The sequence below is a fragment of the Emydura macquarii genome, unplaced genomic scaffold (genome assembly GCF_026122565.2).
Source record: "Emydura macquarii macquarii isolate MOO-44397 ecotype Brisbane River unplaced genomic scaffold, CSIRO-AGI_Emac_v2 contig_1043, whole genome shotgun sequence".
In the NCBI taxonomy this organism is placed as follows: Eukaryota; Metazoa; Chordata; order Testudines; family Chelidae; genus Emydura; species Emydura macquarii.
The window spans coordinates 21,229,483-21,331,477 of record NW_027131180.1 but is presented as its reverse complement, the minus strand read 5'-3'; the positions used below and the strand labels follow the sequence as shown (position 1 = coordinate 21,331,477).

The 101,995-nt window shown below is 40.4% G+C and overlaps 1 protein-coding gene and 1 long non-coding RNA gene across 3 annotated transcripts; one reads left to right on the top strand and one right to left on the bottom strand.

The window, feature by feature from the left end:
- The first annotated feature begins 9,932 nt into the window (after window positions 1-9,932).
- Window positions 9,933-101,768, top strand: DOP1B (DOP1 leucine zipper like protein B). 2 transcript variants are annotated; one of them, XM_067545290.1, is made up of 37 exons: window positions 9,933-10,076; window positions 14,661-14,827; window positions 34,410-34,591; window positions 34,684-34,854; window positions 38,405-38,594; window positions 40,074-40,172; window positions 41,332-41,455; window positions 43,300-43,400; window positions 43,890-43,998; window positions 46,765-46,885; window positions 47,417-47,536; window positions 49,235-49,340; window positions 50,350-50,541; window positions 51,979-52,669; window positions 60,059-60,327; window positions 62,145-62,297; window positions 63,389-63,489; window positions 64,245-64,435; window positions 65,318-66,938; window positions 67,221-67,332; window positions 68,444-68,632; window positions 74,791-74,916; window positions 77,125-77,259; window positions 78,553-78,608; window positions 79,787-79,891; window positions 79,984-80,050; window positions 81,897-82,041; window positions 88,680-88,762; window positions 92,400-92,509; window positions 93,490-93,636; window positions 94,074-94,135; window positions 95,214-95,342; window positions 95,724-95,860; window positions 96,237-96,292; window positions 96,718-96,882; window positions 97,415-97,544; window positions 99,589-101,768. In XM_067545290.1, exons 2-37 carry the CDS (start codon window positions 14,690-14,692, stop codon window positions 99,844-99,846), a joined length of 6,891 nt encoding a protein of 2,296 aa, XP_067401391.1. In that variant the 5' UTR covers window positions 9,933-10,076; window positions 14,661-14,689; the 3' UTR covers window positions 99,847-101,768. The 2 variants fall into 2 exon arrangements, with proteins under 2 accessions (XP_067401391.1, XP_067401392.1); XM_067545291.1 differs by lacking the exons at window positions 9,933-10,076; window positions 14,661-14,827 and adding an exon at window positions 32,978-33,046.
- On the bottom strand, window positions 70,413-83,398 carry LOC137151057 (uncharacterized). Its single transcript, XR_010919146.1, has 4 exons — window positions 83,167-83,398; window positions 82,687-82,735; window positions 71,739-71,828; window positions 70,413-70,980 (listed from the first exon to the last, which is right to left on the bottom strand). It is a non-coding gene; the product is annotated as an uncharacterized lncRNA (long non-coding RNA).
- Window positions 101,769-101,995: the final 227 nt, after the last annotated feature.

The following is a 101,995-nucleotide window of genomic DNA, read 5'->3' as shown; positions in this document are numbered from 1 at the left end:
TATTTAAACTATCCAATAGCAGTCACCTCCCTTACTGCCAGTGAGCCCAGCAGACTTAATTGCCTGATAACTGTGGCCCCTGTTGGAAACAAAGGTTGGCTCCTTGGAATTCAGTGGGGTGGAGTGATGAGTCAGAGCCATTGCAATCAGACACACGTCTCCAACATTTCTGGGGTTGTTTTTTTTCCTTTTATTTTAAGCGCTTTTGGGGGCGTTTTTTGTTTGTTTTTGTTTTTTTTCCATCACACACATTTCAGCTTTTTGCTGTAAATATTCAAAGACACAGTAGCAGGGTTCTCAGAAAAAATTATTTGTATTTAAAAGACATGCAGCCACCTGTAAACATTTATCATATACATATATATAAGGCCCACACAGACCATCTTACAAAAACACAGATAGTCACAAAGCCCCTTTTCAATACTTTTATTTACAGTTAACAAGCCTGATATCGTGTGTAGGACTCCTCGCCATTCTCTAACTTAATCCTTTTGGATTTCTGACAAATAGGGTGCTTCCTGAGCAGGGTTCTGTAAGTATATGTGCGGATCAGACGATCCGTATAACGCTCTAAACAGGCATCCTCAGGTGTGGTCATTTTCTTTAAAACACTGCAGGGATCTCGACCGACTTGCACGGCTTTTACCAAGGTCACCCCTTGTGCTAAATGTTCTTGAGTTAAACAGAGACATTGCATAACATAACTTATGGCAATAACAGAATTCAACAAGCTTTCAAAACATAGTTTGGCACACAGACCCCGAAGCTTAGAGTTTATATCCTCTGAAGTCCAAGTCACGCAGTCATGGTCCCGTTGTCCTGGAGCATCTATGACACAACCCTCACAATCTTCGAAAAGCTTTTCGCTAAGACAGTAATTAAGGGTAACAGAAACAGCAACACGTACAATGGCCCGCATAACTTTTTTACGCTCACGACGGGGCACCGGGTCAGTTCGTTCCATGCCAAGACTCCTCTTAAACTTCATATAGGCATCATCCTCAGGGTCATCCTCTTCATCGATTTGTATCGGTGTTGAGCAGAAACAGGCCGGGCCTGGTTCATCTCCGCAGTCTGCTGCAATGTTGTTTGTGGTCACCTGCCGAAAAAATTTTCAGAAAAGAAACAGCTGTAAGTCTCTATGACTTGGGGTTTTTTTTTTTTTTTAGATCTACACGACCGGATCGGTTACTAACCCCATCAGTCCCCCAATGCTCGTCCCTTTACCTGCACCGCGTCTTTTCCTTCGGTCTGGCCCGTCGGCGACTCCAGCGAGCCGCCTTCCTCCATGGGGGCGGACAACGTGAGGCCGTCAGGCTCGTCGGGCTGCCCCGCTGTCGCTCGGGTTGCGGGGTCCGGTGTGTTGAACAAAGGCTGAGCCAATGGGCCGTCCTCAGAACTCTCGCTGATGTAGCGCTTTCTCCGCAGACGGTTAAAGGCCTTAGGAGCCAAAACGAATTCCGAAGGCCTCCCGGGAGTGGTGAAGGCGTCCATGTTCTCCCCTCGGCGTTTTTTCCACGCGGTCTCGAAAAGGAGACGCTTTTAAAGGCCCCTAGACTTCCGGGGAGTGGTGGGGCGGCACCGCCGCCCTGACCAACCGTGGAGCCCCAGAGATTGCACCCATCCCCCGATTGGCACACCTTTCCCTTCTGGGGCGGCCTAAGCTCGCTCCGATTGGCGGAGGGGCTCCCCGCTCCACTCCGTGCCCCATTTGGGCCAATCCCGCTCTCGCTGTGAAACGCACGCCGATTGGCGGAGGGGTCGCTCCGACCGCTTCCGGTCAGGTGGCCGTCTGGGGGCCAATCCTGCTCTCGGAGCGGTCCCGTGGGGCGAAACCCTCTCCCGTTGGTGGAGAGCGAGCGGCGGGCGTTCTTGGAGGGGTCTCACCACCCCTTCCGGTCAGGTGGCTTTCTGGGGACCAATCCCGCTCTCGGGGGCGGGGCCGGATGTCAGGTGACTGGTCGGGTGGGACTTCCGGCGACATGGGCGGGGCCTGATGGTCAGGGGGCGGGGCCTGATGGTCAGGGGGCGGGGTCGAAAGTCGGGTGACCGGATGGGGTGGGACTTCCGGTGACGGGGGGCTGGATGGGGTGGGATTTCCGGTGACAAGGGGGGGCGGGGATAACGTTTGATTGATGGTAGCCCCTTTTATTACAAAATCACTTAAGATAGTGTTATGTATCAATATCCACACCCCCCTTTACAAAAAGAAAATGTACAAAATTCAGAATGTGTACGTGGATGAAAATAAAATATATCACAGCTTTGCAGCTTGTTTAACTTGTTACTTTGGGAGTTCCAGTCCATCTGCTGTACATCCAGGAGCCTAAGTGAATTTAGTGCTCATCAGAATGTAAGGCTAAGAGTTTTCCATATAAAAGCAAAAGTGAACCACGCATTGTGCAAGCTTTCCTTGCACATGTATTCTAATGCAGGCAATGTAATGTTACAAGATAGGAATGAGTTTCATGAGATACTCAATGAGGCAGATTGGTTACATAAGCAAAATTGAAGTTGACAAACTGTGGCAGGGATAGTGCCAACCTTACTTTTACTTTTGAATGAAGCCAATATTATGTTTTAAACTGAGTCTAGAGTTCAAGGCTAGTACAGTAACTCAGACTGATACCTAGGTCCTAATCCTGCAAGGAGCATCCTGAGGTCAGATTCTGGACCTGTATGGAGCTGTGTTGAAGTCAAAGGAGCTCCAGGAAGATATAAGGGTCCATCCACAGAGCTTCTTGCAGGATCAGAATTGTAGAATGTTTATCTTCCAAACCATCCTTTATGATATTCAGTTTGAACAGACTGAGAGGCAACACATATGTATGTGCCCACAAACTAACTCAACCCAGAATTCTGAATTGTTTGTTCGGCAAGCCAAGATCAATGTGGGTGCTATTTACATGTGTTTTCAAACTCGGGAAAGTTTAAAGGTGGTTGGAGAAAAATATAGTTGTAACATGGTGACTGGCCATTGCAGACTGGATCAAACTAGTGGAAGAGTGTTCAAAACCAGTGTTCTAGCCTGTCATTGGGTGACTGGCCCTATTAAGGGGATATAGAGGCCAGCCCAACCTATGTCATAATTAGCTCCTTCCCAGCCTGAGGGGATGGAGCTAAGAGGATCAGCTGATGCGTTAATAAACACTTGGGCCTTCTAAAAGGACTGAGAATGCTCAGGCTTGCTCCTGTGGAAGGTCCTAAGGCTGGGTCTGAGTTCTTGATGGGGGAGCAGAGTGGAAGACTCAACGATAGTCCAGAAAGGGGCTGAGAACAAGGTCTAGAGAGTGAACTGAAAAGAAGCCCTCAAAGAGTGGAAGAACCTTGTTTGCTGGGATTCTGTAGTTGGACTTTTGTAACCCTTGGAAGGGGTTAAGTTTGTTTCTGACTTGTCTGAAGGGCCACCCCACATCTCCAACACTGACTTCAGTGACATCAGTTCCACCAGAGAAATGCCACTCAGCAAACACAGAGCAGTTCACAGCCACAGAGTTAGACAAAGTTCTGAGTGATATTAGGAGTGGCACCGCTGCTGCCTATGACAGCATATCGTCAGAGCTCTTGAAGCTTCTTGGGACTCATCAATGCCCATCAATGGCTGGTGCCATCCTTTACACAAGTAGCCAACAAAAAGCAACTTCTGAAGGCACAGCTATTGTCAAATGTCATGGCTCTCCTGAAACTGGAAAAGATCCACATATTGTTGCAGGCTATCAACCAATATCCCTGTTGTCTGTGCTATTCAAGGTGTTGGAGCATCTTATTCTTCAATGCATCTCCTCAGAAGTAGAGTCGATGCTCAGGGTCAAGCAAGCAGGCTTTTGGAGAGGTTGAAGCATCTGTGATCAAGGGCTAGCTCTGACAACACTCATCAAAAATGTTTTTCAGAAAAACCTGAAGATGGGAGCCATATTTCTGGATCTGATGGCAGCATATGACATGGTCTGGCACACGGGGCTCTTAGTCAAATTGTCAAGAGCACTCACAGCATAGGTAGTCAATGTCATTGACCTTCTCCTCCGCAACAGATGTTTCCGAGTGTGCATGGGAGACAGACTTAGCACATGGAAAAGACAAACCAACACTCTACTGGCACTGATGCTTTTCAACCTGTACACAAATGACCTGCCACTTACCTAGTCCTACAAGCTCATGTTTGCAGATAGTGTTTGCTTAGGCGTCCAAGCACAGTCATTCCCAGGTCTTAAAGACGCCCTTAACACTAACTTGATTAAAATGGTCGAATGCTATTTAGCATTTACAACCAAGTGTGGTATTTACAACCCAGGCTACCACAGTCTTTCCCCCACCCTGCAGCAGCCTCCTAAAGGGGAGTTTCCCAATGCATATCGGCTAGTGGAGGGATGATGGCCACTCCTTCTGGCACTGTGCATGCCTCTTTGCCTAGCAACACAGGCCTGCAATCCTGACCCTGAGGAGATCCCTCAAAAAACCTAGAGCTGTGGAGTCCTAGTCTCAGTCATTCTGGCACCGTTACCCCCAATGTGTTTTCTTTTCAGTGCACATACGTAACTCCAATTCAGGTTAATGGGAGTTAAATGCATACAAGGAGAAAACATACCCTGAAGCACTGAATTATTAATTTTCTTGTGTTGCATAAATGTTTTTTCCACAGTAAGAGATTAAGCTATTGAAAGTAACAATCTCCTAGAAATACAGGCCCAGATCCTCTGGTGTGGCTAGCTTTCTGTTTTGCTGACAACAGATTATGGTCCTAAAGCTAGTGTAGCTGGCCACAAGAAGGTCACCTCAGTGCTGGGGGAGTCTTCTGCTGGTTTAAAGCCAGCATTGCAGCTTTTACACCAAACTCCTCGTTTGCATCAGCAAATCCCTACGCCCTGCTGATCACTGGTAGTGTAATTTACAGAAATCCTGTAGGCTGCTCCAAGTTTCACCAGAGGGCTGAACTGTTGCAGAGCGAGCTTGTGTTCAGAGGAGATCAAAGATCAGTTTTGTACCTCCCTGTGGAACTGTGCACTTCTTGGCTGTAGTTGAAGATCTGGGCCACAGTCTTGAACTTCCTGGGGAAATTAAAAAATCATAGACTCATAGAAATGTAGGGCTGGAAGGGAACTTAAGAAGTCATCTAGTCCATCATCCCATGTTAAAACAACATCAACTACACCTAGTCCCATCCCTGACTGGTGGTTGTCCAACCTGTTCTTAAAAACCTCCAATGATGGGGATTACTCAACCTCCCTTGGAAATCTGTCCCAGTACTTACCTATCATTATAATTAGAAAGTTTTTCTTCATATCTAACCTAAGTCCTCCTTGCTGCAGATTGATTACTTCTTGTCCTATATTCTGTGGTCACAGCCAACAATTGATCACCATCCTCTTTGTAACAGCTCTCAACATATTTGAAGATTGTTATCAGGTTCCCTCAACTTCTGTTGGTGAAAGAGAAAAGCTTTAGAGTCACACAGAGCTGTTCAGGTTCATCATGACCTGAAGAAAAGCTCCGTGTGGCTCAAAAGTTTGTTTCTTTTACCAGCAGAAGTTGGTCCAATAAAAGATATTACTTCACCCACCTTGTTTCTCTAATATCCTGGAACCGACATGGCTACAACTGCACTGCATATATCAGGTTCCCTCAGTCTTCCTTTCTCAAGACTAAACCTGCCTGGTTTTTTTTAACCTTTCCTCATAGATCAGGTTTTCTGAACTTTTTATCACTTTTGTTGCTCACCTCTGGACTCTCTCCAATTTGTCCACATCTATTTTAAAGTGTGGCACCCTAAACTGGACACAGTATTCCCGATGAGGTCTCACCAGTGCTGACAGAGCAGAATATTTACCTACTGTGTCTTACATATGACACTCCTATTAATACTCTTCAGAATTATATCAGCCTTTTTCACAACTGCATCACATTGTTGACTCATTCAATTTGTGATCCATTATAACCACCAGAAACTTTTCTGCAGTATTATTGCCTAGCACATTTGATTTTTCCTTCTTAAGTGTAGTATTTGCACTTTATTGAATTTAATCTTGTTTATTTCAGATAAATTCTCCAATTTATCAAGGTCTTTTTGAATTCTAATCCTGTCCTCCGAAGTGATTGCAACCCCTCACAGTTTGGTTTCATTCTTTCACCTCAATGATAGATGTGTTATTTGGAATCAATCACTTTTCTTTCTCCTTTTTTCTAATATAATACAGTATTTTAGCATTTTTTCCTATTATAACCACAGTAGTAAACACATCTACTGTCATGAGTGTTTGGGCCTTTGCAAGCTGCAGCCAGGATCAGCAGGAGAAGTTTCACAGTGATACAATCACTAAGAACCTGCTAGTGAAGCTTATGGAAAAAGTTTGTAGGAGATATCAAGAATGGAGTACATGAGGAGGGCTGGCCTCATACTGCTTATAGTATGTCTGAAATTGGAATCATAGTTTAGTTCAAGATTCAAACCAAGACGATGAGTGAGAAAAGGAAATTTGACAGAATTCTTAATGCTGACTGCCCCAGATGACTGAAGACTGACATGGTAGGTCATAATGCCCCCAAAACTTCAGATGAGAGAGCTGAAACTGCTATATATTTAGCTGTTTTACCTTCTGAGACTTATAGGCCCCATGGGCAGTTGGTTAGTGAAAACATAGTTCAAATGCGGTGACATTTGTGTGTCATGCATATAAAAGTTAGATTATGGACTGGATTGTGGTCTTGGGTGGGTATAGAAGGGAGGGAGCAAGGAGGTTCCTTACATTCTTTTCTCTTAAAATTGCTCAGGTGCCAGCCACATTGACAGTGGGGATTGCAAGCACTTCCCCAACTCCTATCCCAGCACTAGACTCTCCAAAGGAGTTGTGGGCCAGACACTCTCCTCTGTACCAGCTGGTTGAGCTGAGCTGTTGTGGGAGAGCACCTTTTCAAAGTGTGGTTAAACTACTGGCTCAAATTCTCCCAGGTACTGCAGTTGCAGCATGGTTTTTTCTCACCCCCTCCTAACACTGGTCCTGGTTTAAAGGCACAGTGTGGATTCAAGTTTGTATAGAGTTTTAAATATGAATGTTGCTCTGTGAAAGGTAAGTATTATTGGAGAATGCAACTCGATATTAATAGATTAACACTACAAGATGCTAAGTGATCAAATTGCATCAGTGCAACCAGGTGTCCGTGAATTGGCTTGATACCAGTGTGTATATAAATTTTACATATGAGTGTTTATTTTTTTAAATCATAAATACTGCTTGAGACTTACAATGTTTTACAGAAGATTTATCTCAAATTGTTTGGGTTAATTTCTACCACAATGTACAGAAGGGAAGTAAAAAATGTGTATATGAATGAAATAAAATTAAATAGCAAAGCTGATTAGTGAATTACTCGGGAGTTCAGTGCATTTATTGTAAAATATTAGCTGTATCTGAAATATCGATTACAATTCGAGCCTAAAGTGTATCCTTTTGAACCGGCTATTTTTCCTCCCAAAACCTGTGTGAACTTGGAGCTTATTACAGTGTCACACTAAGATCTTTCAATATAATAGTTAAATAGGCATAGTTTAAACCTCCTTTAATTTGTGTAATGTATGCAATGGAAAGTCCTTTCCTGTAACATTTCTTGTCCACTCCTGTCTTTCTTTTGAGTCAAATGTATTTGCCTAGTTACACAGTGTTTTTGTTGTGTGGACAAATGGACTCAGGGGTGGCACCAAACTTATTTTCCTTTGAGAATTAAGCAAAGGTTATTACATCTAAGCCTCTAATGTTCAAACTGGTGCGCTAGCTCAGATAGTTACTTAGCATATGTATATCTCCTTTTTCATTTTTAGTTTCAAAGCAAACTGAAAGGAGAGCAATGCGACAAGTACATCCCCAGTGCTCTGAGTTGTTTGTCAAGTAGCCCAGCTGAGATCAATTTGGGCTCCACATACACTGACTTTCAAGCCCTGCATATGATCAGATTAGACATGTTTGTAGCCAAATGAGATTCTAACAAAGCATGACCAGCCATGGTAAATGGAATCTAGCGGAACGGTGTTGTAGCCCCAGACACCAAGGTAGGCTAAACTATGGGTGCTCTAACACTCTTTTTAGTTCTGTTCACACTGGTTAACCAATTTGTGATATAACCTGGTTTGGCTACAACTTGTTAAACACTGTCCCATCTCCTGTTGGAGTCTGCTGCACACACTTTATAACACTTCTGCTGAACTGATGTCAGGGAATATGCCCTGCATTGGGGTATTTCCTGGCCATTGTTGTGCTGGCACTCCCTCATGTAGGGACCTTCTAAAGATGTAACAGGGGCATGCTGGACCAGGAGGTGATGTGGATCCATAAAGAGCTGTTATAAACAGCTTAAGTTAGAGTAGCGTTAGAGGTTGGTCCAACCTGTTACAGGATCAGTATATCCCTGATTGGAACCAGAATTCTGGAGGTGCAAAGGTGGCAGAAAGACCACTCCACCTACCCCTTCCTAGGATTAACCTCTTGCAAGGTGCTGCCCGTACTCTGGTCTTTTAAAGCATTGTTGGAAAGCCATTTTAGAGAAGTGGTTCTACACTTTTCTGTCAGGTACCTCATCTCATCAGAGAGGGAGATCCTCTTCTGGACACTCTTCTCCTTACACTTCACTGGTGGGTTCTCAAAGTTGTTTCCTTCAGCAAACCAATGGGAAGGGTGCTTGACTACTGCAGACCACAGGCTGAGAACAGCTCATGTGGTGCTTACCTGTGAGTTGATCAGATAAATAGGTGTGGATTTAGAGGAGTGATACTCACCTCAGTGGTTCAGGAGCCAAATTAGCTATCAACACTACCCAAGGAGCCACAGTAGTGTGAATTCATCATATTTAAACAGTATGACGGGGAAATATTTTGTGTGTGTCTATATATTATTCCCACAGCAAAATGACTGACGAAGTATTATTATTTTATTAATTACAGTTGATTAACACCATAGTAAAAGCATCCTGACTGGTTAATAATTAAATCACCGTTTTCATATCGTGTGCTGCAAGGAGCCCAGAAGACAGGTTAAAGGGCCACCCGCAACTCCCTTCCCTCAGTCTGAGTATCACTGAGTTGAGCTGGGCCCTAGGACTCTGTGTGCCCCCCTCAGTTCTGGTAGAACAGAAGGTCTCACTCAGCAAAGAAGGGCTTTGCCAGCCATCAGGCGGCAGACAAACTCGCCCCTCGGAGCAGAGGAAACCACTAACTGTAAGGGAGGTGAAATGCCCCGTTCGTCCGTCGGGTCTGAATCCCACGGATGGGATCACTCTGTAAATGACACTCAGCCTCGCTGGTTAGGTCATTGCTGGCTGCTGCAGCAGGTAGCGCTGCTGTCGCTTGAGCTGCGGGAACAACAACAACGCCCCTCTGCAGGCGCCAGCCGCTCCTGCAACACCCGCCACGCAGCGAGCTCGCGTGTGGGATCGGCGCAGGGACAGGTATGAGCGGGCGCTGCGAGGTAGGCAGAGCCGCGCTGCAGCGGTGCCAGAGAAGAGAACTGGGGCGGCCGCCAAGCTCCCCCGCAGCAGCGTCCAGAGCCGCTGCTCCAGGCAAGGACGCGCGTGCGGCGGCGGCGAAAAGCTGGGCTCTTCGGTCTGCTGCGCTTCCCCACCTTCGCCGGCAGGTGGCGCCAGATACACAGGCCTGGCTACCGAAATGTACCACCTCACCCTGGCCCCGGGAGGGTGTGTGGGGGGAGGAGGTAGGTTGATACTTCCCGATGTAACTATGATGAATCCGGGCAGCTCCCCAAGCCTCTATCCCTGACAGCGGGGAAAGAGGGAGGTGGACCCCGACTTCCTTGTTTCCGGCGGCTGAGGGGGCTTCTTCTCACCCCCTCCCCCCCCGCCTGTCTAGAGTGGTATTTCCCGCGCTGGCCGCCGCGGAGCTTGCCGGGCTGGGCAGGGAGGCGGGTCCCTGGGCTCAGGCACCGCCCCACCCGGTTACCATAGAAACTCCTGGACTGCCCCTCCTCCCCTGCGTGCTGTTGGCCCCGCCCTGGGCAGGGAGGGAACGCGAGTGGGACACGTCGCGGAGGGAAGCTGCCGCCGCCGCCGCCGCGCGCTGTCTCGCGCCGCCTCGCCAGGTGGGTCCCTTGGGGTCCCTGCGTCGCGAGCCGCCCCGCCCCGCCCCCGGCCGGGACCCCGGCTGCGGGGGGCTCTAGCTCGCTGACCTCCTGCCGCGCGGGAGCTGCTTCTTCCCGCCGACCCGGGCGAGCGGAGTGCGGGGCTGCCCTCGCTGGCCTCAGTGTGGGGGTGGTGGGGGTGGCGTGTTATGCCGTGCGGGTTGTCGGTGTGTGTATATAGGGGATCCCTGTGCGCAAGGGCGAGTGTACAGGGGTGTGTGTGTGTGTGTGTGTGTGTGTGTGTGTGTGTGTGTGTGTGTGTGTACTGTCTGAGATGCTGCAGCATCACCTGGCTGTTGTAACAGCTGTTGTGTTTGCCATAGCACCTGGCTGTCAGATGACGTGGGGGTAGGCTGTAGGGATCTTGTTTGCTGCATGGATGCAGCAGCGTCTCCTCCTCCGGATTCCGGTGAGCTGCTGGTCAAAGCACCGTGTCTAGTCTGGTCCTCGGGAAATGGGAGCCCCCGACTCTTGGTGAACAAAGCTGCCCCATAGCTGCCCAGGGATGCATGGTTACTGCATTGTCATTATTGATGGGGGGGGGGGGGGGGAAATGGAGAAAGCACAGAAACTTAAACCAAGTTGTGGTGTGTTTAACAAAAACCTTGTTTATCAAGCAAACATTTATCTATAGGCATCAGCACAAATATTAAAGGTATGCCTCAGGTTAAGAGTAATATTTTAATACCACATATATATTCTTGTCTCTTGCATCTAAAATAGGTAAAATGGGGGAGGAGGGATCTGTGTGCTTTTTTTCATGTATCTTGTATTTAACAATGAAAACAGCCTGGTCAATTTCACTTCTATTCATTGGTGCTGCTAGGTTTTAAGTTGCAAACACTGCAGGGGATGTTTTAAAGCAAACTATTATCATTTAAAGAAATCCTACGGAATTCCATTCATAATATGATTTGCAAACCACCTTTTTGGGTTTAATCTCCTGTGTTGACAAAGTTGACACAACTCCCATGGACTTCAGAGACCCCCATTAACAAGCTTTTGGATAAATAACCTTATTTCTGAAATTGGCATACACTCTCATCCCATACCTCCACAATGTAACAAGTAATGGTTTACTAAACATTTAAGTAGAAAAATAGATTGTGATGTTTCCATGAAAATCAGTCACTGTTAAGTATATTTATATTTTGATCATAATGTGTCTGAATGAATTACAATCCAAATATACTCAGACATAGGGTTTTTACCAGCGTAGCTAGTGTAGATGCAGTTTTATATGAGGAAAACTGTGCAGTTCTGCTGGTATAGCTGTGTCCACGGCAGGTGTGTTTTGCCAGTATAGCTATTATTTGTATTTGTATTACTCAGAAGTGACCCAGCCCTAGGGGACTACAAAGATGTCTTAAAGTGGCCTTTGATTTCTTTTTGGCTGTACATGGCAGAGTTTTGACACAGCTGAGGGTCTGCCCCCAGAATCCTGTCTTGATGTAGATGTTACAGTTCATAGAAACTGATGGAAGTAAATACATATAATCAGTTGTTTAAGTGAATGTTTTTCAAAGATAGCCATGAAGTATGAGCTGTGAATAAGACTCATTCACGTAGAGTGTCTGTATAGTGTCTGTTGCTGTAGTAAATGGAAAATGCTACTTATTTTGTGTCTTGTTAGCATAAAAACAAATAAGAAAATGAAAACTGAAACCTGCCAGTAAGAAACATTTAAAAATTTTTACCTCAGTTAAAGAAAATTCAGTCCTCTCTCGCTAAATTACTGATGCACTAATAGGTGGACTTACAGAGCTCTTAGACAGGATGATCATCATCAGAACTAATGGGGAAGGACAGTGATGCTAGGATAGAGGACTAGAGTCACAATTAGTATAGCAGTGCAAGCACCCTGATTCTAGTAGCTAAAGCAGGCATTGCTATGTTTTAGCATCACTCTAGACCATTCTAATTTATAAAGCATGTAGTACAATGAGAGAGCGAATAGGGCCTTGAGAAAATAATTTTTAACTTTAAAAAAAAAAAAAAAAAAAAGAGATTCTTTAACTTAAGTAATAGTAAATAAAGTTGCTTGCATGCTATAACTCTATGGGCTTATCTACACTTAAAACATTTCGGCAGCACAGCTGCATTGCTATAGTCCTTCAGTGTAGACACTAGCTACACTGTAATCCACCTCCCCTCTGTCTACATGGGGACTTATATTGGCTTAACTACATTATTCAGAGGTTTGGATTTTTCACACCCTAAGCGACAGAGTTTTGCCAACCTAATATTCTAGTGTAGACCAGGCCAAAGTGTCACAGTCATAGAATTTAAGGCCAGAAGGGACTACCAGATCATCTAGTCTGACCTCTTTGTATATCATAGGGCACAAACACCACCCAGCAACTGCACACTAAACCCGGCAACTGAAATTAAACCAAGGTATTACAGCCCTCAGACTAAATTGTTACATGCCGTAGGCAAAGGGATAGGAGGGACCAAGGTGCACCAATTCCTGAGGCCCCTGCAGTGGCAAGGACTTGGTGAAGTGAGAGAGACTCAGATGATCACCATATGGTGGGTGATCTGTTAGACCCTGAAAGCATGTGAGCAAGAACCAGCCAACCAAGCACCTAAGAGAGTGAATACTCATTACCGACACAGAGTACCAGCCCACCCCATCCAGTGTCCTGTCTCCAGCCATGATCATCTCTGATTCAGAGGAAGGAGATCAAAAACCAGAATGTGTTGAGGGGGAATAGAGGGAAATTCCTTCCTGGCCACTGCAGGTTACTGTTTGAAGCCCTGAAGAGATTTTTAGGAACATCTGACCTGATTCAGAAGAGACACTCAGGGCTGCTGAGGTCTGCGCCCCTCCCCCTCCACTACCGCTGCCTATTATCACAAGCAACCCTGTCATACAAGCCCACTCAGATATTTCTCCAGTCATACGGTCATACCCTTGAATAGATAGATTTGAAACAGTGTATGTCAGAGATCACTAGGGAACTTTTAAGATGTAGCAGCAAGGTCTTCATGGAGAGTTAGTACATAGCATGCTGGAGTGCTGTAGAATTATGTCACAGCTTGCTGCACAGTAAGTGTTTGTGTAGACGTTCCCTTAGACATAGCCTGAATGGATGGGAAATAATTTTGCTCTTTAACTTCCTAACCTCTAGTCAGGTAGTAACCACATCTTTATTCCTATTTTCATACATTGCTATTTGTAGATAATAATAGGGCTTGAAAGATGAAATACAAGTTTTGTGTTATGATTAAAAACACTTGAAACTATAATTTGTCACTTTCTAAGGCCGTGTCTTCACAGGATGGGGAGAGGGGAAGAAAGGGTGTATGCTTAACTCAAGCTAGCAAATTCACCGTAAAATCCTGGAGAAAACTAGGCAGTTTGTAGTTTTTATATGAGTTAACAGGTTGAGTTAAAGGTAAACCTGTTAATGTGTGTGAAAAGTACAGAATGCCTGGTCTTCTCTATCACCAGTTAAGGACACAACTTTTTTTTTGTAGTGAAGACGAGGCCTAATGTATTCACTGCCCAGAAACTTCATTAATGCAGTGCTAAGGTTGACTGGCGGTGCCTTATACCTTTCCAGAATGTTGAATGCACCTGTACTAAAACCTCTGAAAACCAGGAAACACTGCTAGTGGAACAGAGAGGCTGTGGAACCCCCTCTCCCCCCTTTACCTTGGGGAAAGGGAAGACTAGAACTTGTCCCTTAACTATGAACATACTAAAGAATATGTTGATTAGAATTATTTTCAGATACAGATTTACTTTAATAATTAAAATAGGCACTTGTCACTGAACATTTTTCAGTGAGTTTATCAGTATTGCCATCCCCAGCTGTTCAAAATGTGAGTCAGGACCCTCAAAACTATGAGAAGGGTCTAAAAATCATGAGATTCTAAAAAATACATATATGTTTAAATTCTTTCAACTTACTTCTGAGCCTTTGGGACACACTCAGGTAATGTTTTAAGGCTTTGCTCTACAACTATGAAGACTCAAAACTATTTTTAAAAAGTAAGACCTGATATTCTCATATTTGCACAACTCCAGGAGCTGGGTTTTTAAAAGAAACAATAAATGTTGTGAGACTTGAAATAAAATCATGAGAGTTGGCATATAGTTAAAAATGCATACTAAACATGATTTGTAACTTTCTATTGCTGCAGGTAATGCCACAGATTACTAGAGCTGAAAGATGAGGAAAAATATCTTCCTCTCCCTCCCTTATTCCTCCCGTTTATTTACTTGATATATAATGAGTTCCTCTGTGTAGTTATTCTCCCCTGCTGTTTCCGTATAAAAGACAGATTCAGACATAGGAAAGTCTAAAAATAGGAAACTGTGACTGAAAAACCACAAATGCTGGCAATGGGGAATTGGTGTCATGCCTGAAATTACTTTTAGCTCAGTTTTTAAAATTAAATAAATTGTTTACAGTTCCCTTTCAAACATATCTGCCTACTTACTACACCCTTGCAATCATTTCAGGTGTAGACTTTGTCAATATTTAATTATTGGTTAATTTTTCATAACTGTGTATATTTATTTTCGTTTGCCAGGCAGTTTTGGCTTGCTGTGAGAACCAAAGATGGATCCGGAAGAGCAGGAGCTGTTCAGTGACTACAGATACAGAAATTATTCTTCAGTGATTGAAAAAGCTTTGAGGAACTTTGAATCTTCAAGTGAATGGGCAGATCTCATATCTTCACTTGGCAAACTCAATAAGGTACTATATTTTGTAGGTGTTTTTGTTTGTTTGCAATTTTTTTTTTGGATCAAGGTTACCCTTTGTTGCGTGCTTTGAGATTAGGATAGTTAAAGATCTCCTTAATGATGTGTTGAAGCCCAGAGAGCAACTTAGAGAACAAGTAGGTTGAATAATTAGTGGGAAGTTAGTTTTCAAAACAAAACAAAAAAAATCCCAAAGGCTTTTACAGTTAATGTAAATATTGTAATATTTTACATGTAAAAAGGCGGAAGAAGATTGTCTGTATTCATAGGAGGAGAAAATGAAAAATCTGTGTATCTCATTGCAAGGGAAATAGTTAAAGCAGGAGAAGCAGGTGTGGAAACTGCAGATCTCCGAGTTCGGACATGTCACCAAAAGCCCCTAATGTAGATGCAATTATACTAGCAAAACTGCACGTTTACCAGCTTTGGCTGCATTGTGTTAATCTTACTAACAGATCTGCACAGCGGTGCAAAAAGTGGAGTTAGCACACTGCAGGCAGTTAGTAAACCTACTATCTTCAGAAGAGAGAAGCTGAATGGTGCGACCTGGACTGCATGAGTGATCAGTTACTACACCCCCAGCCATGGTAAACCCTCATCATTTTTTGGACTGATAGGCTAGGCCCCACTGTGAGAGAGAGATTGAGGGATGTGGGGAGAACTTGGGACCTTCAGACAGTTCCACTGATCATTTCCAGCTGTCACTTTTGAGTAAGGGGGGCACTTGCATATGGAGGGAAGTGAGCTCTGATCTTCTACCGTGGCTAGTCTTGCTTACGGGGCCAGCTTACGTCTACTAGCTGAAAACTCTGGCTCAGATATGTAACTGACAAATTGTGCAGCAGTATAGTGCAAACCAAACAAAAAGCTTTTATCTCTTACATCAGTCCATCTGTGCTGGTATTTTTTTAGACTTAATCTTCTTAGGGCCATAAGAATTACTATACCAGATCAGCAGTGGTTCCTCTAGTCCTGTATCTTGTCTGTGGCTGTGGACTGTATCAGACGCTTCAGAGGAAGATGCAAAACACTTATTGATAGAAAATTACGGAATAACCTGCCTGTAAGGAAAGTTTCATCTTGCCTAAGCAGTTACTAGCTGTCTCATGTCTGAAGCATAATTCTTAATTACTGTTTAGCTCCAGGAGTGCTCATGGGGTGTCTGGTGTTTTCCCAACATAGGCAGTGCTATCCTGATGGTAGGGATTTTATAACCTGAAGACACAAATCAGGTAGTGTAGAAGGAAGCAACAAATAATGTTATATTAATATATATATTTTAAAAATGGACATAAAAATTATACCAAGTTATACTCTATAAGCATGACCGTGTTGGTTCACAACAAGTTTCTTATAGGTATCATGACAGGTGGGTCTTCAGGCAGAACTTGAATGTGAAAAGAATGGGGAGTTTTGCTGATGAGTTCAGGGGAGACCCTTTGTGTATAACGGATAGCATGAATGATAGCAAGTATAAGTTTGGGAGAAGCATCAGAGTTAAGATCAGATAAAAAGTTGAGGCATTCTTTCATGTAGCTATTGATGTTCTTCTGTTTTGATTTATAATTTGATTTAGAGTCTACTAAGCTCTTGGCTTCACTGATTTTTTCAGTAGTGGATTCCACAAGATAATTGCGGGGTGGGTTATATAAACTTCATTGGACTCTCCACTTGTTCTTGTTTTAAGAAAGTAAGCTGGTGCCTCATATTGCCTGTAAAGATGAGGGGTAAAGGGAAGAAGTAGATCTCTAGTACCCCTCCTCCAGCTTCTTGGCTGTGGTGAAGCAAGGAGAAAGATCTGTGCAGCTCTAGCACTTTTCTCTACCCTCTACTGTTTTTTGTGCTTCCCTCTGTGAATATCTCCAGTGCCTCACTCTGCTGCTGCTTACAGTCTTAGCAAGCAGTAGCAGCGTGAAGTTGACATGGTTCTTTACAATTTCACCATTGCCCACAGGGTTCTGAATAGCAGTGGTAAAGCTGACTAGATTTCTGTCAGTTTTCATCTCTTGCTGCTTGACAAATCTTTGTGAGCAGCAGTGGTACTAGAGTAGTCTGCAGACAGAGAAATATAACACTGCCTCATTTAATGTTCTGAATTCACTTGTTGCAACCATGAGGATTAGAGATAAATGTGACAGATACTGCAATCACATGCAGTATTTTTGGGGACCACATTGCATTTTATGTTTAATGCATGAATGTGAAAGCCATTTTATTGAGATGGGCCAGACAATTATGAGCTGTAGAATATTCACAGCCCTTTGTATCAATGCAAGTGATGTGTATTTGTTCGTTTTAAGGGACGGGAGGTGCTCTGAAGCTTAGCCTCCTGGGGAAGAGTGGGAGGGATTGGTTTTACCTGATTTCAGGAGACTGGGGGACAAAGCAAGATTTTTATTTTAAAAAAAACAAACCCTGAATTTAAACAGACACAGGGCTTTCATTTTGATTCAACAAATGGACAAGACCTTCTGACCAAGAGAGGGGACTCCAACCCTTGTTGAAGGGTTTGAAGAGTTGTTGGCTTACCAGATGCCTTAAGTAGAAAATGGGCAATTCCTGGTGTGTTTAGTGAGCATTTAAACCCTTTTTATTGTTTGTTTTTTCGTTGTCCTGCTTTTGCCCTAAGAATAAATGTGTCTGCTTAGAAAGAGCTGTTCAGATTACTGGTAACTCACACCTGTCATAGTCCTTGGAGGGAAAGCACAGCCCAGATGCTGGCCTTAAGGCAGGCTAGCTTGCTGGTGATATCAGAGTATGTCGGAGTTGCACAGCCTTAAAATCCCCTATCCAGAAGAGAGGGGGACACAGGACCTTCCAAAGAGACAGGTGACAGCTCCGAGGTCTGAGACCTGACTGGGCACTTCAGGAGGGGCAACACAGGTGCAGTTGCCCTGAAACTCTGACAATCAGTTTTTTATAATGAAAGCTTAGTCTGCAGAAATTGGCAAATTATGACCCCATGATTGCCAGAGAAGACTTTTTCCATTTGTCACTTACAAGTGGATTTTTCAAGCACTACTATAGAAAATAACTAACTGTGTATGAAAGGCCTATTCCAAATACAAATTAGTAGAAGTTAGAAATGCATAGATGGAAGTGGACTTTGTTAATTAATAAAAATTAAATATTGACACAGTTGTCAGTAGTGTTTTAAAGACTTGCTTATGTTTCATGGGAAAATTATGAAAAACATTTCAGTTATAGATAAGTCTGCATATTTCTCTTTAGCATGAAAACGGGATCTTTGTTGCTTAGAATTTCAAGTGTTTTCTCCTGATTTATCACTTGAAGACCTAATCCTTGTTTGATATAACTGCATTTGATGGGATTTCAACAGCTTTACATTTTATTTCCTATTTTGTGAGTGCAAAGTATGACCAGATTTGAGAGTCAAATTAAATTTGCATGTTTATGAAAATATGTTACACTTATGTCATAAACAGTAGGAACTTATTCAGGGGACAAGGCAGTATGCTGCATTTATTATGAATACAGAAAATATTTGAAAAAGCAATTGCCTAAAACACACTTCCACACACACACATGCACACAATTCTGCAGGAGGGATATAATTACCAGCCTCTGTTGCTCGAGCTGAGTCACTGGCCAGGTAACTCAGACATGAGGATGGAGCCAGGCTCTGTCTGTCGTGACAAGATGCTCCTTGGGGTTTGCAGAACAAGCCCAAAGTCCAGGTTTCTTCTCCCCATTTTTATACTTAACCATCCCCATTCGGGTCTATGGATTTTTGTCATGTCAGATAATCTCCTTGTTTGATGTAATTGTCAATTAAGTTTGCTATCACAAGTGTGACAGCTTTCCCATTATTCTTTCATTCCTGTTTCACACTTTGTCTTGTTCCTGTCCTTGGGTGGTAACTCCCCAGTTTTCCAGGGTTATCTTGATCTTTGGCCATCTGGGTTGTAAAAGTTCTTTAAACAAAAGCATCTTCTCTCCCTCCTGCCCTTGGAGGCTGAGAACATTACCTAAGCAATTACTTCCTCACTGTCTTATCTCAGCAGACTCAAACTGCATTCACTCCTCATTCATACTTACTAAAAATCATTACATTCTTATCCCGTTACATTGGTACATTATCTTATACTTACTTACTCACATAATAAAATCCTTATACCTACACCAATTCTATTAATACCAATTTTACTAAAAGGAAATAAAAGAAATCTTATTTGCCCTCTCATTGCCCCATGATTTACACATCAACCCCATTCCTTATACGCATTGGGAACTTTACTTCTCTTGTAAATTATCACAATTAGATTTCAGGATGTTCCCAAAGATTCATATGTAGATTTTGACAAACAGAGCTCCAATGTGTCATAAATGTTTGTTTAGGCAGGATGTTCCCACTCATATGTTCAAGCAGTCAGTTGCCATAGTGGAGCCTGGGGTGGCATGAACAAACAATCAATGTGTCCAGAACATTCCTATCTATAATGCTTAGTTTTAGTCTTTCTCAGTGTGAGGATTAACCCTTAAGCTTCAAATACCTATCCATGGTCCAGGCCTGCACTTGTTCAGGCCTACGTCATAGTGCTGGGGCCTACAAATAAATCCTCTATCCTTATTCTTTTAATCTATTTTGTCAAGTTTGTAATTTCTAATGCTTATTGCTTAAATAATCAAAATATATAAGGTCTTGTGGAAAGAGACTAATTCATAGCAGTGATTTTGATAAAATGTTCATGAGGCTCTTACACCTTTCTGGTCCATTGTATTTCTAGAAATAAAGTTATTCTTTTCTCATTCCTATTATTGAGTAGTGCTTTTACTAGCATTTTTACTGACTATACAAATGTATGTGTTAACTGCTAAGAAAATGTTGTTTTGTTGCTAACTCACAAAACAAATGCCTGTATTTAGACTGGTTCAGTACAGATTGGCATGTACAGGATTTGATCATTCTTTTTTTAATAGTCCTGGTTCCAAAATGCAATTTTGCTATTGCAGATTATGCCTTCATGTGCTAACAATTGAGTGGGGGGAGGGGAGGTTCTGTAAAGTTATTGCTGATAGAAGCAAGTTACTGCTGATAAACGCTAACAGCAGTTTTTCACTGGAAACTGGTGCTGGTTCAGCATGTGGCAGCAGATGAGTAAAGTGAGGACTTTTAACATACATGCTCATAGCCAAAATATCTTTCATTAAATGACCTAAAACTTTGTTATGCAGAGTTAGCATTGCACAGTGATATAGCTCGTGCCCTTCAAAAATGTCAAGTTCAGCAAAATTCAGACTTGTGAAAACCAGGAAATACAGAATTAAGGTAAAATATTCAGACAGTCTTAACTCTGCCCCCTGGAACTGGCAAAAGCCACTGGGAATTATCTGTGTGCATTTCAGCTGCATTCACTGTGTTAGGTGTAACTGTGCAGAAAGGTGGCGGGTGGGGCAGGTTGGTGGAGGTGTTTGTGATCGGAGTAGATCTGGGGTTTAGTTTGAGGAGCATCACAGAGCTGTGATTGAGATGATATAAGAAGATCTGGGTTTGAACCCTCCCCCCATATGTGTGATCAAAGGAAAGAGGTGCACGAGTATCTTGAGGTTCCAGTCTGCATCATTTCAATATGGAATTGTGTAGGTTGTGTCAGGAGCATGGCACTGGGGTGGTCTTGCCCTGGGTATTGTCAGTAATGATGGGATATGAGAGCAGTCCTCTAGATTTAATGATGGGTAGGGGACATTATATCTTGAGGAAGTGTGAAGGGGGTTATAAAAGGGGGTGACATAGTAGTTTAAAAACAAGAGTGATATTCTTTCAGGGGACTAAGCTCAGTGTTTGAGCTTTGGACAGGTGTAGAGAGCAGCTGTCCTCATTACAGTAAAAAGGCCGAGGGCGAGTGTATTTTGGGGTATCTCTCTCCGAGAGCATAGTTAAGGTTACACGGATGTCTTCCTTAAGTCTTTATTTCCTGGTTTTCAGAACCAAGTGTTCTGAAAGGCCGTGAACGATCAGCAGGCAACCTTACCTCTGTGTTCATGAAACTTGTTGCCATTTAGTTTCCCTAGGGGTTTTGGTTTTGTTTTAGGAGAAATGTATATTGAAAGAAGTTAGTGGCCATTTAGGCAGTTGTAATTCTCACCTGGGTATGCCGTTGGTTTGCTACTGTGGCTAGATAATATTCAAAAGACCTAGCTTTTATACAGTGTTTTTCACCAGTAGATCTTAAAGAACTTTACTTCATTATTCCCGATTTTTATATATGGGAAACAGTTGAAGTGAGTTGCCCAGGGTCACCCAGCAAACCAGTGGCAGAGCCAGCAATAGTCCTCTCCATGTGATGATCTCAGCTGAATGAGAACACTCTATGGAGATGAATACAGCCTGAAATAACCACTGTGGGATGTGTGAACAGCTCCATTGAGGTCGGTGTGTATTTCCATCCCCCCCCCCCACCAGTGCTGGAGAGCCTCTGATGTTTCAAACATGCCTGTTCTCAATTCTTCACCCTAGTGTTAGCAGTGTGTTCTTGGTACATGCTCCAAGTAACTCAGCTTCTCACACAGAAGGGCATTACTTACCCAGATCCTGGCTCACATGGGGGCAAAGACCCCCCAGATCATGTGTGTATGATATGGGGTTCAGACTCCCTCCCAAAAAGGCAAGCTCCCCACAGAACGTGGCTTACATGATGGGCATCAGACCCACATAGATGGACAGGGCCCTTCAGGTCCTGGCACACACAAGGGTGCAGGGAGTGAGGTTCAAATAGTTCCAGAGTGGTCAAGTTCAAAGGATTACTGGTTACCCTCTTAAGCCATCCACTTGGTTTAAAATTTCCAAGGCTAAAAATCCTGTTGGCTCTTGTGTCCACGCATGCGCATTCGTTTGGTACAATACCAAGCACTTCAGAGGCTGATGCTGCAAACTGACAAGCTAAAGTCTTTGGCTAATGGCTGTGGAATTTGCCAAACTTTTCTCATTGGCCCCAAAGGAAGGTCTCTCTTATCCACCCTGCTCTTTGATTCAATAACTTTTGGTAGATGGATTAGGAAAACTGATTACCCCTCTAACCAGACTGCCACTGAGTGCTGTTGAATCTTCACAGGAGGGGGAGGGAGGCGGAGGATGGTGACTTGTTGTCATGAGCACATTTCTGTGTGTGAGCTGACAGCAGCAGAATCTTCAATTACAGATGGGGAGGTTTGCAATTTGGCTAGCATTTTCCTCCATCCACCCTCTGGCAATGGTGCTTTGTCTGTGCTTGTAAAGTTTAATGGAACAATGAGTCCATAACATTTGTGAGCTCCACAATAAATATTGCTACCAATTGTGCAATGCTAGGGTGACCTGTGATTTAGAATGTGCTACCATGCATAAAGCTGAATAAGTTTGGAAGGTAGGGGAGGAGTTGTGACCACTGATGACATTTTCACCTGAGCCTTGGGGCCAGGAAGGCCGGATAGGGCATAAAATGAGGTAGAAAATTGGAGAGAAGGAAGGAAATTTCAGAAACAAACTCTTTTTCCATGGCCTTGCAGTATCCCCTCCCACAAGCCTTTCAGTGAGTAATGCTTCAGGAAAAGGATAGGAAGTGGCAGAGCTTATGCCCCACGCTTCCATGCTACCCCCCATTTATTTTCTTGCAGGCATAAACACTGACTGCAGGAGTAAATCTTCCACCCTCCTTAGTTGGATATCATGTTTTCAATATGGAAGCATAGGCAAAGTATTCTTTCTTACTCATTCCCAAGCAGGTGTAAGTTTCAGTGCCAGAACATGTGGCTCACCTCTTCCTGATCACAATAAACACATTAAAGTTCTGCCATCAGAACTAGTTAGTATTACAGTATTCGTGAGCTACTCCAACTAAACTCACAAAGATTAAAGTTTTGGAAAATCATCTTACACTGATTTCGCTCACACCACAGTGATAACTAGACTTTAAACAACTAGTTAGAAAATTCCATATTTCACTGTTTTTTTTAAATAATTTCTAAAGAGCAGAAATTCCAAAACACAAACATAGGTATTTTATAGTTCAAGAAATAATATAAATACTTTAAATTAGAAATCCTTGTATTAATCAGTTTTGATGCATAAAAAGTGGGGGTATGGAGTGGAATCAGTTTTCCTGGAAAGAAATTTCTGAAAGCTCCGAATATGAAGGTATTAGGACAGATTGTAAATACATACTCTGAGAACACTGTAATAAATAGTGCCTCCATGAACTCTGTAAAAAAGGAGTCTTATAGAGCTTGTTTAGGCTATATGTCTCATGGCTCTTGAGATCCTCATAAGGAGGATGTGATGAGCAATCCCACGTTCCTCAGGTTATAGCAATACTATGGCACACTCTGAGAGGTGAGGGAATCGTAGACAAAGACATAAATAGCTTGAAGACCAGATTAATTCTGCTATATATAGTGGAGTTGGCCAAACTTACTGACCCCCTGAGACTCCCCTCCCAGGTGGGCAGAATCCCCCAGCCCATCACCCTGCAGCAAGGAAAGAAACTCTGAGCTCCTCAACCGAGTCTGATAGGTGGAGAATGGGGTGGGGGAGGAAGGGGGCATAGAGGGCTCACGAGACGCACTTGAACTGTAAAACAGCCTCCTGCGGCTCATGAGCCACAGTTTGGCCATCCCTGGTACATAGGAAGCATTCCACTGTTGCCTCTTTCACAGCTCAGGGCAGCAGCACATGTTTCCTCCTAGTGGTCCAACAAGGGCACCCACTCTCAGGCTTCCGGCTCCCTAGCCCTTGCCTTTCTTGCGTGGAAACCAGTGCTTTTCTCCTTCCCGACCAGGGTATTTCCAAGCTAAACAGTTCCCTGCCTTTGCTGGTGTTCTCAGCAAACGACAGTCTGCCTAAGCAAGCCTGCTTCGCTTCTCCCTCCAGAGACAGCTAATTGTGTAATGGCCACAAATATAAATTACCAGACCATTCTTTCAAAGCAAGCCTATTTTATTCTTAAGATAAAAGCAATACAGAGAAAGCATTTAAAACTATAAATGAATCTAAACCCCTGCTAATAAGCTTACCAGAGATCACCCCAACTTTAGCCTGGACTCTGGCAGAAGCAGACCTTCAGAACCCCACCCAGGGGTTTTCTTGTGATTTCATCACAGCTTAAACTCAGAGCAAGAATCCAGTGTTATAGGGCCTGGGTAAGACAAAGTCCTTCCAGCCCTTCCCTAAGGATTGGAGCCCTGCGGGGACAAGTCTGTCCGTTTGCTGAATCAGAACAAAAAACTGAGTCAGTTTAAATTTAGATTATTTATTCCAATGTCCTTTCTTTGTCAGTTGGTCTCTAGAGAATCCAGTTTGAAGCTTTGAAAGGTACTTTTCCAAACAATGGGTCCCCTCCTGAGGGTGAAGCTTCAAAGGGCTGATAACCAGGGGCATTACATTAGCATACCCCATCTCCCTAAAGAAGTTGCATATAATCTTACAATAACACATAGATAATTGCATTTTTTAATACAATGAACTCCCAAGATGTTAAACCAGAGATCCCCAAACTGTGAGGAGCGCCCCCTTAGGGGGGGTGTGGAGGAACGTTTGGGGGGGGGGGGGGGAGTGTGCAGCAGGGCCTGGGCCAGCCCCCATGGGGTGGTAGGGAGGGAGTGCCATCCAGCCCTGCTCCGCCTGGAGTTCTGCTCCGGTCCCGCCTCCCCCAGCCATGGGTCCTGGCCTCATATTCCCCCCTCCGCAGCTCCTGCCCAGCTCCCAGCCTGGGCACCCAGCTGCGGTGCTGGCCTTGGTGCCCTGCCACGGCCGCTCGGCTACCAGCTTGGCCCCACCGCTGCAGCCCCTGATCCAGCCCCAGCTCCTGCCCATGCTCTCAGCCCCCACCTCTCTCCCAGCCTCAGCCCCCACTTCCAGCCTCAGCACCAGGTGAGGGGGGAGGGGTGGGCATAGGCCAGAGAGGCACAATGTAAAAAGTGTGGGGACCACTGGATTAAACTTAATTCAGTAAGGTTTGTCCAAGATAATAGAGGACCTTGTCATAGCTATCAAACTTTATTGCTGAGACTTCCCCATTGTCTTTAATTCAACCAGCTAATGAAAACTACAAACTCAGCCTTATCCTCACCAGGATTTTAACTCTAGTTAAGAACACGTCCTCCCCACCCTCCCAGTGAAGATAAGGCTTAAGAAAACTCAGAACAGTCAGATTTTTCCTTTTACTCAAACCATGAAATGTGGCTTATTTAAAAAGAACATCAATATTCCGAATATGTGAATGCAACAAGCAGGGCTGTGTTACAATAGCTTTTGGTGTTTTGTTCTGCGCAGCAATAGCAAGCAAACAGCTTATGGAAATGTCTCTAAATTCCTGTTCCTTTTTGACTCTTTCCCCCACCATCTGTAAAAACCATATAAACTCTTGTCCACTATTTTTATGCAAGTCTCATTAGCACTCGTTTTCTCAGGTCATGTCTACATTATGGGTGTTACAGCAGCATTGTTGCAGCACTGCTGTACTGTAGACGCTTCCTACATCAACAGAAGGGATTTTTCTATCCATTGTCAATAATCCATCTCCTCAAGAATTATTCCATCAACCTACCCGCATCTACAGCAGGAGTTATGTTGGCTTAACTATGGCACTCGGTGTGAATTTTTCACACCCCTGAGTGCCATAGGTATGTCGACATCACTTTAAAGAGTAGACTGGGCATAATGATAGTTGATGAATCATAAATTCTTCAAGTTTTAAATGTATTGCCTCTGTCCCAAACAAGAGTGTTAATCAGAGCTAATGCTATACATTAAAAAAGTGTGTTCTGTGTTGTCACCAGGATCCTGGTTATGTAAACACAAATATATGCAACTGATCTTCTACTTGGTTTTTAAATTTCAGCAAAAGTTGGTCAGACTGACCTGTGGTGCTATTGTTTAACAATACCATGCTCTATTTCGTTAAGTTCAGTACTGTACAAGAACACTATTTGTTCTTCAGAAAAAGCATTGTGTCTTGAAATCCTAGGGAATAAGAACTTTTTTACATTTACGACCTTCACCTGTCGGCTACAAAGGGAAGGTGATTTGCATTTAAGAAGCAGAACAGCGTATTAGCTAAGTAAATTGGTTTTTGGAAGCAAACTGTTCTCCAAATTAAATGTATTAAATAGGTGTCTAAATTTATGCATTCCTGAAAACTATTTTATATTTACTTGGTAAAGTAAAGAGAGCTCTAAACACTAATAACACATTTTTATCTGGGCTGATTTTACATTTGTAACACTGATGGGGAAGCACATAGTTGTGTGTATTGCATTACAGAGAGATTATTGAAGAATAGGGAGAGATGCAAAAGACTGCAATTTAAAGATTCTCATGGACGTATAGTCCTGGGCAGGTTAAGAAAATGAGGTTAGATGTGATTAATAGGGCCTAATTCAGATGTATAAAATCTGAGGTAGGGAGTGAGCTGCTGCCATGAAATCATTTGAGATCTCATGCCATCAGGCTTAAAAATAGGAAAGTTTCAATCATTTTCCTCTGCTTTGCTAGCCATTAAAAAAGGGTTTTCTTCATTGCAACTGTGTGATGTATATACTACTGCAGTTTCTTTACCTTATAAATATCAGGAATATCATCTTGTCTGGAGATCTTGGAGGATGAGAGAACAGGTGTGGGAGTCTTGTAAGTTCTTAATGGAAAGATTGAGATGAAGACTTCAGCAAAGAGTTGAATTTCAGCATTTGCTTTTAGAATCCTTCATGCTTACTTCTCCAAGAATCAGGCAGCACAGACAATACTGAAGAGGTTTATTCACGATACCGGGAAGTCTGATAAATCAGCTTCAAATGGTGTTACAGTGGTCAATTATATATGCTTTCTTATCGATTACATAGTACATTTTAAATTCTTTATCTATTCACTTACAAATACAGACATTGTCCCATCTGGAGAGAACAACAGTGATGATGGTCATTACATACATGCAGAGACACTTTAATCACTCTACTTACATCAAGGATGCTAGAGCTACACTCGGGGCGGGGGTAGTGGGGAGGAAGAAGGGCGGGGGGATCCTTACAGATAGGTGGCAGATGAGACAGAAATTCTAAAAGCAGATGTGCTGTTCTCATTGGAATTAGAATCACTAAGAGGACATCTAGTTTTCTGAGCCATCGGATGTTTACACTAGCCATTGTCCTTGAGGATCAGGTATGCTCATTAGCCATTTAAATGAGTTTCGACCTACAACTTGTTAGCTGAAAACAACCTCAAGCTTTACACTTTAAATAGATGTTCTCCCCCCCCCCAAAAAAAAAGGGGGGGGGAACCAATGTTCCCCTTCTACTGTTCAGGTTTCCCTTTCTTGCTGCTTCAGTCTTAATTGTACTAGTTCTCCAGTTGTCTATAATCTTCTAAAGCAATCAGTATAGATAAGACCTGAATGTAAATTGATGGGGGGGAGTGGACTTTCACAAATAAAATTTTTTTAAATGATTATCTATTTATTGCCAAAAAAGGGCAAATAGTTTTCACATCATCTTCAAAGAACTGAGGAACATTTATTTACACTAAGGGTTTTTAATATATAGAACATACTGTTACAGGCAGCGGTAATACATTGTTTTTGAGCACAGATAGGGAACTTTGAAGAAAAACATATAACAAAAAATTGAGCTAGATAAGCAGAGAGTCAAAATGTTAAACTTTATTTTTCATGGGTTTTTTATGGGTTGGAGGTGGGGAAAGAACAAAATTCTTAACACTATATGACTAATCCAAATGTTTTATAGCTTTGTGGAATCATTAGTTTCTCAAACTGTAAGAATAAAACTCTGTAGAATTATTATGAATGTTAGAAAACTTGTTGCCAGTAAAATATTTGATTTGAGAATTTGAACTACAAGGAACATATGTAATGTTTTAACACTTGCCGCCCCCTAGTTAAATTCCTTACTTGGAAAGGAGCTGCAAAAAAATGTAACCTAAGTGAGCATGAGTAATGTCTACACTACAGTTTACGTTGGCATAATTTATGTCGCTCCGCAGTGTGAATAAACCACTCCACCTGAGTGATATAAGTTACACCAACATAAGCGTTCATGTGCACAGTGCTTCTCCCGCCAATATGGCGTTTGTTGTTCACGGAGGTGGATTTTTTTATGGTGACCAGAGAGCTCTCTCCCATCGGCATAAAGCATCTTCACCAGATGCGCTGCAGTGGCACAGCTACATCAATACAGCCACGCTGCTGCAGCGCTGTACTTGTAGACATGCCTTACGTATCTGAAGAAACTGCTGTCTGATTGCACTACTGAGAATCGAGTACTTGGCTGATTACATCATAATTCTTAAAGCTATGGAAAGAGAAGTGTAGTCTATTGCTATAAGTTTTGCACTAGGAACAAGGAAGAAGTTGTTCAGGGCAATGACTGGTATAGTGCTAGGTAAGACATAGACATAAGTTAAGACAATAATGCAGTGTGTCTACAAGCCTCAAGGACTGTAAGGCAATAGCTTAGCCAAACTAATTAAGGCATTAGGCCCAAAAGCCTTAGTATAATTAGCTAACCAAGACTAACCCCCTAGATCAGATATCACAAGATAGAATGCTATAGTGACTAAACTGCTGGTAGGTAATCACAAGGTGCTAGTTTATACCAACTTGGGATGTTTTTAGTTAGGGGCATCAGCAGATGTCTGACCACAAGGATGCTATGGTAACTAATTGATGTGTATGCTAATAAGTTTGAGGGGAAAAAAACGTAATAACCTGTGGAAATAGGACAGCCCAACATTAGTAGGGTGAGGAACTACAAATAAGGAAAAGGCGCTGAAACCCGTATTTAAATATGCATTAGGCAGAGTTCTAGAGGGATAGCCGTGTTAGTCTGTATACAGCAAAAACAACAAGAGTCCTGCATCTGACGAAGTGGGTTGCAGCTCATGAAAGCTTATGCCTGCAGAAATTTGTTAGTCTTTAAAGTGCTACAGGACTCTCGTTATTAGGCAGACTGGCATCAGCATGACACATCATAAAAATTATATCCCAGCCTGTGTGGTGTGGGAGGGAGAAATGTAACTCTTGGGAGAGGCCAAGATGATGACAACTGGTGATGGTGATGATGGTGAGGGGGAAGATGAGGAAGATAACTAACACTTCAGGTTGTTTTGCAAGGGAGGGTGCATGCTCTGCTCTTTCTGTGTTATCTCTACCTGTCTTGCTGGGTTGGTGTGTATGCGAATTTGCTAACTGTGTTAATAAAACTATTTTAAATATAGTGTTGCAACCATGCACATTGAGACTCCATACTGAACAGTAATTCTGATGATGCTGGACCTGATATTGGGACAAGAATCTACCAAATTTCAGAGTGCTAAATGGGGAAACTAAATCAGTATTGTAGTCAATATACAATCAATAGATTAAGAAACACTGTCATTTTACAGCATGTAGGATGGTGTGAGTGCTGTTATAATTTTAGCTAATTGTTAATTCAGTTTTAATCCCAGAGCTATGACTCTTGGACTCAACAGTGCTGTGCATCTACAGCTTTCATTGAATTCAGTTGGAGTTGTGAGCACTCAGGGCCTCTGAAAATCAGGCCTTTAACCTCTCTGTATTTATAATGAAGGTGATTCTGCTTTGAGATTGGGACCCTACTGTATTAGCCACTATAGAAACATAACAGAAGCACACCTCTGCCCCAAAGAGGTTACGATCGAAGTGTAAAGCTCTGAGTAACCAGTAGATAAAAACAACCAGATGAGAAGCCTAGGGAAAAAATTTAAATGATACTGTTCAGCATGAAGAAGAGTGGCCATAGCAAACCAGCTGCCTAATCATTGTCAAGTTTTTTTTTGTAGGGGTCATGGCAGAAAAGAGGTTTCAGGTCTGCAAATAAATATAATTGTTCTTATGAAATAGTAATCTTTTACTAAAAATGTCTCTTGGATTTTGTTCAAAACTGCACTTCCAATGACAAATACACAATATGACAAACTTTTACTGGCCATGCTGTTGGCTCCCACAAAATGCAACTAATCTACTCAAATGCATAATATATCGCTAAATGAAGTAAAATATAGGTTACAACAAAAATGTAGATTTGGATCTTTGCTGTAATATTTTCTCTCGTTGAATTTGTAAAGTTACTGAATTATAACAAGTTAATGTGTATGTTTAAGATTGGTGTGGGGGCAACTGGAAAATGACTAGGAATTTTCTTTCAATTGTACTCTTAACATGGCTTTTGAAATTATTACTTAATTTGGAGAACACAATCATCTGTATGCAGTACAAATTATGAATAATGTCCAATTTTATGAATGTTAGTTAAGCACTTGAGTTGGAAAACATTCACTTGTAGCTTCTGGTTCTCTCTATCTCTTCTGGAGATAGCTGACGTTATTTTACAGTCCAATTAACATAGGATGCCAAGAGGAAGTTAATCTTAATGTAAACTTTATAATTCTATAAAATGAGAAGACAACATTCTTTGAATTAATTTTTCTTTTGCCATGGTTTGCAGTAGCTATATGTTTAATAAGTAAAACACAAATAATTCATGCTCTGTTCTGCGAAGCCATGGAGAGAGACACTGTAATAACTAAGATGTGGGGAGGAGAATAGAAAAATATATTCACCTACTCTTTCTATTTTCCTGGATAATTTTGCCTCTTCCTCACACATTTACCCTCTACAAAACAGCCATCCATCGTTGCCAGCCCAGTAAGACTCCAAAAACAACTGAAAAAGAAAAGGCCATTCCCCCTCTTCCCCCAAATCTTCTGGATATCCATATTATTTCTCCTAACTCAGCTACTTCATCGATAGCCGCCTGCTTTCCCAATAAGAAATCATACTTTTCTGGTCCAAAAATATTGATAACGGGATATTGAACTTTAAAAATTGTTCCATACAAACATCTTTACATGTGTTATGACACCTTAAATTATTTTAAAAAGCAGAAGGCTTAAAATCCAATTTACTTGTCACTATTTGTGCTTTATTTATAAATACTTTGTCAGTGGGACTGATGACATACGCTACTCTTAGCAAAGAAGGCCACCAACTCTCACCATTTGTAAAGAGGTAGCTCTGCTGTCAAGAGGGGGATGGACACTATAAGGAGGCGATGAATGGGAGTAGTGTCTATCTTTGTGAAGGGCAGCTTGTGGCCTCTCTCTTGCTGAGGCAGAGGCCAGTTCTTTGCTAGTTTCTCTGCAGGAGAAAAGTTTTACAGACCAACCTTACTGAAACATGAACTTTGAGTTAAAAAAAACAAAAAACAAAAAAAGAGCATTGATCCTATTTTTTAAAATCAACCTACCTGGTCTACCAAATCTACTTTAGATTCACCTCTACCAATTTTTGTGTAAATAAATCCTGTGCTGATCTGGCCCTGTTTATAACCTCCAATTGTAACAGATAAAATAGGTAGTAGTTTATCTTAATTACAACATGATTCCTTCAAATGTTGTTTATGCATGAGATTTCAAGGAGCTTTAACAATATGGAAAATTCGATTTACGGACCCAAAAAAGCCCTGAAAAAGGATGCTAAATTTATTAAGTTACCTATTTTTAATTAATTTTAACTCCTGAGCTAATGAACTGACTTCTAGATTGATTTATTTAGTTTTTAGACCTTAACTCAAAGAATAATTCCTGCAATTTTAGGGGAAGATACAGTGGTTGAATCCAAGATTTAAGTTGGACAATTCATTTTTTTAATATAACTGTGAGTGGTGCTTCCATAATATTCCAGTGCATTCTGCAGTCTGATGTAAAGGCATTTTGCATCTGCTAATAAACCAGTGGTAATCTTAACCTGTAATACATATATTTTCATCTAATGTTGCTTACTAATGTCCATCTTGAGTAGAGTATTAGGATGCTAATGAGGAAAAGATTTAATAACATGAGTTATTTCAAGAAATAATTTAACTAAGCTCAGAATTCTTCTAGTTTGGTGGGAAAGAAGTCTGGATGGAGTAAGCCTTGATGATTGCACTAATGTGGGAAAGGCTAAGGAAATGGTAGGGAAATGTGGTCTAGATGAAATTACTATAAGTAGAGCCCTGCATGAATATAAAAATGTGGATCTCCATCCGATCTGCATCCGCAAGAATCAATTTATATCCTATCCACCACCCACAATTTATCTTTTCTATGGCATCTGCATGGCACCCACAGTCCTGGGGCCTTGTCAGGGTTCTCTGCTGCTGCCCCTCTGCTTCTGCCACCGTCTTGGTCACGAATAATTGCCACGAATGATCTACCACCGACTTGGTCACGAATGATGAAGACCCTCTGGTTTAGCAGTCCAGTGTGGTTGGCTGGGTGAAGCAGAGCCTCTGCTTCTCCTTCCTTCACCTGGGCCTGAATATAGCCCCTGGCTAATTAGATGGACAGCTGCTTCCCCTCACAAATCAGATGCAGGTGTCCCTAGCCAGCTCCAATTTACCTCACTTAATTGGGGCTGGTGTGACAGAGAGCTGACTAAGGGGTTGCTGCCCAGCACTCTGTCACAGGTGTCCAATCAGCTATTCGGAGGCCAGCCCTCACCGCAGCTGCCAGGCAGCCAGCCCCTCCAGGCAAAAAAACTACAAAACCCTGGGCATGTTTAATTTAGAAGACAAAGTGGGGATTTGCTAAGTCTTCTGATATGTTAAGGATTGTTGTGAAGAGGACTAGTCAGTTGTTCTCCATGTCCACAGAAGGCAGAAAGAGAAGTATTGGGCTTAATGTGCATCAGGGGAGTTTTAGATTAGATATTGGGGAAAACTTTCTAACTATAAGGGTAGTTCAAGCTCTGGAATAGGCTTCCAGAGGAGGTTGTGGAATCCCTGTCATTGGCAGTTGTCTAACTTGTTCTTAAAAATCACCTGTCATGGATGGTCTAGGTTTACTTAGTCCTGTCTCAGCACAGAAGTCTGGACTTGATGACCTCTTGAGGTGCCTCCCAGCCCTACGTGTCTATGACTCTATGGTTGGTGTAGGATTACTCATTAAGAAGTTGTGAATTAAGCGGCCTGCATATGAAGCTGATTCAAATGGAAATGCCTTTCTTATGAGCGCTCACTCACTGAACAAATATCTCACAGGTGCTCAGTGATTGAGGAATGGCAGCATAGCTCATGGATTTAGGAGAATGTAGAGTTGTTGATCATGTTTGTCCAAATTTCAGAAGACACAAGACCATTACAGACTTGCTGTTGTGCAGGAGAAATAGTTACACACTCCTCTTCCACCCTGCTTTTGCTGATTCCAATGGTATTTTTCCTTTTATTATTCCCAGAGCTTTTTAAGTGTCCTACTCTGGTAGGGGAATATTACTTGCAGTTTTTAGAAAGTGAATTTGTGCAAAGGACACATACTGCATAAGATGACGTTATTTTTGCAATACATCAAGTTAATCCATGATTTTACTAAATAGAGAATAGTGTCATTCATGACTAGTCAATAAATAACTTAATTCTTAACTAACTGATAGAATATTATGGTATTTGTCTTGATTTGAATAAGTTAAAGCAAGAGCAAAAAGTATTTACAACCTACTTATTTTCTTTCTCCTGATGAGTTTGAACTTTTAGAATAAACAATTCAAGTATATATTTAGGGGGTGTGAACCATTAGGTTTAGATTATGAAAGTGTACCAACCAAAGTCCAGCATTAAAGCAGTCCCTGTGTCTGGTTGCCATAGGCATTACTAACATAATGTACAGCATTGTTTCTCAATGACTGGTCCGTGGACCGGCGCTGGTCCCTGAGACCCTCCCTGACACAATTTGACACAATTTAGTAAGGCAGTAAGCCAGTCCCTGGCATCATGAAGATTGAGAAACACAGATGTAGAGGAATCCTTCATGAACATTCTAGAATTTGAAGGCGAGCTCCATAAATGTGTTCTACCTTAATTTTATATGCAAAGTTTTACTATGTTGTAAATAGAAGAGAGAATACTTGGATTTAGATTTCTAATATATCCTTTACATATAGATGTCACATTTTTGTGTATTTTTTTCTCTAGCCAAATTACTTCTGTGTGTTTTCAGAATGTTGTAACATACCAGTCTTTTCCACTTACATGGAGCTGCTCTGAAAATCTTCACTTTTACTATAGTTTGTCTAAGGCCTAAAGATAGTAAGACATTGCCAGGCGTTTTACATGTTATTGTCTAGTGTAGCTGAGATAGAAAAATCAGCCATCCTTATGTGAAATGAAAAGAATAAAAGCTTACAGGTTGCATGTAACAAGGAAAGATTCTGCTACCATTTAAATCTTATCTCCTATCCCAGCCCCTGAATGCTGAGAAAAATTCTTCCTTTCCTTCCTCAATTCCTATCCTGTTTACCCTCACTTTGACTTCTGTCTTCCATCCTCCAAATAAAAGTAAAACCCAACGCTACAGTCTAAGAGTTTCGACAACTGTTTTTCAAGTCTAGTGACCTCTGCTCTGTTAATGTAATATTATGCACTTGTGGAAGAAAACCCTTGAATGCCTTATTTAATTCTACTAAGTACATTTTCTATCACAAAACCTTATTTCAGTTAAAATGCTGACTGATTAATGTTGGATGTTATGTAATTTTTTGTTATTCCTTACTTCTGCCCCATCCCCACTGTTTGTACAGGCTCTTCAAAGTAACCTGAAGTACTCCCTCTTGCCAAGACGTCTGATTATCAGTAAGAGATTATCTCAGTGTTTACATCCAGCTTTACCTAGTGGAGTGCATTTAAAAGCGCTAGAGACCTATGAAATAATCTTTAAAATTATTGGGACAAAATGGCTTGCCAAAGACTTATTCCTCTACAGGTAAATTGCTCTTTGAAAACTCAAACTTAACAAAATTTCATAATAGATTATTTTTTTAATTGACTGAATCTTCCTTTTTCTTTATTTTAAAGCTCTGGCTTGTTTCCTTTGCTGGCACATGCAGCAATGTCTGTGAGGCCTGTTCTCCTTGGTCTGTATGAGAAATATTTTCTACCTCTGCAGAAGTCCCTCTTGCCAAGTCTTCAAGCCTTCGTAATTGGACTGCTGCCTGGATTGGAGGAGGGGTCAGAAATTTATGACAGGTGGAATTGCTTATGTTAATTTAGAAACATAAAATGCAGTACTCAATCACTTCCCCGTTTTTGTTTTTGGAGGAACCTGTATCCAGAAATCTTCCTCCAGAGGAAGGTTATCTGATACATAGTTTCTGAGGGATGGTATGAGAAGGGAAAAATATAGAAGTTGGAAGGGACTAGAATAAAGATAGATACATGAAATGAATGTGGAAGTAGGGGAGGGGCAAGGGAGAAAAGAAATAAAAGTATAAAAAGAGATTGAAAAGTTGCATTAAGCCAATTTATTGAGTGGTCCACTATATTTAGAAAGATCACACAGCTCTCTTTTCAAAATTTCTGAATACTTATCTTTACCCTTCAAATCGGTGATGGGGCATTGAGGAGATCTTTTGACAGACTAAACTAAACCTTTGTTTTTGCACACTTTAAATCTTATGATACTGGGGAGTTCCTGTGTTCTCTACATATCTAGAGTGCAGACACTCTATACTAGAACACTACCTTGTGGTCCTAGCTGCAGTAGTAAAATGGACCACTTCTAAAACCCACTGTCAAAAATGTCTTCCTCACCCATGGCCCCTTAATGCAGCATTGAAAATAATGACTAGCTGGTGTGGTTAGTATCAACATTGTGTAGCAATGCATGCTAGATACCTGGTTGAAAAGGTCCTGTTGCAATACACCTATATACTTAGTCACTAGGATTTTGGTTATGTAATGATTGTACTTCCATCAAGTAATAGCTGTAACAAAACTATTTTGCAAAAACCTGTTGCAGGATTTGCACCACTTTGTAACTTTCATTATATTTCACCAAATACTCTCTCTGCTTAGACAGTGACCAAATATTTTTGTCATATACAGTAGGTGTATGTTTCCCTGGTCCATGCATTCTGTTCTTCTTCCCATGTAAAGGCGGAATGGAGTTTAGTTATAGTTATTTGTTTTGACAAAAGATGTTTGCTTAGCTTGCTTGCAAAAGATGCATGCTTAGCTTCATGCAATGTTTCTTTGTAAAAGTCTCAAGTCATGAAGGTGTAGCAAAAGCTTTACATTGAAGGTTAGCCTTCATTGTCATGAGTGAACAAAAATAAGCTGTCTTTGTTTAGTGACTGGTAAATAGTTTTCAGTTACTGAATTACAGGCTGCTAGACGGATGGATAGTGTAAGTGTTGCCTCTTCTACAACTGCTGCATGAAAGTGATTTTGAAGTGTGTTTTTTGTTAGGTCGGTTTATACAGTGAAGTATTGGTGCAGTTTCTTTATTCTGATCCCAGTACTTCTTTTGGATCAATGTCCTCTTGTCATCTGACCTAAACAAAGTCTAAAAAGGATTCTGTGTATTTGAAACTGACTAGGTTTGAAGTAAAAGTTGATAGTGGTTTCAGGTACTACACTTTATCTCCAAAGTCTCCTGCCAATTTTTGTGGTTTTATAATCAGATTTTCCTTTTAAAAAAAATATTTTCCCCTCCCTTTCACCTTTAGCTGTGTATGTCTGGAGGAGGGACACAAATGGGATAGTTGACTGACTGTAGTGAAGTCTCTTATAATGAAATACTGAAACTAACTTTACATGGCAGTGTGAAAAGCACAAAGTAAGCAGAATGTCAAGTTTTTTCTTTAGTTTGAGTTTTACTTATCTTACTTGGTTATGTAAAAATGATAGATAAAACACTTTCAGACAAATGATTAAGTTGGGTAAATTTTACTTCAGCTGCAATGGAGGATGTGTTTACAATGAGCATTTTCAGAAAATCTCCCACTGTTGGCTTAGCATTGATGCATCTCCACTGTTCTTAGCAATGGTGGAAACACTACTATAGATCAAGCTCAGGCATTCTTAAATTTCAAATGTGTAAAATGTTCCAGACTTCTTCACAGGAGAAAGAACACAAGTCATTTTCCCTCCCATTTCCTGATTTTAAATGCAAGTTTTCCACTCGGATATAATAAAATACAAAGCTAAAATCATAGGGAGAATAAATCAGGGAAGCATTCTGTCATTTTACCCCAAAATGGCTGAAATTTAACCACTAAGTGCAGCAATACTGTGAAAAGTAACTTTGCAAAAAAGATATGGGGATCCCATATTCGTGTCCATTTTATTATTTAAAACTCAATCTGCTCAGTTTACAAGTACAGATATGTGTGGGTTATTTTCCAACTACTAGCCCAGTAAGCTGATGCCATAGGTATACGTTACTCCATGGCACTTTCTAAGCAAGAACATTTTATTCTTAAGGTAAAAGCATTTTAGAGAGAACACATTTAAAACAATAAAAAAGAACCTATGTGCTTACCAGAGATCCCCCCACCCCACCTCCAACATGGGCTCCTGCAGGTGAGCAGTCCTTCAAAATCCTACATAGGGTGTTCCTGTGTTTTCAAGAACATAACACCCTTTTGCCCAGAACAAGAACCCTCCTGAGGTTGTGAGGCACCCCTTTCTTCCATTTGGGCCTTTGAAAGACCATGAATAGGTAATCAGCCAAGGTCAAGAGAAAGCTTCAGAAGGATGGATTCTGAGAGGGGGTCATTTTGCATTCCCCTCACCTCAGGTATTTGCTAGGAAATCTACTTCACACGTGCCAAAAATTGAAGTTCCTACTACTTCTCAGAGATTGCATTAGTCAAGTCTCCTAGAGAAGTTGCATACAATTCCACAATAACATATAAATAGTTGCATTTTTAATGCAGCGGATCCCCAAAAGCATTAAACTTAATTCAGTAAAGTTTATCTTAATTCAATAAGGTTTGTCCAGGATATTGTCCCATCTGTCACAAGTCTTTCACATGCAACTTTTCTTCCTCAGGCAAGGCAATATAATGATCCTGCCATCTTTTGGCAAAACTCTGCATAATTATCACTAAGTTTTTAGATGTTTAAACTAATATTTTAAATTTAGCTAGTATAGATATTGAACCTGATCACCTAGTATCTTGTATTAATGTGTACACTATACAAATTTTGTAACAACCCATGAAAAGTTAAAATATTTATATTGCATTAGTGCAGAAGTGAGCTACTGAGCAAACATTGAAATGCATGCATGTTTCGCTGAAACAAAGTGACTTAACAAACAGCTAAAAACAATCATAATTCTGTGCAAGTCCTTATGTAGCATGCATGGAATTCTTTCTGTCCAACTGGCTCAGGAATTAGCTACTAGGAACTACTGCATTATTTACTGTCAAGTTACTGTATGAGAGGCATTTATGCAAAACGGGTAGTTGCTGGAGAAGTTGTCAAAGTGGGCGGACAAATATTGTTCCATTGAATGTGCACGATGGTAAAAGGTTCATTACAGAATTTGTGTTGTCACACACAGCATTATGGCAAAATCATCTTGGAAAGAGTAATTTTGAAAATGCAAATAAATGTAGGATATTGAAAATGAATATTTAAAACAACCCCACTGAAAGTATTGGTTCCATTACACTTGAATTCTATGATGGTGTTTAATGGAATTAACATTATATTTTACATGAAAAGATAAATCTTTATATTAATACTTTATTGCCTCCTTTTTTTTTTCTTTTTTTTTTGGACACAGAACAGATGCTTTGCTTGTGAAGTTGTCTGTACTAACAGGCAAAGAAGTGTTCTATGCTGCTATCTGGGGGAGTGTTCTGGTCAGCCCTTCTATAAGACTTCCTGCTTCTCTATTTGTTGTGAGTCATATCAACAGAGAGTTGTCTGGAAAACAACAGAAGTACATTTTGGGAACTGATTATAAACTCACAGTAAGTTCATTACATTGCAAGTGGGATATTCTGTACTACCATAATGCTGACACAGATTGGAAAATGTTATCCTTCTCAGTACAAATTAAAGTGCCAAGCTCTTTAAAATGACTCAGTAAGAGAATGAAATGTCTCTAATTCAGAATTTGCTTAATGAGATGACCATATAGAAAATCTCAATTGAAGTGGTAATAAAGAAAAATAACTTTTGCAAACTTTGATTGGTATGTAGAATGACAAATAGGTCATTTAAAAACATGGGCAGTGATACAAATAAGGAATGGATGGTGTTGCCCTGTTATGGTAAAACTGATTTAACCCTGTTGTTTAGTTGTATTGCAGTAGTGCTCAAAGAGCTCAATGAGAATTGAGGTCCTATTGTGTTAGACATTGAACACAAACAGTTCAAAATCAATATCTGTTTTACACTTTAAAACAAAAGGGAAGGGGGGTTGAGATCCAATGTTTCTTACACTTAATGAAAAGACAATCTTCTGCAACTGCTAATATTAGCTGCCTACCTATTGCATTCGCCTGGAAGTGGTTGGGTGAAGAATATTGGAGTCTCTCATAATTCTTGATTCCAAAAAGTAGGACAAAAATTTGAAAAATAGGAAATGAGTAGAGAAGCAGTGCATGAGAGAGTGAACTGCCTAAGGATGGCATATCCTTGATAATTTTTAGCTAAACTCCTTTGGTTAAACTCATTTCTGCGTTTGACTTGTGCTGCAATTTCTTCAGTTACAGGAATAAGTACAGCATTAAGGATTTGATTTGATCTAAATCAGAAAAGCCAAGAAATGAAAAATAAAGCTGACATTCCCTTCTTTGCTTACTCCATTTTGCCTTTAGGAATAGTGTCAAACTCTCTGTCATTATACATCAGATATAGTGCTTAAGATTATTTCTTGGTTTTTTTTTAACTTCTAAAAATGCCCCCATCTGTAACACACTGCACTTTGTGACATTATTTAAAATAACATGCAGCTAAACCAAACCAGCAGTAAACCCACAGAGAACTCCAGTATATATTGTCTTGTATTTAATATCCTTTCTTGAAATGGAAAAATGTTTCATAGGTTTTAAATTGCTTATCATTTTACCAGAAATACTGGAATAACTGTGACTAATTTTTTAATATCTGCATCGTGAAATGACCCATCCTGTCAGATTAGGGTTATCATTAGCAGGCAGCAGATATTTAGAATTGTGTTCTATCCAGGTATGTGGAAGTGGTAATCATTATATATGAAACAATACAAAGCCGAATGCATATTTTGTGTTCTCCTACTTGTGGAAGGAAAGTACTCTTAAATATGTAGATTTCCATGCTGTCCAAGTAAAGGTACTGATGATTGTATTCCTACTAAAAGATAATCTACTTTATTAAAATATTTAACAGCTATCAACAATCCTTATAACGTAGGTAATGATATAAATATAAATAAAATGGCATTATGTTTCTTTTTCATATTACAGGTGAAATCTTTGCGTGTGTCAGTATTGGATTCAAATGTTCTTGTGCAAAGAAACACTTTGGAAGTGGTTCTCTTCTTTTTCCCTTTTTATACATCTTTGGTAAGAGCATTATTTGAAAGTCATTATGATTTCATTTTATTGGAGGTAGGATAGGATCTTACTGAGTGAAGATCCTTGTAGGATCCTACATAATCTAGATATTCCTGTGAATCCACACCAGTTATTTTCTCTTTCTAAGGGTATATCTATGTTGGGGGCGGCAAACAACCTTGCAGCAGCCAGTGTCAGAGCAAAGTTATGCAGACTTGAGCTCAATTGCTTTATGCTGTGGCCCTAAAAATAGCCACATAGACATTCTGGCTTGGCTGGACCTTGGGTTCTGAAGTCTGGGAAGGGGGGTGGGTTTCAGACCCTGAGCTCCAGCCCAAGGAGGAACATCTACATACTATTTTTGGTGCCATACCGTGAGCTCTGCAAGTACAAGTCTGTAGACTCGGGCTCTGAGACTTGCTTCTGCAGGGTGTGGGGGTTTGTTTGTTTTTGTTTTTGTTTTTGAAATCCCCTGACTCCCTCCTGTAGACATACCCTTAGAGTCTAATCCTGCACCATGTACGGTGAATAGTTTTTGCCATTAAGCCGGGTCAGGCATCCATTTTTTTCCCCAAAAAGTCCCACGTAGTGGTTACCATTAGGTCTGGGACACCATTGGTGTTCTTAACCACACTCTTAGGTGTTGCTAACATAAAATGTGGAGAGCTCAAGCCTGAACAATTATTCATAGGAAACGAACTTCCCAGCTATGAGTTCTTAACTGGTTGGGGTTGTCTGGACTAAACTAAAATATTTACACAGCACCTACAAAATCAAATACTTTGTGTGTCATTAAATAGATTTTCCCCTGTTACTGTTTGCTAGTTTGTCTCCTGCCATCATCATTGAAGATGTCAGCTGATTTAATTTGTTAGTGTGTAACAAAGTTGGTTAACTCTTAATTACTCTTGATGTCTTAATTGTGGTTATGCAATAAAAATATGAAAATGACCACATAATTTTAAAGGAAGACTTCAATGGATCAATTTCTACTGAGATCATAAATTGCAGGTTAGCTAATGGTTTGTTCCCATTCTCCCTTAGTAGGCTAGAACTGTTAACCTAGTTTTTTACCAGTACTATGTCTGATACTGATAGCCATTAAAAATTAATTAATTGTGAATTTTGCAGTTCACTACTATTAAGTTGTCTTTTTTTCCTTGTCTAGGACTACAATGAAAGCGCTATTCCACTGCTCAGGTCTGATATAGTCCATATTCTCTCAGCAGCTACACAGACACTCCTGAGAAGAGACATGTCACTAAATAGAAGATTATATGCATGGTTGCTAGGTACTGTGCAATATGCAGTGACATTCAGTTTAAATATCTAATTTGTACTTTGTCCACTACATCTTAATGTCTTTAACAAATACTTCATATCCCCTATCACAATTCAGTCTGACTGTCTATAACAGGTTTGGGGATAACTTCAGTCAGAGCGCAAACATCCCTGAATTTGAAACAGAAATGATTGTTCTTTTATAGTCTGTAAATCTCTGTTCACATTCCATAGCACTTGAGTAGCTACAACAATTCTGTACAGATGCAGTTCTCAAACTGTAGTATGTGAGCTGCAATCAAAGTAGCACAAGGGTTGGTTTAAAGTAGTGAATTAGAATCTAAATATTATAACTACACCAATTAAAATTACAAAAGTGATACATCAGTAACAGTATAATAGTTTGAGTTACAAAAGTGATAACAATAATTACCAACTATTCTTCCAATTTGTAAGACTTATTAATATCAGGCTGGCTTCATGGTCTATTGTTAATGCAGTGCTCTATCCTGTGGAGAATTGATGTTGGATCCAGAGCTTCAGTCATAAGTCACAAGGCTGTCAGGATTTTGGAAGAGGTCCTAGGAAATAGCATGATGAAGTCTTGGCTGTGTTGCAGTCAGTAGCAACGTTCCCATTGATATCATGGAGCCAGAATTCCTTTCAGTTGTTTAATCTCTGTGGGGAGGAAGGAGGGTGGGAAGGGAGCGATGACTTTGATAGGCTCTGAAGGTACCTATCTTTATCTTTTCACTTCCAGAAGGGTGCATCAGGCTGCTACCATTTCCAAGATTGGGAGGGATTTGGTTAGCTGTTGATGATGGTGATACTTGTATTACCAGAATGCTTCAGAATCCTAGTCAATGACCAGGATTCCATTGTGTTAGGCACTATGCAAATACAGAGCTAAAAGATGGTGCCCACTCCAAGGAGCTTACAATCTAAGTATAAGACAAAGGACAACAGATGGATATAGACAGACAGACAGAGGGCAGGAGAACAAGGAAACAATGAGACAATATTGGTCAACGTGATAGGAATCCATCTCAGCACGCCGGCCTCCTAGCCATTACCAAGTTTTCTGCGTAGGCAGCCCAGAAAAGGAGAGTTTTAAGGAGGTTTTTAAAGGATGTTAATGAGGATAGCTTTGCAGATGTTTATGGGGAGTTCCTCCTGCGCATCACAAGAATGTGGGAGAAGGCACAAAGAGGCTTGTTTGAAAATTTTAACAAATGGGCGATGGAGTCTGGCATCACTGACCAATTGGAGGCAGGTGTCGACATCTCAGTAGGGAATGAGAGATGTTAGGTAGAATGGGGATAGGCCAAGAAGGGCCTAGAAAGTGAAGACAACTGGCTTACCTTTGATGTGATAGAGAAGAGGGAGCCCAATGAAGGGATGCAAATAGAGGGGTCATGCGGTCAAAGCAACCAGCTGGGGAAATGATCTTTGCAGCAGCCTTCTAAATGAATCTGAGTGGGGTCAAGATAGCATTTGCCTAGGCCAGCAAGAAGGATATTGCAGTGATAGAAATGAGAGCCTGCACAAGAGTTTTAGCTGTGTGGATAGATAGGAGAGTATTTTAGATCTTATGCAGAAAAATCCGCATGATTTAGTCATAGCCTGTATTAGAGGACCTAGAGACAGGCCCATGCTGAAGATGACACAGGTTACTTGGTGGTTGGCCTCCACATAAGTACATATTTTTTGCAGGCATTCAGCCTGGACAGGAGCATAAACTACATCTTGGAAAAATTCAGGTTAAAATGAATATAATTGCTTCTAGTACTTGTTGTATGGTATGTATGTTACATCAGTATTTTCTGTACTTATGATGTTTTTATTTCTTTTGTAGGCTCTGATATTAAAGGGGGTATTTTTACTCCAGATTCTGCAGCTTTTGAAGATCATGCCCTCTATTTTTTTGGAAAATACTCCAAAGATCTTTTAGTTGAGGTTAGTATTTATTCTACATAACTTTTGTATTCTGTGTTAAACCTCGGAACAAATGCCTTTCATGTAGTTAACTGGGCTGCTTAGTATGTCCTTCATGGCCTTCCTTCATGAAGCATAATAGACGGGAAGAGATAATTATTTTGCATTCATTTGACAGGAAGTCTGAACGCATGCTCTTTTGTTCCTTATGTAGGCCCTCAGTGTAAATGGACTCTAATGAAAACTACTGGTCACATCTTTGCTAGCCTATCTGAATTACTAAAAACAAATCCTGTTTATCCAAAACAGTTGTTTCTTGCACATATGTTAAATGAACTGAAAATTCCCTTGATTATCTGAACTAATTTATTCAGCCCCCCCCATTCTGTTTCAGTAATCAATGTTTGACTACTTTTGGCACTTAGTGCAAGAATCAAGACCTAAAATTATTAGTAAAATGATAGTATCTCTCCTCAGTAGTTGTAACATTTTGGTATTTTCTTTTAACAGGCTTTGATTGAAATATTACATCAGAAGTTCTCAGAGTCTGACTTAGAAGATCATGCATATCTGAAACCTTTCCGTATCCTAGTTAGTCTCCTTGACAAACCTGAAATAGGTAATATTAAATATCACTACTGACACACACTGCTAAGAACTGCTGTACTATAGTGATGATGTGATGTGTAGAAGGCTTTCTGCTAATCACCTCCAAATGATGCAGTCCCTTTTCTATCCCAGGCTTCAGCCCCTGACACTATATGGCAGAGCAGCCATCCATTTCAGCTTGAATATTCTGCTTAACTCCCCACCCAGGGACTGCTTTTTAAAAACCTATCACTGATCAGATCTTCTCTTTAGTCTTTGCCTGCTTCTGGTCATAGCCCTTTTCCCAGGCGGCATACCTCCCCCTGGCTGTGAAGAAAGCAACCAGTTCTTACCCCTCCCTGGTCACCTCCCTCATCTCGTTTAGCTAAGTTTCTTGGGCAACTCTCTTCCTTCTGTACTGTGTCTTTTTCCCAACCTTTGGCTGTCCCTGGCAAGCCTCCTCCACAGGCCCCTATAAAGAGACTCCCAGGCCCATCTTGCTTCTCCTGAGTCTCCCTTGATTGAGCTGCAGAGAGCTTCATATTCTGTTTCCTGCAGCTTTCATGTTGTCAGTCGGTCATCTGCTCAAGTGGTCCATAGTTCTATAATGCAAACTGGTAGTGCCTTGCCCATAAAGGGCCAGCTTACCCTCCTACACTATGGAAGTGCCAAGATTACACACCTGGTTTTCTGTATATACCAATATTTTGTAAAAGCTACTCAGAAGTATTTACTGTACTTGAACATGTGACACACACAAGACACTTATGAGTAACTTGTGGTTATTTAAAACTTGTGTAGTCTTTGGCAAGTTGTTGATTATAGAATTTGTTTTCACTCTGAAGGCATCTCATGCCTGTAAACCATCTCCTGTAGTAAATGACATTCTTTTTAATGCTGTGCAGGAAACTGGGCATGGTAATCCTGCTAATGACTATTTTATCACAGTATCTTCTACAGATGATGCCATGAATGAATAATTCACATTCTGAGCTTATAAATAGTTAGCTGATATCTGCTTAAATACTTTAGTTTTTGTCTAGAGGAGTCTCCTATTTTATGGATGGAGGAAAATACCTTTCTATTTGCTTCTCTCCGTGCACTTGCCCCTCTGTTCTTTACAAATTCCTCAGTACATCAGACAGCACTTACATGAAAAACCAGGCTGCTGGTGGAAAACCAAGATGCAAATGTACTGTCCTTTAACGAGTGAAAAATTTCTTGTACAAATTTTATTCAAGGTACTCAGTGTTCCTTTGTCTACAAAGGAAGTAAACTTCTTGAGTGATATATAACTGAGCACCTGAAGGAAGTATTACTGTGACAGGATGCTTGCTTTTCTTGTCCAGGGTTGACTTTCTTTTAGACACATTGTAACACAAGTAGGTTTCTTTGTGAAGGGGGCATTTTTGGTTAAAAATACGTATGATATAGGTTGCTGCACTTTTACAGCCTTTTGTTATGTATAAGCACTGTTTGATATATTTGATTTGTTGGGGGGGTTTTAAATTGCTGAGCAGGAAAACGCTGTTAAATAAAAATATAGGATTAATCAAATAGTCCATATCCTAATGTAGAAAATGGATATTAAACTATAATCCAGGAACAAAAGTAGTGAACTAAAACTGATTTTGTGGGTTAGATGAATGCAGAACAGAACTATTCCTGTTTCTGTAGCACTCAAAAAATGAAGTACAGCTTCTTGAGCCTTATAAGTCAATGTGAATTCGACATTTAATTTCAAAACCAATGTTTTACAAAGATACTTACTATGCAACAAAGCATAACATAAAGAGAATATTTTTCTTCAAAGCAGTGTGACCTAGTGGATGTAGCACTGAACTGGGACTCAGGAAACTTGGGTTCTATTCATGGCTCACCTACTGGCCTGTTGGATAATCATGGGCAGGTCACTTCACTTCTCTGTGCCTCAGTTTTCCCATCTATATCACGGAAATAATTACGCTGTCCTCCTTTGTAAAGTGCCTTGAAATCTATGAACAAAAAGCACTATATAAGGGTAAAGTATTATTCCTATGTAGCTTCTTCAGACTCATGGCTTGATCTGAGATGTTCTGTTAACATTATGGACTTGCTTTTCAGAAGTGCTGAACACCCACAATTCCAATTAAAGTCAATGGGAACGTCAGTTGCCAGTAGTTCTGAAAATCAGGCCCTCCTTACAGTATTTCTGATCCCCTTTTTCCTTGGTATGCTTTTTTCCTCTTCTCCATGTGTTAACCTGTGTGATCCTACCAACTTTTCAAATTTCCATCCATGGAGTCAAAGATTTCATTCTGATACCAGCATATTAAACTGGCAGTGGAAACACCCTGAATCTGGACTCTGAGGTTTGACAACACAATTGTCATTTGAGACATGCATGCTGTATGTTAAATATGCCATTAGCGCACATTTATATACATGTCTGAAGTGATTTAAAACTAATGTAGACATTCATAAGCAACTATCTTGTGATCTTCTAAAGTGAAATGTGGAATAAACAGCCCAGCTTTTCAAGCAACTTCACAAAAAAAATTGTAGAATTCTGGCAATCTCCCATACTACGAAGGTGTACAAAACTAAATTATTTAATACACAAATTTCTGATCTCACAAGTGGAATCTGTTTAGTAGTTTAAAATGTCATATAAAATAGTCCCATCTCCATACTTTACATAAGTAACTATGGGTTAGAACATTTTCTTTATAATCAGAAGTTCCGTTTTAGATTGAAATCAATTAGTACAGTAGTTGGTTTGGGGTACTTACTGGATTTATTTTTCCTTTGATTGCAGGGCCACAAGTTGTTGGGGATTTGTTCCTTGAAGTGATTCGAGCCTTTTATTCTTATTGCAAGGATGCACTGGGTTCTGATCTTAAACTTAGCTACAGTCAAAGTGGCAATGTACTTACAAGGTATACTGTAACCATTTTCAACTAATAGTTGAAACTATTTCTTTCATAAAAAAGTTTAGTACTCAAGTAAACTATTCAATAATCACATTGGGTAAACCTAACCTGTTTATTAATAGCATAAGTTCTAACAGTCTTTTTTTGATGTAAAAAGACTGAAAATCATTATTTTTTTATCTATTTTGTCTTTACATTTCCTATCTTGAATTCTCCTTTAGCATCACAGGATTGCTCTCTGCCATGGATTTGAGATCATTGACTTAGATTCTTGGCTGATAACATCAGATTTATTACATAAATGTGTTGACAGAAATCAACGTTTTAGTTCACAAAATCAAATTAAATGTTAACAATTCCTCTTGTCTTTCAGAAACACTTGCACAATTTAGCTATTCCAAAATTGGTTGTTTTTAATTTGTGAATTAAGGAACTTCATGTCTCTTCTTCTGGCCAAGTTTCTAAGAACAGATCAAATAATACAAAAATCTGTATACTTGTTGTTTAGTCTTCACTGATTGTTTGTTCTTCTTACAGTGCAATCAAAGAGAATAAAAGTGCCTCAGAAATTGTTAAAACAGTCAACTTGTTGATCACATCCCTAAGCACAGATTTTCTATGGGATTACATGACCCGATGTTTTGAGGACTGCTTCAGGTACTTATGCTATTTGGCATTAATGCAAAAATAAGAATTACATAGCTAGGACAACAGAGAAGTGTCAATGAAAGATTCAAATGCCAATGTTGTGATCTTAATCAAAGGGGCAGAGAGGCATGGTTAGATCCTAAACTAACCATCTAATGCAAATTGTTAGATCTGAGGCAGTTGTTTACCTATCTAACTACAAAATAAATTGCATGTTGTGTTTTTGGAAACAGTGACCAAGTCATGGCAGTTGTTCCTCCAGAAAACAAGCATGTTCATAAGTAGAAAGCAAGGAAATCACATGGGATAGGATCATACGTTAAGATGATCCCTCCTGGCCACTTTGTTTGTTCAGCCAAAGTACATAAAAATACAGAATAGAGCATACAGAAGGATCCGGCCTCCTGTCTTCTCACATTCTATGTAGAAATGAAATTAACCATGTTTAAGAGGCACACAAGGTGGCCAATATTTTGTGTTTATAGTAGGTGAGCCTGTTTAACTATAATCAAAATTTTAATGGAAAATGCTTCCTCCAAAGTGCGCATGTGACGCACTGTTTGCCACTCACGGCCCGATGGGTGCTTCCTTCTGGTGTTCTGGGAATTAGCTCGTGGTGACGCCCTTGTCTGCAGCCTGTGCTCCGTCACTCTCCCCTTCCTGCCATTGTCAGGGCTCTCTGCCGTCTTTGAGGCTTGGCCCTCTGGCCAAGCACAGTCTGTGTTCCTCCCCCTTTCCCCCTCTTCCGGGGGGGATTTCTGCAATTCCTTTTCCCCCACTTGTTTCAGTGGCCTCTGTAGTCCACTGCCACTCCACTGGCGACCTAGGGGAGACGGGGTGTGGCCCCGCAGCCTTTCCCTGCCCTCCTCCTTCTCCCTTGTATCAGGGCCTCAGTACCTCCTCCACCCTTGTATCAGAGTGCTCAAATTACTGGGCAGACAGCCTTCCCTCTCTGAGCTTCTGGGAGTGACTGCCCTGCTCTGCTCTGCTTGCTACTCCCCTTTTTATACTGGGCTTCTGGATCTTGATTGACTGCTCCTTGCCCAGTCCTCCTTAACCCCCTCTTGACCAGTGCAGGATAGGCACCCTGCCACAGTGCAGTTAAGAATGAGATTGTGTTTTCATTCTAAACCTAATTAGATAATTGAAAGGAGGTGTCATGTCAGTCAGCATAGTATTTAAACTCCAAAACTAGCATAACTAGTGCTTGAAATGAGCCAGTATTTATTGGTGTGGCATAACAACTCTCTTTCTTTACTCTGCTCCTGTCCTTGCGAGTTTCGTAACTTTGTCTTCAGATGATGAAATTCCCAGAAAATATCCCTTTATATACTAGGCTACTAATAGTTGAGGGTTTTCTCACACAGCAAAGAGAAATTAGACTAATGGATAACATTGCTGAGTATCTAATATGAATCTTGAAGAAGTTGGTGCTTATCTTGATCAGGATAATACAGTACCTTATTGTACTTCTGTTAATTATCATATGATAAGATTCTAAACTGCATACAACTTTGTGATTAAAAAGAAATGTTGATAAGAACTTGACTTAAATAGCCAAGCTGATGGACACAAATCTCCCTTCTTGGCTTGTGTAGTTAGCATGAATGCCAATATAACGTACGTTTAAGTTTTTCTAAAAGAAATACAAACAACATGGTAAACCATGTGTATTTTGAAAGAACACACTTTCTCTTTCAATGCCAGAAATAAATCCATGCAGACAAGATACCCTACTGAGAATGTCAGCACGCCTCCTACGATTTCAGAGCTCTGCACACTGCTACTATTCCTTCTTGATGTGATTCCTTTGGTAAGACAAGCTTGACCTAAAGTTAATCATTCAGAGTCATAGCTTTCATTTCCTTTCTCTTTTATCAGATAAGTTTAAGTTACACGGAAGCATTGTTTTTATTTTGGTGGATACATTTTATGGGGAGACTATATTTTCATTTGAAAAGAAAACAGATGAATAAACACATGATCCTTTGAGCCAGATCCTGCCCACTCTTAGTCATGTGAGGAGTTCCATCCAAGACCACATAATGCCATGCAAACCAAGAGCAGAACTTTGTTCTTGGTCTTCTCAGCATGTATATAATTGAGGTGTTGGGTGTGGTGGTGGGGGTACTATCAGCATTGTATGTAACATGTCCTCTTAATCAGAATGGGTTTGGGCTTCTTAGTAATAGACTAGAATCTTTGTAAATTATCTGACAAATATATAAGTTCAGTCTCAAAATACCAACACTCCCTGGAAAATCAGTGTATCGATTAAGTGACTTACATACTAACAATGCACTTACAAAAAGAAAAGAGAAAATCACTGACATTTTCTAATTATAACTGGATACCTATAATAAAACAGTAATTTATTGAAATGGAAATCAGAACTGTCATGCATGTATTAATTTATCAGTCTTGCAAAGTTCTGTATGTCCACTTGCTTGTGGTGATTACTTTTCATTTTACTTTCTCATCAAAAAAAAAAGTTCATTAACAGTATCCTATTTTAAAGGATAAAGAAGTCATGTATTGTCAAATTCCCCCCTTTGCTGCTTGGGTGGATAAACTACTTGGGGTCTTTTGCAAGGCTATTATTTGTAGTCAAATTCCATTCAACCCTAAGATGTGGTTCTACATTCAGCATTAAGAGTGGAGTAGTAGCACTATTTAAGGCAATCATATACAACTTAACTCAGTGTGCACATTATGCTCACTGATGTTAGACTTTATATTAGGCAGTTTGACAGTGGTAAAATCCATTTCTGTCTGCTAAACTGTTTTGTATTTTAACTATTTTAAATCCCTGTTTATTTTAGGAACTTTACTCTGAAGTGCAGACTCAGTATCTCCCACAGATGCTCAGTTACATGGTACAGTCTCTTCTGGAGAATGTGGAGACTCTGAGTTTACCAGAACTCACTCATGCTTTAAAGACCTGCTTCAAAGTGCTTAGCAAAGTACAAATGCCTCCTGCCTACTTGGATAATGAGACTGGAAGTGGAAACTCGGTAGGGATTGCTGCAAGGTCTATTGCATATTTGCTTATAAATAACTATTCACAAATTAAAAGTGTATTCTCTCATAAAAGGGTTTTCATTATTAAAATAAGATATGCTACTAACTTTTCTACTATAACTGAAACTTAGATTACTCATCTCAGCAGTATACAGTTTCTTGAGTCTTATCTATTTAGGCCCCTTTCACGGGCTCTGAACCACTTTGTGCCATGTATCCGAGCTGGTCTTATTTTGGGAACCCACCCCAACCTTAGTTGAGTTGTGGTCCATGCCAGTGCAAGAGCCTAATGTCTAAAACAGAGGTTCACAAATGGGGGGGACATGCCCCTTGGCAGGGACATGGAATGCATTCTGTGGGGGCATGAGAAGGCAGAATGGAGAGTGGTGGCTGCTGGCTGGCCAAGCACCCTACTCTGAAGGCAGTGCTGCAGCCAGCAGTGCAGAAATAAGGGTGGCAATGGTATGGTATTACTTCTCTGCTACTGCCCGCGGCGGTGCTGCCTTCAGAGCAGGGTGGCTGGCAAGCTATATACTATATACTTAAATGGCTCTGTTAGATTCAATGCCTTACTATTTTGAATATTTAGTGAGAGTTGCGTGTTTGGTTTTTGTTTGTTTTTGTTTTTTTTTTTTAAATCGGTATATGTACTTGTGTGGCATTGGGGGGACGTAAACTACTACAGATACAAAGGGTGGGATGTGATTAAATACGTTTGAGAACCACTAGCCTAAAACTAGGATATGGTATAAGTTCCTTTCCTGCTCATCCATCCATCTGAAAAGAGCGTGGTCTTCTGTGGATGCTACTCAATATACTGGTATGACACCTAGGAGCATGTGAAACAAAGAGTTCAAGTGGCCAGACTTTTTGTTGTCAACATTACCTGGCCTCTCACAAGATGCAACAGTTAATACAAGAAATAAATTGTAAAACAAGCTCACAAAAACATGGCAAATAATTAGTGTATGATACAGGCAGAAATCCAACTGCACAGTTTGCTAATGATGAGCAATAATACAAGGATAGAAACAGAGTTAGAAACAATCAGATTTAGCAGTAGTTCCTTTATTGACATTATGATCAATGGCATAATAAGGAAACCCTTTCCTTCCACCCTTTATCACCTGTTAAATTTCCTGTTGAGCTGCTATTGCACAACATTAGATCATGAAAGTGCTGAACACATGGCCCAGAGCCTGAGACGAGGACGAGGACGTGTGAGGAATACTTTTAAAACAAGTATAATTTTGTCTTAAATGCAACAGAACCACTCATCAATTACCACATCTAACTATTTCATATAAATATCTCTTTAGCTCCAACTACTGCCAGATAAGGTTATTCCTGTCCTCTTTATTCTCTTCTCCCCCTACTCTGCTCCAAGGCAACTTCAGTTACTTAAAGTACCCTTATTGCTTCCATTTCAGAGCCCAATGAAACAAGAAAATGGTGGTATATCAGAAACCAAGCCTGCACTACATGATGAAGATGACTCTGATTTCACTCCCCTCAAGTCTGAAGACAGTGGCATAGGTCTAAGTGCCTCATCCCCAGAGCTCTGTCAACACTTAGGATTGCCAAGAGTGACTCTTGAGAAGGATGATGTTTGGAAAAATGGGGGGAGCATTCAGAAGACTTTGCACTGTATCCAAGAGTTAGTTGCTAAGTTTGCCAGTAAATACATTTTTGGGGTGCATTTACAAGACTCAGGTAATGGCACTATTTCAATAGCAAACATGAGCAGAGGTGAGAAGAAAGAAGATAATTACAGAGTCACTGAAAATGCCAGCAAGAAAAAGAATCCCTGGGAAGGAAAACAAATTACTGTACCTCAGTTTAAACAAATGCTTTCCGACTTGTTCACAGTTCGAGGGTCACCATTTAAACAGAAAAATCTGGAGTCTCTTCCCCCTGCAAACCATGATCTTGGTAGTAAAAAGGGAAAAGAAGAAGAATGGGACATTGATCAGGTAATGCTTGATTTGGGAGACATGAAAGAAGACTGCAGAGAGGCCTTTGCTGCAGCTTGTCACCTTCTACTGGATTGTACTACCTTCCCAGTCTATCTTTCTGAGGAAGAAACAGAACAATTATATTTATCTCTGTTTCAAGTTCCTGGTAAGAAGTGTTTTCTTGTTCAGTTAGACAAATAACTTCAGTGTCCTAGAATGTAAATTGTACTACAAACTAAGTGCATAGTGTACTAGGTACAAACTGAGAATGTGCACACAATATAGCACGACAGGGTGTGTGTTATGAATGTAGTTGTAGAACATTTTGGGTATTTGGAAGGATGTAGCAGGAGACTGAAGGCCAAATGTTTACTGCATCCAAGACAAGCCCGTATTAGAGTGCGTCTTGTATCTTAGAGTTGAATATGTTTTTGTACTTTGTTCTCTTTTGAAATACTGTTACAAGTATCACCTCCAAAAGAAAGTTGGGAATGGTTTTTGGTGTTCTGGTTCTGGATCAAACCATTCTCCCCACCCCCTCAGACTCCCAGGGAAAAGAGGGTCAACTCAGGCTAACATACCACATAAGAACAATCTGCATAATTAGGGCTGGTTCCCAATGACAGTTCAGATATCAGCTTCTGTGAGAACAAGAGTGGGCCTTTAGGGAAGGATAGTCTTGTCGTGGACACAGGACTGAGAAATGGGTGACCTGGGTTCTGCTTCTGGCTTTGCTACAGATTTCTGATGTCCATAAAATGGGGACCATACTTACCTGCTCCCTGGGCAGTTGTGAGTCTTTAATGTTGAAGTTCTTTGAGATGCTCAGATGGAAGATATTTCAGTTATACAAAGTGTTATAATTAAAGGGTTTGGCGTCAGATAGGTTCTGAGTTCCCAGAATATCATGATGGAGTCAATAGAAGCATTCTTGGTTCCAGTCTAACTTTTGGGGTTTTTTTCCCGCCTGCTTAGACAATAGCAAGTAAAGTGTTTCCAAGGAATTAAAAACAACCCCACTCCAAAACTAGAGAATTTGTGGTAAGGAAGGGTTGGGTGAGTAACTTTCTGTAAGATAATTCATATAGAACCTACATGAATAGGAGAATGAATGTTAATATTTTTTTTTTAATTATATCTTCATGCACATTCTTAACTTTCAGAATGGTTTATCTTTTCACTTGATTGTGAGGGGAATGTCTGGGCTCAAAGTAGATAATGAGGCACTAGTCTTTTCAAATTCTTGTTCAGGGATACAGTTTTCCAGAAACAATCCAATTAAATCCCCTGGATTTAAAGGAGGGAAACTGAGTCACAAATCCACCCAGTTTAGATTTAATCAATTTTGGTCTGGATTTATACAATTTCAGACAGAATTGTTGTCACTTACAGTATCTGAAGATATATTTATGCCAGACAATAATAGCCAACAAGATGATACAAAATTACTCAAGCTAGTTAAGCCTAAAGCAGACTGCAAAGAGTTAGTTACAAGGGGATCTCACAAAACTGGGTGACTGGGCAACAAAATGGCAGAAGCAATTGAGTGTTGAGAAGTGCAAAATAATGCACATTAGAAAAAATAATCCCAGCTAAACATGCAAAATGATGAGGTTTAAATTAACTGTTACCACTCAAGAAAAAGATATTGGAGTCGCCATGGATGATTTCCTGAAAACATCTGCTTAATGTGCAGCAGTAGTTAAAAAAGCTAATATAAGGAACCATTAGGAAAAGGCTAGATGATAAGATAGAAAAAAATAATGCCACTATATAAATACCTGGTATGTCCAAAGCTCAAATATTGTGTGCAGTTCTGGTTGCCTCATCTCAAAAACAATATGTTAAACTGGAAAAGGTGCAGAGAAGTGCAACAAAAATGATTAGGGGTAAGGAACAGCTTCCATATGAGGAGAGATTAAAAAGACTGGGATTGTTCAGGTTAGAAAAGAGACGACTAAGGTGGAATATGATAAAGGTCTATCAAATCATAAATGGGGTGGAAAAAATGAATAGGGAGGTGGTGGTGGTGTTTACCACTTCATAAAACTGAAGAACCTAAGGGTCATCTGGTGAAATTAATAGGCAGCAGGTTAGAATCATAAAGTTGGAAGGGACCTCAGGAGGTCATCTAGTCCAACCCCCTGCTGAAAGCAGGACTAACCTCAGCTAAATAATCCCAGCGAGTGTTTTGTCAACCCACAGTTTAAAAACGTCTAAAGATGAAGATTCCACCACCTCCCTAGGTAATCCATTCCAGTGCTTCACCACCCTCCTAGTGAAAAACTTTTTCCTAATGTCCAACCTAGATCTCTCCCACTGAAACTTGAGACCGTTGCTCCTTGTTCTGTCATCTGCCACCACTGAGAACAGCCTAGCTCCATCCTCCCTGGAACCCCCTTTCAGATAGCTAAAGGCTGCTATCAAATCCCCCCTCATTCTTCTTTTCTGCAGACTAAACAAGCCTAGTTCCATCAGTCTCTTCTCATAAGTCATGTGCTCCAGTCCCCTAATCATTTTTGTTGCCCTCCACTGGACTCTCTCCAACTTGTACACATCCTTGTTGTAGTGGGGGCCCCAAAACTGGACACAATACTCTAAATGCGGCCTCACCAATGCCGAATAGAGGGGAATAATCACTTCCCGCGAACTGCTGGCAGTGCTCCTACTAATGCAGCCCAATATGCTATTAGCCTTCTTGGCAACCAGGGCACACTGCTGGCCTCATATCCAGCTTCTTATCCACTGTTACCCCTAGGTCCTTTTCTGCAGAACTGCTGCCTAGCTCATTAGTCCCCAGTCTGTAGCTGTGCATGGGATTCTTCCATCCTAAGTGCAAGACTCTGCACTTGTCCTTGTTGAACCTCATCAGATTTCTTTTGGCCCAATCCTCCAGTTTGTTTAGATCCTTCTGTATCCTATCCCTACCTTCCAGGGTATCTACCACTCCCCCCAGCTTAGTGTCATCTGCAAACTTGCTGAGCGTGCAATATACCCCATCTTCCAGATCATTAATAAAGATGTTGAACAAAACCGGCCCCAGGACTGACCCCTGGGGAACTCTGCTTTTGACCGGCTGCCAGCTAGACATGGAGCCATTGATCACTACTTGTTGAGCCCTATGCTCCAGCCAGTTCTCTATCCATTTTATAGTCCATTCATCCAATCCATACTTCTTTAACTTACTGATAAGAATACTGTGAGAAACCGTATCAAAAGCTTTGCTAAAGTCAAGGTATATCACGTCCACCGCTTTCCCCACATCCACAGAGCCAGTCATCTATCTCATCATAGAAGGCAATCAGGTTGGTCAGGCATGACTTTCCCTTGGTGAATCCATGTTGACTGTTCCTGATCACCTTCCTCTCTTCCAAGTGCCTTAAAATGGATTCCTTGAGGACCTGCTCCATGATTTTTCCAGGGATTGAGGTGAGGCTGACCGGTCTGTAGTTCCCTGGATCCTCTTTCCTCCCTTTTTTGAAGATGGGCACTATATTTGCTTTTTTCCGGTCCTCAGGGACCTCCCCCTGTTGCCACGAGCTTTCAAAGATAATAGCCAATGGCTCTGAAATCACCTCAGCCAATTCCCTCAGCACCCTCGGGTGCATTGCATCCGGCCCCATGGACTTGTGTATGTCCAATCTTTCTAAATAGTCTTGGACCAGTTCCTTCAGCACTGCAGCATGTTCACCTCCTTCCTATTCTGTGCTGCCCAGTGCAGTAGTCTGGGAGCTGATCTTGTCTGTGAAGACAGAGGCAAAAAAGGCATTGAGTACCTCAGCTTTCTCTACATCCTCTGTCACTACGTTGCCTCCCCCATTCTGTAAGGGGCCCACACTTTCCCTAATCTTCCTCTTGTTGGTAACATATCTGTAGAAACCCTTCTTGTTCCCCTTCACGTCCCTTGCTAGCTGCAACTCTAATTGTGCTTTGGCCTTCCTGTTTTCATTTCTGCATGTTCGAGCAGCATTTTTATAATCCTCCCTAGTCATCTGACCAAGCTTCCTCTTCTTGTAAGCTTCTTTTTTGTGTTTAAGTTTACCAAAGACTTCTTTGTTAAGCCAAGCTAGACGCCTACCATATTTGCTATTCTTTCTGTACATCGGGATGGTTTGTTCCTGTGCCCTCAATAAGGTTTCTTTAAAATACAGCCAGCTCTCTTGGCTTCCTTTCCCCCTCATATTAGCCTCCCAGGGAATCCTGCCCATCAGGTCCCTGAGGGAGTCAAAGTCTGTTTTTCTGAAGTCCATGGTCCGTATCCTGCTGTTCTCCTTTCTTCCTTTTGTCAGGATCCTGAACTCGACCATTTCATGGTCATTGCTGCCTAAGTTGCCACCCTCTTCTACTTCCCCTACCTAATCTTCCCTGTTTGTGAGCAGCAGGTCAAGAGAAGCACATCCCCTAGCTGGTTGCTCCAGCACTTGCACCAGGAAGTTGTCTGCAGCACTCTATCCAAAAACTTCCTGGATTGTTTGTGCTCTGCTGTATTGCTCTTCCAGCAGATGTCAGGGTGATTGAAGTCCCCCATGAGAATCAGGTCCTGTGAACTGGAAACTTTCCCTAGTTGAGTAAAGAGAGCCTCATTTACCTTGTCCTCCTGGTCTGGTGGTCTATAACAGACACCCACCACAACATCACTCTTGTTGTTCTTGTTTCTAAGCTTAACCCAGAGACTCTCAACTGGCTTATCTCTAGTTTCATACTGGAGCTCAGAGCAATCATAGTCTCTCTTACATACAATGCAACTCCTGCATCCTTTCACCCCTGCCTGTCCTTCCTGAACAGTTTATACCCGTCCATGACGGTGCTGTAGTCGTGTGAGTTACTCCACCAAGTCTCAGTTATTCCAATCATGTAATAGTTTCTTGACTGTGCCAGGACTTCCAATTCCTCCTGCTTGTTTCCCAGGCTTCTTGCATTTGTGTATAGGCACTTGAGATAACTAGCCGATTGCCCTGCTTTCTCAGTATGAATCAGGAGGCCTCCCCTGCTGCATCCTCCTCTTTCTGCTTCCTTGTGGTGTCCCACTTACCTTTTGAGCTTAGGTCTCCGTCCCCCATCAAACTTAATTTAAAGCCCTCCTCACTAGGTTAGCCAGCCTGTCTGCGAAGATACTTTTCCCTCTCTTTGTTAGGTGAATCCCGTCTCTTCCTAGTAATCCTTCTTCCTGGAACAACATCCTGTGATCGAAGAATCCAAAGCCCTCTCTCCGACACCACCTGCATAACCACGCATTTACTTCTGCAATGCGACGGCCCCTACCTGGGCCTTTTCCTTCAACAGGGAGGATGGATGAGAACACCACTTGCGCTTCAAACTCCTTTTATCCTTCTTCCCAGAGCCACGTAGTCCGCAGTGATCCGCTCAAGATTGTTCTTGGCAGTGTCGTTGGTGCCCACGTGGAGAAGTAGGAAGGGGTAGCGGTCTGAGGACTTGATGAGTCTTGGCAGTCTCTCCGTCACATCCTGAATCCTAGCTCCAGGCAAGCAGCACACTTCTCTAGTTTCCCAGTCCGGACAGCAGATGGATGACTCCGTCCCCCTTAGGAGGGAGTACCTGACCACCATCACCCTTCTCTTCTCCTTGGGATGGTGGTCATGGAACCCCCATCCCTAGGACAATGCATCCATTGCCTTCTGATCAACAGGGTCTCCTTCTGATCCATTCCCTCAGATGAGTCTTCCAAATCATTCTCTGCCGTAGTACCTGTGCAGAGAGCCTGAAAACGATTCCTTACCTCTATCTGCATGGTGGGCATGTAGGTTCTCTTTCTTCGGGAGGTCACATGCAGCCAATTTTCTTCCTCATTCTTCAGTTTCTCCTGCACTGCCTTCTCTGAATCTTCCTCACAATGCACAATCACAATGACACAATGCACAATCAATGTGCGGAACTCATTGTCAGGGGATGTTGTGAAGGCCAAAAGTGTAATTGGGTTCAAAAAATAATTCAGTAAGTTCATGGAGGATAGAGCTATCAATTACTATAAGCCAAAATGGCCAGGGATAAAACCCCATGCACTGTATGTCCCTAAACCTCCAACTGCCAGAAGCTTGGACTTGGATGACAGGTTCACTCGATAATTGCCCTGTTCTGTTCATTCCCTCTGAAGCATCTGGCACTGGCCGCTGTCAGAGACAGGATACTGGACTAGATGGACCATTAGTTTGACTCAGTATGACCAATCTTATGAAGTAGGTAGAGCGGGCAAGTTAACACATTCCAAGGCAACAGGAAGTTCTCCTGTATTTCATGATAGTCAACACCTCTTTTGATCGCTTGGTGCGGTCCTTCAGTTCTATTCTTTCAGATTCTGGTTTGGTGTTTCTCCAGTTTGGGTGTTATTCAGTGGGATTTTTTTCTATATTTTCCTTTTTTTTCTTCAATCAGCTTTTAGCACATCAAGCCTTAGGGTTTTATGTAACCCATACATGATGTGTGCACGAATTACAATTTATACAATTTCCGTTGCTGTTTAAACAGTTTATATGTCATTTTGTTCCACATCATCCTGCCCCTGGATTTTCCCAGTAAAAGGCTTATTGTTAAAGGTTGGTGTAGTTTGTTTTTGTTTTTATTTTTTTACCTCAAAACATCCAGTACAACATGTTACCTTTTTTCTGTCAGCAATAACATCATTTTAAGCAATCAGCAATTCTGTGTTTTAAAAAAAAATAAAGGCAAAACCACACTTATGCTAAGTAGGCCTTGGCCTAAATGTTACCTCATTTACATTCATTCACTATCCATAATTTTAAATTATTAAAGTATAGCTGTACAAACTTCTAATCTTACCATTAGCAATCCTTCATTTTTATATTTCAATGTTCCAAGTCAGTATGTTATCCTATTCTACCTCCTTAATCTGCTAGGTGGGTTTGGAGACCATGCTACGATTCTTTTATGTCTACATTTCTTTATCTTCCGCAAACATGGATTTGTCAGGGGATTTTTGTCGCTCAAAGACCAGAGTCTTATATTTGTAATTATTACCAAACCTTGTCAATGACTGTCCTGTTACACATTTTGAGGTGCTTGTATTTTATGGCCTTAATATTTAGTTGCTTTTAAGGGTACTCTAACCCATTCCTCTCTCAAACCGATTAGTCTAGCTGTTAATGGAAGTACCATTAATCAACAGAATGTAAAATGAAAATGCGTGCATTTGGGGTGGGGTGGGTTGGGAGGATGCCGTTCTCAGTAGAATGAGGTTTGCTATGTTGAATCGCTGTTTTAATGGCTTTTCCTGTTCTTTTGGGCTGCTTCGTGATCTCTTAATGGATAATAAAATGTAATTGCTGTTAAGAGTGCCTAGAACTAATGTATAAATGCTTTTAGTTTAAAAGAATAAAAATGTGTAGTACATATCATAGTTTAGTGTGTCAAGCTAATGCTACACATTGAAATATAAGAGTTGTTCAAAGCTCATGATTTTGTGCAACCTAGAAGGGAAGGTAAATTCCATGGAATCCTCCAGATTTGACAAATGTTTGATAAAGTAATCTAACATTTAAATGTTATAAAAGCATTTTTTTCCCCTCTTTCTTCTGAGGAGGTTGTGATACCAGCTTCCCTCTGTGGCTTAAATCCCTAATGACGATATGCTGCTGCGTAAATGACTGCTACATTCAGAATGTGTCCGTCTCCACGCTGCTTGAAGTGATCAACCATTCTCAGTCACTGGCACTTGTAATTGAAGACAGAATGAAGCGGTATAAAATCTCCGGACTCAACCCCTTCTTTGGGAGACTGCAGATGGTCACAGTTCCTCCCATTGCTCCTGGCATTCTAAAGCTAATATCAGAGAAAACAGACTTCTATCAGGTGTCAAACTCTTTACTGCACAAATATGCGTTAGCTAAAATATAAACCAGTCATAATTACATGGATTTTCTGGGATGATTCTGTATCAGAGAGACACAACATTGTGGGTAGTGTCTTCACATTTACCAGAGATTCTCACCTATGGTCCAGTTATATACACTCTGACATAACTTACGTCTCTTATAATGTATCATGGCCAATATTTTCAAAAGTCAGCAGTGATTTTTAGTTAACCTTAACTTTCTTGGGCACAAACGTAAAGGTCCCTGAGTTTTAGAGGGTGGCTGCTCAGCACTTTTGGAAAATCAAGATGCAGGTGTCCCAAATGGGGCACCAAACAGCACTAGTCACTTATGAAAATCTTGATCCCTAACTTTCAATGTCTTCATTTGGTTTGGTTTTGTGAACTTGAAAACTACATTTTGGAAGGATTTTTATGCTCCTTTGGGCTCCCAGAGTGGTGGTGCTCAAAAAAATTGACGGTGGTGGGTAAAATGGGGAGAAGTTGAAAGCACGCTTTTTTTTTTTTTTTTTTTTTTTTTTTCTTTATATGGAATAAAGGTATTTCTGAAGGGTGCTTTCTCAGTAGCAGTTATAGTCCAATAGCCACTTTCAAAAACTGTTGCAAAAGAGGTATATTGAGAGTGTTTAAACAGCTTCCATTTTATCTATTGATAATAGAAAGTAAGAATTTTAACTGGCTGGTGGGCCCCAAAATGCTGTTTAAAGGGCAAAACATAGGAGCAGGAAAAGTAGTTTAAAATGGCTGCTTTTCTTTTTTTAGCTCATCAGTTTCTCTGATCTTTCCTCCAAAATTTAATAGATGTGATAAGGGCAGCAGGAGTCACTTTTCCACATTCTTTGCAACTTAATCCTTTCTTTAAAAAAAAAAAAAAAAGTTTATGCTGGAAATAGAGGGGGAAAGACACTGGATACCATTATTTAAAATTACATACTGTGGTAATAAGGTGGAAGTGTTATACCTGTGCATCACTGGAGATTTAAACATAGATAGGATGTCTTCATTTGATATATGGCTTTGGACAATCAGCATCCATATTATTCATAGACAAAATATTGTATCTAAATCCAGTGGGTGTGTCTTTTAAAAAAAATAACTGATATTTGATCATTCTGTAACGTTGTGAGATGTCCTGTTTTATTTATAGAAAATATTGCTAAGGACAGCTGTAAGGTTATCTTACTATTTCTCTCTGCTTCAGTGCAGGGGCAACTCTGTAATAGATAATGTAAAGAGCAGTTGAAAGGCCTAGCTAGGAGATGTGAATTGAGAAGAGCATGTCTAAGCTGCCAGTTACTTTTTCAAATGGGGTGAGAAGGGGGATCTTCTAAATTTAATTTTTAAACTTTAATTGGGAGCTACTGTTTAGTCATGTGAGGCAAAGGTGGCTCTATCACATTATCACTTCTTTCAACATTTTCCTCTTTGTATGCCAAACTGGTAAAAATATTCCAGTGTTTCATTTCTTACCTGTGTGCCACTTGTGTCACAATTTTTGGTATTGTTTATATGAATTGAGTGTTTGGGGTGGGGGTTAGAGTTAGAAATGGAAGCAGAACTGATTTCCTCACCCATTAATGCACAGACATGAATTGATTGCAACTCCCAGAAAGTGCTATTGTGTTCCCCTAGTTCTGGATTATGAACTAGCCTCTTGCTCTTCCATAAACTAAGAATAGGTAGGATATGTAGGAAAATATGAAACACCCTTTCAGAAATACAGAACACTTCAGTGTTTATACCAAGCTTTTAAACCAGTGGGAAATGGTACATTTTATTTTATATGTTCCCCTAGAGAGTCGCTCAAGTGCTTTGGAATCAGCTAAACAAAGAGACACGGGAGCATCACATTACCTGTGTGGAGCTGTTTTACAGGCTGCACTGTTTGGCTCCATCTGCTAATATTTGTGAAGATATTATTTGTCATACCCTTTTGGATCACGATAAAGTAAGTCTCGTATTACCTAGGCTGCCTCATTATTGTAGTGTTTTACCTCTGGCTTCAGCAGTCAGCTCCCTGGCTGCACAGCTTTAGGGCTTCTAAATCCCTGGCTTCTCTGGAGGTTGAGAATCTCCATCACTCTCCCCGTGCATTCCCTTAGGGTCTCTTGATGAATCAACATAAGGCCAAGTTTAGTCACTGAATGCTATCCACTTCCCTGAAATCACAAATTCTCCAAAATTAGCAATCCTTGACAGCGTTTCTAAATATTTTCCAGATCCATCGGTAATTCTAAAAACACTTTGGGCTAGACACTGACTTATTCTTCCAACCTTATGTTCTGATAAGTCATTTGACCCTATGTCTGGGCCAGCATTTAACGGCTTCTAGATCATGCAATAGGCAAACTCTATTTAAAATGAGCAGATTCCCTTTAACAATTTATTTCCCTATTCTAAAGGTAGATCAGTTCTTAACTTACATGTTAGCTGTCACAAAAACTAAATGAAAGGTCACACTCTGGTGCTATACTATAACAGGGGGCTTAAACCTTCTATGTTTCATTTATTTTACATATATTTGCTCTCACAATTTTGAAACTTGTTCTGTTATATCAGGATCATACTGGGGTTGTCGATATCTGAATAGTCAATAGTTTGGAAATCTACATTTTAGACTCTTATACACATTCAGGGATGATAAATCCTCAGTAAGGTCTGCCCAATAATAACAGTCCCTTCATATTGGCCTTCTTTGTCATACAATCCACAATAATTCAAGAAATTAAAATACTGTAAATGGGAATTCCAAATATGCCTTTTCGTTGAAATCACTAGCAGCTTTTTTTGTGCACTAGGTGCTTTTTGGTTTTGATTGCCTTGGGTTCTGAGAGCATGGCAAGAAAATGGCATTGTGTGTTAATTCTATCTAAAAATGAAAAACAGGTGCGGAATTCTTAATTTTAGAAGTCATTTATGCAATAAGGTTTGTTTGTTTGTTTTTTTACTAGAGCCTTTTAAATTCACTAAACTTACTACATTTATCTCAACCACAAACACCAGGAACTTTTTTTTTTATTCTTTTTCCTTTCTGTTAAGGGGACAAGGCTGGAGGCACTGTTCAGATTCTCTGTGATATGGCATTTGACGAGAGAAATCCAAGGCAGCAGAGTCACTTCCCACAGTCGATCCTTTGATAGGTATTGCTGTACTTTAATTTGCATGGCTTAATGTTTATATAAAAATATTTAGTTACATTATACCTTTTTGCTATAAAAAAAATTGCCTGGACAGTCCGATAAACCAAAGGAAGGCTGTCAAATATTTATTTTTAACTTAAAAATAAGAAGCACTCTCTGTGTTGGTAACTCTCTGACAGGGCAAGTAATAAACTAGTTGTTGGGGTGGGCTTTTTTGTTTGTGTGTTTGTTTGGAGGATGCCCCAAGAGGAGTAGGAGTTTGGAGCCTCTGCTGGGAGTTGCTTTCCATTATATAGACAGCAAAAAAAGCAAAAAGTGAACAGCTGAGGCACCACTTCTTGTTGATGTAGGAAGCCAGCTCAATTAGGAGGTGGGACATTTCCCTAGAAAAGGATAGAAGGGCCCCGCAGAAGCAGCTGCATTCAAAATATTGTTAAAGTAATCCAAGGGTGGCATGTTGTGATCCTCAGTTTTATACAATATGAGCCAAAAGCTTTCAAGCCTTACGAAGCAGCAAAAGATATTATAAAAACTCTTTATAAGTGCAGATAGTGTGTTTGCAATGTATGTACATGTAGTATGTTTTGCCTTGCTCCTGCAAACACCTGTGCTTGACTTTGAACTCCGTGACACTACTCCTGGGCATCAGAATTACTATCAAGAGTAAAGCTAAGTATGGGCAGGAGTGGGGTCTAAAAATATGTTGTGAGAGAGAGCTTGCAATCTTACTATTCCCTTCCAATTTCTCCATTCAGGTCTCTCTTTGTGGTACTGGACAGTCTAAATTGTTCAGATGGTGCAATTGGAGCTGCAGCACAGGGCTGGCTGATACGTGCTCTCTCACTTAATGATGTTACACGAATTCTTGAACCAGTACTTCTGTTGCTTCTTCATCCAAAGACACAGCGCACATCCATACATTACATTAAACAGAAGAATTCAGCAGGTAAAGTTGCTCTAAGACTGAAAATGTAACTGTTTAAGTTAAGTAAATTAACAGTTAGTCACATTACATACCATTAAACTCCATTTTAAGCCAGTCATACCTTTGGTGTTATACGCTTCAGTTTGAGGTGACTCCTTACAAGCAGCAATACCAGCTGTATATATCACTCTTCATAATTACACCTCTAATAATACTTAAACACAATTCTGGAGTAGGTCATACTATTTTAAAGGCATAACACCCATTGGTTTCTTCAGCATTTCATCAAAAGAAGCTACTAGACCACCTAATATTTTAATTAATTGCTTTTAATCAAGCCATCTGCTTGTATAACTGTTTTACTACTTTGTTTGTTTGCTATCTAATTGACTTGCCAATCATCATCATCACTATTTATATTATAGTAGCACCCAAACTTCATATAGACTTCATATATAAACTTTATATATGTCTGTCTATCTATATATAAAGTCTGTATAGGCTCTTTCTCTTCCCCTCTCCCTTCCCCCCTTTCCCCCATTGAACAGGCTTGAAATATGCTTCACAAGCTATAGAGAATGCATTTGATGCTCAAGAGGTTCAGACATATATCTATAGACGTCTGTCTATATATATGAAGTCTATATAGTCTAAGCAGATTTCGAACTTGTACAATTATTAAAGATAAGGATTGTATCCTTGATTTGTACGATTCCATTATAAAGCATAACTGCTCAATGAAATTATTCCCTTGGCATAAATAAGATTTTTAAATTTAATGTATGGTCTGTTACTTGATCACCATTGCATTTTCTCTTACAATTTGTCTTTTAATATAAATGTATTAACCAATTACAAGTGCCCTAATAAACACTGATTTTGAAATCTTCATTTTTTTTCCAGAAGACTCACATAATTGGTTTAGCAAGAAAAATGCCTCTTTCAAAGAGTCATTTGAAGCTGCTGAGCTACATGAAAGCAGTTCTGAAGAAAACATACTATTGAGCCAATTTACAACTGTGGACAGGGAAGCTATTTGGGCTGAAGTGGAAAAAGATCCAGAGAAGTATCAGCTAAAAAATGGACTGTCTGAAAATGATCCCTCTCCATATACAGAGCATCCACAGGAGACCGGTGGTGATCATGATAACAGTGAACACACAGAATCAGCAGATACCAGCACAGGACATATTGATAGTGAAAATACATCATCTTTTTCTCCTTCTTTGGATCAACAAGAAATGAGCAATGAGGAGAACTATAGAGCTACAATCGACTGCAGAGAAAACGTGAAGCATGTGAGTTCATCTAATGCTTTCCCTCCTCATGGCTCCAAATCCAGTACTATGTTAAATCTTGTGCGTGCAGACTCTGAGAAAACTCAAGCATCAGAATCACTATCAAGTGATGATGAGGAGTTGGACTTGGAACTCCAAGCGATCACAACTTCTAGGCTGCTGAGGCAGAAGAAGGAAAAACAAGAAATGATAGGGGCTCTGTTTAAACACATTCTCTTGTATTTTCAGCCTTATGATTCCAAGAGGGTTTTGTATGCTTTTTCTGTACTGGAGGCAGTACTCAAAACAAACCCTAAAGAATTTATTGAAGCTGTAGCCAATACAAGTATGGATACAAGCTCCACAGCTCACTTGAATCTCATCTATAATCTTCTAGCCCGACACCAGGACGCTCTTGTGGGACAGAGCTTTTATGGTAAACTTCAGACTCAATCACCAACTATGTGTCCCCATTCTTTATTAATAGAATTGCTGATTTACCTCTGTTTGAGTTTTTTGCGCTCTTACTATCCATGTTACTTGACGGTAACCCACAAAGATGTGCTTGGCAACAGAGATGTCCAAGTCAAAAGTGTAGAAGTCTTGATTAGAGTGATGACACAGCTGGCCACAATGGCAAAGTCAACAGAAAGCAAGAATATCGAGTTTATACACAACTTGCTTGGAAGATGCAAAATTCAAGAGTTTGTTCTTCTTTCTTTGTCTGCATCTATGTATACAAGTCAAAAACGGTACAAACTGATGACATCTGATAAAACTAACAGTATCATCGAAGAGAGCCTCTTTGAAGAAAGCCTTATCAATTTTGGCCAAGATCAGATATGGAGTGAACATCCCCTTCAGATTGAGCTGCTGAAACTTTTGCAAGTATTGATTGTCTTGGAGCACCATCTTGGACAGACTCATGAGGGACAGGAGAACCAGCCAGACCTATCTAAGGAATGGCAGCGAGCTCTTAACTTCCAGCAGGCTATTAGTGCTATTCAGTATGTGCATCCACACCCAATAACTTCACAAGGATTATTTGTCTCTGCTGTAGTTAGAGGTTTGCAGCCAGAATATGGTTATGGGATGCATCCATCTTGGGTAGGTTTAGTCACACATTCTTTGCCATACTTTGGGAAATCTTTAGGCTGGACTGTGTCACCGTTTATCATGCAGATATGTAAAAACCTGGATGAACTTGTTAAACAGTATGAAAATGAAACTGTGAAGATGGCTGTGAGGTAAGATTCTTAAATGCAGAATTTTGATGTTGATTTAACTATTCAGTACAAAGTATTGTACTGATGAGCTTATTTTCTCAAACCTCATACAATTGTATAAAGTAGTATAAAATTACTTTTTAGTAATTTTAAACTTTAAGCAAAGTTTCTGAAATAATTGTGATCTTTCTCATACCCCAGTAATTGGAACACAGAACCAAATACTCTTTTAACCATAATAATCATGAAAAGAATGAAAATAATAGTTCAAGTGGATAATAATTTTTGTGTTCTTCTCCAAAGCATAACTTCTAAAAGGGAGAACATTACACCAGATTATCCTCTGACGCTTTTGGAAGGCTTAACAACCATTGGTCATTTTTGCCTTTTGAATCATCCTAATCAAGCCAGAAAGGTAGCAAGCTACTTCTTATTATTTCAGTAGATACTAGTCTCAAAATGCCAACCATGCATTTGACAGTTTGGCCCAAATTCAGCAAACAAAGTTCTTGCTGAATCATGACCTTAAATGGTCAATGATGTCTATTATTGTGGGCCCACAATATGAGAGGCTGTACAATAAAGGTAGCAGAATCCCCTTCCATGCAGGAAGAGGAACATGCTTGTATAGAGGAGAACCCTCTGTTTGCAGATCATAAGGTAACTATTGTCTCACCCCAACACCGTGTATGTTGACAATATCTATATATATTTGGATTATTGGACACGAATCATTTGTGGGATAAGTACAGTATTCTCCTTAAATTATTCTGAAGTAATTTGTATGTGTGGAGAAAGAAGTGCAAGTGTCATGCTGCCAAAAAAAAGCTATAAAAGATAATTCTAAATGTTTCTCTAGGACAATCTGAATTTTATATTTACCTCTTTGGTATACTGTTAAGTGAAAGTGTGAGTGAACACAAGTTGTACATCTTAAAAATCTAACTGCAGACAACTCTGTATGCATCTTCCCCCCCACACACACACACACTTTCTTCTTGTGTTGCAAAAACAGAACAAGTTTAATTTGGGTCTTCACCACCCAAATATTCATGCATTCTGTGGCTGTATTCCCACAGTTACTCTCCTTCATTAGTTTAACTGGCAAGTTTCCATAGAATAATTAATTTAGAATACATGCCACCAATATTCTCCTAGAGTGTGTTTCACGCTCTTTTTTTGTTGCAAATTATGTGAAAAATGGAGATAGGTAGTTTGCACCATGTATTGGAAGAGGATATGCCCTCAAATAGAGAAAAGAACTCCTAAACAAAAACGAAATCAATAGAATGTTACACTCAAGTTACACATACTTACTTATTCTTAAGTGGTTAGTAAAGTTCATAAACAGAACAGCTGAATAATCTAATGTTTTTTGCAAAATTAGCATTACAAAAGACTTGGGTGGAAAGCAGATGTCTGCACTAAAGATTGTGTAACAATGTTAAGAAGAAAATGAATCTGCATACACTTGAGTGTTTGTACATAGAGTATATTATTTAATATAGATATTTCTGTTTTCCTAGTTGTCCTCTGTATCTGATCCTACAAACCTCAGAAATGCCAGAAATGCCATTTTGGAAGAATTGCCTCGTATTATTAACACAATGGCCCTTCTTTGGAGCGTTATAAAAAAGGAAGACACTCAAAAAAGACCAGCTGACTTTCTTGGCACAACCAAAGGCTCTTCTTCAGTTTACTTTAAGGCAACCAAAGTAGGAATCCTTTCCAAATACTCTTTCCCCGTCCCTCATTACCTTTTGTGTGAAATTCTTATATATGGTTTTGCATTCTCAAATAGTAAAGTAGTTTTAAAGTTTCTGCAATTTACAGGCTGCAGAGGATGTTCATGGTCAAAGGTGCAGAATTCCTACTATATAGGGTTGTCACCTTTTGTGCAAGTCAGTTGCAAAGTGCCAGATTTCCAAACCTTAATTGGTACCACATTTGTATAAAATTAATTTGCGTTTTGGTGATTTTTTTTATTTTTTCTCTCCCCGTTCTCCCATGCATATGCTTCCCCTCCGACCCCTCCCCCACAATTCAATCCTCTTTCTCTTCTTGGGTTTTTTTCTTCACTCTTTCAAAAACATAACAAAACAAAAACACCACAAGCTAGAAGCAAGCCTTCTGTCCTAATGAGTGTGAGAGAGGACTTCGTGCAAGGTAACAGTTTTGGAGTGAACTTAGGCTATGCATGCATTTTATTAGCATGCATTTTATTTACTTGTGCTTAGAATTCATTCTGCTTTCTTTATGACGTGTAATAAGATTTTGCCATCATCGTTTGAGTTTTGAAGCTGATGACCTCATAAACATGACACTGTTACCCAGAGTTCTGCCATCCCAAATGTGTTGGTAACTTTACTCTGTGCAAGGTGGTGTCAGGAAATAAATCAAATGGAGACACAGCCGTCCAGCCAATAGATGGACTGGTAGAAACAGTCTAACAAAAGAGTGCTTTTACTTTAAAGCTATACTTTACTTAGGCTCAAGCAATTATGCACATCCACAACAGGTTAGTAAAACACCCTCAACTCTCAGTTACCAAAGTTTGGGGTGACTTTTGAGTGGAAACAGTGACAGCCTTCCGAATGACCTGATCTTCCAGCTGTCGTTGGAGGATTCCAAAGCCGTGTCCAAGAAGAGATCCCAAAGAGTCCAGACCTCTTCCCACCCATTTATCCTTGTTTGTAGACAATAACAAGTCAAGAAAAAAAACTTTGTTGGGCAAGCAGTTTCAAAAGTTAATCAAGAGGTTGCCTCGGAGTACTCATTAACTAGATGTGTTCCTGCAGAATCTGCATATCTTGAGGCTCAGACAAACATCTCCCAGAGGGCAGGCATAAATCAGTTTCTTGGTCTTTTCCTGATGAACAGATCCCTGCACATCTGCCAGAGTATCAGGGAGGGGCACAGGGTCAGGCAACTCAGAGACTGAGAAAGAGGCCCCCCCCCTCCTGGCTTAGTCATGCCAAGGCTGCACAGGCCTGCAGAAAGGCCTACCAATTTTGGTTGCTGTTAGTGCAATATTGATTATCATACTTGTTGCTATCAAGTGGTCCTTGGCCTTTTTACTGGTCTATCAAAATCTCCCCATACAAAAAAGCACATTGCATATTTTTCCCTTGACAACTTACACTTGTTTTTGGATAACAGATTCTGGTAAGATAAATAGTGTATATGAGAAATATAGTTTGTATAAATTTATCTTAATTTTAGATGATTGTATTGAAGTTAGTCTTTTCTTTTGAATGAGCTATGAACTTTACCCAGTGAAGCCATTCTAAATTTTCAGCTTGTCAGCTTGTAACTGCCAGTTTCCCAACTCTTTAGTGTGACATTTGTCATAGATATTATTTACATTTATTTGAAAAAATATTGAAGGCTGAATGAAAAGTTTGGGTGAAAAGCTGTGTTTTTATTGAACAATTATTTATTTTTTGTGGACCTGTTGAGGCCCTGTTGCGCACCCCCCTCTCCCCCCCCCCCCGGCATCGATAATCATGACTGCCAACAAAAAGGACAAACAGGACACAGGGGCTCCATGCCAAAAAATAAAGAGGCAAAATGGCTGGACTTATTTGGACACAAAATTTATTCTACTGCGAGCCTGCAGCGACGCATATCTAACCAACTAGCATTGTTGGGCAGATACCATTTTAATATCTAGCAATTGCTAGAGAAGTTTGCAGACTCCTTAGCCCTCCAGACAAGGGTTTGAGGCCATCCTGGAGGAGGGGAGGACAGTGGCTTGGGTGTCCCTGCAAGCAGCCTCTGATGCAGCAGACTCTGCAGCCAGGACCATGGCATCTGCGATATCGATGAGAGAGGCTTTGTGGTTGTAGTCTTCGGGCCTTCCATCAGAGATCCAGCAATCGATACAGGACCTTCCTTTTGATGGTACGGCCCTCTTTGCTGAGCAGATGGACTCTAGGCTGCACAGCATGAAGGACTCAAAGGCGACCCTGCAGTCCCTTGGTCTATGCACCCCGCCTTCATCCAGAAGGCACTTCAGACCTCAGCAGCTGCAATGGTTTGGGGGACAATCCTGTAGTGAGTCCTACAGGAGAAAAAATAGGGGTTAAAAGAGAAGCCAAGGCCATTTGTCATCCACTACTTCAAAGCCAGGCTCCAGCCGCCACAATCAAGGCAGAAAGCAGACCTTTTGAAGGTGTGCCTGAGGGCAATCTACCAGTTTTAAACCCAGACCCAACCTCCCTAATATTTTCTTCTCGTTTAGCCCCTTTCCTCCCAGTCTGGACTACCATAATATCAGACCGTTGGGTACTCAACACAGTAGCCACCAAGTTGCCCTCCAGTTCTCCTTGCTTCCATCCTCCTTCCCCGTCCCTCTTCAGGGACCCCTCTCATGAGCAACTTCTCGTGCAGGAGGTGCAAGCACTCTTATAAGTGGATGTGGTGGAAGAGGTCCCCCAAGGGAACCATCTAAGGGGAAAAGAGTTTTATTTCCGTTACTACTTAATCCCAAAAACAAAGGGAGGACTGAGGCCTATCCTAGATCTAAGAGGCCTCAACAAGTATCTCAAGAAGCTGAAATTTCGTATGGTTTCTCTAGCTGCTACCATCCCTTCACTGGATTCAAGCGACTGGTACGCCGTCCTTGATTTAATGGACACCTACTTTCACATTTCAATCTTCCCAGGGCATAGGAGGTTCCTATGGTTTGTGGTAGGAACTCATCATGAATTGATGGTGGTATTTCCCTTTGGCCTCTCAGCTGTGCCAAGGGTCTTCACCAAATGCATGGTGGTAGTGGCGACCCACCTCCAGCGAAGATGAATGCAGATTTTTCCTTACCTGGACGATTGGCTCATCAAGGGCAGGTTGAGATCTCAAATCCAGGACAGCATTGCGACCACCCAGAGCACTTGTCAAGAACTGGGCCTGCTGATAAACGAGCAGAAATCAATGCTTGTCCCAGTCCAATGGATAGGGTTTATTGGCATGGTTCTGGACTCTGTCAGGGCCCAGGCACTCCTACCAGAGGGAAGGTTCCTGGCAATGTCAGAGATTATAGCCTGCATCTCAGCCCACCCTCTCACCCTCAGAACCCAGGGCACCGGGACTGCAAAAGAGCTGGCGTTGCATATCAGTGTCAGGGAACTCGGGGCAATTCATCTAGCCTGCATGGTTTTCCTGCTGCAGCTCTCAGGCACAGTAGTGCAGGTACTCACGGACAACACAGCCTCGGTGTACTATCTCAACAGGCAAGGTGGGGCCCAGTCCCCAGCCCTGTGCCAGGAGGCCATATGGTTATGGGATTTTTGTGTCAGCCACAACATGCACTTGGAGACGGTGCATTTCCTCGGGGTCAGCAACACTTTAGCGGACTGCCTCAGCAGGTCCTTTTGCTCTTATCATGAGTGGTCCCTGCACCCAGAGGTGGCCTCTCACATCTTCCAGAGGTGGGGCAATCCCCAAGTGGACCTCTTTGCCACCAAAGAGAACAGGAAGTGCCAGCAGTTCTACTCTCACCAAGGGCTCAGCAATGGCTCACCGACTGACGCCTTTCTCCTGTCCTGGTGAGAGAATCTCATGTGTGCCTTCCTGCCAATACCATTGATCCATAAGGTCCTCATAAAGTGAAAAGAGACAAAGCAAGGGTCATCATGGTGGCTCTGGCGTGGCCCCGGCAATAGTGGTTCAGGATGCTGCTCAAACTGGCAGGATCCCGGCAGTGGAAGCTCCCATTGCAAGTGGACCTCTGGTCTCAGGATCATGATCATCTGCTCCACCCAGACCTGGCCTCCCTACGTTTGACGGCATGGATGCTCCATGGCTGAGCCGGGAGGAACAGGCCTGCTCAGCCCAGATCCAGAGGATTCTACTAGAGAGTAGAAAGCCATCCACCAGATCCTCTTACTGGGCCAAATGAAAACATTTTACCTGCTGGGCAGCTGAACAGGGGGCCTCCCCAATGGAGACCTCAGTCTCAATGATCCTGGACTACCTGCTCCACTTGAAACAAGAAGAATTGGCTTTTTCATCCATTAAGGTCCACTTAGCGGCCATATCAATGTTTCACCTTCCTGTGATGGTAGAACAATCTTCTTGCATGAGATGATGTCCAGATTCCTCAAGGGCCCCACCGACAGGATCCAACTCCCCAATGGGATCTGAATCTGGTCCTCTCTAGGCTTACTGGGCCTCCATTTGAGCTTCTAACCTTGTGTTCCCTCATGCATCTATCCTGGAAAGTCACATTCCTTGGTGGCCATTACATCAGCAAGGTGAGTTTTGGAGATTAGGGTATTGACCTCAGAGCCTCCCTATACTATCCTTTATAAGGACAAGATTCAACTATGCCCTCACCCAGCCTTTTTGCAAAGGTGATCTCTTAGTTTCATCTCAACCAGGACATATTCCTGCCGGTCTGCGGTCCCAACCCTCATAACTCCAGCAAGGAGAGGCGCCTGCATACCCTCAATGCTAGAAGAGCCCTAGTGTTCTATATCAAGAGGAACAAACCCTTCCGTTGCTCTATGCAACTCTTCATTGCGATTGCGGACCAGATGAAGGGGCTGCTGGTGTCATCGCAGAGGATTTCAAAATGGATCACAGCCTATATCCAGGCTTGTTATGAGCAGGCGAGGGTCACACCTGCAACGTCTTTGACAGCCCACTCATCAAGGGCCCAGGCGTCATCAGTGGTCTTCCAGGTGTATGTCCCAGTTCAGGATATCTGCAGGGCCTGGTCATCGGTACATCCTTCACATCCCACTATGCCATAACGCAGCAAGCTCGGGACAATGCTGGCTTCAGCAGAACAGTGCTTCAAGCGTAATGTCCGTGAACTCCTGCCCGCATCTAGGGACACTGCTGGTGAGTCACCTAATTGGGAATGCACATGAGCAAGCACTCAAAGAAGAGAGAATGGTTACTTACCTCATAACAGTTGTTCTTTGAAATGTGTTGCTCATATCCATTTCACACCCACCCTCTTTCCCCTCTGTCGAAGTTCCGACAAAAAGGAACTGAGGGGGCAGGGCGGCATATGCACGCCGCTGCAGGGGGCGCTAGAGCTGGCCCTACGGGTACACCTAGGGGGGAAATTTCCAGCACTGGTACATGGGGCGCACACACACCAAATTGGGAATGGACATGAGTGACACATCTCGAAGAACAGTTATGAGTTAAGTAACCATTCTATCTTCAACCCTTTGGTTCTTACAGGAAGGAGGCAGCAAAGAGTCCAGTGAAGCAAATGAGAAAATGTAAAATTAGAGTGTTTCAATTGTCAGCTAAACATAGTACTTAGTTTCCTAAAAAATACTACTACTTCAAACTGCCTTTCACTTGCCTGCCAAGAAATCCCTGCCACCATTCTCATATCCTTCAAATCCTTTCTTCCCTCCTTTAAAACTCACCTTTTCCATTAATTCTTATATTGACCTCCTCACTAATTTTCTCATCCCACCCTCCTTTACTAAATTGCCATCTATTGGTCTACAATTTCTAAAATATTTTATATGTCTGTCATTTTATATATAAGCTTACTAATAATACAAATTTCTCCCCCCTCTTACAGACATTGATTAATAATAATGAGGAAGTACTGTATATAAAAAATGATTGGACAGAGAATATGCCATGATGAAAAATAGGTTTTTGTTGTTGTTAGCTTTCCAGGGTTGGAGATCATCATAACTTTGTAATAAGGGAGGAAAATGAATCAATGAGAAATAATCTAAATTAACCTGAATCAACAGTATACAATATTGTTCTTTAATGATAGTATAACTTCTGAATACCACATTAAAAAGCAAAAGAATCTCCAAATAAACAGTGATCAGTCTTGAACATTTTTTATAATGTTTAGCAATAACATATTCATCTTTTTTCTTTATAGACAATAAAAAATAAAATTTTAGATTTCTTGAATCCGCTGACGCCACAACTTGGAGTCCAGTTAATATCAGCAGTAGCAGCAGTGTGGAACAGCAAAAAAGCTCATAAGACTCAAAGTAAAATAAAGGTGAAGTTAAAGAAATGTTAATTCATATGATAGTTTCTTTTCTAATGAAAAGGCAGAGGTTTTGTTCCTAGGGTCACTGCTAAGACCCTCATGTTCTGTTTTTTTTGTTTGTTTGTTTGTTTGTTTGTTTTTTAATAAGTAACAACAACAAGCGATTAGATAAGAACATGAATTGAATATAATGGTTAAAATTTAAAATATGAAAACCATAAGTAAATGGAACAAATATAATCAAATAGGAAAATAAGGATTTTAATGTCTTTGCATGTTGAAGAAAAATGCTGAAAGAAGAAATATTTTACTTAAAGAATCAAGAGACCATTTATCTGGCGCATGACTTCTGTAACACAACTTGAGATGACCTTAGGGTGTTTTCATGGGGATATGGGGAAAGAAGTCATGATCTTTGTCTTGCTGCTGTGCAAGATTTATCAATGAATTTTATACATTTAACTTTATATCTGCAGAGTTATGAGTTTTTCAGTATATTAGACCATTAAATATTAAATGCCTTAAACCATTTTTATTGTAAGATAAATTCTTTATCTTTATCTTACAATAAATTTCTCATAACAAGAATAATATTACTGGCTTCCACTTTGCTGGAAAAAGTCATTTTATTTTTTATAAAAGACTAGAACTTATTTACATTGGTTAAATACTTGGTGTTGGAAATGGAAATAGAAAAGTTAATTAAATACTATTGTTTTTTATTTATATGTAAACTAAAACAAGACTTGCATTCTGCACATGATTGCAATTTATTTTAAAACCTTATTCCAAAGTTAAATAAGTATAGATGTCCAGAAAATGATCCTTTTTGTTAGAAATAACAAACAGGTTGTCCCTGGGGCAGATTGGGGAGACGGAACCCTTTATTGCCTGCTCGTTCCATCTTGACGCTGCGAGAGAGCAACGAGGGGGTTACCTTACAAATCTTGTATACATAACAGTATGTAAATGTATACATTTCTAGCAACTCCCCATAGACCTTTATTTGGTTACATTGACACCTATAAAATGAATATTAACAACAACATCATGAATACAATTAGACCCGCCCCTGTTTGTTTACAGGATTACCATACAGAGGGCAGGCACATCACTTTAAAACCTATTAATTTTACACTAACATTCTTTGAAGTAAAGGTATGCCGGGGGGGGAAGGAAGGTAATGCTTTCTTCCCACCAAAGGCATTGCGCAGAAGAGTTATTTTGTTAGCCTTATCCCTGTGCAGATGGCCAGGAAGGGAGGAAAAGAAGAGAGATAACAGACTACAACTAGAATTCATACCAATTAGCAGAAACAAGGTTTGCCCATGCCATGACCCTGTTCCCTGTAACTTAGGCCTGACCATTAGTCCAGCTTTTAACTCTTTACTCTCCTACACTTTTCTTTTGTGACAACTTTCAAGGTTTAAAATTTTGTCATCATTCCACACTGGAACAAAAACATAACTTCGTGAACATTTTTGCAAAATGGAATTGTCCAAATAACTATTTTCAGATTGAAAAGCTCAGCTGAGCTTTTCAATTCTCTCTTTTGTCAGAACTGAGCAAAGAGCACAGAGGAATCTCAGAACCCTTTCCAGCAGACACATAATTGAAACTATAAATCTCCATGAAATGTTTTACTTTGGAACAGCATTTTTGACTAAATTTCATTTAGTTGAAAGTGTTCTGACCAGCTCTAGAGACAACTTCAAAGGAAAGGCTCTTGGATACCAAGGTGATGAGCTGCACTTACATGCGTAGATGCAAAGAACAGTGTAAGCATTATGTGCTAAGCCAAATCCAGCCCATTAATACCAAGCCATTTTGAGTTATTGGAGTCCAGAGCGTTCCAGTTTTCCTCCATTGCAGTCAGAGAGTCCAGGTCAGAAACCTTTCCAGAGGAAGAAAGTTAGCGGTAGCTCCCTCTGGAGCCAAACATGGTTACTAAATACAAGCTCTCTTCCTCATCTGCCGTAGTCTGAGTGCATTGTCTCTGCTGTGCTCCCAGCCTGTCAGCACAGGTGAGAGAGAGTGAATGAGACCCAAACTCTGATTCCCTTGTGGGTCCTTTTATAACAACTTGTTGCATAGTTCCTAAATTATCTACTTGAGTTTCATATATATGTTTGCACTTGGTTAATGGTATGAAATGCTCTTTTCCTCCATCATATCTTCCCTGGTACATTGAACTTAGTGTTGTTTGTGTCTTTTTAGATTCTTCCAGTAGCTAGTGCATCTCAGCTTATTCTTGTGGACTTAGTGTGTGCACTTGACACTCTGAAGACTGACACTATATTACAGCTGGTAAAAGAAGTTGTCAAGAAACCATCCCAAATCAAAGGCGAAGAGGTAACTGCTAAAATAGCATTCAGCTTTACCAGGTCTTCCTTCTGTATTTCAAGGTGTCCCTGAAAAACATCTCCGTTAATTTTATTAGATGGGAAAGATGTTTTCAACATTCATGATTCTTTTTTTGTTACGAGTAATTATATTAGCAGAATTTTTCTTCATCATATTCTGTTCCTGATTAGGCGTGTACCCAATGTGTATGCAGTTTCTGATTTTCATTTAACAAGAGTAGTCATTAGTTGCCTTGTGTTACTTTGGCAGGACAAAGCACTGGTAAAGCTAGTGTAACAGACTCCTTGTGCATTCTCCCAGCATAGAGGAATCTCCAGATTTAATAAGGCTAGTGTCGTGGCTCCATTCCCCTTGCCCTCAGCAGAGGGGATTCTGCCAGGGACCCATTATATTTGTCTGATCAGTAGCTGCTGTAACAGCCCCAGGGGGTTGTTACCTGCCAGTGCAACTGACAGCTGCCCAGAGGTTGTTCCATTGCAAAAAAACACCTTTACTCCAGTCCATCCTGAGCTACAGAAGGGCAAGTCTCAAGGATCTGGCTCCATGTATTTTAAAAACTTTTCCAATAGATCAGATTATCAATTTGAAAGAATTCCAAGTATCTAACTTATTTTTCTCCAATTTATTCTGCTTTATTTCTTGCATTTCATGCTGCTGGGATAACTTAATTATTGCATTTCCCTTCAAGATTATCAAATGCTTTCCAAGCACTTTGAGAGAGAAAATAGCTATGTAAGAACTAAATACTGTGGTTAGCGCTATTCAGCTTCATTTTCTGGTTGTTATGTACTACAATACTGCTCTCTCTAGGCTCCAGACACTTCTGGGGAATGTTTACATCTAAATAAAATTTAAGTTTTCATTGAAATCTTTAATATGAAAATATTTCTCTTCATCTTAGATTGGTCAGTCTTTGATCTGGGGTTTAAACTATGTTCCAGTACTCTGTAAAGCCATTGAAACATCACTGGAGCAAACATTTGAAACACAATTTACAAAGCAGACACCAAAATTCTTCAGGTTTTTGTGATGATGATTCAGTGTTCCCCTTCAAATTGAGTAACTTGCATAAAATAAACACCTTGAAACTGTAATGTTCCCTAGCAAGAACTCTGAACTACGTAATACATCTTCACAGACAAGGGTCAGCCCATCATCAGTCTCAGCTTGGGAGACAGGTTACTCCCAGAAAAAAAGTTTCCCATTAAACGTTGAATCGTCTAGCAGCTTAAATTTCATTGTGTTGTAAAGCAAGAACATAATTCCTTGTTTTATTTTCAGAAATCTTCTCTAGTGGATATCCCAGTGCTGCAATTCAGCTATGCTTTCGTTCAAAGGTAAATAGATAGTTACAGGAATAATATCGGTAGCTATATGGAAATCGCTTTGTGTAACAAACAGCTAGCATTTACTTAAACTTTACTTTGACCTTCAGAGCTGCTTGGCACAGGAAACCTCTGCATCATCAGTGCTTACTGAAGTAGAACTGGATAGTCACTTCATTGTCCAGTGACAGACAGACACACTCAAGATTCCTGTGTGGCATGATATTCTGTTATTGCATTGGTGTTTGTGTCATCATGACACAATGTCGTCATGTACTGAGACAACAACATGCTTTATTCTTTTCAAACTGTTGTCAGGACATTATGCTGAATTTTTTATGACCTTTCTCCAGCTCTGGCACTGTTCCCAGCTGTTGGAAGGTTGTGTTAAGGATGCTTATCCTTAATCTCCTTTCCAGGCTTTCTTAGGAAGACAGGGAGGGTTCCTAGTGTTTCCAATTTATACTTGGCATTTATCATGTTAGACAGCATAGGGAGTGGAGTAATCCTTTTGATCAAAATTCTTCTAGCATACATTGCTGTGTATGCATGGATCACCTTAGGATATTAGCCCTGGTCTACACTTACCTGGCGATTCAATGGCAGTCAACAGGAGTTACACAAGCTATGCAGAATAGTTTGCGTAACTCCCGTCGACTGCTGTGCTTCCCTTCTGCGTGGCATCTTCACTGCACTGCGCCACTTGAGGGGGTGCTTTTACGGTGTCGATTTCTGGATCGATTGAGCAGGTCTTCATTGACCCATCAATCAATCCAGAAAGGTCGATGTGACTGCCGCGACTTTGCCGCCATCAGTGTAGACAATACACTTAGTCTGCAAATCCTTCTCCTCATTCTGTCACTGCCGAAGACCCTCTTCTTTCACAACACTGGCATATTCTGTACGCTCCAAGCCTAGCTTTAGCTTGCAGAATAACTAGAGTCCTGAATTAATTCTACATACTGTTTTGATTTTGATACCCTGTCATGCTTTAGTGTGTTGATGTAATATAACATGTCATTATGCATTGACAGGATATCATTATACTTAGACACAAATACTCTGAATAGTTAATTAGACTTGGGGAGAACTAGAATACTAAAGTTGGTAGGGAGCTCCTAGAGCCAGCACTATCTGTGTTTATGGCTGATATATTGTTTGACATCAGGCTTGCATGTTGTTTTTGGCAGACTTCCTGTCTCAACCCTGCAGGAGAACTTTCAGTCATTGTTAGGAGTGCTGAAGGAATCTGTGCAATTGAACTTGGCTCCCCCTGGATATTTCCTGCTTCTCAGGTATAGCACAATACAAGGTGATTTAGTTTCATTTGACAGATGAAGTAAAACTGTCCATATTACTAATTTGGGGTGAATTATTTTTCCCACAGTACCCTGAATGACTTTGTGACCAGAACTCCTAACCTGGAAAATAAAAAGGATCAAAAAGACCTGCAGGTACTGGATACACACCCTTTTAGTTCACAAATCATTCTGAACAGAGATTAGCTTGTGCTGCCCAGCAGATATAGTAGAGATGTGAGTGACTTCCTCCAGTTCTGCTCCATAAACTGGCCAGCAAGATAATTTGTATAGTGAATTCCTTGTTTCTTTTAACATTATCAAAAAATGATCTGATTTTTTTTCTGTCAGTCTTGGAAGGGAAACCTGAAGTTTCTGAACCAAAGTCTGTTGCTCAAACATGGAGGTTGAGAATAGGGTTTAACCCAACCTTTTAATGGGAAGACTGAAATATGGCCAGATCAATTCCCAGAAAATAAAACTACACTGTTAAGTCGCTTAGTTAAAAGTAACCAATATCCTATCTAATTTAATACCACATGGAAGCCCTGTAGCTAAAAGGAAAGGAAAAAGCAGTCAGTTTCAGATCATACAGTTCAAAGCCTAAAGAACAGTAGAGGGTACTAGTGCAATTTTTTGGAAATCTGAAGAACCAATTCAGAACAAACAAGTCTTTCAGAGATGACTGCTAATTAATGGAGTATGATAGTTTGCAATCTTCATTTGAAACTATTGGATAATTGTTCCATTAGAACTGAAAAAAATTGTGATCTCAGAGACTCTGTGATTCTCCAAGGAGACAAAGTTAAAAACCGCTCGAGACAAAAACGCTTCCTTAAAACATAGTATCTTGGCAGGTAAAAGACTGGAAATCTGGAGAACCAGGTAAGAGTCCATACTGTGCAGAAGCAGAGATATATGCAGAGAGTTGAAACCTATGAATTTGTCAATTATTGTAAGAATAACTCCCCAATATGTTTCAAATTTATGACCGAAAAAAATCCATCAAAGTATGAGGCAAAATGTGTGTGACGTTTTGGGATTTTTGGGGGTTCAAACCCGCTATGCACCTGTAAGGGTGTCTGGACCCTGATTATCACACTAACAACATTATTCTTGTATACCTATTGGATGCTCAGGTTGTGCACTCTTACCCTGAAGGCCACAGAAGCAGTGCGAGATAAGATGCATAAAGAATAAACTTCTCGTCTAGCCTGGCTCAAGCTAGAGAGAAGAAACTTGTCACAGGGAGTAATGGTAGTAATTCCCAACCAAGTTGAAAATGCATCAGTGTCTGCAACAAGACCCATGTCTTCTGCAACATAGATCTTACCAAACTGCTGGTGCAAATCATTAAAATTAAAAACATCCAGAAAGCAAATTATGAGGTGTGAAGGATGACTTGGTCTGGTGTGCACTCAATATGTGCCAGTCTACACAGAAAGTGAAAAACTGAAGTGGGTTGTTTTTCTCCTTTTTTAATATTTGATTTTGCTACTCACTCTCCAATGCTTAACTTTTATACCACAGCTGAAGAGAATGTTTGTCTAAAGAGAAAAATTCCCCCTTACCGTTGTGATTATAAGGATAGTCATCAAGAGTAGACTGTAGTGTAAGGCAATTTTTGCTATCATGGACAAATTTTCTTGTATATTGGTGGTTTAGCCCGGGTGTGTGTGTGTGTGTGTATGTATGTGTACATAATGACCTTTACATGGAAAGGTATGATTAAGACCTGTAGGTGAATCTATGCTAACCCAAAACTTTTCTTTCTTTTTTATTGTTCATGCTTACTGCCAACTGAAATCAGTGGCAGTTTACTATCTGGAGACTGCTGATAAATGTTTCTCTGTTCTGTTTGTTGATGCTCATCTTCATTTGCCTATCGACAGGGTACCAAGTACAAAACACTGTACCAGATTCCAAATAAAAAAAACTTCTTTGGGCTGGCCCAGTGCCAATAGCTTTCCTCTGATGCAGTGTGGCATTTATTACTTTTCAGGAGGTGACACAAAAAATCTTGGAAGCTGTGGGGAATGTTGCTGGTTCCTCCCTGGAGCAGACTAGCTGGCTGAGCAGGAACCTGGAGGTGAAAGCCCAACCTCAGATCTCTTTAGATGAATCCAATGCTGAAGGTGACATGGATGGTAAAGTTGTTTCTTAAGGATTCAGTGTCACTTCTGACCTTCTTGCCACTTTCCTGTACCATTTATTATATAAAGTTTAGTGACAATCTGGCTTTGTGCTCATGTGAAAATGTTTTTTATGATAAGTTGCTAAAGAGAATGAATTGTTATTTAAAACAAACAGACTGATGTGGTATCAAAAGACCATGTTATCTTCTCATTTAAGTAAAAATTCAGATATCTTAAATGGCATTCAGTCAGTATCTGTACATTATATGTACTATACTGGAGAAATATTAAGGTACACAATACATTCTATATACCACGGAAATTAGCATCCTTCTAAATAAAAAGTTCAAAAAGTGCATAGAAACCATTTTTGTTAATGTGATGATAAAACTGTAGGCATTATTGAAAATAAGCTGAAAGTTTTCTGATTTGTAAGAGGCTGATTGTTAAATTTTTTCTTGCCTACTTAACTACTGAAATCCATTTATTTTGATTGAGCTCATTTAAGAGGTAGTTTTTTTTCCAGTGTAGGAGGAGGACAAGTCTGAAAACCAGGAATTTATGACTTCTAATTGCAATTATGCAATTAGCTCACTCTAAGTCAAAGAAATCATTTTGCCTCTTCCTTCCTTCTGTTGTAAAATGTCTTGTACATACCTACTTCGTAGGGGTGAAGGTTGTGAGAATTGATTTGTTCGTGCAGCACCTGGGGCAGTGAAAGAGAAGTAAAATGCCATATAAATAGTAAGGCCAGCATTTTCAAATGTGAATTCTTCAGACTTCAGTACAAGCTTTGAGTGCTTAGCACCTTTGAAAAGTGAAACACTCTTTATTGCACTTGTATGTGGATTTATTAGTTTTACTTTATGCTTGTATGTGGATTTAGGAGCCAAACAGTAGGCACCCAAGTTTGAGAAGTTTTTTTAAGAAGTATTTTTTCATGTTTTAGATACATATATTGAATTGCTACTTAGTGAGAGATTTATTATAATCCCAAATTTTTAAATAACTATTTGGAGTGGAAGTTAATAGGATGCAACTGTAATAGCTTCAGGAAATTCCTTTTAAAAGAATTCTACAGTTCAGTTTTTTCTTAAATGAAAGCTTAACTTTAGAATTTCCTGGATTTCTACATACCTCTTTTGAGTGCTGGTCCCTGTAGGTATTCACTGAGGCTGCACATGTGCTTGAGCCTGGAAACCTCTTCCATAGCAGAGTCCATTAGTGCATGCCTATGCCCCATGTCTCCTCATACTCAGAACCAAAGGTATTAGGGGTGGCACAGACTGCCTGCCTCTCCATTGCTTTTCTACTGCTCGTGATCTGGGACAGAACCTTTGTGCATCCGTAGCCTTTCTAGCGCTCCCGCTTGAACTTTGTAAATAGTGTGTAAACAGTTTTATCTTTAACTAGTTAATTGTTAGTGAATTTAGTTATAGATCACCCACCCTTGTTCCCTACTGTTCAAGGCACCCTAGTATGACCAAGATTCCAGGCTTCAGGTCTTGTCCCTGTGTCTTCCCGGTTAGCAACCCTCAAGAGAGCTGCTTTAGGGACTCGCGTGTTCCTTCAAAGTGTGATGTCCGCCACTCCTTCCCCCTCCTACCAAACAGTCTCCCCATCTCACTGACTTCAGCCTCTGTGTTGGGCACTCATGCCCACTAGATCAGAATCCTCCAGCAAGCAGGTGGAGGAGTTATTGTTAATTAATTAAATTAATAAATACAGCATGCTACCACAACACCAAATTAACCATAAATTCCTTTATTAAATCTAGAGGTCAGATGGTATTTATACAGCTGCTCCAAACAGGGCCTTGAATCCCTAAGCAATTGCCACATCTATACAGTAACATGCAGTTTATACATATTGATCAGGTACTTACAACAACAGGACTAGCACCTGGATGCTCAAACTCCACCTGGACAGGCAGGCACTAGCAACAAACACTCTTAAGAGACCATCCTTTTATACTTTAGCAAACAGAACTTACATGGTTATAGCCATTGCCTCCTGCATCAATTTTTCTGCTGAAATTGCTTAGAAACCAGTTTTGATAATTGGGGACTTTTCTTCAGACTTTCCTCTTATCAGTCACATTCCAGTCCAGAATTTCCAATCAAGCTGACCATCTTCCAAAGTCTTCCCACAACTGCTAAGCACTTGCTGTTTATGCAAACGTTACTTTAGCCAAGCTATTTGAACATGTGTGTATATTTAAAAATCCTATACAAGTGACAGGATTGAACTAAACAGCGGTATGAGGAGGGTAAAGGTGAACAGTCTCATAAAAACAGGGATAAATGGCCTCAAAAGTACTCTGGGGGAAGAAAAAAAAAAAAAAAAAAGCAAAGGCTTCTCTTCTCCCCTCAGTATTGAAGGAGACTGTTCTCTGGTATGGGTGTGGCTGGAGCTCATAGGGGGCATGGACTATCATTAATAGTACCAGGAACTACTAGTGCTCTAAAATAGTCCATGAAGGGGACAGGACTGATCCTTGCACCACCCAAAGACAGAAGGGATTGTTCATCCTCTGCACTGACAGTACTGCCCTGTAAGAAAATCGCCACGCCCAGACCTGTACCAGAGGATCTGCTCAGACCCAAGACTCCCATCAGCTCTCCTCCAGCCAGGTCTCAATGTGCCCTTCTCAAGGATCTGGCAATTTACACCAAAATTCCCAATCCTCTCAGATCCGATACGATCAAGGAACATCCCTACACAGCACATCACTTCCCAGTTCCAAGTACCAGCTATGTCGTGGAGGCTTAACACCACTGATACGCAATTCACCTGTTTTTGCCTCTGGCAGATGGTACTGTCATAGTTAAATGACTCCTACTACTTGGATGAACAGGAAGCAGTACTGACTGTTCCCCTGACAGTCCTGAGGTGAGACTTCAGACCAGACAGGGCTTCCAGAGCCTCCCAGATGGCTCCAATAGTGCAGTTTGCAGGAATGTGTTTTAGGGGCCAGTGGTACCCACCAAGAGGCCCACCTCCATATCCTTAGGGATCCAACCCACCTGCCATATAAGGCTCCTGGGATCCATCATTTCGGGCCCCAGACTACAAGGACCCTGAGCATTGCTTTAAACAAACTTCACTTCCTGGAGAGGAACCTTAGTCCCCCCAGGAGTGCCTTGTAAAAGGGGAACAGCTGATTCTGCTGGCAGCACTTTTTTCTTCCTCTCCAGATGAGATAGTGGCACTGCCCTCTCCCTCGCCACCAGCCAATTATAGGCAATATAAGGCCCTCTTAGGAGGATTGCAAAAACTCTTCATATCACACTAGAAGAGATTCAGGATCCTACCCAGAGGATCCTGGATAGTCTCCAGACTGGGTCTTTCCAAGGTTGTACTCCCTATTAATGAAGCCATATTAGAGCCTGTTAAGGCTAAGAGGGCTGAGAAGAAGTATTGTTCCCTCCAAAGGGGCAGAATATTTGTTTTCCCACCCTAATATGGATTCTGTAGTGATCCAGGATCTCATGCAACAAAACTGGCTGCACCAGCCTAGGTCCCTCTCTTCAGACAAAGAGGTCAAGAAAGAACTTTTCAGAAAGAACTTTTCATCAGTCAGCCTATTTGGCTTAGCAAATTACCAGGAATTAATATCCAAATTTGACTTTGTTAATGTCAGTATACTGTTGGAATTTGCTAATAAGCTACTACAAGAGCATAGGACCCAATTCCAGGCCACCCTGAACAAAGGGAAACTGGTTGCCAGATTGTCCATTCAAGCATCGCTTGAGGCAGTGGACGTGGTTTCCTGTGCCATCGCAACCTTGGTGGTTCTGAGCCAGGCTTCTTGGCTGCAGTCTTTGGGGTTCCCCAGGGTGGCTCAGGTAACAACCTGTTTAGCAAGAAAACAGACAAGCCACATCCCTCCTTCACCAAGTCTCATGCAACCCGTTGTTCCCAGCACCCCTCAGGAAATATTCTAAACCACCTTTTCATAGGGTACAGCCTAATTACTCAGCCTTTCTGTCATCAAAGGGCCTATAAGCTCCTAGGAAGTGCCAGAGGGTACAGCAAAGCAGACACACCCCATCACTGCCATCCCCTCTTCAGACTAAGCTGTGTACCAAGAAGGCATTGATGGGATGCTTGAGCACCACCAGCCAGTCTCCGCATAGCCAGTTAATCCCACCCATTTCAGTGGCTGCCTGGCCCATTTCCTCCTGACGTTTGAGCATATCACATTGGACACGTGGGCCATCCGCTCGACTGGCTATGCAATGGAATTCCTTTTTGCCCTTCTCCAAACCCCCCCTCTCCCGGTCTCTCTTCAGGGACCCCTCTCATGAGAGGATCCTCATACAGAAGATGGCTTCATACCTTCTTAACACAGGTGGAAGGGCTTTTACTCCAGATACTTCCTCATCCCCCAAAAAAGAAGTGGGGATGGAGACCCATCCTAGACCACAGGCAGCTAAATGTCATATGATGATCAAGATTCAGGTTGACCACCTTGGTCTCCATAATCCCTTCCCCAAATGAAGACAAGTGGTTTGCGGCCCTCAATTTTGAAGGATGCCTATTTTCATGTAGACATTCACCCTGCACTTTACAGTGGACCTAGAGCATTTCCAATGCAGGGTGCGACTCTTCAACCCAGAGAGCTTTTACAAATGGACTGTCATGGTGACAACATATCTGTACCAACAGGACACCCCAATATGTCCCTACCTAGAGCATTGGCTGCTCATGGAATGGTCATCTCAGGAAGTGCAGGCTGCAGTCACTGTTTTCATTCCTTGGGATTTCAAGTAAAATCCAGAAAAGTCTACTTTAACCCCCCTGTGACAGGGTTAACTCACCTCTCTGGTGCCTCCTGCTGGCCATTCTGGGGGATTAGCTCTGGCAGCCAGTGCACCCTCGTCAGGTGGTGCTTTGCCTGTCCTCTTCTTCACCGTTGGACCCACATCTCTCTCAGGACCGCGGCGACCTCTTTACGATCAGTGCTCCCTCCCTTCCGGGGATTGTCTCTGCAATCTGTGTCCAGCCCCTTCCCTTGCAACGAGGGAGATTGGGGGGGGGGAGGACCCGGGCCTGCAGCCAGTTGCTGCGTCACCCCCAATTCCTCTCTACCTTTCCCTGGGCCACTTCCCTGCGGCCCCAGCACTCTCTTTGCCCTTGTCTCAGGGCCTCAGCCTGCAAGTCTCTGCCACTGGCCAGGAGCTGTCTTTAGCTCCCCTGGTGCCTGCCTGCTGCACTGCTCTGTCCAGAGTACTAACTGCCCTCAGCCTGCAAAGCAGCCAGTCCTCCCTCTTGGAGCTCCAGGGAATGGCTGCCTCTGCTCTGCCCTGCAACTCTTCTTATATGGGCCTGCGTGGCACCGATTGGCAGCTCCTTGCAGCTCCCTTCCTGTTGGCTGCTTTTCATGCAGCCTTCCCAGGGTTCTGTTAACCCCTAAGAGGCCAGTGTGGGGCAGATGCCCCATCACACCTCCACACGAGCTAATATAATTATCAGAGCGAATCTGAACTCCAAGGTTATTTGTCTCCATTGCCAAATGGATGAAGGAAAAAGCAGTCTTCCCAAATCCTTCTACAGGATTTCAGGCTGCATCCTCCTTTGCTGTGCGCTTACAGAAGCCCCTCTTTCCGACTGTCAGGGCTCACTCAACCAGTGCTCAAGCTGCCTTGGTGGCTTCCTTTCTGGGAATTCGCCTCTTGGTAACCTGTAGAGCAACAGCTTAGGCAGTCACACTTTTTACTAGAGATTATGCCCTGGTTCAAGCTTCTTTCGAAGATGCTTCTTTTGGTTCAGCGATCCTGCAGTCTATGGTGCAGAACACTTCCTTGCATCCTCCTCCTCAATGGGCATTGCTTTGGAGTCACAGTGAATACCTATAGTGACCGGCACTTGAAGAAAGAAGAGTTACTTGTCTTACAGTCAGGGAAGCTCTTTGAGATGTGTGGTACTGTGGGTATTCCACTCTCTGCCCCCCTTCCCCTCTGCTTGGACCTTCACCAGATTCTCAGTAGAGTAGGAAATGGAGGAAAGGTCATTGTTGCCTCTTATACCCTCGGTTAAGATGCGAGGAGGAGTTGGCTGTTCAATTAGTCACCCAAACAATAACACCCCATTCAAATCAGCTGAGAAAAGTATGCCTCTCTTTAACTAAGGAACTTTGCCAAATGAGTGTTTTCTAGTACATTTTTCATTTTTCCTAAGGTCTTTGACAAATGTAAAGCATTCACAGATAGAGGTTGCAGAATTTTCAAATCATCTATACTTGTACAATGTGCATGTGTGATGGTAGTAAATGTGACCAACAGTGCATTGGTTTCATAGACGCATATCTCCAATAATTGATCATTTACTCTTCTGTTTCAAATCCTGTAACTTAAAGATCTAAGGCTTCAAGCTTGTATCTGTAGACATGCTAGCTCTGTTAATGCTTATTTGTTGGAAACTGGCATATGTTCATGGTTTTAAGGAAGTTAAAATACAATGTATAATCCCTGTAAGATCAAAGGTGGGCATGCATATGGGGAGTTGGCAGGATTCCCAGCAGTACCTCACTGCAACTCAGTATGCAGGTTATAACCCTGATGGGAACCAAACAAATTCTGAAACTTATAGTTTGCCACAATAGATTCTGCTTCATAATGCAAATTAAATGTTTTGTCTTTTTACAGATGCTTCACTTGTACCATCTTCAATGGTGTCTGCCTCTGCTCCCTCAATATACAGTGTTCAAGCTCTCTCTCTCCTTGCAGAAGTAAGATATAAAGTTCCTACACATCTCCTTAAGTAGAACAAAATTGTAAGAGGGATTCAAATTGTATCATTGATCAACAAGACATCAAATCAAGCTCAGTTAATTTAGTTCCAGAGGGGTAGCCATGTTAGTCTGTATACAGCAAAAACAACAAGAGTTCTGTGGCACTTTAAAGACTAACAAATTTAATATTTGTAGGCATAAGCTTTCGAGAGACTTCAGCTCTCTTCTCCAGATGCAGTAATACAGAAAATAGGTAACACAGAGGCATCTTATAGATATCCAGGTGCATTGAGAACAATGGGGGAGGTGGAGTCCGGTACTTAAGGCTTAATGACAACCATTGAGTAGGAGGTGAAAATGGGTGAGCAAAGTAATTTACCTTCAGTAGTGAGATAGCCACTCCAAATCTCTGTTTAAACCCAGTTTGAATGTGTCAAGTTTGCAGATCATTTCTAATTCAGCAGTTTCTCTTTGAAGTCTGTTTTTGAAGTTTTTTGGAGAAGTACAGCAACTTTCAGGTCAGAGACAGAATGCCCTGGGGAATTAAAGTGTTCTCCCACTGGTTTATGGATGTTGTTATTTTTTATGTCTGATTTGTGTCCATTTATCCTTGTGCGTAGTGATAGTCCAGTTTGGCCAATGTACATGGCAGAGGGGCATTGCTGGCACATGGTGGCATATATAACATTAATGGATGTGCAGGTGAATGAGCCCCTTATGGTGTGATTGATGTGGTTAGGACCAGTGATGATGTCATTAGAGACGATGTGTGGGCAGAGTTGACAATGGGGTTTGTTGCAGGGATAGGTTCCTGGGTAGGATTTTTTGTAGGGTGTATGGTTGCTGGTGAGTATTTGCTTCAGGTTGGGGGGCTGTCTGTAAGTCAGGATGGGTCTGCCACCCACTGCCTGAGCGAGAGATAGATCATCTGCTAGGGTAGGTTGTAGATCTTTAATGATGTGCTGGAGAGATTTTAACTGGGGACTGTAGGTGGTGACCAGTGGGGTTCTGTTGTTTTCTTTGTTGGGTCTGTCCTGTAGTAGGTGACTTCTGGGTACCCGTCTGGCTCTGTCAATTTGTTTCTTTACTTCGCCAGGTGGATATTGTAGTTTTAGGAATGTTTCATAGAGATCTTGTAGGTGTTTGTCTAAGGGATCAGAGCAAATCCGGTTGTATCTTAAGGCTTGGCTGTAGACAATGGATCGTGTAATGTGTCCAAGGTGGAAGCTGGAGGCATGAAGATATGCATTGCAGTCAGTTGGTTTTCGGTATAGGGTGGTATTAATGTGCCCATCCTTTATTTTTATTGTAGTGTCCAGGAAGTGGATTTCTTGCGTGGATTGGTCCAGGCTGAGGTTGATAGTGGGATGGAAATTATTAAAATCCCGTTAAACTAAGACTATACATCTAAGATTAATCAGGTGGAATCTCCATCCTTAGAGGTTTTTAAGGCCCAGCTTGACAAAGCTGTGGCTGGGATGTGATTTTTAGTTGAGGTTGGTCCTGCTTTGAGTAGGGGGTTGGACTAGATGACCTCCTGAGGTCCCTTCTAACCCTAATCTTCTATGATTCTATATAGAACACAAGCAAAGATTGGTACTTTACCCTTTCTGTGGACGGCTCTGCAGCTAGGTTTGGTTCCAGTTTATTACAGTTCTTGGGTTTTTATACCCTGCCTGTTTGTGTACTTCTACAGATTGTGGTTACCCATGTAACACTTTCTAACCAGTTACTTCACTTTGCCCTTTGTGGTTGGTTCCATACATACATTATCCAATCATAAGCACAAATTTGACATTAAAGTAATATTTCCTATATACCAGCAAAATGATTCATGTCCCCTGTATGTTCTGTTCTATACTTAATACAGAACTCACTTATGAGTAATTTTCCCATTATTTTTCTCTCAAAGCTTCATGCTTAGTACTGAATTAATTTCCTCTAATTACGTTTGTCTACCCATTTATTCTTGTGGTCTTGGTTACAATTTCATAACCTATTGTTCAAGCACTGAAACCAAGCATATTTGCTGTATTTGCTAGTACATATGCAGTTAAAACTGCCTTCTGCAGCTGTAAAAATAGATTATGAAAACAGACCATGCTTAGATACATTTCCATTGCTTTTAGAGCATATCTTTTGTAAGTTTAATATGCTCAAAGCCAGGTTTACCTTTTAGTTCCCTTAACATAACTGGGAGGGATGCTGGGAGCCCTAGCCCTCTATGACAACCATCTCTTAAAATAACTTCACAAAGCTTGATGGGAGTCGGGCATACATGCTAACAAATTATATGCTAGCCATTCTTCTGTATGTGGTGGTTAACAATTGATACAACTAAACTAAGGTTTGGGTTTATTCTGGTGTTCTATAGTGAAGATGAGACAGTTTTCCTTTTTGATTTTTTCTGAAGTTTAATATTCCTCCCTTTCCAAAAGTGCCTATTTCAGCTTAATATGGTATGACATTTCAGGATGCAATCCAGACCAGTGAAGGGCTGTCACCCCTGCCCTACAGACTTGGGTGCCTCACAACGCTTTGCTACCGTAGCTCCCACCTGGGCTTCTCACAAACAGCCTTCCAGCATGCAGGCAACACCCTGAGTATCTGTGTATAACCGCAGCCTGTCAGCAACATTCTGCCTTCCACCAGCCTTCGTTACTACTTGCAGGATGACCCCAACACACTCCCAGTCCTGGATTTTCCCCCAAAATGTGTGTTCTGCACTGTACAGCCCTCTCCTGGTAGTCCATATATATTCGGTCCATTGCCCTTCTAAGGGGATCAATATACAACAGTCTACAACCTTAAATGGAATTACCCAAAGAATAAACACTGGATTAATTAAAGAATAAAACAAGTTTGTTTAGCTACAAAGAGAGAGAGATTTAAGTTAGCACAAATATAAAGCATTAAAGTCAGAAATAGTTAGAGAAATAATGATAAAACACTAGCTAGTGCTAAAACTTAACAGACTAGACTTGGTTCAAGATAAAATTCTTACCACATGTTCCCAGTAACATTGCTGACCAAATTCTCAGGCCAGAATGTGTCCTCAAAGTCCAAAGGCTCTTTCTTTCATCTTAAGTGAAAGAGAGATGGATAGTGAGAGAACTTGTGGTATTTTTGCAGCCCCTCACTTTTGTAGTTCAGTTATCCTTTGGAATGCATTTTCCTGAGAGTTACTCCTTGATAACGTTCATTCTGGCTGTCTGGATAAAGACAAGGAGTTGGCTGGTGAAAGCAGTTCAGTGCAGTTGTTTGCTAAGATGGCAGATCTGTTTGTTCCTGCCCCCCTTCCTTGCCCAAGAATGGCCACTCGGTAGATGATTGCCCATTAGCTTTGATGACACCTGGCTAGAGGCGTCAGTTTGTCCTATGTCTTTGAGAAACAGGTATATCCACTCCCTAGACTTGTCTAGTAAACACGCTTCAGTCATAATTTCAGCTTGCATTCATAACTCTACATATAATGTTAGTACATACTTTTCACTATGATGTTATTGATCAGCAAGGTATTAGTTTTCAAATGATACCTTACAAGGCATTTTTGGTACAAAAATTATTATAATGCTGTGTTGAGTGTGAATATTGGGGTGCGTTTGGTCACATATGGAATTTTGGTTTTCTGAAGGTTCTTGCTTCTCTCCTGGACATGGTGTACCGTAGTGATGAGAAAGAGAAAGCTGTGCCATTAATCTCACGTCTACTCTATTATGTATTTCCTTATCTACGGAATCACAGGTAATAGCCCTTGCTGCACATCTTTATATTTTCTTTAAATTATGCTAAATATTCATCTGATCTTCAAGGTATGTTGCAAGGCTCAACTTTATTCCCTGTGCATTTCCAAGATAGGTGATATAAAGAAAACTATAATGGTGGGGACTTGTCTGAAATGAAGGGGGATTTGTTGCAGGCTGCCGTAAGTTAAGGATGTGTCTAACTTATGTCAAGGGTGCTTGCAGTATATGAATAAAGTGTGTGTCGTTTTTAGGACTCTGAATAAATAAATCTAACTTTAAGTTTAAAAAGTATAACATAACTTAATCATGGTTATCACAAAGCACAGGCAATCAGGTAAACTTTTTACATGAGTCGGTAAACTTCCATAACAGTTTTTGCAAAAGTACTCTAATAGTTGGTAGTCTTAGTGGATCTATGCCCTTGCCCCTGCACAAGTCCTGTAGCTGAGTTGTTGGCTATCACTCAATTGCAGGATGACGTGCACCTTCCATTTTGATTAGTCATGCATTTTCCTAATGATTAGATCTTTTCTAACTGCTAATAATAGCAGACCTCTTCTCTGAGTGGAATCCCTAGGACTGGCCTACCTCCCCTTTCACAGTGAATCTGTTGTGAGTAGGGCAGTAGTGGGATCTTAGGGCCATTGTTCGGGTCTGTAAACTCAGTCCTTCAATTTACATTTAGAATAAAGTCTAGAAACTTCAATGATCTTAAATTTTGCAGAAGATGATAGGGCCATCTGAAAAGAGCTGAGATAGCATTTTGCCATGTAATGAACGGCTCATTCCGATTTATCTGTATAGTTGAAGAGACATTCATTTCCTCAGTACTAGGGAAAAAATCATCTTCTATATCCAGCAAACAGAATTTATAGTAAATTATTACTGTCAGGACTAGGCTTGAAGTTCTGGGGAGCAAGGCACTCGTTTGGTGAGCACGTGTGTCCTGAATATTAATATTTGAGAGTTTTTTCACAGCGCCTACAATGCGCCTAGCTTCCGTGCTGGTGCGCAGTTACTCAGCTCTCTAAGTGGCTATGCCTACACTAAACGAGCCTGGAAAAAAGAAGTTCTGGAGTTATATATGGATCCAGCTTTCTTCCAAATGGATACTTCATGCATTCAGTAAGAAATGAAATTGTGGTTATCTGTAATTCTCTTGGAAATTTCCAGTGGTATTAAGGGGAAGCCTAATAACGCTGAAAAGAAACCTCTAGAACTTCCCTAAAAAAAATATTAACATTGAAATAAATGCCAAATAACTAATCCTAGCAAATGTATTGTTTCATAAAAGGAGTAGGTTTTCAGCAATGTGTAGAGGCAAGGTAAATTATCTTCACATCATGTAAATGTATATTCTCCGCATTAACTTTGGGATCCTCACATAATCGGGTTCAAGAGCATAAAATAAACATGTCTGGCATTTCAAACACAATTCAGAAATGAAATAGTAAAATACGCTTCTTTTGTATGAAATGTTATCCCAGGTCTCTTTTGTACAATGGTGTGTCTACACTATGACAGGTTGTGTTTATCTTTAATTCTTTGTATATTTTATTCAGTTGGAGGTTCATTATCGATCATCTTCTAACACATGAGAAAACTATGTTTAAAGATTTGATGAGTAAGTATTCTTCACTGATAATTTATTGCTACAATAATTTGGAATTCATATGCTGGTGAGCTGTCAAACATATTTTGTTTTACGTTAAATTAAAGAGGTATTAGTGTTAACTTCAGTGTATTTTCACAGCTCATAATGTTGCCAACCTTGATTAGCTATAGTTAAATAATTTACTCATGGAAATCCTTCTCTGTTAATATGTTCAAAAGGGTAGTTTAGTAGCCATGTCAGGAAGATGTTCTAAATGTTCTCTTTGCAGAAATGCTAAGTTTATAATAAACTTGGGCTTCTGCAAATAGACTTCATCAGAATTATTGCCACTTGTACATGTCACTTGCCTATGCTCAGATTGCTAGGGAGTTTAAACCCTTCTTTAGCATCTGCTGCATATAGCTCAGATAAGAGATTCCTGCTTTGTATTTTTGCATGTGTCTGTCTGCAGGATAGCAAAGAGCTCCATGCAGGGGGGGGAGGACACCGTCATATGCTGGTAGACTTCAGCATTCTTTTGACCCCTCACACTCCTCACCTCATTTTCCAGGCTCTTCCAAAGTATGGGAAGATGGAGATGCCCCTCAAAGGGCAGTCTCAAACTCTCAAGGCTTGAGTGAGGACTAGAGGAAAACCCCTAAACACATCTGAGAATTGAGGGGAGGATGCTTTGGTCTCTGTCCTCCACATACCCTTTAAGCCATTTTAAAATGTTTTTAAAAAACATAAGACATGAAGCTCTTTTAAAGAACAACAATATATTTTGAACCCATAGGTTTTTAAATCTGTCTCAGGTATTCCAGAGCCACAGAGCTCATTCTGAGAGATCAAAATCCTACATATATGAACATAGGGGAGACGCAAGAAATGGGCACCCGGGAGTAGAGGTGGGCATTGGAATTGCAAGGCAACCTCTTGTCAGCTGCAGTGCTCCTCTTACAACTGGAAATTTCCATCCATATGTACAGATCTGGACTGTGCCAATTGTCCTTTTCAATGGGTTTTAACAGTTTAAGAAATAACTTGTATTTTTGAAGGAAAGATGTCTCTCAAATTGTATACATGTTCATTATGGTCTTTATTGTAGGTATGCAGAGCAGTTCTTTAAAACTGTTCCCAAGTTTTGAGCAAAAAGCAATGTTGTTAAAGCGTCAGGCTTTTGCTATCTTTAGTGGAGAAATTGATCAGTATCACCTTTACCTTCCATTAATACAAGGTAAGAGTATATATTTAAAATTTGCCTTGTTAACGTAGATACAGTCTTCTTATAGCTTATATATTTTGTTGTATTACCTGTTTCCCTACCACCTCTTGATTTTTGGCTAGCCTTCACAAAAAAAAACCTTTAAAATCTCTGATCTCTAACATAAAGTTTTTGACAAGAAAAAACCCAAATAAAAGTTAGTCCAGATCTAAATTATTGTCATGTTTTGAGAGGATTTTCTGAAAAATTGACAATTGATGTAGTGGAAAGAACAGCTAATAAAAACTGGATGACCTAATCAAAGCAAACTGTATTTTTTCCTGCTTTTCTAATTTACCAAAATTAGCTTTGCGTACACGGAAAAATTTGTAACTTTTTGTAAATGTATTTCAGAACGACTGACAGATAACCTCCGTGTTGGACAGACTTCTATAGTTGCTGCCCAGATGTTTCTCTTTTTCCGAGTTCTATTGCTAAGAATTTCTCCTCAGCATCTAACCTCGTTGTGGCCAATCATGGTGACTGAACTGGTAAGCAATAATACCTTAACTAATAAAAATGTAGAATACATTACATTTTGTTTCCATACCAACCTTTCCCTTCCTTCCAAACATACTCCATCTTTGAAATGGGTTTATGATTTTGCATCTTAGTTTCCAATTAGATAATTCAGGGAGACTGTTGTGGTTTGAAAATATATTTTACTTTCCATTTAGTAATTTGTTGTTCAAGGAACTAACTCATGTGAGAGGTTGATAGTGTTATACGTGATAAAGTTAAAATAAAACTTTGCTTCACATGAGATTAGAAAATGCAAGGCAGTCTTTTTTCCGTGATTGAGCTGCATGTACATTTTAACAGTTTACAATTTTTCAAAAGAAAAATATCCCTTCTTTTTTCTTAAAGATTCAAACATTTATACAGCTGGAAGAAGACTTAGCTGAGGAGGATGAATCATCAAAGTAAGAATTGCTTACTGCACATAAGACAGAAACAAATGGACAAAACATGTCCAGGAAAATTAAACCTGGCTCAGAACTTTGTAGGTGCAGTTTGTGGCTGCTCTCTGAAATGTCTGAACTTCTGAAAGTCAGAAAAGCATTTGCACGCAATGTTGCATATCAAAGTCTGGCATTGACATCCAAAAAATGTTGTCATTAGGCAGCTGATGTGGTAATTGTGTGTGAGAAATGAGCTACTTACAGAAAACTGGGTGAAAAGCTGAATCGTTTTTTGCCTATTTAACCACGTACCTTTCTTTTTATAAATGTTTGATGATAAAATGTCAATCAAAACTAACCTTTTTTATGTGCCTGTAATCCTTTTGCAGATGGAAAATATTGAGTGGGTTTTTTAATACTGCTTTCCTTCCTGATAAATCACACAGGAGCAACAGCAAAGTAAGCAGACAGAAAGTTTCAGCTTCAGGTGATGGCGGTGGCCCCTTACTGTCAGACATACTACAGAATGAACTGTCCTTGTATTTATCAGCTTGTAAGTTCCTGGATACAGCGCTTTCTTTTCCACCTGACAAGATGCAGTTATTTCAAATGTAAGTCCTCTAGTTACTTTTTAAAATTTATAGATATATGGCATTTAGTACTGTAGGTACCTTACTATTTGTGCACCATTTAAAAAAAGAGTAAATGTACTTTGACGCTCTTATTTTCTCCTCAATAGTTAGTAAAACTGGTGTCTGTCATCAATCTTTTTCTCCTCCACAAGTTTTTACATAGGTGTGGGCATAGCCTGCTGGATATCTGACGAATATTTAAATATCAGCCCTTGAAAGGATTCTGCTGTTTCCAACACTGAGAGAATTGTTGTGGGGAGAAAAAGGGTCTGTTTCATTTTTACTTGTATATATGGTGACAGATATTGTCCGTCCTTTCAATACCTAAACAGTCTGACCACAAAACACAGGTCTTGTAACAGAGCATGGGGGAGGATAGTCAGAACAGCTATTAAAACAGAGGGATAAGAAAGCTTAGTGCTGTAATTAACTGTCAGCATTTTTATGTATTTATTTCTAGGAAGGGGACTCTCATGCATGATTTCTGACCTATACAATACATTTGTTTCAGGTACAGATGGGCCTTTGTTCCAGAAGTGGACACAGAGGCTTGTACCATGACCTCTCATCTAATGGAAAATCACCAGGAATATAAACCACATATCATTAGAATCGTGGACTTGTTAAAGCTGAAATATGGGGTAAAGAGAACACTTCATTAGATACATATTTTCTATTAAAATTAAATCTGATAACTTTAAAGAACCATTTTTATTCATTTAGAAAAATCAGCTGGGCAGTAAGTTTGTTCCATATTAAAAGGCTCTTTGGCTTTAACATTGATCTATCTTGACAATATTCCTATTACATTGCATTTACCTAGATTATTCCAAATAGCCAATTTTTGAGCAGCAGCAAGGATCAGTTAATAAGTTCAGGTGATTCACTGTAGACAAATCTACCTCTTATGCAGGTAATATCTTCTGACAGAAGATAAAAATCACTGTACTCTCCCAAACTCCATCCACTCATGACCCCAAAATGAGAAACTAATCACAGGAGATTGTCTTCATAGTATTACATGTTCAGATTTAATAAGACATGATGTCAAATAACCAACTCAATTGAAGTTTTATTTAAGTAAGACACTCAATCAATACTTAATACAACACTATACAGAAATGAAAACATACTTACTAGTCTGCGACTGGAGAAGTTTGGCAGCTCATTTCACTTCTAGCTCACTCCCCCACATTCATCCCTTATATATTGGTTTAGATCAAACAAAATCGTTCAACATTCTTCTTTCCTAGGGCTAGCACTGCTGAAATATCCTTTCTCATGTTTTATTATGAATTTTCTCAAATTGCCTAATCAATACGTAAATTACAATCTATAGCTAATTTATCACTACTGAGACCATCTGTGACCAAAATTAGCTCTTGATAATTTAGACATTAGTTGATACATTACTCAATTGTTTGTTGTGACATTGATTGTAGAACACATCTGCTATAACAAATATTCCCTGTCCATTTTGTCAATTACTAATATCTTATGAATCACAGTTCCCCTTTTGTAAGTGTCCTTTGTTAATTAGTAGTCCTTCCTGGGCATCTGGAATAGGTTAGCAAGATCAGGATAAAAAGCAGAGCAGATAATTAAATACAGTCCTACTACTGATTACAGACATTCATTAGTCTAAAACAAAGCACTTTTTAGTATTAAAAGCGCTTTAGTTAACACTGAAATGTTTCTGGGATTTTTGGCCAAAGAATCATGAGTTTAATACACAAAAGAATCATAAAATATTAACATTTATTAACAATAGTATGATCATACATGCTTTGATCAAAAATGAAGTGGTTGATAACAATATTAGCATTTTAAATTATTAGGCTTCCGCATAAAAAAATCCCATCAAGATGAATGCAGGGTGTTCACGATTCCCAAAGCTCTTGTTTCAGATTGTCCGCAGAATCTCACATGCATTGCCATCACCTTCCATCCAGTTCTCATTTGAAAGCTGGTCTAGTTTGTAACCATAAGGACTAATATTTTAATGGAAGCTGAAATTCTGGAGTATGGAATGAATTCCAGGGGAAAGTACCAATTTGCTAAACCACTGCAAACCTTGTCATTTCATGCCTAAACATAGCAGATGCTGCAGCTATGTAGGTCTTCTGCTTGGATATTAGAGGACAGGATCTCCATATGTATCTTGCTCTGTAAATTGATAACATCAGTCATACACAGAACCTTATTGTGACGGGGGTTCTCTCGCACTCGCTTAATTATGTTAACCTCCATTACCCACTTGTCACTTTCTCCAATACCATTTCATGCCTGCCATCCAAAATGTATGAAACACCTTCCTGGAAGTGAAGATGTAAAACTACTACCAGTTCTTTAGATCCTTTTTCAAAACCTGTTTCTAACAGATCAGTGAGCACTGTCCTGTAGACAATGCCTAAGCAAGTGATCAATAGAGATTACTTGGGGGGGTATGGAACCACATAATACCATTTTTAGAAACTCACTTTTTAAAGTAGAACTGTATTTTAAGCTAACAGCTGTATAAATTATCTTGTGATGCAAATAATGCATGGTATAGCAGGCTGTAGATCTCATGTTGATTGTAAAATAGTATCTAATGCAGATTTCAACCACATTCTACCATAGAAGAATAGAATAGCTTTCTGCATAATACTCAATGAATGTTCTGATTTGTGTGCTTGTTTGCAGGAAACAAACACTAATGAAAGAACTTCAGAGAAATGTGAATATCCTCTTTTGAACCTTCATTCTATATCCAGCATTACACAATTAATACCCTTCTTCAGGACCCTAAGCTGTGCTTTTAAAGCACAAGGTAACAGGTCGCAAAATGCACAGAGTTCAGTATCTCTATCAATGGAATATCCTGTTGGCAACAACACCAGGATCTTGAAACAACTAGAAGAAAGTGTTGAATATGACTTTTTGGAAAATCTGGAAAGTTAAGGCAATTACAGGACAATTCATTTATGTTGGTATAAACAGTGAAACCAACTTACAAACTCATTGTCAAAAAAGAGATGTTTGTTACTGATTTTTTTTTCTGCCACACACCGCCAGTTCTGAAACTGCAGTTCAGCTTTTTTTGTACTGATATGAAGTACACCTCCCTGTTTCTTGTTTTTTGTTTCTTGCTTTGTGTTGAACAGTGAGGATTTTTGCTCAACTTTTGTGGAAGAGAAAGGTAAGTAATTTGGTACCAATGATAAGTTGTAACTATATTCTTCATCGTACTGGAAACATGAATAGGTTTGAAGAACACTTTTTTTTTTGGTCATTGAAGTAGAAATGTTTTTGACTAAGGAATGCAACAGTTTTACTATTTATCTGACAAGTTAGCAAAATAATATTTTAATCTGATTTAGAGAACCATTTTTCTAAAAGTAAAATGAAACTAATGTAATTTTCCAAAAATTGCATATCCATGTACAGTCAGCTTGCAGATATACTTTGCTGAAGCTATTTAAATTCCACTTACAATGCTCTTTCTTTAACCCTTGCCCAAACACATTTATCTTCTAAGCATCAACGAAGTAAAAAAAAAAACCCAAAAACTAAATTACAAAAGTTGTAATCAGCTTTGAGATGATGTACTGCATTTGTAATCTCAAATCTCTATTATAGTAATATATTCTGCAAGATCAGTGATTTAATTTAAAAGACAGACCTATTCAGTAACATTTATTGTAACTTTTATCACTGAATTAAATTAATCCCGTAATTCAAAAATGGTCACTTATCTAAAATGAAAGTTTTTTTCAGAAATTGTTCATTCAGGGACTAAAATCACTTTACAACTTTTGAATGGGAATTCAATTAAGATAGTCCTGTAAAAATGTAAACTACTGTATATAAGGAACTTACAGATCTTGAAATGTATGTGTGTTATGTTCTTCATAAAGACGTCACTTTCAGAGGTGATGAAAAGCAAAAATGTTTGCAGTTTTTAAAGATTCTTTGTGCAGGTAAAAGTCATTGCTGCTTTAGGTGACACAAGAGATAGGAGGAGACCATTCATAGGACTGTAACTGAAAGGTTCAGGGGCAACCTCTGAATTCTGGTGGCAAAGCAGTTCTGATGGATTTAGGTGAAAGGGTAAAGGGATTGAATGGCTTATTCCCTCACCATACAGTATGGCTAAATGTCTGAACTGCCTGAGATGCCTTGTGATTGATCATGGCCTTATAGTGAGCATCATGGCAGTTACCTGCAGGAAAAGGATTACAAGATTTTTTTTTTTTTAAATTGAGAGAGCAGACTTTCCTGGATTTTCAAACTGCCTATTAACCCAATGAAGTACAAAATCAGTAAGATGAACAAATAAAATGATAAACTATGTAGGCTGGATTATTTTGGGGCATTTTACATTTTTCATGTTTGTCAAGGTGAAGAGCTTTTACTTGTTCTGTTTAGTATCTTCATCTCTAAAGAGACTTGTTTTTGTGAAATATTGTTGAGGCTTTGGCCACTGCTACTAGTGTTAATTGGAAATCTCAACGCCAAGCTAGATACGCCAAGACTTTTGATTTCAAACATATTATCACCCTTTTCTATTTTAAAAAGTCTCAGTAAACAGCAAAGGCATTGGACAATACAGAAGGACTTTTTTTCAAGATTTATAAAGAAACACAGGAGGTACTCAGTAATTCTTATTGGCCTGCAGATAAACTGAGATTTTTCATCTCCGTTTTGATACAAAACATACTAAAACATACACAAAATGCTTCACTGTAATTGTGCTATAAATTTGACTAATGAATAGTTATTTACTCATAGTCCTATGTGGAACTTTAATCATTTGTTAACATTGGTACAAATTTAGTCAATTTGTAAAAAATAAAATTAAATGTAGCATTGTTTACTCATTATGAATGTGAATTATTAGACTTCTTTCTGAATGTAACTTACTGACAAATTAGACCTGTGAAAGCAGTTTGCCTAATCACAGGTACAACGAGGTAGTAGCTATTCTCAAACATAAATCTCTATCTAAATTAAACTGGAGCAGAACATTTATTTAAGTTAAGTGTGTTATTTCTAAAATGTTTTCATTCAAAATAATAAGCAAATAAGGCTAACACTCAAGGTATTTTGA

Coding starts and splice junctions, on each gene's coding strand:
- DOP1B (XM_067545290.1), top strand. CDS start 14,690: ATGGATCCGGAAGAGCAGGAGCTGTTCAGTGACTACAGATACAGAAAT. Junction 38,595..40,073: donor GAACTGATTATAAACTCACA/GTAAGTTCATTA, acceptor TTCATATTACAG/GTGAAATCTTTGCGTGTGTC. Junction 68,633..74,790: donor TTTACTTTAAGGCAACCAAA/GTAGGAATCCTT, acceptor TTTTCTTTATAG/ACAATAAAAAATAAAATTTT.